A 144,179-nucleotide genomic window follows, 5' to 3' on the forward strand; every position below is an offset into this window, starting at 1 on the left:
GCCCTAGGTTACTTTTTATTGAGTAGCCTGTCTGATTCTGAGCAGTTTGAGAGATGACAGTAAGGTGGGAAGGAGGAGGCATGGAGCAGAGTGAGTCAGAGTAGAAACTTCCACACTGCTGAGTGTCTCTTCTCCCCCATGGTGCCTTGTTCTTCCAGAGATCTCCGCAAATGACAGATAGCTTTAGATAGTGATGACACACTTCACACACACACACACACACACACACACACACACACACAGGGAGAGAGAGAGGGAGAGACAGAGAGAAGGAGAGGGAGAGAGGGAGAGAGACAAAAAGAGAGAGAGAGAGAGAGAGAGAGAGAGAGAGAGAGAGAATTAGGTTAAATACCATCTTCTACAGGTGGTTCCTTGGCTCCTTTTACTATTATGTAGTTGATATTTGCTGTAGTTCAGAAGTTTTCTATATCCGGCAACTATATGTAAATTTTTTTAGGTCCTGGGATGCTAAATATTTCGTTTCACTGCCTCTTCCCTTGATGAGGAACCCCTTAAATGTGTCTTGAATTCCCAAGACCTAGGTACCTGTCATGTGGAGACATTTCAGAGATCTCACCATTACTGATACTTCCTAAACCTCTCCAGTATCGTAAAACACTGATGGTTGCTCCTTCCCTTCAGAATGCTAGACTGCGGGACACTTACATTACATAAAGGGCCTACAGACCAGATAATAAAAGCTTTGCCCTAATATGTTAACAGACCATCAAATAACAAGTAAGGAATTGAATTTCTGCATTACACCTTAAACAACAGCAAAAATAGCATATTGACCCATTAAATACACACATGCATGCCCACACACATTTACATCCATTAAAGAAAACAACCTTTGGGTGTACATCTAGAGAGAAACAGGGAGCCTTTACTGATGAGCGCCTCTTAGCAAATTTGAGCTATTTCTCTGTGTTTTCCTATCTAAGATGGGTTTATTGTGAGAATAAAAGGAGATAGAATAGTAAATAGTATCCATTGCAGCAAGAGGTCCTCCATGGCCATGGTTAGAGGTCCACAAAACTCCATTCTCATGGCAGACCTTCAGTAGACTACCCAAACACTTATAAGCAATTCTTGTGACTAATGCAAGCAGATCAAGCTTCAAATTCTTGTTTCCCCCAACAGGGTCTGGGACACAGCATTATGATCCACTGCCATGACAATTGAGAGCACATCAGAATAGGAAGGATCATTCAAAAACAAGCAGGTTACAACCTGGAAGTAGTTCTGATTGCCCCTGAGAGCTTCAAAGGTATCCTCTCTGTGCTCAGAAAAAAAATGCATGTTTGTCTCTGAACATGGGATCACAGAGGAATCTCAGTACTCAAGCCTTACTAAATCTTCCTTAGTTTATGACCATTCTGTCATTGTTCATGTCCAATTATAATTCTGTCAATGACGGTGCTGAGGGTACCTGGAAGAGAAGGGGGGTCAAGAGACGCAAAGAAGGACACCAAGACAAGAGTCTGATCTAGGCGACAATTTTATTTTTTGCAAGGCTGAATTTATACCATAACAGGGGTAACAGAGGGAGGGGGGGAAGTGTAAAACATTTACAAAGGCCAAGGACACAGTATTCTTGCTGATGTCAACAAGATGTTGATTTTTCAGAAAGGTCACAGGTTTGTCATATTATTAGTCAGCAGGATGTTGGTTTTTCAGAAAGGTTACAGGTCATCACATTGGGTATCTTGACATCAGATGTATTTCTCAGCAAGGTCAGAACTTTATCATATCATTCATCCCGACTACCAGATTTGTATTAGTCTTCTGCAACTGGCTGGGGATTTTCCATGAAGCAGGTTGGGGAGGAAAGGGTTTATTCAGCTTACCTATCCACATTGCTGTTCATCACCAAAGGAGGTCAGGACAGGAATTCAAGCAGGTCAGGAAGCAGGAGCTGATGCAGAGAACATGAAGGGATATTACTTACTGGCTTGCTTCCCCTGGCTTGCTCAACTTATTTTCTTTTAGAACCCAATGCTAACAGCCCAGGAATGGCACCAACCACAATGGACCCTCCCACCCTTGATTGCTAATTGAGGAAAAAGCCTTACAGCTGGATCTCACTCAGGCATGTCCTCAAGGGAGGCTCCTTTCTCTATGATACTCCAGCTTGTGTCAAGTTGAAACACAAAACCAGCCAGCATAATTCCCGACCTTTGGGAATGACTTATAATGCTAAAGGCTAAGAACTCAGTTATATGTAATTGAAATTATATATCAAACAAGTTGCCTTTAAACACAAACATGAAGAAAGTAAAATTATACATTGGCTAATGAAAATAGTGTGACCAGTGACTTATGGAAATCGAACTCTGTATCTCCCGCTGTTGAAATGCTTCTGTGTTTGGTAGCTTGCTATTTATAGAATTTTGTAGTACATCACTTCAACAAATGACCAGAGCCATCTGTAACTAGCTCTAAGTACAAGAAGCAATGCAGTAACTGCAGAAGTCCATCCTTAGAGTGTTGACAGTTGGATGCTACAGGGGATAAAGGGCTGATGAATTATAGCTGTGAAGGGTGGGAAGACACAGGCTAGGACTGAAAAATACAACTGGCCTAGTTTGGGGAGTGTTGTGGACAAAGAATACAACTTGAGTTCCTCGAAAGAAGATGGTATCATTACATAGGGAAGGACAGTAAATCAGTCATCTAAGATAGGTACGCAAAATCACTCATGGTGTACCTAAAAGTCCAAGATCAAACTCAACAAGGTTGATTCCTTCAGAGAATTATGATGAAGAATCTACTGAATGTTGATTTGGTTTTGGACTGTTTGCCTATAACCTGTATGATTCCTTGGCTGGTATGATATCACTTGTATATGATATTCTCTTTCTGTGGTTGCCTGTCCCTCTTTTCCAAGGACACTGGTCATACTGAAATAGGGGACTTCTGTATGACATCCTTGCAATGAAATTTTAATACCCTTTGTTCAAACAAAACCTTGTAGAGTAACTGAGAGCTAAGACTTTAACATCTAAAATTGAGGGGAAAAACACAAATCAAGCCGCCCAAAGGAGGAAAGCCAGCAAACAGTGGTGGAGAGATTTGGAGCCATAGCCTGCATAAGAACTGTGAAAAGTGTTGACTATTTCAAGATTATATGGTGTTAGTGTTCTGTTGACTTTGATCTATGTTAATGTTTTGCAACTATAATTTACAATGCAAAGTAATTCCTATAGACAAATGCAATTGACTCCTCAAAAATCATGCTTGGCTTCATATTTCTAATTTGCATGTATTTATGACAGCTGTTTGATTCCCATACTTTCATTGATTAATGAGCAGAAGATAATTATTAACATATGTTCATTTCTATATGTAAATAAAAGTGATGGTTTGTAGTGGTTTGAATAGGCATGTCCCTGACAGATTTATGTGTTTGGATAGTCATAGGGAGTGGCACTCCTAGGAGGTGTGGCCTTGTTAGCATAGATGTGGCCTTGATGGAGGAAGTACTGTGGAGGCTCAAAAGCTTAGGTCTGGGCAGTGTGTCACAGTCTCCTGCTGCCTGCGGATCAAGACCCATGCCTGCCTGCATACTGCCGTGCTTCCTGTCAGAATGATGATGAACTAAACCTCTGAAACTGTAAGCCAGCCCCAATTGAATATTTTTCTTTATGAGAGTTGTGGTCATGCTATCTCCTCACAGCAATAAAATTCAAACTGAGACGCTATTTTTACCCTTTTCTTAAAGTCATCTTGCACAACCTTCAGGGATTGGGAAATCTTCAATGGGTGACATGCCAACAAAGGAAAACTTGTGTGGGTAATTCAGGTTATACACTAGATCCACTCTTTTTTTTTTTTTTTCCTGAGCTGGGGACCGAACCCAGGGCCTTGCGCTTGCTAGGCAAGCGCTCTACCACTGAGCTAAATCCCCAACCCCTAGATCCACTCCTAAAACGAAGGATAGTTTCCTTCTTGTCAACTAGAATGAGCTTTATAAGTCCCATGTTTTGAGAAATGAGGGATAGTTGAGAAAATTAGACACCGTGATAAAGTAAACAGCTTACCTCCAAGAGCCATTCTTGCTAACATGACATAAACAAATGTTGTTGATAAACTCTTTTAGACTATGAACTGTTTGTCCTCCCTGAATTAGCTAGTCACTGAAGTGAATATTGCTTTGAAAGTTGACCAAGACCACACACACACGCACACACACACACACACACACACACAGTACAGAAGTCTAATATAAAGCCACCCCACTAAGGATATTTAGTCTAGAGTGTTCTTGCTATTCAAGAATTTGAATAAAAATTTTATTTAATGATTAGATTCCAAGGTAGATGTGAAGTGCCTTCAAAGAGCTCTGGAAGGATACCTTGGATTTAGTTAGCAGATTCTTTCTGTTCCTCCTGAGGGAATTACAGTGACAGCTTGTCTTTTCTCTCCTTTCTCCTGAGGGTGATGGATTTAAGAGCATTTATGCTTGTCTCAGTATGGCCTTAAATAAACTACGTAACCAAGAATGACTTCAAACTCACAGAAATACTCCAGCCTCAGCCTCCAGGACGCTAAGATTATAGGTGTTCACCAGTCAGGTCTCTTTAGATGTCTGTAGTTTACATATGTGGTTTTTATATCCACTGGGTAATTTCCATTGGGACTCTTTACAAGAGTACTGTTTCTCCCTGCTCAACAGCCCTGTGATAAAAATAAAAACATCTTAGTCTATTTAACTATTTATAACTTGGACTAAAAGTAATCTACAGCCACATAAGTAAATGGAAAGGCATTTCTGAGGGCGACATTTAGCTAACTGTTGTTTTGATCTTTGATAGCACTTGGTATGTAGGTACTTCGTGTGATCTACATATGTTCTGAATGCAACTCCATACTCAGATTCACAGTCAACTTCAGAATTACTGAAAGTGTTTTTTTCACTGTACAGGAGAAAAGGTTTTTCTGTGGAACAAATCCATTCTAAAGACTAATCTTTTCTACCTTGATTGAATAGTAACCTTATGACTTAAGCATCTTTCTGAGGAGATGGAAGCATGAGAGGCAATTCAGCCTCAGAGAGACAAACAGCCATCTTCTTTCTCGTATGGAAATCTTAGGCTCTAACTGTTAATTGTGTGTAGGCAGGTGGGAATTAATGTAGGGAAAGGCCAAGAAACTAAAAAGGGTCTCAAAAGACTGGAGTCAGGAAGAGACTTGAATGGAGTGATTAGAGAAATCAGTAGGTCAAAGAAGAGTTGGAGAATACCAGTGGCTAAAGAGTATAGTGGAGAAAGGGGTCAGGAGGTGGCATCAGTTAACAAAAATTAAACGTATGAAAATTCCATCTAGAAACCAGCACTTTGTGAGACAACTGAAAAACTCAAGATAAAGTCTTGGCAGCTGCAACTGGAGATGGATGGTTTCTCTGTGAAGACATTTAATGAAATCTTGCACAAAAACAAAAAAAATGTAAAAAAGTATTTTGCATGAATCTGTTTCTGTTGTTTATGATTCTCCTTTCTTCAGCCTCAGAAACAATCTCAGCTCAAGAAAGGGACCTCTCCTTTTTCCATTTCATTTGAACGAGGGATTTGCATGTCCTATGGATGAGATGATTACAACCATGCAAAGCAAATGCATATTTCAGGTGAGTATTATACATAAGTCATAAGCTTCACTTGTGCAGCGTCTGTATGGAACACTTAGAATTCATAAGGTATACTGCTGTGTCTGTTAGTACTTTTTTATTTTATTATTTGCTATTGTTACACATGCATTTACTTTTCCAGCACATGCCCTTCAGCATAAGATATGAGTTTTGCTTTCAAGTATTCACTAAATATCCAAGAATAGGGGCAGACACTGACACTCAAAAGAAGAGTGATTGATGTTAAATTGCTTATCTTTTGAATAATGGCTTCTTGGTGGATGACAGAGAAAGAATTTACAAATCCCAGTGATTATTAATTGTTAATCTTTTAAATACTGGGATGAATAATAAACTAAATAACCCTAGGGCACCCTATTGGAGAAAACCATATTAAAATCCCTTTTCCCCAGAAGAAATATAATAAATTTAATGCTTAACAAACAAATGAAAAAGTAATTTTAATTTCTCTTCTTCCTTATGTGAGAAGGCTAAGTTTGCAAGTTCAGTGGGTTAAAAGATTGAGCCCAGAATTGGAGAAAGGTTTGCAGAGCAGTGGAAAAATTAACACCTATGGAACAACTCTTTGAAATACCAAATTTTGTGCAGAAGGAGGCTGTCAGGGCCATTTATGTGATTTGAATCTCAGAATGACTTCATAAAATCATTTTGTCTTTCCTTGCAATACCCCATCAATCAGAGGTTGTAGCTGCTCAGAGATTGTCTTCCATATTGAGAATCTGAGCTGAGAGAGAGAGAAAGAGAGAGAGAGAGAGAGGAGAGAGAGAGAGAGAGAGAGAGAGAGAGAGAGAGAGTGAAAAGAAAATTATACAAATTCTAGGTTTAAAAATATAAAATTAAAAGAGTTAGCCCCAAAAGCCACAAACTCAGGGCTAAGCCCTGCCGCCAGGAATAGCAGGCCATAAAGATAGAGAAAAGGAACGCAAAAACCAGCTCAGGCTATCGAGGACTGACCCATAAACCATCCACCGACATCCCCCCAGCTTACTCAGAGTCATACTTTAACCAGATGTCCTCCAGACCCTGATAAGCCCCTACTTGTGCTTTTCAGCCATTGTGTCCTGCAGAGAGCACTGCAAGAAACCGGGCAGCCCAAGCCTAACTAGAGGTGTTTCAAATACAGATGCTTCATCAATTTTGACAAACTTTTAAAAATAACGAGGACCTGAAGACCCTACCCTTCTCCTGATTTAGTAGCTCTGTTCCAGGAACCAGGGGGCCATAAAACCTTCTGGTGTCCCCTTATCTTCTGGAGCCATAAAACAATCTTGTAACTTGTGGTACATTCCCCTTTGACATCCCCCATCCCCTGGTGCTCACAGCCTCGGCCTTTAAATACTCTTTTTCCCAGCCTCTCGGGGCCGACACCTCTGTCTCCTGCGCGGGATACGTGTCGGCCCGGAGATCTCTGTAATAGGTCTCCGTAATAAACCTCGCCTTTGCTTATTACATCCAAAATGGTCTCTCTGTGTCTGGGGTCCGCGATTTCCCAAGACTTGAGTAAGGGTCTCTCTGCGTGGGATTTTTCAAGAGAGAGAGAGAGAGAGAGAGAGAGAGAACACAGAGAGACAGAGAGACAAAGACAGAGAGGTACTGGGTAAGGTCATCATCTGACTTTCGACAATCTTTCTTCCCTTAGAGCAATCCCAAGACACAACTGGCCAGCATTGCTTGTTGGCTACAGATTTCTATACCTTGAAAATTGCCTTTCTCTTCTACCTGCCTATTGACACTTGCCTACCTGGGTCAAGCTGAAGTTCATAGTGTCAGGAGCCCTTTGCAAAACCCTGGAGCTCTTATTTGCACCTCAAGAACCTGGGAGATTGCAGGGAATATAGACTCAGTATTGTTTTCTAATCTCCCTCTTGATGAATGGTTGCTCTTCCCTTCAGAGTCCATTCAGATACATTGGAAATTCAAAGGCTGCTTGTATAGCTGGAGATTCTCCGGGAGTAGGCTGTGTTCTAGGCCAGGGCTAGAAGGCAAGCAAATGTTTATCTTCCTGCACTGGGAACAATCTTAGGCCTAGTGCAAGATAAGTGAGGGCTCTACCACTAAAGCATACTCCCAAGCCTGGAAAGCCCTCTTAGTGGTCTATCCCCTCCACCCCTTCTGCCAGTTGTGAAAGATGAACACCCCAATATCTTTTGTTTTGACTTTGGCCTCTATTGATTATACCATTTCTGCCACAGCCTTTCTCACAGGGACTGATAATAACCCTTCCATGTAGACTCTATCTTTCCTCAATGCCTACAATGATGTGTCTGAACAGGAAGTATTACATGCCAATCTTACCCCAGACCCATTTCTCATTGTTCAATTGTGCACACTTGTGCACATGCTCATGTACACACACACACACACACACACACACACACACACACACACACACTAGAGAGACAGAGACAGAGACAGAGAGACAGACAGACAGACACACACACACACACACACACACACACACACTAGAGAGACAGAGACAGAGACAGAGAGACAGACAGACACAGACACAGACACAGACACAGACACAGAGACAGACTCCAGTCCAATATTTTTCAAAACATGGTGGCTCAACCCCAGATATTGCAATATAGATTACAAAGAAAACAGAGGCCTGAATTACCAAGTCTTAAAGAATAAGGGCACATTTCTGGTCCTTGGGTAAGTTAAGAAAGAATGTGTTGAATCTGATCACAAAGCTTGGAGATATTAGAGATTTGAAGCAAAGCCATCTACAATTCAGTGACCTGAGGCAGATCAGTCACTTCTCTATATGAAAACACTGAAGATGTTTAATGAATTAGTGTGTCAGTATAAAATAAATGCCACTCCAATTGCTTCTGGTCACTTTTCTTTCGATTTTTAAAGGAAATTAAAATATTTTCTTCAAAATATAGGTCCAAGGTCATTTTCCTTCTGTGGCAGTAGAGAAGCCATTGCTAACTTGAAGAAGGATGTGGGAGGAGAAATGTTTTGATAGAAGAGTGGAGATAAGGAATATATCTCATTTGCTTCTTGGCCCTCAATATGAGTTAGAAAGGAAGAAAGGGAGAAAGGAAGAAAGGAAGGAAGGAAGGAAGAAAGGAAGGAAGGAAGGAAGGAAGGAAGGAAGGAAGGAAGGAAGGAAGGAAGGAAGACAGCCTGTGTCTGAGGATAGCTTTGATTAGGAGATCTTGCTGCAGTACAGAGATAAGAAGCCACTCAGAAGTGAGGCAAAGTCTTTCATTCTTATCTCAGAGCACAATTCCTGAAGGTTCCTTAGAGGTGTGGGAGGGGAAGAAAAAGGCAAGTCAAAAGGACCTGAGTCAGATCAAAAATGACACAGCCAAGTGAACAGGAGAATTCAGTAATGATGGATGTAAGTGCTAAGAGAAAGAAACTGCAGTAACAGAGGGAGAGCGAAAATTTTCACTCTAGAGCCTCCAATTTCGGGGCTGGGGATTTAGCTCAGTGGTAGAGCGCTTACCTAGGAAGCGCAAGGCCCTGGGTTCGGTCCCCAGCTCCGAAAAAAAGAACCAAAAAAAAAAAAAAAGTACACTTAGAGCCTCCAATTTCAGTTATTTGTCTCTTTAAGAATTGCTGGAGTAAGTATTCCTACCGGGAAAAAGGAATGTTTGTCTGGACTACTGGTGAGACAAGAGAACAAAGATTTAAGGAGACAATACAACACCTGGACTTGCAAGTTCCTAGAGACACCAAGTCAAAGCAGAGTACAGCTCTGCAAGTTTCTCTCTTTTATCATAAGCCAAAACCAAAGTGTTACTCATCGTTGATTCTTCATAAAAACTTGTGGAATATGGAGCCATGCTTTTGCTTACCTTTGGGATTATTACTGATTTTGTTCTCAGGGTTTGAGTATGACAGTTCTGAATCACATCCTTTCTTGCATATTCAGATCACATTTTTTATCTTTACCCAGTAGAGAGATATTTGATCCCCTTTTGTGATAGTTATATAAAGATGTAGCAAACAGGAAATTGGAAAGTTTGAACTGTTGTGAGATGGAATCAGGATGACGGTCCTAGAAACCTGTCACAATATTGCCATTAATTTTGAATATGTTGACTGTCTTAGTCACTGTTCTATTGCTGTGAAGACGCACCGTGATCAAGACAACTTTGTATAAGAAAGCATTTAATTGGGGTCTTCCAGCTTTGGAAGGTTAGCCCTTTATCATGGCAGGGAGCACAGCAGCAAACAAGTATGCTTACTTGATGCCGAAGATGCGGAGAACCCTATACTTATCCTCAGGCAGCAGCCAAAGAGAGGGAAAGCCCCTGGGCTGGGTGTGGACCAGTGACACACTTGCTCCAACAAGTCACACCTACTTCAAACAAGGCTACATCCTTCTCCAATAATGCCACTCCTTAGTGACTAAACATTCAGTCATATAAGCTTATGGGGGCCATTATTCAAACCTCCACATGACCTCATCTGTGTCTCATAAAAGCCTCTACATTAATATATACTATTGATTAATTTATACTTTGCTCACAATCACCAGCGGTGTAACTACCATCTTAAGAAAACCTATCCAACTGAGAAATTTCTGCATAAAGTGTACCATAGCTTCCAAATTTTAAGAACCACATAAAAATCTTTAAACTTTGAATACATAAACATAAAACACAGGGTTGTACATGCACGGTACCAAATAAAACACAAAAGGGACATTTGTTTACAGAATGAAAGCTGAAGAGGGAGGACCCAGAGTTTAACCTCTGCTAAAAATGTAAGATCCTTCTATCTGCTAGTTCTTTCCCTGAACCCCTTGGCTTCAAATTCTCTCCCAACTGTCCATGGTGTGGGAGATGGGAATCTCTTTTCCATCTCTTTATCACATATTTTCTTACAGGGAAGGTGCTTGGGTGTTGGGAGCGATGCCTTTGAAATCCTCCATTGATATTACTATTATAGTTAGAATTAAGTATGACTGGGTTCATGAAAAATCCCCAGCCAGCTGCAGAAGACTAATACAAATCTGGTGGTCAGGATGAATAATGATATGATAAAGTTGTGACCCTGCTGAGAAATACATCTGACGTCAAGATGCCCAATGTGATGACCTGTTACCTCTCTGAAAAACCAGCATCCTGCTGACCAATAGATATGACAAACCTGTGACCTTTCTAACACCCTGTCAACATCAGCCAATTCCCTGACCACAAGAATACTGTGTCCTTGGCCTGCATAAATGTTTCTTGTCGCGCCCACCTCGGCCAGCAAGGAAGACGCAACACAGTCGGATTCTTCTCAACAGCCTTTATTGCAGGACCACCTCTTTGCTGATACGGGGACCTCGAGCGGCAAAAGTGCTCGCCTTATATACACAGCAGGCTGAGGCTATGCTAATTGTCCTTCAGGGATTGGCGGAACATGAATCCCTCATTAGCATATTAATCTCCCGGCCAACTGACGCCAGGTGCAGAACCCGTGCATGCGCAGTACCGTTGTTCACCACAGGAGGGCGCCAGATCACCTCATTATCCTACAGCCGCCCTGGCAAGGGGACAAGCCTGCGCATGCGCAATAAGTCGTTTACTACCAGACGGGACTGGATGTCGGCGCCATCTTTGTTTTACCGTGCCGCTCCCTACAGTTTCTTACTTCCCCCTCCCTCTGTTACCCCTATTATGGTATAAATTCAGCCTTGGGAAAAAATAAAATTATCGCCTTGATCAGACTCTTGTCTTGGCGTCCTTCTTTGCGTCTCTTGTCCCCCATTCTCTTCCAGGTACCCTCAGCACCGTCATTGACACTTGGGTGCCTCTCTTTAGATCAACATGAGGATCCAGTATTGATAGTGTAGCAGAAGCCAGAGGCCTCAAACCATATCAATGACTAATGATAGCAAACATTTGTTTGCAAAGGGTATACTGTGTGACACTCTATGACACAACTATGCTTCTATGCTGTCTTAGTCAGGGTTGCTATTCCTGCACAAACACCATGACCAAGAAGCAAGTTGGGGAGGAAAGAGTTTATTCAGCTTACACTTCCACACTGCTCTTCATCACCAAAGGAAGTCAGGACTGGAACTCACGCAGGTCAGGAAGCAGGAGCTGATGCAGAGGCCATGGAGAGATGCTTCTTACTGGCTTGCTTTTGCTGGCTTGCTCAGCTTGCATTCTTATGGAACCCAAGACCATCACTCAGGAATGGCACCACCCACAATAGGCTGGGTCCTCCCACCTTGATCACTAGTTGAGAAAATGCCTTACAGCTGGGTCTCATGAAAGCATTTCCACAACTGAGGCTCCTTTTCCGTGATGACTCCAGCTTGTGTCAAGATGACACACAAAACCAGCCAGTACACATTTCCAAGTTTATTTTTCATTTGTTTGTTTTATTTATATTTTTCTTTTGGAGGGGTTGCATAGTGGAGGATGGATATGAAGTATTGTAAGATATGGAGGTAAGTGTGATTGGGGTACATATGTGAAATTCATGAAGAATCAATAAAAAGTTTTAAAAAGACTGTACAATCCAGCCTTAATGTTTTCCCACTCTGCATAACTGCTGATTGTGGGACTGCAAATACATTTAATTTGTAAGACTCTCAGAGAGAATCTTCCCTCAGGAGGGAGATCCTCGAGCCCAATGACCAGTCCGAGTCCACAGGCTGCAATCTGCAAGAGGATTTTTATTGATCAGGATACACAGGTATCTGTGGGCGTCCCAGTCAATTTGGAAGACTGGCGAGCCTAGCAGAACCAGGGTCGGGTTTTTATAGGGCATTGGGGAGCAGAAGCAGGCTTACAGAAGCAGATGCATGGTTACAGGGATGTGATTTGTGGAGTAAATTAGGCATACGTGTACATTACCTATTTTGGCTATAATCATAACAGTGAGTTAGCAAAAAGTACATGGTGGTCAGGGCTTCCGGGGGGTCAGGGACTTTTTCTTTTTCCTGCCAGGTAGCCCATGGAGCAGTGCCCATAATTTAGTCTGGTTTCTGCATTTTGTTTTCTTTTCTGGTCTGTTTCATCTAAATGATGGGTCAGCTTGTCCCACAAAGCTTGGACACATCTGAACTTTCCCAGGCTTATTTTAGTTCTGAGTCTGTGTATCTAAAAACTTACTTTTTACTTCTATAGTTGAGGGCCTTGGGCTTGTACAATTCCCTTTCTGGGAGGGGGGTCTTTCAAATTATGTTGACAAATTTGCAGTAGTAGCATCCTCAAATAATGGCAATCAACAGTATTTTTCCTCAGAAGGAAACAAAGCTCTACTCTAGGCGTGATCCACCAGATGTGACCCACTAGAAGTTCTTACACAAATGAGAATCATGATCTCGTAGGTGTGGATTTATTCCACAAACACAATGGTCTTCATTTTTCATGAACAAACCTCAAACTGCCTTGAGTATACTAAGTTGGATTCCTCATTTCTTGTCATTTGTAGCTTCAAAAAATTTAATTCTGTACCAAGTATAGTAAGTTGCCCATGACCATGCTGGTAATTATGGAATTACAGAGTTTCAACTTCCATATATTTCCTGTAGATTGCACTCGAGACATGCTTCTCTGAGACGCTCCAGGCCCTGAATAGTTATGGTTCAAGCAGCCCTGGAGGCTGTGGATTGTCCTGGCAAGTTTTTGATTCCGTTTTTCTCTACCCTTTCCTGAACACTTATATCAGTCAGGGTTCTCTAGACTCATAGAACTTATGGAAGGTCTATATATTAAAGGAGATTATTGGAATGACTTACAGTCTGGAGTTCAACTAACCCAACAACAGGCAACTGTGAACCAGAAATCCAAGAACCAGGTAGTTGCTCAGTCACAGGAGTGTAGGTGTTTCACCTGGTCTTCTGTATAATATGGAATCCTGAAGAAGTAGGTTCCAACAGATGTATTGGCAAGTAAGTGTAAACAGGCAGAGAAGAGTGACTTCTCCTTCTTCCAATGTCTTTCTGTAGGCCTCCAGCAGAAGGTATGGCCCAGATTAAAGGTGTGTACCACCATGCCAGGATTTGGAACTTGCTTTGTCCCAGACTGACCTTGAATTCAAGAGACCTGCATGCCTCTGTCTCCTGAGATGAAAGGCTTCTAACACCTTGCCTGGGCCTAAGCGTTTCACGGCCACTACACCTCAAGATTTTGATCAAAAACATGTGTCATTCTTGTCAAGCCTGTGTCTTCCAGTTTCAAGATCTGGATCACAGGTGTACTTTCCTTTTCTGAATTGTAGTTTATTTCAGACATAGTCAGGTTGACAACCAGGAATAGCCATCACCATACTTTTTGAGGTTGTTGAAGGCATCTGTAAGGTATCTTCTCGCATTTCTTAAGTGCCTTCAAAACTTTCTAACAAGCTCTGAGAAGAGGTAATTTTATTCTCCATACATCCTCTAAATGCTCTATCCTCTTCCTAAACTTTGTCTCCCTTTCTCATTGTGTTATTTGTTTCAATAATAAACTCATTTTTATATCCCCCTTAATCTTCAGACACAACTGTTCCAAACTCTGAGGTAGCACTGAAATCTCTACACTTATTGATATGAATATATCTGCATTGTCATCTGATGTAAATGGCAGGGAGCCAAAATTAATTTATCTTTGCATTTTCTACTCCAGAACAACATGCATATTTATTATTGCACCTGACATCTATTAACAATTTTCAGCAGATATTTATTGGACATCTGCCACAAGCTAGACATTCTGCTGGAGAAAAAAAAATTGCAAAATCCAGCCTCTGCCTTGTCTGAGTTCAGCCTCACAGGGAAGGCAATTAAACAACAACAAAATGTGCAGTCACATGTCAGTAATGTGGATGTGTTCTGTTCTTTGCAGTCATGTTCACACTCCCAGAACCAATACAAATAAATTTCAAAAAAATCTTTTGAAAAAGAGTTACATCAATCATTTATTGAAATCATTAAATAAAACAATATCAATGCAATCGTTTTTCAAGGCTGTCTCGTTTCCTCCTCTTTATCTTCAGCATGCGGTCAGATCGGAAGTAGGCAACAGGATGTTCTGGTATCTTAGTTGCAAATCACTACTGTTTGTTGACTCAACCACCACAACTATGGATGCTGGAAACATCATAGGATCAGGGTCAGGTAGAATATTTTATAGGTTGCAATCTACCAATCCTTATCATGTCTTCTCATAGCACGACTGCCAGAGGGTTTTTATTTAAGTGCTCTAATCTCCTTCGTGAAGATTCTACCCTCATGGCCCAGTGTTTATTCACCTTGTTTTCAGTGCTTTGAATCAGCATAAGAATTTTAGAACCACAACATTAGTTTCACAAAAATTTATGAGCAAAATTGACATGAACCTGTTTTTTTTTTTTTATCAGAGTTTAGAGTTTTGTACTGAGGAGAAATTATCAAGCAAAATTTAATTATAGTATCTTGGAAGTGCTATGAAAGACAAACGTACCAAAGAATTCAAAGCTAGGGCTTTGAACTTGTGACTTCTTGCTTCAGTCTCTTCATGCTGGTTTTACAGGACTGTTACCTGACTCAGATGAAGGAATAGTTTTTCGATTGGCACGATTTACTAATGTAGACCAAGTGATGTAGGACCAGGGAGCTGTGGGTGGCTTGGTCTCCCTATTTAAAAAGTCGGACAGGGGCTGGAGAGATGGCTCAGTGGTTAAGAGCACTGACTGCTCTACCAGAGGTCCTGAGTTCAAATCCCAGCAACCACATGGTGGCTCACAACCATCTGTGATGAGATCTGATACTTTCTTCTAGTGTGTCTGAAGACAGCTACAGTGAACTTATATATAATAAGTAAATAACTCTTTAAAGAATTTAAAAAAATAAAAAGTTTGACAGAAGTTTCTTAGCTACAAGCTACAGATCAGGTGGATCCAAGACCGACAGTAATCGAAAGATCTGATCTTGGGTTGGGGATTTAGCTCAGTGGTAGAGCGCTTGCCTAGCAAGCACAAGGCCCTGGGTTCGGTCCCCAGCTCCGAAAAAAAAGAACCAAAAAAAAAAAAAAAAAAAAGGATCTGATCTTAATGATGTTTGGAGATTTTCATTAAACCGAAGCAAGTACCTAAAGAAGTCAGCCAGTGTCAGAATGTAACATATACTTTAATGTAAGATTGATAAGCGTTTATCTATAGTAACAAAAATAAATAAGGTGGCTTAACTTCAAATAAAATCCTGATTTACCTCATAAGAAATCTAGATGCGAACAAATATGGCATTTTTTGGTGACTCCATTATACCACCAAAGACACAGGGACCTCAATTTCTTCCCTTCTGCCAACTCTAATTTTTAACTTGTATTACCAAATCATATCTGAAATCTCCATATGATTGTCATTTTATCATGGTATCCTTTTATGTGAGAAGAGATGGTGAGCACAATTATTTACAAATTAAATTCAAGCTCTGCTAGCAAAGGAAGAGGGTGTTTTTAAAAGGTGGTGCATTGGGCTGGAGAAATGATTGAGATACATAAGATAAAAATTGACAGATCATATGAAGCTCAAGAAGAAGGAAGGCCAAAATGTGGATGCTTCAGTTCTTAGAAGGGAGAACAAAATACTGTCGGGAGGAAATACAGGGACAAAGAATGGAACAGAGATTGAAGAAAAGGTCATCCAGAGACTGCCCCACTTGGGATCCATCAAACTTAGTCACTATTGCTGGTGCCAAGAAGTGCTTGTTGACAGAAGTCAGATATGAATGTCTCCTGAGAGGCTCTGCTAGAGACTTTCTGATACAGATGAGGATGCTCGCAGCTAACCGTTGGACTGAACATGGGGACCCCAATGGAGGAGTTAGAGAAAGGACTGAAGGAGCTGAAGGGGTTTGCAATCCCATAGGAGGAACAACAACATTAACCAACCAGACCCCACCAGAGCTCCCAGGGACTAAACCACCAACCAATGAGTACACATGGAGGGACCCATGGCTCCAGCTGCATATGTATCAGAGGATGGCATTGTTCAGCATCAACAGGAGAAAAAGCTCTTGGTCCTGTGAAGGCTTGTTTCCCCACTGGAGGGGAATGCCAGGGTATGGAGGTGGGGATGGGTAGGTGGGAGTGGGAGCATCCTGATAGAAGCAGGGGGATGGGTGGTTATACGGTTTTGTTCTAGGGATATTTCATTTTTTTAATAACGGTTTTAGCTGACATTCATGGAGAGAATGAATCCTTAGAACTGTGCCACTAGTGAAAGGAAATCCTGTCTAGAGTATGTTTCTTTACAAAGCTGTGTCACACCATCCTTTGGGCCCTCTGCTGGAAAAGTAGAATCAAGTCTCAAATAATGCCTTTTAAATTGTATCCTCTAGTATTATAGATGTAGGACAGTACTGTATCATACCTCTGTGGATGTAAAATAGCTTGTACCTGCTTTATGATACGTAGTAGTGACCGTGCTTTATCAGAGCTGTTTTTAATGATGTTGCTCAGAATGTTTTCTTTCCAGATGATGATTGAGAAGCTAATTTAAAAAAAAATGGTGCCAGGTACCACAAGAGTAACAGAACTGTGCTGTTTTCTCGGGTTTTGTTTTTTTACTTTTTTTTTTTTTAATGGAGTGTGCTGGATGTCTCTACAGTTTTGTTCAGATGACTGCAGAACCTGGAAAAGCTGTTGCTGCTGTTGATGCATAACACACTGCTATTATTGGTCTTTTTATATAAATATAAATATATATATACAGATATATAATTTGAATTTTTTGAAACTTTACCTGTGCTGTCAACTTTCGAAAAAAGTATCCCCGTTTACTGTGTTGAGTTGGCACTGTACAGAAATTAACAGCCATATTGGTCTAGAAATGTTGAACTTAAGTTTTTTCCATTTGTACAGGGGTAACACACTGTATTAAATATGTAAGGTCTTATATACGTGGGTTTGATTACAAAAACTAATAAAGTATTCTCTAAATAAAAAAAAAAGAAGCAGGGGGATGGGGGGGGATGGGAGAAGGGATAAAGGGGATAACATTTGAAATGTAAATACATAAAATATCCAAGAAAAATAAAATAAAGGGCAGTGCATAGGTAGAGGAAACTCATGTTCACTTCGTGTTGAAAACTTTGGAGTTTGTTCTGAAGAGACACAGCAAATGAAAAGGCCAGAAATTAATTACACAGAATGACTTTGATCCACTCTGCAGCAGCTCATCCAGGAAGTCAAACAAAACCTAGCTATCTGCCTGATTGAAATGATCATAACCTAGTAACTACTAGCCCACATAGCTCTACCCTTCTCCCTTCTTCCAATTTTAGACCAACCAGAGAAAAGCAAGTACGATATACCAACCAGTCACAAACTATGTCTTTTATTGAGCTGGCCCTAGCTTCTTCTTGCCAACAACTTCCATTCAGGGTACGCTGAAAGCTTTCCTTTTTCTCAGCCTTTAGCTTTTATGCTTCTGGGATCACATTTGGTTTTCCACTAAGCTTAAATAATGGTGGTTAGCTTTTTTTTTTTTGTCAAGTGCACAAAGTGCCTTTATAACCTCTAATAAAGATTAGCCTTCACTTGCTACCACATCCTACAGATTTTAAGAGGTCTTAATCAATGCAATAACATAAAGATGTGAAAAGTGAGTAAGAGTCAAGCAATTAAAAATATATTAGCTAGTGGAGCTAAAGATTCTACTATTATAACCCTGAACTTCATTATTTAGAACAAGAAATATATTTTAAATTTATATCACAGTCCAGATAGGTGTTTTTGTCCCCAAGCAGTTGTTTAGACACTGAGAATTTTCCTATACTATGGCTTGCTTACTTTTAGAGCATTACCCAACTCTACATGGCTTCTGTATTCACTTAGCATTCAAACCAGAGATAGCGTATGCTAAACGACACTGAGATTTGGTGGGCAAGACTACAAGCTATGTTCTTTCATTTCTCCAGATTTCACCTTCCAGATTGAGTCTTTTTTTTTTTTTCCGGAGCTGGGGACCGAACACAGGGCCTTGCTAGGCAAGCGCTCTACCACTGAGCTAAATCCCCAACTCCCCAGATTGAGTCTTAATGGCTTTAGTCTGGATTGAGAAATGTGGTCTTTGGGATACCTCAAGGAAAATGATGAAATTCAACATTTACACAATTTCACCTATGCCACAGAAAGGCACTGTGATAGCTCGGAAAAAGAAATATTGGTTCCTGGATGAAAATGGAGACAAGTCAGGATATATGGTATATATTGTGATAATGAGTCAACAATATGATCCTAGTTTTATAATGATGTGTTGGTGATAAGGATGAGAAAACCTCTTTGTTTAAATGGAAAGGCTTAGGCAAGATAAAATATAACAAATTACCTAAGAGTAGGTGAAAAGCCAATGTATGACCACAAATTCTCTAAGGAGATGATAGTGTACTATTGAAGAGGTGTAATCCTGTAGTAAGTCTGGAAAGAAAGCAACAGGCCAAGGTCAGGACTAGAAGGAGTCACAAAGTCATAGAGAAAGTAAAGCAAAGCTTTTACAAACTGTGTGCTCCAAAGAATTTGGGAATCTAAATTGTAACCAACAGCCACTTTTCTCCATGAATTCTGTACTGCTGGAGACTTGATATAGCCACATGAGGCCACATTGCACTTCTCAGAGCCTTATTTTATCAGGGTGTTACGGTCAATGAGAAGAAAAGAGGGTACAGTTAATCATTAGTCATGATTTTTTTATTTATTTTATTTATTTATTCATTTATTTTATTTACATCCAGGGATGTAGGTAAAACTTCCCCTGTCTCTGGAAGTTTGGGGCATTAGAAATGAGAAGGTATGCCATGCTTGAGTCAGAAAGAGAACACGGAAAGGTAAATTATAGTCAGCAGGAAGCTGTGGAGCACTGCAACAGCACAGGGGATGTTATGATAATAAGGCTTACAGAACATGCTTAGTTTCACAACCAGTGAGAATGCTCCCTATTTATCAATTAACTAAGTCAAGAAAATAAGTGGAAGTTTCATAACTCTAAAACACAGAATGGGAGGCTGGAGAGATGCTTTACTGAACAAAGTGTTTGCTGTTTGTGCATCGGGATTTAAGTTCAAATCCCCAAGAATCATGTGTCTGCAACTTTAGTACAGAAAGGGTAGAGCAGGTGAATCCCAGTGATTCTCTGGCCACAATGAGAGACCCTGTTTGAAAAAAAAGAGTAGAGAGTAATACAAGGAGACACCCAACACTGATCTCTAGTTCTACACGTGCACATAAAGTTGCCACCTACAAACACACATTTCCACATATTCTTACAACATACACACCTATTAAAGCAAAATCTGTATTCAACAAAAAAGTAAAACATTATTGCAACAGTGAAAATAACAAGATCTTTTCCATGCTTATTTTCTGAGGTCTGAGTACTAGAGATCATTCCTATGTTACAGAGAAGGGAGGCACCAAGAGTTCTGTCCATAATACTCCTGCACACTCTCAGTCTCTCTCTCCCTCTCCTCTCCTCCCTCCCTCTTTCAGTGTGTGTGTGTGTGTGTGTGTGTGTGTGTGTGTGTGTGTGTGTACGCAAATGTTTAAGTGCATGCATTTGGAGGCCAGACATCGACTTTAGGCATATTCCTCAGAAACATCATGGATTTTAGTTTTAAAGACTGGCTCTAACATCTATGGCTATACCACACTGAATGTTCCTGATTTCATCTGTGCCAGGCTAGTTTGGAGCTTACCTAGACTGATTAACCACCAAGCTTTAGGGATCTCCCTGCCTCCACCTCCAAGGCACTTGAATGACACAAACCATTGTGTCCAGCACTTTACATAGGGTATGGGGTTCAAACCCAAGTATTCATCTTGCATGACAAGATGTATGCCACGTACTTCACTGGCTGAGCCATCTTCCCAGTTCCATAACCAGAGTTTTCTAATTATACTCTCTAGGGAAATAAATGACATCCTATTCCTGTTTCTCAGCTGAGAAGCTTGACAAGAGTGTTATGCAAATCCAGGTCTCCTTTCCTCACTTGTGCCATGGAGAGGACAGTTTCTTCTTCATGATATAACATTATTGCAAAGAAATTTGCATCTAAGTATGATTTCATACTTTCACAATAACTCATTTTTTATCCTTCCATTCTTATAGCTAATGTAAATTGTATTCTTGAATGGAATCCCCTGGGCCTTGGGGAATCCTTCAATAAAACGACTGGTGGATATTTATTAAGTCCATGCTTTCCCGTATTGTCACTTGAAAAATTGTCAGCATCTTAAATTAGGGTAAGACTTTTAGCATTTCTTAGCACTATTGTATGTTCTATCAAGTTATTGAATTTTAAAATACTTAAAGGCATTGGAAAACTTATAATAAAAAATTTTAATTAGAGAAAAAGGATTTGTGGGGCACTCTTAATCTTTCAGTATCATAATTTGTTCATGATGGAAGCCCAATAATAGATAGTTGCCTTTAAAGCTCTAATTGCATTTTTTAAAATTATAAGCTAGAGAGAATAAATTGGATCTTGGAAATGGGAAAAAGCTAAACTGATTATCTCTGTGAGTCATGAGCAATTGGAGGAAGAGATCACAATGAACAAATTTCTAAACCATTATTAAAAACTGCTATTAGAATAATTAAACATGAAATTGAAATGAAATGGAAAACAAAAACAAAATAAAAACTGCACCTCCAAAGGAAAATTAAATGCCAGATCACATAGTCAATGGGACAGGCTATTAAACAAAGAAAGCATTCACAGCTGTAAGCTATTTCTCTACAGACAAGCAATTGTGGCTGCTTGCAGTACAAATTGTGTTGCATAATTATTAGTGCGTGTTATATTCATGAGTGGAAAGAAAAAATAATTCTTCTCAAAGTGAAGATGCCTGAGGCTCTCATAGTCCCTGTGGATGTTTCTTGCCAATTAGATGTCTAAAATCCACCAATAATCTGACTTATGTGTAGTCTAAGAGAGACACTTTCAGCTTGACTTTATGGGACTTTTACCAGGCATAAATGGATTACCAATACAATCCTTAATACTGGCTTTGCTTTTCTTGAATTATTAATACATTAAGTATTCTGTTGTGTTCATAAGTACGTAGGGTTCAATTACTATTATTTTAATTATTATAAGCTACTGGGAAAGGGATAGAGTTAGAATAAAATAAAAAAAAGTAATTTGGAGACAAATTAAAGCCAAATAATGCCATGATAATTAAAGTACCAATATGTCACATTAACCTAAATAAAAAAGAGGCTAGAAAAAGAGAAAGTTGCCCTGTGTAATACTATGTAAACTTGTTAAATTTCAAAGAGCCAGCCAGTAGGAATAGTCAGTATTAGATGCCATATATGCTGCAGACCATAGAGTTCCAACAGAAAAAATATAATTTACTAAAATCCTGATTGGAAGTTTTTATATTTAATTCCATTCATTTGGTTATATATATACATATGTATATATGTGTGTGTGTGTGTGTGTGTGTGTGTGTGTGTGTGTTACTCTTTATAAGTTAAATTTCATATTCCAAGAGGAATTTAACCTCTAGATCCAGACAATTTAATTATTCACATGTCAGATTTCATAGTGTTGATAGAGGGCCCAGTGATGGAAAGCATTTGTTGCTCTTCCAGAGGACCTGAGTTCAGCTCCGAGATCCACATGGGGGCAGCTCACAATATTCTGTGATTTCAGCTCCAAGGGATATGACATCCTCTTCTGGCTTTTATAGGAACCTGCATTCTCATGACAAATACTCATATGAGTACTCATACTCATACACATTTTCAAAAATAAAAGAAATCACTAGTGTTTAAACAATCTGATTCAAAAACAGCTTTATAATCTCTGGTCTGTTCTTGTACAGATCTGGTGTTTACAAACTTCCCATTTTATTGCTGAAAACATGTTTTCTGTAAGTCATAATTATTTGGTGGTAGTTACATCTAGACAAGTTGTTGCAGTAACCTCTCCAACTCGAATATGCCCGTGCAAAGAAAACACAACTTGATTAATATGAATACAAGCTTGGGACTAGATTGGGCAGATCTACCACTACACTGTCCTATTCCCCAGCTGTGAAATCTCTCATAACTTGCGACTTCTCCATGCTTCAGCTCCATCTTCCTTCTCCCTCCCCACCCCCACACTTCTCTCCTCTGCTCCAACTTCCCTTCCTCTGCCCAATCCCGGGCTCTCCCCTTTATTTTGCAAATTAAATGGGGAAGGTTCTGATGAAGTCACCTGATTCCTGAGTATGTGACTAGGTCCTTGGGGCAGCGATTAGCATCCAAATACAGATAACTCCAGGGCAAACCACAAGTCAATTTGTTCTTTTTGTTCAAACCTTCCATTCTTCCGGAACATTTTTTTTTTATTTTTTTTAAAATTTTAATCTTAACACTCAAAAATTTGAATAACATGAATTTGTGATTACTTGGATGTTTTTGTTTTAAAATGTGGTACTTATAAATACTTATACAGGGCCAGTAAGATGGTTCAGTAGGTGAAGGCATTTCCTAGCCTGTCTTACAACCTGAGTTCAGATTCCCAGAACCCACAAGTAGAAGGAGAAAACCAGCTTCCTGAAAGGTAATTTTCTTATCAGTACTTGGTAAAAACTGCACCAGCACTTACTCTCTCTGACATAATGTGATTGCCTGTGTGTGTGTGTGTGTGTGTGTGTGTGTGTACACGCGCGTGCGCACGCCCCCAATAATAAATTGGAATTATTAAAGTCAGTAGTATATTAGATTTCAAGGGGACAGAAGAAAAAGAAACATGACACACTATAATTGCTTTCAAAGAATATTTAAGTACAATTGTAAACAGAGATCAAATTGTTAGAGCATGTTAAATGTTACAAGAATAAATTACAGGTACTCAGAACATTAAAAAACCGAGTTCCTGGAAAATATCATCCTGAGTGAGGTAACCCAATCACAGAAAAAAACACATGGTATGCACTCATTGATAAGTGGCTATTAGCCCAAATGCTTGAATTACCCTAGATGCCTAGAACAAATGAAACTCAAGACGGATGATCAAAATGTGAATGCTTCACTCCTTCTTTAAAAGGGGAACAAGAATACCCTGGGCAGGGAATAGAGAGGCAAAGATTAAAACAGACACAGAAGGAACACCCATTCAGAGCCTGCCCCACATGTGGCCCATACATATACAGCCATCCAATTAGACAAGATGGATGAAGCAAAGAAGTGCAGGCCGACAGGAGCCGGATGTAGATATCTCCTGAGAGACACAGCCAGAATACAGCAAATACAGAGGCGAATGCCAGCAGCAAACCACTGAACTGAGAATAGGACCCCCGTTGAAGGAATCAGAGAAAGAACTGGAAGAGCTTGAAGGGGCTCGAGACCCCATATGTACAACAATGCCAAGCAACCAGAGCTTCCAGGGACTAAGCCACTACCTAAAGACTACACATAGACTGACCCTGGACTCTGACTTCATAGGTAGCAATGAATATCCTAGGAAGAGCACCAGTGGAAGGGGAAGCCCTGGGTCCTGCTAAGACTGAACCCCCAGTGAACTAGATTGTTGGGGGGAGGGCGGCAATGGGGGGAGGATGGGGAGGGGAACACCCATAAAGAAGGGGAGGGGGAGGGGTTAGGGGGATGTTTGCCCGGAAACCGGGAAAGGGAATAACACTCGAAATGTATATAAGAAATACTCAAGTTAATAAAAAAAAAAAGAAAAAAAATTTCAAAGCTTAAAAAAAAAAACAAAAACAAAAACAAAAAACCAGCAATAAACTCAACAGATGTATTGATCTTTAAACAGGATTCTTTGTTATCCATATCCACAGATTGATTGATTTAAAATAAAAACCCTCCTGCTTGAAACCAAAAAAACAAAAAAACAAAAAACCGAGTTCCAGTTATTATTGGCAGTTTCTAAGCAATATCTGCAGAGTTTTGTGCCAAACCACACATTAGATTCAAATATACCCAATACAAACCACTGAAGCAGAAATATTGGTAGTGCCAAAATGAAACTTAGGTCTTTCTCAGTCTTTGTCTATTCCTTTTTTTAATCTTTTCATGACAAAAAAGGACTTCTGCTGGAAAAAGCCAATTAATAATCAAATTTCTTTTTTAATGGAAACTAGAATAAAAATTGGGAAAAATAGTTTTGTGCTTCTTCTTTATGGCTTGCACCACGTGAATGCTATCACATTGATATTCAGCCAAATTCCCCCTGGCTCGATCAAAGAAGAAAAAAAGTTTTGTCAAAGCAGGAAGACTGGAATGTAACCACGTAAGCCATGCTTCCTGGCTCCTCATTTGCCCTTAAGCAAGATGGCTGGCTCCATTTGCACATGCGTACAGCCGCTCGCCCAGGGGTTGTTCCGTCGCGTTTGCTTTCGTTAAGCGCGGCGATTGCTCAGTTGTGGGCGGAGGGGCGGAACAGGAAGTTTTCATGTTTTGAGGCAGCTGCGGGTTCTTCCTGGAGTCTTCCCCTTCCAGGGCTGTCTCTCTGGCGTCTGTGTCCGAGCTTGTCATGGGGGAGGCGGAGAAGTTCCACTACATCTACAGCTGTGACCTGGACATCAACGTGCAGCTGAAGATGTGAGCGCTGAGCGGGGAGCCAGGCCGGCGAGGGGCAGGGGATTACCCAGGAGAGGGGCTGGTCCTTGAAGGGAATTGGCAGAGTAACCCACATTGAAGCCCCGGGAGGGGTATGAAGTAGTTTGCATTTTCCGCTTTTGTGGAGATACCGCGATCTAATTCTACCCGGGAAAGCCTTAGGACACAGAGTTCCCCGCCAAAAGAGAGGAGGAAAGTGAAGGTCTTTCCTGTATAGCAGAGCTGGAATGTGGAAGGGAGTTCAGAAATCGTGAAGGTGGGATAACTGAGTACATGGGTGCAGCTCGAATTACACACGAGACGAACTTTTGGACAGTTTGACATTTTTAAAGACAGAGATGTTGAGAGGGAGTAGGAGACCGTGTCAGTTTGCAGAGGGATCAAGAAGATGGGAGGAAAGAGACTTTTAGTAAAACCTTGGGGCAGCACGTTTAAACTAGAGATCAAGAGCATGGCGTCTGGAAATGAGAGCCCTAGTGGGAAAGAAGAGTTCCCAGAGATGCTAACTTCAGAATAGTAGAAACATTTGCTTAAGTAGGGACACTACTTCCAACAGCAGTTTTGCTGTGTGGTTTCCATATTGTCAGAATTGACCTGAGCCATTTCTCAGGGATAGGGAGAGAAATTTAAGGGCTGTGCTTGGTGAGAGCCTTCTTGCTGGCGAGGACTTAAGACTCCTACTTGGAGAGAACAAATTGTGTATGCTCTTTTCTTCGTATGCTCCTATTTTATACGTGCCTCTAATTAAGCTTAATTCAGGCATGTGTGTAGGAGACAGAGGCCACGTTGGGCACTCTTATGGGAAGAAGACAGTTGACTTTGGGCTCCTTGCTCTGGTCACATTCTCAGTTGTTAACTTTCCCATCTTAGGTCATGAGCGTGCGTGATCTCTGAGTTCCTGCATCTTCATTTATAAAATGAGAATGCGGTCTTTAAAAAGTGTACATCAGATCGTATGATCGCTGAATTAGTATTGATGTCCAAGAAATGCTCCTACTTCATTAACAGTGTCCATGTATATTCCAGTATGGCTTACAACACTGTGTTTGGTTGGTTTTCTGTTGTTGTTGTTTTTTCTTTTCTTTTCTTTTGAATTCTGAAATGGTGAGATAGTATGAATATATAGTATGGGGGGAAAAAAGAATAAAAAGGAATACCGAAGCAAAGGTATGTCATTCTCTCTGAAAATAGGTACATAGGTTTTTTTGTTTTGTTTTGTTTTTAAAGTCAGGGTTTTACTATGTAAATCTGGCTGTCATAGAACACACTGTGCAGATCTGGCTGTTTCTGCCTCCCAAGTTCTAGAATTAAAAGTATGCAGTAGCATAAAGACTAGGTAATAAGTTGTCAATTTGAAATCAGTCATTCATTTATTTAGAGAAGGGTTTCTCTATGAAACGCTGGCTGTCCTGGAATCCTCTTTGCAGATAAGGCTCAACTTGAACTTACAGATCTGCTTCTGCCATCCAAGTGCTAGAATCAGTGAAGTTAATCTCAAAGCCTGGGTCAAGAGGGTGACAGGGTTTAAAACGAAGCCCAAAGAAGAGAAATTAATGAAGATAGAATGAGTTTAGTATTTTCAGAGTTTCTTATCGTATATAAAAGTGAAGGTGTTATTGGGAAGTTTAAGGTTACTTTGACAGAGAAGCAGCTTATTAGTGCGCTCTCTCTCTCTCTCTCTCTCTCTCTCTCTCTCTGTGTGTGTGTGTGTGTGTGTGTGTGTGTGTGTGTGAAAATCAACATTGTGTTTGTGCTTTCAGAGGGAGCTTGGAAGGGAAGAGAGAACAAAAGAGCTACAAAGCTGTCCTAGAAGATCCCATGCTAAAGTTTTCCGGACTATACCAAGAGACATGCTCTGATCTGTATGTGACTTGTCAAGTTTTTGCTGAAGGGAAGCCCCTGGCCTTGCCAGTCAGAACATCCTACAAACCATTTAGTACACGATGGAAGTAAGTTGTTTTGGGCGTGGGGGGTTGTTGTTACTGGTTTTCTTGTTTTTTGTTTTTTTTATTGTTGTTTTTGTTTTTTTTGTTTTTTTGTTTTTTTGTTTTTTTTTTTTTTTTTTTTTTTTTTTTTTTTTTTTTTTTTTTTTTTTTGTTTGTTTTTCTTTTCCTACACAATGCTGGAGATGAACTCAACCTTGTGCGTTCTAGGCAGGCACTCTACCACTGATGTGCACACCCAGCCCCTTCAACTTTTTAAACTGTTCAGATTACATCATCTTCCCCAAGACATTTGAAAGAGAGACAGGGTGGAGGGGGATATTAATTTAATGGTTTCCATTTCAAAGCGTATTCATCTGTCCAGAGAATTGCGTCCACTGGTCTCATGGGATTCCAGCGTCCAGATTCATGTTTTATAAGCTGCAGAGGGATCCTCAGGGATTGGGCAAGCACTGAGGATGGGGAGGAGGATGACAAGTGATGTTGAAAACCCACAGCCTTTGGTGTTTGAATTGATCCTCTCAGGTTTTGGAATGTCTAGAGTAGTTTCTCCATGTGTTAGCTGAAAGACCATTTCCCTCTAGAGAGAGCAGCTTGTAAAACAGGCTGAACAGTAGTTGCTTTGGTTTCAGGAGCTTTTGGGCCCAGGAGCCAGAGAACCGAAGACTTAATTAAGGGAAGGATCGCTTGGCCATGGTACTGTCTCTCAGAATATGAGGGTAGACAGCAAGATGAAAACTTCCACTGACTGATTTGGATATTGACACCAATTTTTCTCTTTAGCTTTACCTTGCGTTAAATGTCAACATGTCAATCAACTGCTGGGGTGTCTTCATCCACAAATAATAACTTCGGTATTTCCTTTTCAGTCCGTTTTGCCATGCGAGTAGTAATTTACTTAGTTACATATGCTCATCTGTAACATCTCTTAAACATGCAATTTGGTTTCTTAAATAACTTTATAGAAAAAAAGATTTGATGATGTTTTGCTTGTGATCAGAATTGATGGACATCTCTCATTTTCCTGGGGTTTCAGGACTTGCAGAGCCATAAGTACATTCTTGTTGTCTTTGAAAATTCTATTGTTTCTTACTGATGCACGTGTATTAGATCTAGAGATCTGAGGGTAAGCACAAGTAAACAGAATTCTGTCTGCCTTTGGCTATTTATATTTTTGTGTGGGATTCCTTTGGGATTTTAAAAGCCATGTTTGAGGGAGTGGAGATTACCAAGTGAGTCCACTTTAAATGCAGAAGAATATTTATTAAAATGAGTATAGCATATGAAATTGCTTTTTTTCCTGTAGTATTCTGTGTTATTAACACACATTAACAAGTTATTAGGTGCTAACAGCTAAGCGTCACCAGTGCCAATGAAATAAATCAAAGTGCAATGATCTAAATATATTGTGAAAAAAAATTAACGAAAAAGAACTTGATGAGTTACAACAGATGTGCGAGTTGGGACTGTCCAAGTGTTACAAAACCAAGTCAGCTTGGGCCCATGAGGTTACGGTTATTTTGGGATTGTCTTTTTATCTCAGGAATGCATTAACATGCCATAATTGATCATTTTATAATTGCAATATGATTTGATTATTTTCGTAATGTAAAATTGTGTTCTGGAGAATTGTTAGAAAGAAACAACAGTTTGGTTTAAAAATTTTAACATGTTAAAATGTATGTTTCCTTACTGCTTATTTTTATTTTCTGCTCTTCTGTTTCTATACATCATAGTGATATTATAACTTTTTTCTCTGTTTTTTGGCTTTTTTTTTTTTTAGTATCATTTTGTAGCCTGGGCTGCACTCAAACTCATGAAGCTCTCTAGGTTGGCTTTGAATTAACAGTAATAATCCTTCTGCATCACGTCAAATTTTGGAATTATAGGCATATGTCACACTGCTCAGCTTGAGTGTCCTAATTAAATGTCTTCACATTTTTCATGAGCAATATTCAAAGTTCATGTTTTTATATTTGAACAAACAAAACTGAAGGGTTTCCACATTATGTTTTAGCATACAAACCTAATCATTTTAGAGCCTTCTCATCTGTCTGAACCATGTTTTATGGGTTAGTTTGAAAGAAAGATATGAATGTACTCTGCTGACTTTGTTCCCATAGTTGGAACGAGTGGCTGAAACTCCCGGTGAAATACCCTGACCTGCCCAGGAACGCCCAAGTGGCCTTGACTATATGGGATGTGTATGGACCCGGAAGGGCTGTGCCGGTGGGAGGAACAACCGTGTCACTCTTTGGAAAATATGGGTAAGCATTCTGCCCACTACTGCACAGAGGCCTGCCTCTTTTCTTTCCCAGAGAACTTTGATTATTTATGTAAAGAGTTTTTTTCCTGTGAAGACCAGTTAGGTCCATAGGCCTTACACAGTTTTGATTTGGTTCTGAAATGGGTTTCCTACAGGATATGATGATGCGTTAATTACTTTTTCTTTCATTGCTAACTCAGTGACAAATTGTTGACAGTAGTAACTTATGGGATCACAGGTTTAAGAGTTCCCTCATGGGTGGGGAGGGCATGGCTGCAGAGTGAGGCAGCTGCAGTCAGAAACAAAGATCAGCAGTTTGCTCTCCCTCTGTTCAAGTCTTAGTGGATGCCAGCTTGGAGAATGTCACCCGCGTTAACCCATTCTTAGACACTGCCTCAACACACCTCCTAATGTTTTTGTTTTGTTTTAAATTTTTTATTAGATATATTTCTTTACTTATATTTCAAATGTTATTTCCCTTCCTGGTTTCCTGTCCATAAGCCCCCATTCCATTCCCTCTCCCTCCCCCATATGGGTATTCCCCCCATACATCCCCCTTACTGTCCGCCCCCTCATATTCCCCTGTACTGGGGGGGTCCAACCTTGGCAGGACCAAAGACTTCCCCTTCCACTGGTGCCCCAACAAGGCTATTCTCTGCTACCTATGCAGTTGGAGCCCTGGGTCAGTCCATGTATAGTCTTTCGGTAGTGGTTTAGTCCCTGGGAGCTCTGGTTGGTTGGCATTGTTGTTTTTATGGGGTTGCAATCTCCTTCAACTCTTTCAATCCTTCCTCTGATTCCCCCCAAGGGGGTCCTGTTCTCAGTTCGGTGCTTTGCTGCTAGCATTGCCCTCTGTATTGGACATGCACTGGCTGTGTCTCTCAGGAGAGATCTATATCCGGTCCCTGTCAGCATGCATTATGTTTGTCTCTTAGGTTCTACATCCAACAAATTTGATCAGAGTTTAAATATCACAGCAGCTAAATGAAAAGAAACACAATTTGTACTACTCAGCTTAATTAAGTGAATGCTGATGTCATTTCTGTTAGAACAATGGAGTTTTAGGAGTGAGAACCTGAGGTGCAGATCTGGACTCTGAACGCTGTAGTGCCTGTCAGTGGGGCGTGGTAATGGCTGTAACTGTCTGGTTCTTACCAGACACCCTAGTGTCTGTCTGTTTTACAGTTTAAGCATGTTAATTTACACATCGTTAAATGTAAATGAGTTATTTTAATGGGTTTCGTCACTATTTTCTGTAAATGGCTTCAGGTATCTTTTGCCCATTTTCTTTTTAAATATAATTTTCACACAACAACCCTTTTTGATGTGCTAAGACAGGATCTGACTGTGTAGCCCTAGCTGGCCTAGAACTCACTTTATAAATCAGTCTGGGCTTGAAGTCATAAAGATTTACCTTCCTCTGCCTCCTGAATTCCAGGATTAAAGCACGTACCACCATGCCCAGCTAAAAGTGCCTTCTTTCTAATTATTCATTTCTTAGTGATGTCTGAGGAGTGTTTCTACATGAAGGAAATTAGCTATTCCTGTACTGTGTTAATAGTTACTTTCAAAATACTATGTTTCTTATGTTTTTGGTTGGTTATTTTATACATACATTTTATGTATGTATGCATGTGTGTATATATATATATATATACACATATACGCGCATACACACACACATATATATATGTATATATATATATATATACACTAGATTGGATTTATGGGAGCATTTCTTTCATTACACTTTCATTCCTTTATATTTAAATCTATAAACGTTTTGGACAGAGGGACTCATTATGTGTCAATTTTAACAACAAAAGCTTGTCTTTTATACATGCGTCTCAATTCCTTTACATAAGCCATCTTCTCTGATAATTTAAAAGAATTCTGCCATTATATCCTGAACCTAAGAAAAGCAGCATAGCAGGGTGGTGGAGTGTGAGGGAGGGAGGGTGGAGAAAGTTCCCCAGGTCAGATGCTCTTTCTTCAGTGTCTGGTCTCCTAGGGCAGGTTAGTGAATGGTCTCTGTTTCTTCCCCTGGAAAATGAAATCATGTCCACTTCATAGTTTATGCTGATTATCTAAATACATTTATTAAGCCTAGTGAATATTTTATTGACAAATAGTACCTGTGTTGGCTCATCGTAGATGGTGCTAGCCCAGGGCAGGTGAGCCTGAGCTATATCAGAAAGCAGGCTGAGCAAGCCAAAAGGAGCAGGCCAGCCAGCAGCCTTCCCCCATGGCTTCTGCTGGGTGCACTGGCTTAATTTGTGTGGGATGGGCCTGGAGGTGGTGGGCAGGTTAGGCAGGTCCGGGCAGATGGCTAGAAAGTGTAGGGACATTGGATGTTTGACCTGGGCTAGATCTAGAGCTAAGGTCCATGGAAGGGAAGGGTCAGGTAGACTCACTGAAGTCAGGCAGAGCACATGTGTAATTCTTTGTGTAGCTCATTGAGTGAAATGTTCTTTGCTCCCCGTCCAAAGGACGTGGAACGTGTGCCTGAATGACAAATTAAATCACAAAGATCTCCAAGAAATTAATAGCAATAATTAAGAGTTAAATTTGTTTGCTTGAAATGAACTAAGATGTTTAAATCTTGGAAAAAATCTGTTCATGGTATTTATCTGTGTCCCGTGCCACCACGGTTCTGTGATTTTGGGAGACACTGCTGGGGCCATAGTTTTCTCAGATGTTTCTTTAACAATACAATGTCATCAGGGCCCTCTAATGAAGGATCTTGGTGTGCACTCACCACAGTAGCCTGTAAAAGTGGCTCTCAAAGCTTCTAATGCTGGAAGATGCTACAGTGACTGCCAGTTGTGCTGTTTGCCAACATCGGCTTTGTATGTGTGAGTCAGTATGAGGGAGAACTTCTTAGAGAGGTCTAGTGAATAATTCAGAGACTGGTTTTGTACAATAGCTCTGTATAAACTGTCTTCAACTTGAACGTCTAGCTTCGGAGATGTCTGAGTAGCTTAAGAGCTGATTGGTCATTACTTGAATTGGTAGAACCATAGGCCAACGCAGATGATGTGCAGGTATGTGTGAATTCTGAAGTCATGGCAGTGGCAGCCGGTATTGGGCTCTGATGAGCTGAAGGAGGGCCTGCTGCGCTGTTCTTCTGTGTAAGTCTTGGCAGGTTTCCCTTGGCATCCAGAGAAAGAACAGGGCGTGATCACTGGAGCATCAGCAGCACTCCGTGCACCCCGCCCTACACCCTGCCCCAAACTTCTCTAGATGTGTCTGTCCCCAGTTGCATAAATCATTTAGTAAGCTGACTTCTGTCATCTCGGGCTTTTTGTTTTTAGTTCATTTCAGCCAGAGTATCCACTGAGGAGTGGAGAGGTAAACAGGAAGGGAAGCCCTGTGCTGTTGCAGAAGCTGTGTGTGAGGACACACACTTTTGGTAGTGATGTTATTCACCACACTGCAGCCAATTCCTGAGAGACTGCTCTAAGGTTGTTCTTCGTTTTGTTTTGTTTTGTTTTGTTTTATTTTATTTGAGACAAGGTCTCATTAGATTACCTTTGTTAGTATAGAATGTGTATCCTCTTGCCTCTACGCTGTCTGATCTGTTTGATTTTAGAAGAAAGAAAACCTTTCAAGAGGTTGTATTTGTGTGTTTTATAATAACCTTTAAGAGGATATATTTTTAATAATGAGAGAAGTGATATATACTAAGGAGTCACATTACTTATTCATGGTCACAGCCATACATGCTGTAGGTGCTACAACTGTTACCCAGACCCAGACAAGCTTACAGAAAAATGATGTAACTAACAATTTTGATTTCCATCCAATAATTGTATTATTCTATTGGCTAGAAATGCAGTGTCTGCTATTCTAAGATGTCTGCTGATGTGGTTGTTGAGTGCTGTCTTCCAAACAGCAGACACCATTTTCATCAGAACAAAGGTTAATACTTAAAGGAGTCCCCTTTGGTTGGCCTTGTTGACTTGGCACTCTTCTGAGGAGGGTGTGGGAGTGTCACTGGTCTCTCCCTCCTGTCCTGCCTTGATTGTATGTAGCCTCATTTTATGTAGGCTAGCTAACTGAAGTAGGCCTCTTCTCGGTGTGACTGGGTGGAAGTGATCTGTTCTGGGATGACACTCGCTCGTCTAGCTGCCTTGCAGTCACCCAAGTTTCTGCACTAACGGTCCATTATGCTCTGAATTGGTTTGCCGCTAGAACCATATAAGAAAGAGGTGTATACTTGCGTAAGTCTGCCCAGCAAGGAGTTCCCTCACAGTGATAACATGTACATTGGGTTGTAGACATTTGTACAGTTGTCTCTCATTCCCTAAGGGAGAGAAGAGCAGCCTGGAGAGGTTTGTGGTATTAGCAGCTTAGCTCATCATCGCATAAACCGTTTGGGTCTCAGAGCCTATCAAGTGTGCGTGTCGAGTATCCCTTTATGAGGAACTGCCTTAGTTCACTTCTACTCTGAACTTTTTTCTCATAGCATGTTTCGCCAAGGAATGCACGACTTGAAAGTCTGGCCTAACGTGGAGGCAGATGGCTCCGAACCCACACGAACCCCGGGCAGAACAAGCAGCACACTCTCAGAAGACCAGATGAGCCGCCTTGCCAAGGTACACAAACCTCAGAGACAGGCAGAGCTCTGAGCTGAGCGGATCCTAGGTGCTCGATGCTGTGACTCCTGCTGGCTGTCTTGTCCATTTCTGTTCACCTTTAGTAGCAGTTTTGAGATAGATTCACATGCCTTCACTCTTGAAAGGTGTGTGGATCCTTTACAATCATCCTCACTGTGTAACTTTAGGACACTTTCACCTCTAAAAGCTCCATGTCCTCAGTAGTCCTCCCTCAGTCCACCCTCCCCAAACTTCCTGATGGCTGCTGGGCCACTTTCTATCAGTGCAGTTCTGAATGCATGGATTCACGCTCAGTATGGCCTTTGGTCCAGACTTGCATCAGATTTGGAAATGTGGGTCTCTGGTATTTTCATATCATGTCTATTTTGTGTATTGTTCTCTTTAGTGTAAAAGGTAGCATAGGCCCCGAATGGATATATTGTCCAGTACACTCTTTTGAGTTTACTGTCTCTCTCTCCAAATGAATAAAACTTAAGATGTATTTCAGCTGCTCATTTCTAAGTCTTTCTTGTGTCCTTCTGGGTATCTAGGATAGTTCACAGGCTTCTCTTATGTTTGCCCTCTCTTTAAGAGTCTGTCAACAGTGAACTTTGATTTAGCTACCTTCTATGGTTCTTTCACGTCTCTATCGATTTAGACTGTTTTATAAACCTGCCTAGTTTTCCTTTGAGGAACGATGGCTCTGAGGAGAGGAAGTAACACTGTAGCGTGCTCAGCTTAGGTCTCAGGGGTTCATTTTATTTTATTTTTTTGTTTGTTTGTTTGTTTTTGTTTTTTGATGTGTATGAGTACATTGTAGCTATCTTCAGACACACCAGTAGAGGGCATCAGATCCCATTACAGATGGTTGTGAGCCACCATGTGGTTGCTGGGTATTAAACTCAGGATCTCTGGAAGAGCAGTCAGTGCTCTTAATCACTGAGCCATCTCTCCAGCCCAATGGGTCTTGTTTTTGTATAATTTGGATTTAGAGTTTTAATAACGTACAGAAGGAAATGTATGTATTAAAATATTCTAGTTCCTGCTCCTGGTTATTATCCTTTTTTCTCCATCTCTAAACATTTTCAACTAGTGCTTACTTCTGTTTCAACTGATACGTGAACAGAGTAAGAGACCAGACATAAAGACCATCTGTTAACTTTCACAGTCTGGACCAGCCTCTTGGTATTGATGGGCCATGTCAACACTGTTCCCTTCATCTCTGTTTTTCAGCTTGCCTTAGTGTAAGAATTTTACGGTAGGTCTCACGCCCTCCCGGGGCTTTAGGTGTGACCACTGTGCTCTGTTTTTGATTTATCTCGAGTCTGTACCTTTGTACTTGAAAGGTTAGTGTAGAGCCTGCTTTCCACCGCCTCCTGCTCATTTCACAGCTCCGCTTGATGCTGTCGCAGTGTGCTTTCCTTTCTGTCAGTTTGATTAAGAGGAGGCGAAGGGAAGGTAACAAGCAGATGAAACCTGTTTCTTGCTCCATGTGGAGAAGTTGGAAGGAATGGGGAGCTGAGCACTGACACAGACAGGAGGGAAAGCCACGGAACTTTACAGTGCTGCATCTGGTCCCTGTGGGTTGGCGTCTGGATCTGAGGCTTACTGCATTAGGAAGCAGAAGACAGAAGGTGAACATGATACACCGAAGAAGCAGGACAGACCACATAACTGTCCTGACGGATGCTGCCTGCGTGCATGAGATGGTAGGTCATAGGAAGGACACTCATGTTCTTACCTCTGCCCATACTTCTGTACTGCACTGCACACGCTCCTCAGTTCATAACATGCGAATTTATAAAAGAACTGACCGGAAGGCACAATGCTTTCCATCAAGCTCCTCAGTTACAATCTAGATCATTATATACAGCACCATGGGACATAATACTTGAAAGCATGACAGCTGTCTCAGTTGTAATCTAGATCATTCAGTGACAGCACAGCGGGACATGACAGTTGAAAGAGTAAAAATGTCTCCCCAGATGAGGACCTAGTGCAGGGTAGGTATTGCTTACAAAGAAAACCACATTTTTAAGCGATGCGTGGACACAGAAAAAAACCAATTGAAAGTACTGTTAGGAAGTTAGTCCCAAATGAGAAACAGTTGAGGCTTGAGTGTATACCATAAATAAATCCACTCCAGAAGAGCTCATGGCCTTGGAGTAGCAACACCCTTGTTCGCTTTAATCACACGAGCAAGCGCAATTGCCATTTTCTTTAAGTGCTTATCTTACAGAAGAAGATTATTACTGATTAATTAGAGTTCACAGAGAAGTCCATTGCTGTACAAATGGGAACATACACTCCTGGCCCTAGCATTTAAGTTGTGGAAAGAGACTCACGTTGTTTCATTTACCTGTTTATCTGTTTTTAAATGACAATAGTAAAAATAGAATCATGGTGATTGCTGTTGTGCTTTGCCTGAGAAGATCATTCATGGTCTCATATATTTGAGGAGGAGTAGGAGGTGCGGCCTTGTTTGAGAGGATATGTCATCTGGAGCAGGTTTGGAGACTTCAAAAGCCCACATCATTTCTAGTTCCCTCTCTCGGACTCTTACTTGCAGATCAAAATGCGGGCACTCAGATTTCACAGCCATGGTCTTGCTCCACCACCATGAACTCTAACTCTCTGAAACCGTAAGCCCAAATCAAATGCTTTCTTGTATAAGTCGCCTTGGTCATTGTATTTAGCACAGCATAGAAAAGTAACTATGGCAATTGCTGTAATTCTTCAAGGCTCTCAGACTTTAGACATGCCCACCATGATGTTCAACCTTCACCAAAGCCATACTGGTTGCTCCAGATCTAACCATGTGTCTCCCAACCGGGCAGTTTTTTCAGACCATGGGATATAATGAAGTGAATGGTGTAAGCCTCTGACTGGGCTTACGTTATACGATAGGTAAATTGGGTAAATGCCCGGAATCCACTTGCAGTGGTAACTCTTCAGTTCTGCAGAACTTCTCCAGCTAAGCTGAGAAATATCTAGAACTTCTTTAAATATCAAGATGTAATCTAGGCAGCTATTGAATAGTCCTCGTAACATATGCAAATAGCTCTTGATTTTCCATTCACATTGGAATTCATCCTCTCATCATATTTCTCTGGTGACGCATACGGCTGTGCCCCACTGTTTCTGTTTGCAGCGTTTTACAGTGTGTGTGTCCCAGTACTTAGGGAACAACTCCCATAAAAAAAGGCTATTTACACTTGGCCTTGTGGTGGCTTTACCAAACAGTATTGCTTCTGTGATAGCTGTTCAGAAGATTGAGAAAGGTCATAAGAGGGGGAAAAAAAGGCCTGGCATGCGTAGGAAGGGACATGTATTAGCCACAACATAAATTCAGCTGGTACAGATGTTGCAGAAAGTTCCCAATACATAATGGAGAAGGAAACCTCACTTCAGTTTCCACATCAAGATACAACTCCCCATCGTCAATTCTTTCCTCATCGCAGGGACCAACTGTTGCCATAAACACAGAACTAGTGTTTAGTAAATAATGGAAACTAGAGGAGCTGAAAGCACATAGTGACAGTGACACAGAGTGAGTGACAGACAGGCAGATGGAGGGGGTGGAGTCTCCTCACATCACTCTACACCAGCTTTTACAGTAGAAAATACTGAAAGTTATACTTTTTTGTTTGTATGAGCAGAGTAATAGGAGAAATCAGTAAGAATTTATATGCTTTATAAAGGAAGGGGGGGAGGCACATTTATTGGTCTTTAGTAACTATATAAAACGACAGCGACTGTCGTGTTTTGCATCTACTTGCATATTGGGGCACAAATAGAAGCTACTATTTTTTACCAGCATGGACTCAAAAGTGACAAGAGTTTGAAAGGCGTTTGTCAGCGTGAGAACCCGCTCTCCAGCTTGCAGTGTGACACTCTCCTGTAAATCGCTTGGTCTTTGGTCCTGTTGACTGTTTCTTTTCCTGATGTAGCTCATGTATTCATTTGATGTTTTACCAGCACTAATGAAATACCTAGCCCTCTTTTTATTAATTTTAAGTTTAAGTTAGTTTGAAAAAGTCATGTGTTTCAAGACAGCATTTCTGCACATTGTGCACACCCTAGGCTGTTCTCGCTCTATCTACCCTTTCCCTTCCCACCTCTGACCTACTAATCTCCTTCCTTTTTCCAAGTAGACCCCTTTGCTTTAGTGTTACACTGGTTCCATTATCCTCTCTCTGTCCCCTCTCCTTTGTAAAGATCTCTTCCTAGTCTCACTAGTCTACTCTAACATTTCTCATACACACAGACACACACACACACACACACACACACACACACACGCACGCACGCACACACACTTACATTCATATTTAAATTCATCATGTGAGGAAATGCTCAGCGTTTATTTGAATCTTTAGGATACTGATCTCTATCCACTTCCATTGCGTGTTTGAAGGTATGAAGTCACTTTTTTAAAGCTGAAAAGAATTCCTGTGTGATACGTGTCTATCATATTTTCTTTATCTGTTCATCCTTGATAGATGTTTAGATTGGATCTGTTTCTTAGCTGTTATGACTGGCACTGCTATAAAATGATTAGCAGTTACTAGTTTCTCTATATCTATTTTCATTTTAGCGATTACCATGAGGGAAAAATGGTGCCATTTGCTCTGCAAAACAGGTTGGTTGTTTCTTCAGTAGTATTTTGTATCACAGTGGGCCTCAGAGAACTCCTTTTTAAGAGGTTTTGTTATATATGTATGAAGGTTTTGCCTGCATAGTTAGAAATGCACACATGTAGGCCTACTGCTCACAGAAACCAGAGGAGGGCATCGGGTCACTGGGAGCTGAGTTTACAAGTGTCAGCCCCTGTGAGGGCACTGAGCCCTGATCCTCTGCAGTTGCCGCAAATATTCTTAACCTCTGAGCTGTCTTTCTAACCCCAGACCCTCAAACCTTCTGCATAAGGTTAACACTTTGATTTCTGAAATACTTCGGACTCATGGTGTGATGTTGTCAAGGAAGATGAAGAATGGTGATTAAGGCTTTCAGTTCTGAGTGAGGTACTAATTGGTGGTGCAGTTTGCTGTCCTATGGGAATGCTGCTGTGGTATGGGCGGGCAGAGGAAACTGATGAGCTGAGAGAAGTGCTCATGGAAGGCTTCGATGCCCAGTTTCTCTCCATTTTATGAATTTGTTGAAAAAGAGTTTTGATAAGTAAAGCTGATGTGTAAAATATACACTGTCAGGAACAAAGTGAATTCTAATCTGAGGCCCTTGCAGCTTACTGTGATTTCTCTATGAATTGGAAAAACTAACATGATGTAACTTCTGAAACTAGGCCAAGATGAGCGTGTAAGACCTTGGTGGACTCAAACGTTAGCAATGTTAGAAATTCAAATCCTTCATGGTTGTTTCCACAAGTAAGGCACACATACATGTGTCTGCACATAAACCTTAGAGCGATGATTTATTGGTCCCTAGGAATTACCTTTGTATAAGTCACCTTTTCAGAATGCTTGTTACAGTACAAATGGGAAGGATAGAGAAAGATGATACAGCACTCCTTAGAGGATCTGTCCTTATTATACTTCCATTTATGACAGGGAAAGCATAACCACTGTAGAACACACAACTAACACTTGGGGAGGACCTCATTCTGCTCTTAGATACTAACATGGCCAGACTGCAGGCTGGATTTTAAAACTTTTTTATTTGTTTATTTTTTGATAATTTTCATTTCTAGGAAAAATGTTTGTCTCTCACTTGGTTTCTTATTCTGATATGGTGTGTGCTTTTGATATGTAATAGTGCTTTCTGTGTGGGAATCTGAAGTGTAGGGCGTTGAATCCGATGTTCTAAATGTATAGATTTACATGTAGACTCAAATGCGTAGGAGTGCTTCATGCATGCAGTCTGATGTGTGGGAGCACTTTGAGGTGGACTTGATATGTAGAAGGGCTTGTGTGGAGTTGATATTAAAGGCTCAGTGTGTTTCAGCTTAGATCTTTAATACCCAAAATGTTTTGAATCTTGGATCATTTCAGAATTTGAAGTGAAAGATATCTTGAGAGCAGGCCCTAAATATAAGCATTAAATTCACTTGTTTTAATGTGTATTGTATTGTCTTAAGTCGTGTCAGAATTATGTTTTATGTCCTGTGTACGGTGATCATGCTATGCGGCCAGTGGGGCGTGCGTACGCTCCCATGTGATCTAAAGTGCTTTGAATTGCATAGCATTACAAATGCTTATGTTCTCCCATCAGGGTTGAGTGATCGTGGCCGTCCTCCTTCCTTCTTGTTGGATCTGTGCTGAGATTAACCCTATTGTACTTTTCTGCAGCTTACCAAGGCTCATCGGCAGGGACACATGGTGAAGGTGGATTGGTTGGACAGACTAACGTTTAGAGAGATAGAAATGATAAATGAGGTGAGTCGCTTCCTTTCTCAGATCAGGATTGCATTCTGAAGGTTACTAAGCTAACATTCTTTTTAAAAAAATAATTTTTTATTGCCAGCTCTTTGTTACATATAGGCTTCCTTCAGTAACTGAGTTTTATATTAAGCAACAGAACTGGCCTTTTGAATGTTAATGTCATTTGAACCATTAGCAGGGCTCCTACCTATTATGTGTGACAGCTGAGTGCCTCACGTGTGTTGCCACGTCGGTCAAGTTCCTGTCACTGGTTGCTGAGAACTCCATCAGTAGAATTGTCTCCTCTCAGGGGTTACCACAGCTGTCTTCAGAAGTGCTCTGCCCAGCCCACACCTCTGTTTTAGTGTTTCGTTTACTATTCCCTGGGTTTGTGGCCTCAGTAAGGACTCCATTACACAAAGTTCACCTTTTCTTGACCTTGTATATTGGGCCATTGTAAATATCTAATTAAAAGATGACTTCAGTGAGTGTTTAAAAAGTTGTGTTTGCTAAAGCTGGTTGTATTTCGTAGGTTTGTTTTAAGAATACCCTGTGTTTGATGTAAGAATTTGTGCCTAGAAAATGGAAACAACTTTATGATTCTGAGAGGGTATCACTGTCTAGCTGACAATGGCCACTGTGATGTACACATCACATGACTTAAAACCCTCCATGGGTTCTTAGCAGGGGAGAGGGAGAGGAAGGGGGAGAAAGATGATAGACACTGAGTGTGACAACCCAGTATTCTTGTCTTAGATGAATCTCATTGTGCATAACACCTGTTCTGATTGTACAGTTGAGATCCTTTCTAAATGGATTCACATGTTCACAGCACAGACTACTAGAAGAGTTAGCTCTTACACTTTTAGTAATAGTTCCATTAGAAAAACCATTTATTCAGAACACACACGTTTTCTCCCAGGTCAGTGCTTGGCGTGTAGAGATGTAGCGTTGGGCATGGTTTCCCACCTTGGCTGTGCTGCCCTTCCTCTCTGCTTCACCAGACAGTAGATGGCACCTTAGGGGACTGAGCAATATAAGTGACCTTGGTGTTGTGCCTCCTTAGGTGTCTGTGCACCATGTGCATGCAGAGCCAGCAGAGGCTGGAAGAGGGGCCTGATAAAGACAGGTTATCTTAGGAGCATTCAGAAATTGTGAAAATTTTATAATAATTACTTAAGCTTCTTACCTTTGGTTACAAACTAAAAGATTACTTTTCTATATACATCACAATTCCTGAAGTGAGTTAATTATGTAGTTTAAAGGTGAAAAGCTGTTACAAGTACAAACTATCATCTTTATTTTTTGAAATAAAACCGTTCTCAAAACACTTTGAAGTTTTATAATCATAAAATCCACGGTGCTGAGTAAGCCCCATGTTTTATTGGGTTCGGAGGTGGTCTGCCGAGTGGCCTTCCCTTCTAGATGAAACATGGTTATTCCGTGTAGATAATAGCGAAGGTTATATTGTAAGGAGTCGTTGATTGGTTCATATACTGCTGTACTGTAGTGAACACCTTATTTGAGAAAGTTTGAAAGTCGTCATTTATCTCTCTATATTTTTTCTTTTTTAGAGTGAGAAACGAAGCTCTAATTTCATGTACTTGATGGTTGAGTTTCGCTGTGTCAAATGCGATGACAAGGAATATGGTATTGTCTACTATGAAAAGGTATTCATTCCCCTAGGAACTCTGCTTTCTGCTGTCAAGGGCTGGCCTACCAAGGAGTGCTCTTCCTGCTTACAAACGTGGTTTGGTTACAGAAGAGCAGCCAACAGTTTTCAGCTGCAGCTGCTTCTGCATACACAACCACACCCATTGCTGCAGCCCATTCAGCTCATGTAGGTCTGGGCTGCAAACTTCAATAAGTGTGCTAGTGCTCAAAACTTTCTGATTAAAATTGTTCTGCCAGTCTATGACTATGACCCTAAAGTAATAGCATATTTACAGTTATCCATTTGTACAATAAATTGGAAATGAGAATGTTTTGTTGACAGGACTTTGAAAGTTCTGGTGTCTGTTACTTAACCTGTACACAGTTTGTTGGAAGTGTATGTGTGTCTGCCTATGAAAGCCGTCATTGGCAATGCTTGTATATAGTTTATTCAAAGTTTCGAGAAAATGATTTTACTATACTGAAGTAACAGTTGTGTATTGTTCACGTTTACTCATTATGGGAAGAATAGCTCAGTGTTCTGAATGTACCTATTTCAAATTATTTGCTTTAAATTTAGGTTGAAAGGGTTTCCGTTAAATGCCGCAGAATCCTTATATAGGTACATGCATACTCATTTGAAACTGCATAAGTAGTTTCTTTCAGTATTATGGAAACAGTGTTTAAATCACTTCAAATGAGAACAGAGTTTGTGTATGTGACACGAGAGATGAATGCTGGTATCATATAATAAGCTTATACATAAGTCCCTTCATTAGAAGAAGCTCATTACATTTATTTGCATATTAGTGTCATTTATTAACGCTGCCTCTGGTGACTTCATACCTACACACTTCACAGAGGCCACCTGGAAGATTTTCACAAGAGAGGGTTTGGAATTACACCGTCATTCATTACTCTGTGACCTTTCTGCAGTTCTTGTTCTTATTCCTGCCCTCCTCTCTCTTCAGTGCAGTGTCAGGATAAGCTAACTTACCTTGGCCATCTGTGCATGAGGAAGGCTGGGAAAGAAGGGGTCTAGGTTATTTAACATTGTGTATCAGTTTACTAGAAGGCCCGAGTCAAAAGGAAAGGAAATGTTATTGAGCAAACTTCACCAATTTTCACTGGTATTTTTAAATTACTTTCTGTTTTGTGCTGTACATGTTTATCAAAGCCACACTGCTGCTTGTACAGGGCTTCTGTGTGAAGAAACTGCTAATTGGGTAATACTGCAGAACATTGGGAGGGACCCTTTGAAAGGCAGCATACGCAACAGAGGAAATAGTAACAGGTTAGAAATTGGAACAGTTTTCAAAACATTTGGAAGGTTACTCCTTTTAGGTAGTTGCTGATGAGTTAATATTCCCACTTGGTGTAAGGACTTCTGGGCCAGCGCAGCACAGTCTAACGGAAACAGACTCTCTTGTCACCTGTCTCTGTGACAGATAGCCTTAGTGAAGATTAGCTGTCACTGTTGGGCTGATAAATGTGTTTTCTGGTGTTGTGACTGAGAACAAGCCAGTTAAACAACAGCTGTGGGAATTTGTTGTTTCCAGTAAGACTCAATTACTGAGGGGACACTGTGGGACACTGTAGTGCTTTTTCAGTCTCTCTTGATATATCTAAAATTGGGAATACACTAATCTGGGGAGCAGAACTCCTATAGCAATGCTAGGTACACTGTCTCGAGGGATGAGTTTTGATCATAATTAGCCTACTGCAGTAATTTGGCAGAGACTTGTATTTTACTGAGTTGGATTAAAAACAAAAGCTCATTCTTCAGGATCGATGACACCAACAAGATCAGGCAGCTTTAATTCCTTACACATGTCAAGAATTAGTGCTGTGCTCTTGTCCCTGTGATGGCTTGTCTTGTCCCCTGAGATGCTGTGTACGTGCAATCTCTCACTGGCCAGAAATGTGACAGACACCAGAGTCTTTAAATTATTCCTACTAGTAACACTGGGCTGATTTATGGTAAGACTGGGTTGTTTTCTTATCCATTGCCATAATAAACCAAGATTTAAAAATTGTAGCCACAAACAATAAAAGACTAACTATTTTATATCTTTACAACTTTATATCTTTACAACTATAATACAATTTTTTCTGCTTACTTTCCTAAAATTTTATTAGTAGTAGAGATAAAAAAATAAATGTGGAATTGAAAGAAGTCAAGAATTTATAAACAAACTGCGATGTGTTAAAAGTTGAATTTAAATATATTAGCATTTTATAACATGATGTCCACTTACCACTTGGATAAATGTCTTCCCTTTTTGTCTTTTAAACCCTGCACCGTATTCTAGGATGGTGACGAATCATCTCCAATTTTAACAAGCTTTGAGTTAGTGAAAGTTCCTGATCCTCAAATGTCTATGGTAAGCTGCTTTACAGAGCTTTTAAGAACACACTGTTCTCTAGAATGAACACTGAAACCACGTAGTATATTTTAAAATAGTAATACATACACCTGATGTATCCTGACATGCTCACGTGGAACAAATGCTTTTCAGCTATTGGGGATTAGATTCAATGGGATGCTTATAAGGAACACTGGCATCTAAAAGTAAGGTCTGAGTAGTGCTGTGCAGTGATGTCATAGGTTGGGAGTGCAATGATGTCACAGGTCGGGAGTGGCTGGGAGGCTTTGTCTGGTGAGGTGGATACTAGTGTGAAAGTGATGATACTGAGAGGCTGTAAGGACTTGGGTGTGTGGAAGGTTGAGGAAGCTGAGTGTCATATGCATGTTCTGTTTCTGAAGTTTGACTCCTACGTAGTTTCACAGCCTTGAGGTGGGTCCTTGGGATTGAAGTGGCACCAGAGTAAATCAAACATCAGACATCTTAACGTGGCTTAAAGGAAGGACTTTGTTGTCTCTGACTACTGAAGCTTCCCTTTTATAAGGTTTACATTCTCTGTATATCTAAATGATTTAAAGGAGAACTTAGTGGAGAGCAAACACCACAAGCTTGCTCGGAGTTTAAGAAGTGGACCATCTGACCACGATCTCAAACCCAACGCTACCACAAGAGATCAGCTAAATGTAAGTACAAACCGTAGAAGAACAACCAAGTGGACATTTTATTACAGCCAGCACTATATATCATTTCCAAGTTTACTGAATTATGTAACTTCATGGTTTCAACAGATCCATGCTGTCTGCAGAATAGGTTTTTTTTTTTTTTTTAAACTGTTTTGGGACTTTTAGTAATTCTGTCTCTGTGGAGACATAACTGGAAAATTGTAAATATTTTCACAGTTTAGTATCTTAGAAATGAGCTATGAAGTGTGCCTTAAGAAGGCCGGCATGCCAACACTAAGAATTACGTGCTAATTTGACAAGAGGAGGATTCATTTTGTGTCTCCTGACCTTAGGTGAAGGGCATTGCCACTTCGGCTTCCTTGATGTCTAGTGGGGTAAATAAGTTCTGCACTCCTGCGTTCCCATGGAGCATGGCCGTCCCATTGTTCACCGCATGTCCTAATGAGTTGTTTTGTGAATGGACGCCTCAGCACATAGTTTTCTGTTAATTGGCTCTGTGTGCCTTCTCTCAGCCTGTGTACTAATTACATTACAAAAAATTAAGCAAATGAAATACTATATGTAATGGAAATATGTACTAAGTGTGTGTTTGACAAATATAATTCTTTCTCTTTTATTTTAGATTATTGTGAGCTACCCACCAACCAAGCAGCTCACATATGAAGAACAAGATCTTGTTTGGAAATTTAGATATTATCTTACTAATCAAGAAAAGGTGAGATTTTTAAAAATAGTTTATACATCAAATTTACTTATAGCCATTTTCAGTATCGATCAAAGGAAAGTAAAATTACACTAAAAATGCAGCTGAGGTCAAGCAAGCTTGCTGCACAGAAATAAAGCATAGGAAGGGCGTATACACAGAGACACATATTCCTGTGTGTCGACTCCTAGAAAATGTCTGAATGAGTTCTGAAGGCAGATATAGGTTCAGTTCCTACCCCTGCAGTCTGTATCCTGCACAGGATAGAGACACGCACTTTATTTCTGCCTGTTCTAATGGAGATAGCCGGCCATTCTAGAGGAGATGCCACAGCACCCACTCCATAGCACCTACAGCGTAGACCTGAGGCTTTCTTTCTTACCCTCTCGCCTGGTCGTTCCTGGGTGATTGGGAATGCAGCTGCACTGATTACGAGCTTGTGAGTCCCTCGGACTGTGGGAATAGAGGAGGTAGTGTAACTTATAATATGGAAATTGAATTATTAGTGTGAGGCAGCTGGTTAGCAGGGTGGAGGTGAGATGAGAACTGGGCGTTTGGTAAGGAAACTGGAGGGTTGGGGCTTCTGAAGGGAGATGTGTGATGAGCTGCCAGGACTAGCCTCTGGTCTGAAGATCCGTTCTGCTGTCTAAACTGTTCCCATTGAGCACCTTTTCACTGCAGGCCAGTCATTTGATGGACCGAAGCTCTAGTTTCCCATACTTGATATGGGATAATTCCTTGATAATGAATTTTATGTATCTTGCCATTCGTGAAATACTCTCTCTTAGCCTGGGGGCTAAAGATTTATTTAAAAAACTAGATTCATCTCTTTTACTTTATGTGTTTGACGGTTTGAGCCGCATGGATGTATGTGCACGACATGCATTCTTTTTTTTTTTATTGGATATTTTATTTGTTTACATTTCAGATGTTATTCCCTTTCCTGGTTTCCCCTCTGCAAATCCGCTATCCTATGCCCCCTTCCCCTGCTTCTATGAGGGAGCTCCCCTCCGCATCCCTGCCTCACCGTCCTGACATTCCCTTACACTGGGGCATTGAGCCTTCACAGGACCAAGAGCCTCCCCTCCCATTGATGCTATACAATGCCATCCTCTACTACATATGCAGCTGGAGCCATGGATCACTCCATGTGTACTCTTTGGTTGGTGGTTTAGGCCCTGGGAGCTCTGGTGGGGTCTGGTTGGTTGGTATTGTTGTTCTTCCTATGGGGTTGCAAAGCCCTTCAGCTCCTTCAGTCCTTTCTCTTCCTTCTTACTCAGTCCCAGTGCTCAGTCCGATGGTTGGCTGCAAACATCTGCATTTATATTGGTAAAGCTCTGGCAGAGCCTCTCAGGAGACAGCTATATCAGGCTCCTGTCAGGAAGCACTTCTTGGCATCAGTAATCGTGACTGGGTTTGGTCTATGTATGGGATGGATTCCCCAGCTGGGGCAATCTCTGGATGGCCTTTCCTTCAGTCTCTGCTCCACACTGTGTCCCTGTATTTCCTTTAGACAGGAGCAGTTCTGGGTTAAAATTTTGGAGATGGGTGGGTGGCCCCATCTTTCAACCAGGGGCTGTGCCTAACCTCTGGATATGGTCTCTATAGGTTCTCCTTCCCTTTGTGGGGTATTTCAGCTAATCTCATCCTTAAACAGCTCATGGTTGCTAGAGACCTTTAAATCCACAGCAAACCCACTATGTACATTGTACACCACTGTCACACAGATCAGGATTCATTCCAGAGCCACAGAGGTATCATGCTGCTTCTCAAGATGCTCAGGTCCGTGCTTTAGAGGGGAAGGGTTCAGTGAAGATCTAGAGATGAGAAGATAGAAAGTTTGCCGCAGGGTTCTGGGTACCCTGGAGACCAGGCAGAGACACATCAGGAAGGCTTTGCCTGTGGCAGCTGTCGTCTCATGCTGGACGTGAACCAGCGTGCTGCAGTCGCACGCTGCTCTCTACTTGGCTTAGTTTATTTTTCTAAGGTAAAAGCTAAAGTGAAGTTGGGGTCATCTTAAGCTCTTCAGCCTTTGCTCTGTTTCATTTACTGATGGTTTGGGAAGCCCTTTGTGGATGAGTCTTAACTGTTGTCCTTGGTATCTGTGAAAGGGGGAGGAGGGTCTTATGTTACTCCAGCTTTTCAGTGCCCATTCTTCCTCTTCAGCACAGGGGGGTTCTGATTAGTATTTTACAGAGCATGAATTAGTTACAACCCTGCTGTGCCCAGGGAAGAGTTGTGTGGTCACAGAAACGATGGCTTGAATGCTGTGGTCATGTGGTCTGCACGGGAAGATGGAGACTTTAATGTGAGGAAGCACAGTGTCAGAGGATAGGACAGCCCTACAGAGACCTTCCTTAGATGGAAAGGCTTGTAAGGTAAATCTTTTACCTTAGTAGTCACCTCCCACTGAATTCAGACCTGCTAGATTCTGCCAATAAAATACACTGAGTGGCGGGTGTCCTGGAGACAGCATCTTGTCCTCCAAGGTGTCGAAGTTCTGCAGTTCTCAGACCAGAAGGATCTTAGGTAACTGGCGGACAGCAAATACTATTTTCAATGTGCAGGAGGGGCTCCTGAGCAAACCGATGTAAATTGGTCTTGAAGTGTTGGGAGTACTCATCCCATAGCAGCCCAAGCATCCCGTGCTAATGACAGCCATCACATGAAGAGCATGGGCATTCTCAGTCCCTGTGTCACGTCGGGATGGGCTTGCCGGACTTTCAGCTCCCTGAGAATTTCTCATTTATAATCTCAGGAGGGCTCTAGGAACAAGTTAGTGGAAATTAGTTATTAGGAAATGATACTTAGAATTTTCGTTAATTTCCTTGGTATTATCCAGCCACTCTGGCGCTTACAGTGTTTCCTCCTTTTCTTCCACATAGTTCCCGGAGCCCTGAAGGGAGGGCTGTGATGAAGGCATCCACAGTTAGGGCTGAGTATTTTCTTTCTTCGCGTTCTCTCTGTAAAGATGCTGATGAGTGATACTGACTGAGACACACTGACCCCAGGGTGTAACAGAATGTCATTAGAGTCACTTTGGTTTTCCCTAGGCCCATGACCTGTCTAGTTCCAGGTTCTACGCAGTGTCAGGCATGGGTTTCATCTCATGGAGTAAGCCTAAATCCAAAGAGATGGTGGTTGGTCACTCCTGCCGGTCACAGGCCGGTCTCTACTGCCCCAGTGTATCGTGCAGGCGGGTCAGCATTGTAGGTCCCAGGGCTTATGGCTGGGTTGGTGCTTGATCTTTCTCCTCTGGTAGCAAAGTGCCTTCCAGACATGAGCACTGGTCAGTAGGTTGCAATCTGCAGTCAGGAAGCAGCTTGGCTTCCCCATGCTCAGTGAGTGTGGTCCTCGGCAGTGGACAGTTATCTTCAGCTTTCAGAGAATAACAAGCTTTGGCAAGTGCCTGAGCTTTAGTGTTTTCCCTGGGTCCGCTTTGACTCTACGAGATGTAACCCATTCTTGGCACTGGAAGTTTCACTTGGTAATTAAAGATGTCTAGCTGGGCATTGTCCTCTCCACTATTTAGATTTCCATTTATATTTCTTTTATTCTCATACATGTATATATGCACATATATGTCTAGGATCTTTCACTGTCATAGTTATCATGTGACCCCTCAAATGACCCTCCTGTTATCTGCCCTTCCCCACATTCCCTCCTTTACTGCCCACCATCCCCTCCTCCTACCCATTTAATCTGTTCTAGTCTTCCTGCTGTCTCCATAACTATATATTCTACGGCCTCTTCCTTGACAGGTACCCCCTCCCACCTAATCCCTTACTCCGGACCCAGCTCCTGTGGCTTGTAGCTAAAACCGAACACCCACATACAGGAGAACACATACTGTATTCGTCTTTTAGGTCTAGGTACTTCACTCAGAAGAATTTTACCTGGCTCCATCCATTTACTTGGGAATTTCATGATTCTTCTCTAACAGCTGAGTAAAATTGTTACTATAGAATGTATCACCTTTTCCTTATCCATTCGCCTGCTGGCACAGTTTCTGATTTCTGGTTACATGACTAGAACAGCAGTGAACATGGCTGGGCAGGTATCTGTGTAGTAGGATGCAGAGCTCTTTGGGTCTATGCCCAAGAGTGATTTACATGCTTCTATTCCCAGGTTTGTCAGGGACCACTGTTCTGCTTTCCATGGTGGCCGTATAAGTTTGCACGCTCATCAGCAATGGGTAGAACTGAAAGGCAGGAAGTTATATGAAGGATGCTTTTTGTTTCTGTTTGGTTTTTGTCTTTTGAATCTGTGTGTGTGTGTGTGTGTGTGTGTGTGTGTGTGTGTGTGTGTGTGTGTGTGTGTATGAATGATGATGACTAGGAAATTAGTCATTAGAATACCATAAATATTGCTTGTATCTCTTTCAGGATTCTTCTGTCAATTAGACCTCTGCCTTTACCAGAGGCCTTTGATCTGGCAAGGATATAGTTCCTAATGGTTAAATCCTTTCTGACTCTAGGCTCTGACAAAGTTCTTGAAGTGTGTTAACTGGGACCTACCCCAGGAGGCCAAGCAGGCGCTGGAACTTCTGGGAAAGTGGAAGCCAATGGATGTGGAGGATTCCCTAGAGCTGCTCTCCTCTCATTACACCAACCCCACCGTGCGGCGGTACGCTGTGGCCCGCTTGAGGCAGGCCGATGACGAGGTACATTAATGTTCAGGACCCCTGTTGACTGTTTCACAGATACATTTAAGGTATCTGGTCTAAGACTAATCACCAGACTCTTACATGTATATGCTGTGAGAGAGACAAGAGGGAGCATATGGACCAGTGGTTCTCAATCTTCCTAACACTGTGGCCCTCTAATACGGTTCCTCATGTTGTGGTGATCCTGACCATAAAAATGTTTTTCTTGCTACTTCATCATTGTAATTTGCTGTTAAGAATCATAATGTAAATCCCTGATACGTAGGATTATCTAATATGCAACTCCTGTGAAAAGACCATTGAACTCCCAAAGGGAGAACTATTGATATATGCAGATAGACCAGTTGGTTCTCCAGAAGCGTTTAAAGTATTTCTACAAGGACTGCTGTGAGAAGAAAACGGCATTCCCATTTGTTACATGACGGCCTGCTCCCCCAGGGCTTTCCACTGGCACCAGAGCTTCTGTTCCTCTGTCTGGAGAAAAGGGTTCTAATGAAAAATGCTTTAATGCAGCCCAGCTAGGGAGTAATTCAGACCCATTCCAACTCAGTGTACAAGAGGTCACATTCATCAGAGCCCTGCAGAGACTGTAAGCCTTTGAAACACAGAGGTGCATGGCCATAACTCTCTTTCAACCCCCTGCCTTAAACTTCAGTTGCTGGCAGCTGTGCACATGTATAAAATGTCCCAGGATGGTTTTGACTCCTCTGGGTACCCACAGCACCTGTAACCTTCATGCTGAGTGTCTGTGTGTACCCGGCACCGCTGAGGAGGAACAGTACTTGACACAGGCATTGTTAGACTTTGCCTTAGTAATTCCCAGTGAGGTGGACTAATATGGCAATTTTTCTTGTTTTATAGTGTGTTCTTAAAGATGATTTAGTAGTTTATGCTATCCCAATGGGACATAAAACACAGTGTGAAACCTTACTGTAAATTGGTGCTGAACCAGTGAAACAGTTATTATTAATGACATCTTAAAGGTCATTTTTAATTAGAAATGCCATGAATTTTCAGAAGCAAATGGAACATTATGATTGAAATATATACATATTTTATTAAAATTTAATGTATTGTGAATGGTTCCATAGAAGTCACCTGTCTGAGCCATCATCTGCAGCACTGGTCTCCTTCACAGTCTCCTCTCTAGTGGACACCCCCAACACCCATTTATACTTCCTCTCTCTTTCAAATTCATGGCCTCATTTTTCACTAATTGTTGTTACATGCATATTTGTATGCATATGTATATGTGCGTTTATACACACACACGCTCTGTCTCTGTAATATTATAATTTCGTATGTGTGTTTTCAGGCCTGCCCAATTAGTGCTGGATAACCAGTTGGTGAGCTTTTCTCTTAGCAGCTGGCTGAGTTGTGTTTTCCTTGTTCACCTTCTCAGGATGCGTGATTCACTAGAGTATACAGAACTGAAGAAACCACTACTGCCTGTTGCCTGTTAATTAGCAAGGGCATTTAAGGGAACCCTTGGGTGAAGTCCTGAGCCCAGGCTCCCATTCCCATGGAAGTTTAGGTGTAGTATTATCCTCTGTGTGGACACAGTTTTCATGCTATCATTTAGTGTTCTGAGCTCTTCCCCTGTTGGCATGAATAGTGAAACCCTTGGCGATCGATAACTGAACCTGCCCTTTTGGACAGGCAGATCTAACTTTCGGACATTGATTCTTTCCACAATGTTTAGAACAACGGTAGTTTTATGAAACCTTCACAAGAATCGTAATCTTAAGCCAATGTAAGAGACAACAGCTTTAGGAAGTAGAGCCTTTTCGCCTGGTACTGTGATTTTTATCCTCAGGTCTCTTGTAAAGTTCTATGTAGCTTTTACATTAAATTATCTCTGACAGTTGTGTTGTTGCTATTACAAAGTATGCATGCACTGCTCTCATTCTTAGGTGAAATGCCTCTTTTTTTCTGTCTCCTCACTGTGTCTCTTTCTGGTTCTTATACATACATACTTGTTCAGCTCTCACATCTCCGGGTCGTAAGACAATACCTGAAAGGCTATGTCTGTCTTTCAAGTCTCTATTGCTCTCCTCTCATTGCAGCCAAGCACAGATAATGTCCCAGCTCTGCCTTGCTTTCGCTTTTAAGAGAATGCTTTCAGTATCTTGCCTTCTGATATGTGTTTAAGGTTAGTCATTTTATTTCATTCAGAGCGGTTCTTTTTCTGTAGACTTGTGTTCTGAGTGTGTGAACGATAATCAGGAATGCCTCTTGATGTTCCTATCATGTTAATCTGCATTGTGATCTATTTTCCTAGGGCTTTACCACTCATGTAATTCTAATGTAAATCTCTTAATTCCTTTACGAATTTAGTTTTAATAATTCTACTTAGGATGTGTAGGGTGTTGGTTCCGACAGGGAAGTTCAGCATGAGAATTGAGTGAGGAATGTGTTTGAGGTACACTAAAGCAAAGCTGTGCTCCACAGAGAGTACAGCATGCGTACAGGCAGGGGACAGCAGCAGACTGTGTAAAGCCATGCAAGCACATGCAAGGACAGTGACTTCTGTCTGCAAGCACAGGAAGGCTGCCTCCAACACAGCCTTGCTCTCTGAAGCTTGGAGTAAACTTTGGGGAAGGCTGTGATCACTACACATCCTAAGCTCCAGGAAAAGTTCTGTTGCATCAACTTGGGTAGAAATCTGACTTTTTTAACCCCCTACTTTTGCGTTGTTTTTCTTAAAAGTTTATGTCTTCCATACCTTTTGGACTTTTGTATTTTTTAACGTAATGAGAAAGTAGATGACTTATGTAGTTTGTGTTAATTTATTTTCATACACATGAAAACAATGTGTCCTTTGAGTGCACACTACCAAATGTCCAGCAATCCAGTAGGGATGTGTGACTTAAAGGAGGGACATGTTCCCACTTCCCCTCTCTTGGGCAATTCAGTGAGAAGCAGTTCTTTTGCTTCATTGCCTGCATCTTGTCCATCATTGGAAAACAGTTTCTTTTTAAAAGTGTTTTTTTAAGCATTTCCATACTTGTGCTGGGGAAGAGCACATTACTACATTTATAGAGTAATTCAGCATTCTCTCACAAACGTCAGACTTGGAGGTCTCACATCAGAGAACATTCAGATGAGGAGCAAGTTCATGTGCTTAGCTCCAGGCTCCTACTGACTGCCAGAAAGCAGCAGAGAGACTCAGACTGAGCCCTGGCATCTCAAGCCCTTTCTTTAACCAGAGGGTTAACATCTGCCCACAGTTCTCCCGTGTGCCTGTTTGAAAGGAAGGATGTAGAGGCGGGTGGCAGTGGCACCCAGGGGAATTTAGAGGGATCTGTGGATATCTCAAAGAGTAATTGGAGGGGGAATAGGAGGCAGAGGAGAAGGAGAAGGAAGAGGAGAAAGAAGAGTAGGAGGAAGAAAAAGATGAAGAAGAGGAAGAGGAGGAGGAGAAGGAAGAGGAGAGAAGGAGTAGGAAGGGGAGGAGGAGGAAGAAGAAGAAGAAGAGGAGGAGGAGGGCTCCAGTTCTAGAGCTTTTGAGCTTTTGAAGGTTTTCAAGGAAAAGGAGAACAAAAGTTGTTTCAAAAAGAATGTCCTGAAAAAAAAAATCTTTCAAAAATGTGAAGTGCACTATTCTCCAGCAGTCTTAGACGTGGATGCTGTTAACAAGGCCCTTCTCTAACCCCTTAGTTCTTTCCGTGGGAGCCATCTCAACCTCGCTTCTAACTTCTCCACTCTCCTGTTCCACTGTTCAGACAACCCTACTAACAGAAGTCACCCCTGGGCCACTTACTGTGTCCTGACACTCTCCACCCTCTCTGACTAACTTATTTTATGACTGTGACTGTCCCTGCAGTCTTTGCTGTCCTGCTCATTTTATAAATGAGGACAGAAGATTGCACCCAGCATCTCGGTAGCTTCATGTCATGCCAAAGGCAGCAGATGGAATCAGCACAAGTCACGTGCTTTCCTGACCGCCAGAAGTAAGTGTGTCTCTCCCCAGTGTGCTATCGATTGTCTAATACCCACTTCTTTTCATTTGTTATTTCTAGGATTTGCTGATGTACTTGCTGCAGCTGGTCCAGGCTCTGAAATATGAAAACTTTGATGACATAAAGAACGGTTTGGAGCCTACCAAGAAGGATAGTCAAGCTTCCGTGTCAGAGAGCCTGTCAAGTTCTGGAGTCAGTTCTGCAGATATAGATAGGTATGGCTATCCAGTGAAGATTACTTTTAACCTAACATTTTCTTTCTTTTCGTGTTAACTCTTTTCCCTTTGTATTGTTGACTTCTTCCTTTCTCCCCACATGTACCAAACCCACTGTAGCTTTTCTCATTTTGATTTTGACTTTGGTGTGGAAACTCAGCAACTGAACTAGGGAGTGTGTGTGTGTGCGTGTGTGTGTATGTGTGTGTGCATGCATGCACGCACAAACATGCACACATACATATGCATGCATACATTACTAGAGTCCAGTCACCTGCCCACTGTCTCAGGTCTGCCTTCTCCTAGCTGTGTAAACTTCCCGTGTTACACACTCACTTAGGTGGCTCTGCTTTCTCATCTCAAAAGTCAGGATAACAGCCTGGTGTGGTGACGCACACCTTTAAATATTTATTTACTTTATTTATATGAGTGCACTATAGCTGTCTTCAGACACACCAGAAGAGGGCATCAGATCCCATTACAGATGGCTGTGAGCCACCATGTGGTTGCTGGGAATTGAACTCAGGACCTCTGGAAGAGTAGTCTGTGCTCTTAACCGCTGAGCCATCTCTCCAGCCCAGTGCACACCTTTAATCCCAGCACTCGGAAGGCCGAGGCAGGTGTACCTCTGTGAGTTTGATGTCAACCTGGTCAACAAAGCAAGTCCGGGACAGCCAGGCCTTGTTACATACACATCAAAACGCAGACAAAACAAGCAGCAGCAACAAAGCCCAGGATGACAATAGCAGCTCTCTGCTTGCAGATAAGAGTGACCACACAGGATAACCTCTAGCTTATCGCTCCTGTTCTGTTTTCAGCTCTCAAATTATAACCAACCCTCTTCCTCCGGTGGCCTCCCCTCCTCCTGCATCTAAATCAAAGGAAGTTTCTGATGGGGAAAACCTAGAGGTGAGTAAAACACTTTTCAAGATTTGGGTAAAAGAGGTCCTGTCAGTCAACATTCTATGTTGGTCTTTAAGACCTTGGTTGGATTAATAAACTATTGTAACTTTGTTCAGTAAAGGGCTATGATGCATGGTTATGATGTTTCCCCTCATTTAATGTGCTGGATATTGCTCCATTTACTTTATTGGTGCTCTGGGCATATAAATGGGTTTAGATGTAATTTAAAAATAAACAAAATTCAAATATTCTCTTAGGGAGACTCAGGATGTCCATTTTAATATATTAGTGAACGTTGGTACAGTTATCAGTATTTGTAATGGTACTATAGAAATGTATGTTTCTATAGAATCATATACTAAGCAGGTGTTTTTAATTCATCCAGACAGGTAAATTCATTTTTGAACGGAACAGTTCTCCTAGACTAGTAGTTATCTGAAAAGAATGCAGCAGCGTGTGTGTGTGTGTGTGTGTGTGTGTGTGTGTGTGTGTGTTGAGGACATGAATGTAGAAAAGCTGAGGTTTGAGGGAAATGGGCGGTCATTGGCGTAGGGACTGCAGCTCATCCCGTGGCTCTTCTTAAAAGCTGATGAAGTAATTGAGGTGCAGAGCTTGGCAGGCTTAGCTTCTCTGGGAAGGCTGTGACGTACCAGGGTCACCCTCCTTACCAGCTTTCAGATGTCGGTCAAACAGTTTCTAATCTCCGTCTGACATTTTTCTTGTGAATGATAAACTAACATTTTCTAGGCTGACTGGTACTCACGGAGTTCAGATCATCTAAACCTTCCTAGAAAGGTGGGGATCCTTTGAGTGATGACCGCCCCCCCTTAGGTAGCCTCAGTAAAGTAACAGCATCCTACAAGCTGTCGGCACCTTCAAGTTGTCCTTCTCAGTTGCTAAGTGTCTTGGTCAGGAGAACAAGGAGCCCTGTATCTCCTATGGGCTGTCTTAGTTGGTAGTCAGTTGGCTGTGTGGGGATTGTGTGGTGGATGGGAGAGATGGATGGATGATGGTGGATGAGTCTGCACTCTAACTTCAATGGAAGCCGATGGCCCAGCTCAGGGTCTCATTGCTTTCTTCCTGTCAGTACCAGACGGTGATTTGTATTTTTTTTAATTTTTCTAGCAGGATCTTTGTACCTTCTTGATATCAAGAGCCTGTAAGAACTCAACACTGGCTAACTATTTATACTGGTAGGTGAAAATAATTTTGTTCTATATCACCCCCTTGAACTATATTTCTTACGCCGTAAGCACGGATGATTTAAGGTGGAGGTCATCGCCAAGTGCCTAGGTTGCTCCTAATCTCCTAGCTGTGTTCACAGAAGTCAGTGTCACCATAGTCTTCCTAATGCTAATTTTCAAGAGCTAAGGTATAAATGACTGCAGTGATCCCCCTCTCCCCAGGTTGGCCTGTTTTCCTCTTTTGCTACTTAAGTAGTATATAATACTTTATAGCTTTTCAAGAATGTATCTTTATGTTATTTACCAGTCCACTAGAGTCCTACAAAAATAGAAAATTGAAATTAAAAATTACCTTCTCTCATTTTAAAGACGAAGAGGCTGAGGCCGAAGGATGCCATAACTGAACTTGGCAGGTACTGGTTAGGATAGGCTATCAGCCATTTCTAGAGGCATCCGAGTGACCATTTCCTGTCTTCCTGTATAGAGGAGACAAGGATAACCCTGATGGTTTACATGAAAACAGTGAGGTTCAGAACAGGTACTCCCTGTGCCAAGGTAGTGGGAAGTGTGGCTGTGTTGTTGCATACATTGAATGAGGGGAAGAAGTCACTGGGAATGTATGCTGACAAGTGAGTCCTGTTCACTTCTGCAGAGGGTCTCAGGGCACGGCCTGCAGGGTGAACCGTGGAAACCTGAGCTGTTAACTGAAGAGAGGATCCCTGACTTTGTCTTACACTTAATTTATGGCCTTAACTTAAATGGCACAAATTAATAGATGTTCATCTGAAAATTCCTTATTCTTTAATAATCATAAGACATTTTGCTGTTCTTAAAGAACTGAAAATACTATCTTATTTCAGACAGGGTCTGAAAAGCCTGAAGTTTTAGGTTGAATCAAGCTTCAGCTCATTCTCGCATTCTCAAAAAGGAAGGGTGCCTGAGCATTGTAAAGAGAACAGATGTCTAGTTTGCAGAAACAACATCGTCTGAGCCTTAATGGTTTTTTCTACCACAAGGAAAAACTGATATTGATTATTTTAATGCCACTCATTTTCTCCACCGGATCTGTGACTTCCACATACGCAACGCCTGAACTGCTAGAAGCCAAGTATCCCCATGCATTACTTGAGCAGTTGAATGTAATAGTCATAAAAATATATTCCCTCACATGAAGTGTTAGGATGCCCTTGGAATTGCATTACAGAACACTTTGCCTAGTTTTAAGTACCAGTTTTCCTTCTAAGAGTTTACTTACAAATTCTCATATTGCCAAATTGTTATTTTGATTTAATAGAAACCTATAGGTAATGGTTTTTGTGTTCCTATCTGAATTCTTTAGTGTGCTTCTGTTTGCACTATTACAGAAAAGAAAAACCATTTCCTTGTGAAAAGCTAAGGAAACGGTAACAGTGACAGGGAACATAAAACAGACAGCTCCACTTGCCACTCAGAAGAGCGTGCGGTCAGATCTGACTCCGTGTGGGTTCCCTGCTGTCTCTGATCCGTTGAGTAGTCTGCTCATCTTTGGCGGGGCGACCATTCCTTCCACTGCACACTGTACATATTACACATTTAGAAGTGTTCATCAGTGAGAAAACCATTGGTGATGCTTGCTTTGATACTGCCATTGGATAGTGTAGGGTAATTATGTGAGGAATTATTTCTAAGTTTTCCTAGAGTAATCCAGCTTCCTGTGAACGTGAGTCAAGTGTGAGTGCCTTGCCAACCTTCCAGCCGTTCTGACAAATGAATTTAAATTTCAATCAGTTGAATTAAGTAAATGTAAATTTAACCGATCATGCTGTTTTCTTCTGAGCACCCTAGGTTTATTTTGCCATTTTTCCTCCCTTTCCAGTAATTTTAGTAATATTCCTGCTATCCCTAAATCCTTGAGGGTCCAATAACTGCGCACACAACCCCTTTAAAATGGAGAGTGCCAACGTTTTAATACACAGAGGGGAGTTGTGTCTCCAGTCTGTAAAATGCTGGCATCAGAATATATAAATCCTTGCAGTTTTTTTTATTTTCGTAGTCCTTCCAGCGTGTTGGAAGAGAAAATCAACTGTGGATGCCGTGGCTGGCATGTTTTCTCTAACGTGTAAGGCCTTTCAAAGTCATGACTGCTAGTTACACCACTAAATGAAATTGTCAGGGAAGAGTGAGACTGCTGGTGTCATCTTGTATTGAGTGCTGGATAGGTTGTCACTTTTTCCCTTCAGATGATAGCCCGCCTGGAAACAGCATACACGGCTCTGTGGATGCTAGTGTACAGGCGTGAGCAGCAACGGGTGAACCTCTACATTCCGGGCCCTTTGCTCCTCATCTGACCATGGAGAAGACGCTCGTGTGTATTTTAGATGACTCATTTCTTATCTAGCACACCATTGGCTTAAAGTCCTAGAAATGTGTTTAATTATGGTGATCATCCTGCATCTTCAAGCCCTAGAAGCTTTTATAGCTGTAGTATTTTATTATCACTGAAGTTAGGGGCTACTGAATAAATGGTGAGGTCTGTGGACACGGTCATGCTCATTTGGGAATGAGTTTGCTACTTAAGTGCATAGGAAAAGAAAGGAAACGTAAGTGGTGGGGGCATCAGAGAGTTTGCAGCCAGGCCTAGGCTAGTGTGGCCACACTGATGGGTTTGAAGTTTGCAAACACTCTTGTTCGCAGTCTTGTGTGCAGTCCTCATGTGACTGCGCATCCTGGGATCCTGTCATAGAAAATGAGGGTTTTCCTGGCTTGTGTCCTGTCTCAGTCCTCGAACCTTGCTTGGTAAGTGGTCCTCAGAGCTGTTCTTCTCCATCCGCGTGTGGGCCGTGTGAAGCACTGACATTTGAGTCTGATCTGATTTATTAATCGCTTTTGTTGTTTCTTGAGACAAGGCCTTGTTTCAAAGTCTGTGCTGGTCCAGAAGTTGCACCTGTCTCAGCCTCCCAAAGTGATGGGAGTATAGAATGCATCACAATACCTGGTGATTTGGAGTTCATTCTAATTTAAAGACTCATGTGTTTAGTGGTGGTTGTATGTTCCATAAAGCATCTCTAGTCCTTCATACCGTTATTAGTTTTAGTTTACACGCCTACTATATCTAAGTCAGATCAACTCCTCACAGCACTTTCCCAGGAGCTCCAGGCCTCAAGCACATGTGCTGAGGTGATGTAGCTTGGCTCTGAGGTAGGAGAGAGAACAGCACTTACCTACTTTAAAACAGCTATCCGTGTATAAGATCACGTCAGATACGCTGGCAGATTATGAAAGCATTTGAGGTGTGGCACGTCCATTAATGCTAAGAACTAAACATGCGGATCAGTGACAGACAAGGGACTATTGTCAGAACAAGTGTCTGGAGGGTCCTATTGATAGAGGAAGACCAGGTAGGACAGCTAAGGTATTTCAAAGAGAATGTGAACTCACGAGGTTAAGGGATTGCCAGGAGCCTCGGGTTCTTGTTAGAGCTGAAGAAGTCTGACGCCAATGTGGAGTTCCCTAGCGGTAGCCTGGCTGGTGCAGAGCCACCATGGGCATTCAGTGGAGACAGTGAGCAGGCTGCATTAGTGACTGAGCACAGGCACACTAGGGAAGGTGGAGGACCGCAGGCCGAGCATGCACTGGGTATGTGAGTCAGCACCGAGCACACTGCCCACTGGGTGTGTGTGTATTAGCCAGGCCTTCTGCTCTCTGACTTGGCCGTGTCATGCCTCAGCCCTTTTACCCTGTGACGGAGCACGTGTTTCCTGCTTCACTTTTGAGAAAACATAATTTTTGTGAATTTTATTTACATGTGAGAAATTTTATCCTAAAACTACGAGGAATTTATTGATAGAACAATCAGTAATTAAGGAAAAGTTTGATTTTATATATTACATTTTAAAATACTGAATTGTCTTTTTTCAAGGTTCTGGGGCTTAAAAATCACTGTGGCCAACTAAGAACCAGTTACATTATAAAATGGAAACTGCACCTCACATGAACAGAAGATAGATACAGTCATAGTGTAGAATTGCCACTATTGAGACCTTGCTGAAATCAATGACGTTGAAGGCAGATAATGACCATGCACTCCCCAGGCGCGAGCCTGCTGGGGTACAGTGGGAACACAGGAGTGCTCTAGTTTCAGGCAGGCGATCCTCTAGATGGCTGCGTGGACTCTTCTAGTGGTTGTATAAAGGATAACAGTATGTGGCAGTTAAGCGTTTCCAAGTTTCTTGTGGTTTTTGGTGTTGGAGTAGAGTTGAGTAAGCTTGGCAGAATTTGCTCTTCAAGCATAAGTTGGGACCCTAACTACTCACGTAGAAAGCCAGGTGTGTGGAGGACACGTGTACCTGCCATCCTTGGGGTGAGGAGACAGATGCCTGAGGTTCAGCTGCCAGTTTTCCTAACAAATCGGTAAGCTCCAAGTTCAGTGAGAATTGTCTCTAGGACAGCAGCAGCGTCAACCTCTGACCCCCATAGGCACGAGCACATGTACATACAAATGCATGTCTGCTAACACATACACATATTCCTGAACATACTTGTGTTCGTGCATACATAAACTCACACACACACACATGCATATATGTGTTTATACGTGCATAAAATGGGGTACGGGGTAGGGGTGGGGAATGAATATGAATATATGGATTCTGACTTGGCAGCCATGTCCCTGAGTCAACCAGAAGTGCTGTCTTGAGCAGCACATGCACTCCCCCAGTTTTCGCTGTTTTGAGTCAGGGTCTCGTGTAACCCAGGGCAGCACCAGGTACTCTGCTTCCCAAGTTGAGCTCCCCCTCCCCCATGCCCCTTCTCTTCAAGTTCACTGTTGATAAACTAAACAGGTTGATGTAAATATATTTATCATAGCTCACTGAAAGTGATTTAAAACTTCTTTACAGTTTAGCATTGGTAAACAAGAGAGAAGTAAGAAGTATTAAGTTTTATACAATAACTAATAAGAGAAATAAGACATATAAGTGCTCCACTTTCTAATTTCCTGCATCTATGGTATGCGTTATGGTTTGTTACTATCAAACATTTCTAAATATGGATTAAATTCCTATCACCTCAGCTCATTTATATGTCTGATGCTTATAATCATTCAGGAAATTCAGATTTAGGAAAACAAATTTATTAGCTGCCTAAAACAGCTTTTATAATAGAAGCTTGAAGATTTTATATGATTTTTTGAGAAATGGGTAGATTGGATTGGAAAGAAAAAAATCAATTTAAACTTTGAGTCATCTTGCAAAAGTATATCAGAGAAAAGGCGGCTTCAGAGGGGTTTTCAGAGTAAGAACACCTTTTATTGCGCCAAGGATGAGGCGAGGGAAGTAACATGTGTGTTGTGCAGTTACTCGGTGGGGATGTAAAGTTCATCGACAAAGAGGAAAGGAAGGCATTACTATTTCCAGGTATTCCACAGTGCAGAGGAGCATGGTTCCCAGGCATCAGACGTGGAGCCCAGCACAGATTGATGCTGTCCCTGTTAATCATCGTGATTGGTGCCTGCAAAGCGTTAACTTCTAAAGGCATGGAGCTGAAAGGTGTCTTCACTCCCCCTTAGCTCATATAACCATGTGATAATCTATTTTATGAAACCATGCAAGTGCAGACAAGATGAATCCCATGTCTCTTCCCATCATCCGAGTGTCTTAACCGTGTCTTTGAAGGTATGTGATAGTGGAGTGCGAAGATCAGGACACACAGCAGAGGGACCCAAAGACTCACGAGATGTACCTGAACGTCATGAGGCGCTTCAGCCAAGCCCTGCTCAAGGTACTCAGGTGCTGCAACTGGGTCGCTCAGGGCTGCTGGTTCTTCTTTCAGTAACCTATGAGCTGAGAAAAAGTGAGAGGGGGCTGCGAACATGGCTCAGTGGCTACGAGCCCTGGCTGCTCTTCTAGACGATGTGGGTTCAATTCCCACCATCCACACAGCAGATCCCAGCAGTCTATAGCTTCAGGTCGGGGGATCTGACACCCCACCCTCTTCTAGCCTGCGTGGGCACCAGGCGTGCCTGTGTGTGCAGAGTAAATGCAGGCAAAACACTCAGACAAAATAGAAATGAGTGAATCTGGGTTTTAAGAAAAAAAAGGAGATTGGTGTTTGTGATACTTGAAAATTATTTAAAATCCCAAGTTTAGCATTTATAAAAAAGTTATTGGAACATAGTTATTCATTTTCTAGTATGTATAGCCGCTTGGTTTGATACCCCTGGGGGAATCATTACAACAGATGTTTTTGCTCTTTATTAAATAGACTTTACATTAACCAAACAAAGAGTAAATCCTTGCTCCCTTAATTTTACTTTTCTGCGCTCCTCTTTCCTCTAGACTCGGTAGTAGTAGTTCTTTTGTTAGATATTTTACCTGACTTCAATAGCATCTTACAGGGCCATTTTCTGCTGACTTTGCTTCTCTAAAGCAGTGTCCATGTTTGGCCAGCAGAGGGCGAAAGAGCAAAGACAAACAGTTGACAGTGCTGCTGAAGTATTTCCTGGTATCTTTTTTTTTTTTTTTTTTTTTTCTTTTTTCTTTTTTTCCGGAGCTGGGGACCGAACCCAGGGCCTTGTGCTTGCTAGGCAAGCGCTCTACCACTGAGCTAAATCCCCAACCCCCCTGGTATCTTTTTACGGCATCTGCTGTTTCCCTTTTCAACTCCTTAGAAAGCTACACTACAGCTTGGCAAACACTTTTAGACAAAGCTTCTGTTCAGGTCCCAGAGCAGTGTCACGCTAACTAACAGATGAGCCCTGGAGCTTACCCCATTACAGCCTGCGCTCTCTCTGAGCTTAAGTGTTTTAAATGGGATGATAATATTTTCTCCACTGCACTTTCCAGGCAACTGTGAAGCACATTGTATCATATTTCACGAACTGGGAATTGCTGCACGGATGATTTCTGTTTACTAAAACATTTACTGGGCAAATGGTTGCTGCCTTTGCGAATCTCTTTTTCAAGGAGATTTCTACTTGAAGCTGCTTTAGAGTCAGGATCTCTACTAGCAAGTAGGAGCATTTCAGGGTGAATAGATCCCGTTCTGTCACATGGTCAGATACACTAATGACTGTTTAGGACCCAGGTCATTTTCTACCCTCATCTGTTGGTTGTGTTTACCTTAGCAGGTTTCATTACTTCTGAATCAAGATGCATAGTCCTTCTCAGTTTCACTTTGAAGTTTACCAGAGGAAGGGAAAGATGCCACTGTGAAAACTGATTGTCCTCACTCTGCTCCCTCAGGGTGACAAGTCCGTGCGGGTCATGCGCTCCCTGCTGGCGGCACAGCAGACCTTTGTAGATCGCCTGGTGCATCTGATGAAGGCAGTGCAGAGAGAAAGTGGGAACCGCAAGAAGAAGGTAGGCCATGGCTGCGAAAGCGACGTCCCGGCCTAGAGACAGCTTCTTACATGCTCTGTGGCCTTGAATTCACCCTCCTGCCTCCCTGCCTTGAGTGCTAGGATTAAAACCATGAGCCACTGAACTTCTTACAGGTCATCATAGTCCCAGGAGCGCAGAGCACTAATGACGTGGGTCCACGCTGTAAGTTAGCACATGTTCTGAGGCGGTGCTGACTGACAGGCAGGTTAGAGGATGGAGGGGTCAGTCGGTCCAGCGTTACACCAAGCATAGTTTCAGCTGCACCGCATTACTGTCTCCATCTTAGAATCTTAGCGTTTAGAGATGTAAGATCACTTACAGGAACATTTTGAGAAAACAATGGACCAGAGTACCTTGCAGAACCAATCTGCCTTTATGTATGCTCTGGCTACCAGCCATCTTTCTCTGTAAGTGGGAACTTCCACTTAAACAAAATAGCTAGGCGTCTCCTCTGCAAATGCTGTTTTTTCTGGGCCACAACTTTAATGCTGTGGAGGACTCACATGGTGTCTTCCCTCTCCTGATCCTGCGAGAGAGTCAGAGGCAGATGTTTCTTGGCGGCTTTTGTCAAAGGCTACAGTCGATCTGAGGAATATAGATATGAGAGAAAAGACAAGACAAGAGAAATTGAAGAATTGAGTTGAATCTTAAAAGGCAAGAAATAAACAAATTAAACAGAGAGATGATCAAGAAGGTTGTCATTTGATGAGAAAAGAAAATTGGCTGAGCAGAAATACATTTTATCAAGTTGGCGTTTGCTTTATTGTTCAGAAGAATCATAGGCCATGATCAAATAAATTCCTAGTGCTGTTTGCCGGTCGCCACAGACTCTATGCCTGTCCTCAGAACTCCCTGGAAGAGAAGCAGTCCCTAGTGGGTCCCTGGCAGTGGGAGGGTCTGCAGCTTAAGATCTTTGATCTTCTCAGCCATTCTCTGGGTAATCTGATGAGACTAGGGGTGAAACCTGAGGACGAAGTTAAGTAACCACAAAGCTTGGACTCCTAAGACACTGGTCCACACCAGCAGTCTGCCATCCGGCTTGTGAAGGAGGATTGGTCATACCCCTTTCCGAGATGTAGAAACAGATCTGTGCCCTCTAAGAACTGGTTTTAAACTCAGAGGCCTTGCAGTCTTACTGAAGGGAACTAATCTTGTGCTTGGCAGTCCTTGAACATTGACCATGGAGTTCGTAGTGATTCTAGAACTTCCTCCTCTGGTGCATGTATCACAATCGGAGAACTTTATCTCTCTGCATACAGAAGTCGGGTTTTCCTCCTTAAAGCATGGATGTGCCTGTCTGTTGAAAGAGTACAAGATTCTGCTGGCTTCAAAGAAAATGGATTATTTGATGCCAGAGATGACCTGGACTGCTCAGATTCTGAAATCTGTGCTCTATCCAGCATGTCTATGGGTTTATGGAAATGAGAATCAGAGGTGCTGGGTAGGTAGCGACTTCCTCCAAATTAATTGAGTTTTCCTCTTAAACAGTGAAGAGATGCCCTGGGGAGCAGGATGGAATACTTGGCTAATATCATGCAAAATTAAGTTTCAAATATAATTACCCTTCCCTGTGGCTTCCTAAATCCTTTGGACAAAGAAATTGAACCTTTAAGTTCCACTTGATTGTATATTCCTGACTCTTCCTCAGCTGCAGTAAGAAAATGCATTTTCTCTCACTCTTGAGGAAATCTAGCCTTCCAGAAGGAGGTGTCTCTTGAAGGCATGCTGCTGCCATGGCAGAGTGGTTTGTTTATTGCTTACGTATATACCCTGCTTCATGTTCAAGTGAAGTCCGTGTATACATATTCATATACTTCCTTTTATGTAAACATTTTAGTAGATAATTCTCTGGTGGTATAGATAGGGCTGACCACTGTGCATTGGACAAAACCAATAAAAGGGGGGCCTCATTCTTGAGAGACTAATTTTCCTTCTCCCAACAGTAGATAATTAATTGCCTATAGTTCTGTGTCTAGGCCTGGGACCCTTCCGTGTTAACATTTGTTGACATTGCTATTGTTTCGGTCTTATTTAAACAACCGTTTTACGGCAGACTCCCTGGTCACAGCTCTAGAGGCAGTGGGACCTGGGAGAATGGAACTGATTAAGAATACAAACTCAAGTCTCAGTCAATAACCAACTTCATTCAGAGCCTCAGACAACTTATAATCTGAGAGTTAAGGTCACATGAATGAAGTTCTCAGGAGTTCAAGCTGTGTACAGTCGCAGTGATGAGCAGCATGTGGGGGAACGTGTTTTTCCACAGAGGTTTAACTGACTAGCTACAGCGAACAATGGTGAATAAGGTGAAGTAAACTCACTCCTGTCTGCTAACCTGGAGGAACATAAAACACAAGAACAGTTCCTTGTTTTGAAGGAAGTGAGCTCACAGGTCTCTGGCCTTGTTTTCTTGGCATTTTCTCACAAGTACTCAGAATTCTCTTCACGTGAGTCCATTGCTGGACCGTCCAGCACCTGGTATTGGTCCTTACACTCCTTTTATCCGCTCTTGTGCGCTCTATGTTCACTGAGCCAAGATGCAGAAGCTCTGATCTACATGTGTCCAGTGGGGCTGGGCTCCCCCAGTCAGTTGACTTCTGCATTGTGCCCAGTTGTGATTTTCTGTGATGGCCTCCATTTTCTGGAAAGGGAAGCTTTGATAAAGGGTGGACTAATCTGTGGGTATAAGGAGAAAATTTGGAACATAGTAAGGAATTACGCTGGCCTAGCAAAGTGGAGGTCGTAGATCATTTGCTAAGGTCGATGACCTCACTATTCCCAGGAAGTTGGCTAGGTTTCTAGTCAGGCATGGTTTCTGTCCTTTGGCGTAGGCCTTAAGTCACATTGGATGACACTTGCTGCTGATGGGTGAATGCAGCTTCTTGGCCCTCTGTGCACTGGTAATTGTGGTAAATAAGTGCCACAGGTGGACAGGAACTGCTTAATTGCTTCCCTCGCTTGGCAGCTTGCATCGTATTTCCTGGAAGCACGAAAGCTAGACCTCAGGAAAGAGTCTCAAGGTGAGTCCTGTGTCCTAAGAGTGTAGTGTCTCAAGCAGTAGGGGCAGAGGACACCAAGGATGTCTGACAAAGCCTCAACCATATTCTTTGTTTTTTTTAACTTATTCACTCTACTCCTTGCTTTTACAACTCACTACCCCATCTCAGTCACCCTCACACAATCCTTTCCCCATCTCTACCTCCCCTTCTCTTTAGTGGGTGGGTTCCTCTGGGTATCCTCCCTCACCCTGCCACTCCAAGTCTCTTGTGAGGCTAGGCAATTCCTCCCCCAGTGAGGCCAGACAGTGGAACCTAGCTAGAAGAACATCTCCCATGTACAAGTTTTGGGATATCCTCTGTGCAGTTTTTCGAGACCCACATGAAGACCAAGCTGATCTTCACATCTACTACATATGAGCGGGGAGGCCTAGGCCCAGCCTGTGTATGTTCTTTGGTTAGTAGTTCAGACTAAGAGCTCCAAGGGTCCAGGTTAGTTGACTGTTGGTCTTAGAAACCATATTCTTTTATATTTAGCTCAAATTACACACAATATATAAATATATATATATGCACATTTATATAAATGTGTGTATATCTGTGTATATGTGTGTGTGTGTGTGTCTGTGTGTGTGTGTCTATGTCTGTCTGTCTTAAAGGATATTAAGCACCCTGGTCTGACTGCTCCCTACATGAACTTGTTCAGAATCAAGCATGAGAAACTACCCTGTGAAGGGTGAGGGTTGTCCTAGTGACTTCCTTGGTTGCCTCTTGTGTGGAGGGCGGGCCCTCGCTGCAGATTTCAGATACCTTTCTATGCTTTGCAAGTGATGTTAGTAGAATCCAGTTTGTGCCATTATTATATGCTTGGGAAGGATTCTTTCATTTTTATCTCATTACTCCTTTCTAATTTATTGTAGAATGAGAGACTTCAAGCCTTGCTTGGAGATAATGAAAAAATGAACTTATCAGATGTGGAGCTGATCCCATTGCCGTTAGAGCCACAGGTGAAAATACGGGGAATCATCCCGGAAACAGCCACACTGTTCAAGGTAAGTCTGATGGCTCTCCACCGTGTGTGATCGGAGCCCAGCATTTAGAATCAGAGCACAGCTACCTTATAAGAGTGTTATGCCTGCACGTATGTATGTGCACTGCCTGTGCACCTGGTGCCACCAGGTCAGAGGAAGGTGTTAGATTCTCTGGAACCCAAGGTGCAGATGGTTGTGAACCACCATGTAGGTGTTGGGAATGGAACCTGGGTCCTCTGTAAGAGCAACAAGTCTTCATAACTATGGAGATATCTTTCTGGCCTCTTATTATATTTTAAGATCTTTCATGTTACAATGACAGAGACATTTCTAGTGAAAATATGTCATATTTCTATGTCTGGAACTTTATTTTTAGTATTTATGTCTTATATTTTTGGTTGTGAATCTAGCCTTTAATGGGCAAGCCATCTCTCCAGCCCTAGTATTTACTTCTTTAAACAGTAGTTAGAGCCACAATTACTTTTACTCATATATGATATTTTTAAAGGTAAATTTCAAGACTTATATTATGTATTCAGTACATAAGTTCAAATGTCTAGATATGAGGCCCTTTTACTAGTTTTTAAAACGTAACCTGTATACTTTATTTTTGTTAGATTTTTAAGTAGCAGTTCTCTTTTACTTTTTATTGATTCTTTGTGAGTTTCACATCATGCACTGCTGTCCTCCTCATCTCCTCATTTCCCTATCCCTTCATATCTTCCTTTTGGCCCTTGTAGCCTCCCCACCACAAATAAAAATCAGTCAAACAAATAATACTAAAATCACAAAACAAAACAGAAAAAAAAAAAACTCATTGTGGAAGCTGTAGTGTGTCAGTGTGTCCCACAGTGTAGTCTTCTGTCCACGCGTCTGCAGATGCTCCTTGCACTGAGTCCCTGGTCTGCTTCCATAAGTCTGACTCCTCACCTGACCTCCTCCCAGTTATCCAGTTGTTGCCCTGAGTTGAGGAGGTCCTGCAGCTTTGGATCAGCTAGACTGGCTCCCGTTCCACTTGTAGATGATAAAAATTTTGGGGTAGGACAGCTCAGAGACCTGGGTCTGGGGCTGGATGGTAGCTGTGCCCGTCAGCCCACCAGCTCTCCCTTGTGCATACCACCAGGGAAGCTCTCCAGCCCTGCTCCTGCTGGACCCCAATGCTGCCACTGGTGGAGGATCCTGCACTCACGTCTTCAGGGACAGATCCCACTTGTCCAGTGCCAGCTCCATTATGCCTCCCTGTCAAGGTGCAGGGCCCACTCTTCCGTGTACTGCAGCTTAGCCTGTGAGGGGCCGGGCCAGCTCTCCATCTCACCACCTCAGGACTGGCTCACCCGTGCTTCACAGACAGGGCCAACTCCACTGTGTTGCCAAGTCGAGGTACAGGGCTTACTCTCCCAAGTGCTACAGCCAGTGAGGGAGCAAGGCTAGCTCTCAGAAGCTCATGCATTCATGGCCTGCTCTCTTCACTACCCCAGGTGACTAGGGGCCCGGGAGGGCATCATCCTGTTCACTCAGGTCATTTTACAGCAGGTGAGCCAGTGTGGGGCCAGCTCTCCCTCACTGTCCTCAGGGCTGGCTCACTTGCACCCTGACCACCAATGTCAGCTCTCCTGTGCTGCCTGGGCAAGTCGTATGTCCCACTCTCCTGAGTGCTGCCATCAGAAAAAGATGGGCTAGCTCTTCAGTGACGGGTATCAGTTCTGCACAGCCCCTAGACATACATCCACGTGGTCCCCAACAGTTTCCCTGACCAGGCACATCCCTGTGTTCTCTAGCATTGATATGAGCCACAGACATTTGATACCATCCCTGCCTGCTGCTGTGTAACCACAGACTCAGGTGCAGCCCTCAGTGGCAGCTTGGGCTTGGGTCTCACCATGGCCCCAGGTGACAGGGTAGCCACTCACACAGGCTACCCTATCGAGGATCTAGTTTGATCTCTCCATGATGCTCAAGATGCCCCACTTCTCTTCTCTCCCTTCAGAGCACCGCATACTCGCACATTGTGGTGGCTCCTATTTATTGCACACTGGCCGCAGTCTGGCAGTCCCCTGGGTGACGTCCTCCATCCACACTGCACAGCACGGCATGGTGGCAAGTGGGTGTCTTCAGCCTGCCTGTGCCGTGGGCCAGAGGGCAGGTCTGTGTGTGGCCTGGCACTCTATAGGTCTGTGTGTCTTCCCCCTCCTGTGCTGCACTGGTCTATGGCATTCCCAAGCCGTGGGGCAGAGGGCGGGTCTGTGGGCATCTTCCCTGCCCACATCATGATATGGGTGAGCTCAGGTCTCTGTCTCCCTCCTGCTTTGGGATGCCATGATTTGATGTGATTTTATTTGATTTTTGAGTGTCCTAAGTATAAAACAGCTTTGGCCACTAAGCCAGGAATCAATAGGATGAACGAAGGGCTGCCTTCTGCCCTGCCCCTGACTGATAGAAGAAGCAGATCTCCTTGTTCTTGAGCAGTGCCAAATGTTCTTTTCACTGCCTACTGCCTGTACAGTAGAAATTGAGTCAGACTAATCAGGCATCATGCAGGATGCTCGGGGAGAGACACCAGGAGCACACAGCGCAAACCTCCCTGACATCCGTGTTCATCAAGTCAGGAAGGACTTGGAGAACATGATAGAAGCGACCGTCCATGGCAGAACAGGAGCGTCCTGAGGTGTACAGAGAGCATCCTGTGCAGCTGAGCTCACACATGCACAAGAGCGTCAGCACACAATAGAACCACACTGGTAGCAGCTATTGTTTCAAAATGTATTTTAATTGTTTTAAGAATTTTTATTCTGTTTCTTTCCCCCCTTTTTGAAAAACTTAATTATAAGTGTATTACCTAGAAGTGGCCTTTAAGTCTCTACGTGTGCATTGGCCCACTGTGCCTTAAGCAACGTGGTGGGAGGCACGCCACCAGTGGGCAACTATAGGCTTTTGATTGCCTTACATTTTAAGTATTTCTTTCAACTCATTTCATTGGTTTCAAAATTCATTAATAACTTACGATCTTTAAATAATTTAAAATATTGGTTTTATAACCTATAATTGGGGAATACTGGTACAGTATTTATCCTTACATTCTGCTAGGGGGTTGAAATACAGACGTACAATACATGAACAGTCTATGTGTGCAAACTGCTTTCGTTTGGAATAAACCAAAACCCAATGTCCCTTTTTTCTAAAAACCGGTCAGGAGTAATGAGGTGGAAGCTCATTGGGATTTCTCTCAGTCAGGGCAGAGTAGTCCATCTAAGGCAGAGCAGAAGCTTCAAAATAGGAGCTGGTAGCATGTATTTGCCACAGCTTTTGGGTGGATTCCAGACCCATCCTCAGCTATAGAATGTTTTCCTACTGTCTTCTAGGCATTGAATCATGCCAATAGAATGTTACAGGAAATTTTCCTGATTAAAACATCTAGTCCTGTTAATTCCCTCTTCTGCTTTGTTCTTAGATCCCTAGGCTTTCTTGAAAATTGTGAGTTAGCTTAGGCATAGTGAAGCGAGGTGGTCACCATTCAGAGCTGGTGAATGGTGACTTACACAGCGCTAGAGTAACTCCCGGCTACTCCAGTTCATTCAGGCCATCGCTGCCACAGATCTAGATGGTAATGACTCTTCCTTAGACTAGCCAGCCCTGTACTAAGCACATGTTGAAGTTGAGATTTTAATATCTATTTGCAGAGTGGTTAGGATTCCTATAATAGTTTTATAAACCTCTTTCTACTTGAAAGGGTAAGGAGTTCTTTCCCCCAGACCTCTGGAGTTTCTGTAGCCCTCGCCCTGGTAGGAAAAGCTGCATCTTGGCAGAGTGTAGCCTCCTCAGGCTCCGGGATGGGTGCCAGTGTGCAGTGTAAGTCCTTGCTTGCTGTAGATCTCATGTGCTCTTCCCGTTTTAGATTTGGTTTTACATCTTTTTACATCAGCAGATGAAGAGCACAACAGAGGTTCCCTGCCCCTAGTCGGCCCACTCCTGAGGAAGATGGCCCTGGGTCTTTCCTTGAACTGTTGTGAAGTCAGCTGGGACTAAGTTACAAAGACATTTCAGCAGGGCTGGTAACAGGATACCCTAAATAAAGAGGTTCGAGGTTCAGATTGTCAGTCCCCCAGTGTTTCTGGCTTCCACAGATTCTCAAAAGTGTTTTTTGTTCTTGTTTGGTTGGTTTTTGTTAGTCTGCTGACTTTCCTGCTCTTTTTTGTAGGTGTTTCTCAAGCATACACCACATCAGTTGGGTGTCTGTGAAGAGCTGTGTGCAGGCTTGTTCTGTCACTAGCGTTTTATTGTCTGCTTGTCCACTCGACTCTTCTTCCCTCTGCGAATCTTTTTAAATTGTTGTTTCTGTGTTTTCTCATGTTGTTGGATTGTATACTCATACATTATATCGGACACACTTATTTGTTGTGTTATAAATCTCTCCTTATTTTCATTTTGCATATTTTTCCTCTCAGAAATTAAAAAAAAAAAAAAAAAAAACAAGACATAGAATCTCTCTCAGAATGGTCTTCTGACCAATTTTCTCCTCTGTGGTGATCTTCAGATCCCTTGGATGTGTGGTGTTGCATGATTCTCCTCCCATTTAAGGTTTGATTCCTGGTGATTTAAGCGTATGGCTAACCTAATCTAGACATTTTACATAACCAGGAGAAAATTCTGGAGGAAGGTAAAATCACTATTTCTGAATAAGTTTCAAAGACATTTGCAGTCTCAACTTGAAATTATTTGAGTTTCAAAGATACAGACTTACTGGTACCTAATTGCCATTAAAGTCCAGAATTCTTGACTTCATCTGCCTGCTTTGGAATGGCGTTCTTTCACCTTCTCGTTTCAGTCAGTCACTGGCACCAAAACAATACAGTGAACATGTATGCAGAGTAGCTCTATGTCAGTCATTTCTATTGTCAGGCTTGGGCCTGGAGGTTTCCTATCTTAGTAGACGGGTAGCTTGGTTCACAGAGGAGGAAGCAGCCGGAAGATTCCCCACGGTCACTCTGCTGCTACATTCTCTGGCAGCGTTGCATTCCTGTGCGCCCTGGTCTGATTCCAAAGCGACTGTTGCCGCACTCATAGCTCCTTGCATGGCCCTGCTTTTCTTTCTGACAGCCAGTTCATTACTTAAGGTCCTGCGTAAATCTGTGGATACCTGAGAGGTGGCATTTCCTTCTGTGTGTGGTAGATCTCCATTCCTTAGCTCCCACCCGAGTTTCAGTCAGTGTCTGTCTTTTGCAGAGTGCTCTTATGCCTGCCCAGCTGTTCTTCAAGACAGAAGACGGTGGCAAATACCCTGTGATCTTCAAGCATGGGGACGACTTGCGTCAAGATCAGCTTATCCTTCAGATCATCTCCCTCATGGACAAGGTGAGCACAAGGCCACAGCCTCGCTTTAGAAACTAGTTTATCATGTCCATGTTCACAGACCCAGAAGCATTTGTGTCACTAACTTACAATGCCACAAAGCTCAGCGGTCTCCACTTGACCTTGACAAGCTTATTTTTTGTCACTGAAAAGTGGCTTTAATGGCAAATAGGATTGCACACGTCCATATGACATTTTTTCCTCAACGTTTCATGGTGTTGGATTTAGTAATGTACCAGTTAGATCTTTGCTAAATGCCGTCCAATCTCTGGCTTTGTAGTTCCTCTTTGTCTTTTTCCACCCTTCATGGCACTTCCTGTGGAGGGAGGTCAACGTGAAGCATTAGGAATATTAGTGATGTTTATTGACAGTATAACCTATTCGAAATAGATGAAAATGTGCCTTATCACCTAAACAAGTCAGCTCCCTCTAACACTGAGTTAGTGTTGCCCTGTGTCTTTATTGTATGACTGTGCAGAGGTATGTGTCACGAGCCTGCTTCCAGTGGTCATTGCATTCATTTTGTGTGTTTTATCTTTCCTTCCAAAGCTGTTGCGGAAAGAAAATCTGGATTTGAAATTGACCCCTTACAAGGTGTTAGCCACGAGTACAAAACATGGTGAGTTCCTTTCGAATCGTGATCGCCTTCTTCAGATCCGGTCAGTAACTTTGTCTTTTTAATTGAAAAATCATTAAGAAGTTAGAGCGTGAGTGAGCTCATTCAGAGAACTGAATACGTAGGGCTGTCCTTCCCATCTTCCTGACCCTCCAGCCCTCCTCCCCTGTCCTGTTGTGCCCCCCTTCTCTTTGCTTTCACATTTTCACTATTTCATTCATTTCCTCTGACTTCTTCCATTGCCCGTGTCTTCCCTGCCCCCCCCCTTTGCTTTTTATAGTGTTAAAGGGGTGTTGCACATCTACATCAGAACAACACATCTCCCTGCTTTCTGACTGGCTGTAGTTCATAGGATTTTCTCACAGCTGCCTGCCCAGTCCTTTGGCAGTTTCTGTGGCCCAGAAAGACCTTGAACCACGTTTGCAAAGGTCACTGGACAAGTGTATAGAGTCTGCTGCATTTGCAGTGTGTACACACAGATGTATACACACACATTTGAGCACGCACTAACACACCTGTAGGCCTCTGTGGTTCGTGCTTTACTCTCCCTTTCCCACGCCTGGTTGGTGGAGTCCTGCTCTCGGTCTCTCCTTGGAACAAGATTTCTGAAAGTACAGTTCAGGGGGGTTTATGCCCTTTTGCTTTCCTGCAGCAGTTCATTTCTAGCCTTTATTTGCTCTTGGGACAAAGACAAAGAGGAGGCCACCTACCTGAATTGCTGTCAGGCCCCTGCAGCTGTGTCCAGCTGTTTCTTGGCTTCTGCTCCCACTTTCCTAGGCTTTGGTTAGAGTGGATCCCTTGGGTTTCTCTAAGGCTCTTTCAGACTGGGCTTCAAGGTGTTGGGATCTGTATCTGACCTTCATTTCCTGTACAGCTTCACCTGTTACTGCCCCACTTCTTAAAAACATGGCCTAGTTGTGGTATGGCCTTTGATTCCTCTGTAACTTAGATCTCCCTCCTCAACTTCATGGTGTCCTCTCATTTATGATATTTATTCCAGTAAAACTTGAGCTGTAAGTTATTATATATTTGGAGAGAAGCATCTTTTCTTATATATGTGCCATGGTTTATACTACATGGTAGAAAGCTAATAAATGCTGTCGATGGAGTGGCTCTAGCTTTTTCCCCTGTATCTGCAGGGATGCCCTTTGCCCACAAGGTGTCAGGGCCACTGATTCCAGGCCATGCTGGCTGAATCCAGAGAAGCTGCCTCACTCAGATTTACGTGTCTGTTATTTTGTACTATTCTAGTTCCACGTTGACCAGCCCTCACTGTTTGCACACTGCACCCTTCTGGGGCTTGGTTTTTGTTTGTTGTTGTTGTTTAATAGTTCACAGTTTGCATGCCCCTTCTCTGACTTCCAGGAGATGATAGAAGGTGGAGCGGAACTCCACATTTCTTAGAGCCATTTTTAAATTTTTACTGTTGTTAATTCCTATTTGTTTTAAAGTTATGGAAGGTTGCTAAGTTTGAGATAATAGTTTACTACTTTGTGTTCTTTGTGCTGATAGAAACACTCCTAGAGAATCATAAATAAACCAAACTAATGGGAAAACATTGCCTAGTAATTCTGTGACCAGCATAAAGTTAGCACAGTGGCCACAGACCTGGCTCTGCAAGCAGAAGTTTATCGCTTCAGGACAAGGTATGCCCAGTGGAGCCTTGGCTTCTCTGGCTAGCCAGCCAGGTGGCCTGTGGTGCGTCCGCCCTTCCCGATGGCCTGGGTGTGCGCAGCGTGATGCCTAATGCACTTAACGTTTCTTCCTTGTAGGCTTCATGCAGTTCATCCAGTCAGTTCCTGTCGCCGAAGTTCTTGACACGGAGGGAAGCATTCAGGTAATGATGTCATTATGAAATACTCACGGCCGACTAAGAAGGGCTCTGTTACTACTCAAGCCTTCTTTTTTCTCCTTTCTGCAATGCAAGTCTTTGTTTTCTTCAGGTATAAGAATTCTTTGTAGTTGGAAGCTATGCTGTTAGTGATCGGGATGCCCAAGCCTTTGAGCTGTACTTGGCACATAATGGGCTGAGTATCTACAAGCACATAAAGTAAACCTCGCCCCCCCCCCCCCATACACCACACCGCCTAAGGCTTATAGTTGTGTTCTGCTCCAAAATGCAGATAGACTAGGTTACTTACTCATTACTTGATGAACAGTTTCAGTTTTTTTTAATGTTCATTCTTAAAACAAGCTTACACCAAATTTTTCCCTCAAGGATACTCTGTATGGTTGTACCCATATTGTGGCAAATTTTTAATTTGGGGAATTTTTTTCTATCTTTATCTTTAGAGGTCTTGAGGGGGAGAATATGCTTATTTCGTCCCCTTAGAAGAAAGCGTTATCTTCCACATCACATTGTGCTATTTTTCCATCCAGCCCTGCTGTGTGCCCTTTCACTGTGGCCACACTAGTCATGTGTCTCCGTGGTTCCCTTAGCGCTCGGACTGTGTACTTGTCCCTAATGCTGCCTTTGATGACAGTTTGCTTAAGTAACGATTCCCTCTGCCGAGTCATCCACAGCTGATGTTCATGGATAGATGGCAGCTCACGTGTCATTGAGTCTCAGATGCTATTGATGGAAAGGCTGCCTTCACGGCAGTTTCACCTTTCCTGTCTCCATCCCCTCCGTACATAACAACCCCCGTCAGGAAGGTCTGGCACGCACCCCACGATGACATTTCTAGCTTTCGGAATCTCAGTCTAACTTTCCTGTCTTCTTGATTGCGTACAAGGTTGAGCATTGAAGATGATGTGATAATAGTCCTCCTGCGAAGTGCTCCTTCACATCGCTGTTCCTCTGGGGTTGTTTGCATTTTGATCAATGTGTATGAATTGCTCATATATTTTAGAGACAGATCTTTTCACACATTCACGCAGTGTCAGAAACTAAAAATAGAAGCCTGGGCCTCAAGTGTGTGATTAAATTTCAAGTCATGTTGTGTGTTCAAGGCTCCCAGTACAAAGAAATACCTGTGAATGGGAAGGAAGAAACCGGAAGGTCTCTGGGCTCTTGTAGCCGCATGTGTTACTGAGCCCTCCTATCGCTGTGTTTGTAACCTCGAACTGTCTCCATCTTTAACTAGTCGCTTGGCCATTACTCAGGAGTTGTGATGCCTGACTTGTTCAAATGTGTTAATTTGTAAACTTGCATATCATATCTTTGCAGAACTTTTTCAGGAAATATGCCCCAAGCGAGACTGGACCCAATGGCATCAGTGCAGAGGTCATGGACACTTACGTTAAGAGCTGTGGTAAGCGTTTCGGGCTGTTGGTTTTCTATGGGTGCATTTGAGTGAAGAAAAGCTGGCCGTACTGATGTTGCTATATTAATTCATAATTACAACATGTTAAGATCTAAACGTTTTATAAGAGAAAAAGTAAAAGGTGTAGGTGGAAAAGGTATCTTTGGACTTTCGAGGTGGTAGTGTGTGACTGCTGTTAGTCACAGGCTCCCTCACTCAGCTCACTGCTCTCCCACGTAGGAGCCGATTGCTTCCTGCTGAAGGCTTCCTGTTTGAAACCTTTATCATTAACTAAAGCATGTGGAAAACCTCAGTCAGAAATAATGTTCTCATTAATGCTAGCAGATCTAACTGTTCTGCTTGGAGAGGGAGTCTCGTGGCCTTGGAAGCTGTTTGTTCTCGGAAGGAAGTAGGACCATGCTTTGGGGTTTCTTTAGAATTTCCTGTCACCTGTGTCACTCACCATGCAGCTTGTATTCATGAGTGCCAATTCTCTTTTCCTTAAGGTACTATTTTACAATGACACTGTTAAAGGAGGGATTAAAGAGAGATGGTGCTAAGCTGGAGTATTGACCGGCTAAGCTAGTTGTACATTGCTGGACGATTGACAGTTTACCTTCTGTATTTACTTAGTTAGTCATTAGCATATCAATTTCAATGGCAAGTTCTAAATGAGTATTTCAGCTAAGCTTCATGAAGCTTAGGTTACTATAACCTGACAAAATTCTTGAAGATTTATTGTTGTTGCAAATACTAGTTTCTCTAGTTTTCAGGATATAGCAGAGCCAAGGATGCTGCAGCTTCCTTAAGTTGTGGGGAAATCAGAGACAGTAAAAGCCACGTAGCAGTTAGAATAGCACATACTTCTTATGGTGATGCTAACGTGACTGTTTTCCAGCTGGCTACTGTGTGATCACCTACATCCTTGGGGTTGGAGACCGGCACCTGGATAACCTTCTGTTAACAAAGACAGGTAACGAGTCTGTACATGTATTTTGTAGTGGTGATTTTTCTTTTATTCTAGAATCAACCTCTTAACAAAATAAGTTGGTAAAGAATAGCTTCTCTTAAAGCTTTTGTTCATTTTGTTTCTGTATGTGTATGTGCATATGGTGGTTGCACATGCACCATGGTGTATGTATGGATGTCAGACGACGACTGTCAGGAACCATGGTCCAGGGATCCAACAGAAGTCACTGGGCCCACATGGAAAGTGCCTTTAACTGCTGAGCCAGGGCACTGGAAGGACACTTAGGGGAAGCCCCGCACATTCTCAGGGAGCCTCTGAGCGACCCTCCAGCCCTACTCTGCATGCTGAGCCTCTGTGGAGAAAGCAGCTGCACGCAGGCAGCCAGACTCTTCTGAGCATCGCAGGCTAAATTACTCCTTCTCCCTCCCCTGCTCCTGTCCTCACTTTAGCAGCTGATTCAGGGGTTTCTCTCTCCATGGAAGACAGGCATAGCCATTCTTTTCTCCCTTCTTCCTGACAACTTAGCCCATTTGTTTGTTTGAGCCTAGAAGTTTTCCTGCCTCAGCCTCCAGGTTCCTCCACCCACCTGACCTTAGCCCAGATCCTCATGCGGTTTCTGAACCTGCAGCTCTAGAAGTCACTTCTGTCCATTGCTTCAGTTTGGAATAGCCACATATACCAGCTACTCCCTTCAGTGGTTCCTCCCTGCAGCCTTGCTCTTCCCTCCCTTCCTGCCAGCAGGAAGCAGCCCAGGCCCTGAAGCCTGATAATGACTCTCCTGGCTTCACCTCATGCCTCCCCCTTGTTAGTAAGTCCATTCCTCACCTCCAGGAGCCATCAGTAGTAGCATGCCAATTCTGCATTTTCACTGTTGCTTATGGAAGCCACCAACATAAACTCTCCTACGCTCATCTCTGTCTGCATGCTCATCACTGCTGCCTCAAGGCAAGTGCTCTCTTTCCTGTTTCCGGAAAGTTCTTTTCTCAAGTCTTTATAGGGCACACTTTGACTACTGTCTGAGCTGACTTAGCAACCCTGCAGTTGTCTGACACCCGCCTTGCCCTCTGTCACTTGGTAATTATTACTTCATTTTGTTCTTGTGTTGGTCGAAGGTGTGTATTTGCTTTAAGTTTCTGATAGCTGCAAGGGTCCTTATGACTGCTCATCAGTCTTCACCAGTCAGGGAGCAAGGCCTGTGGGAACAGGGGCCTTGTTCGTCAGCTAGCAGCTTGCCTCTAGGGCTGCAAGCATGCGCACTTAACTAAGAGAACAGGAAAATTAATCATCTCCGCACTTAACTAAGAGAACAGGAAAATTAATCATCTCCGGTCTCCTATGTAGTCCTGTATTTAAGTCATCAAAGTTTCTTTAGTCTTTTACAAAAACTAGGTTTTCAAAATACTGTTTAAAACCATCTTTTCTTATAGGAAGATATTTTTCTGCCTTTTAGCATTCCTCCAATTCTGATAGCAAGAACATAATGGAATAGTTGGATGTAGTCTGATTATTAATATACTAAACCCTATTAACTCACATGCTGCAATAGGATTTCACGTGTTCATTTTGAATTATTGCATGTGAAACTTATTGTGACTGACTTGTGTCTTGACTGCCATGTTCTTGTCAAGGCCAGATGGTGTCTCTAGTAGACAAACCCAAAGGACAGTAGTTGTCACGGAAGCTCTCGGCTATATAAAGCACCATGATGTGTTTGAGAGTGCTCTCCTGTGAAAGAAGCTCTCCTCTGTCTCTTCTCTAGCTTTCTTCCAGACTACAGTGATCCTGTCACTCCTGGCTTGAGCTGGTTTATAGCCGTGCGCAGCGCAAGGCAATTACTTCGCTATCACTGCGTCACCTGACGCTCGTCTCTGGGGGTTTTGTGTGCTTTTTGTTTTGGTGTTTTTTGTCTTACTGTCTGTCTGTTTCTGTCTCTTGTGAAATAGGAGAGGAGAACAGGAAATTGGATAGGTAGGAAGGTAAGGAGGAAGGAGGACCCAGGAAGAAAGAGTATCATATGCCAAAATATACTGTATGAAAAGACAATTAATAATAAAGACATGAAACCCCTAGAAGAAAACTCAGAGAAAAAGCTTGAAATAAAATAAAATAACAGTTTTGAAGTATAATACACCTTCTGTTACATTGTAGTGATCTCTCTGATATGTATTAATTTTAAAAGTTAATTTGGAGAGTATGGTCACCTCCTTCCTTGATTGGGGTTTTGTGTCTGTCTTTTATTTTAATTAACTAATTAGTTTTGATCTAGAAATCAAATTGTGAGTTTTTACAGTTTTAAGCCTGTGTCAGTTTCCACCAGAGAGTGCTCAAGGCTGCCTGTAGATACTAGACTTCTACAAAACGTGACTGAAGAACATTCTTTTTCTTTCTAAAGACAAGGATTGATTTGGTTTTTGTCTTTTTTTTTTATTCATCTGTCCAGAAATTATTTTATCCAGCTATATTGTGAAGTAAACATTTTTAAGTCTTCTTTATTGAAGAAATTAATTAAAAAATAAACAGAGGCAAACTTGAGTCTAGCTGAGTGCGGGAACTGAAGCCTGCGCTCCCTGCACTGGGAAGGCTGCAAGGCAAGGCCGACAGGCCTGACTGAAGAGGAACTTCCACCCCAGCCTGCTCTACAGCGATAGCCTGCCTTGATTAATTAATTAACTAGTTAATTAATTTAATAAAGCAATTTTTTTCTAAAGGAATACCACAAAGCTGCTTTCAAAATTGACAGGATGGTAATATTTCAAGTTATGTTATCTATAAGCATGTCATAGCTGAGTCTTAACAAAGTGGAATCTGTCCATTGGTTCACTGCAGGAAGTATATTTCAGTTCTTTTATTCTAAAAGCCTGGTTTTCATCCTCTTGCCATGTTTATTTTGGTCCATTATGCCCCGAACACAGACCTTATACCATATTAGAAGTTCAGAACTTGGGGTTCTCTAAGTAGCTGCTGTCTCTCGACAACTTATGCGGAATGTCTCTCTGCTTCTCCTCTCACTGCCAGCATAGCTAAGGTCAGGGGCTGCTCTGCCGATGACGGTGGCTGTGCTGTGCATCCTCAGAGGTCCCCTGTCATCTGATATGAGAGGCCAGAGGCTTCAGGTTGAACTCACAGATGTCCCGGGGAATGTAGATGGGCCAGGTTAGGACTGACTGTGGACACTCGGCATGTGTGAAGTGGGTGGTTCACTTAAAGTGCAAAATTAAACATATGTTTAAAGGCAATGTGCTGAAACCAAGAGTCTGAGTTGAGATTCATCCCTAAATTTTATTTCTTGGTTTGAATACTTTGTGTGCTATTTCCTTATTTGTGCAGCAGGTGGCGCCATGTATCCACTATAAAATTGAAGGCCTGTATCAGAAAGCCTTGTAGTCAATTATAAGGATTTTGTTGTTGTAGTTGTTTGGTTGGTTTTTTGTTTTGGTTTGTTTCATTTTGTTTTAATGGGTTGGAATGGAGTTTTACTTGTTACTGAATTATTATACCGTCCTGGAGAGAGCAGGAAGCTACAAATTTAAACTGGCATGAAATTGAAAAGAGGATTTTTGTTATTCAGAGTTGATGTCTGTGGATGAAGCCCTAGTTTAGTCAGGGTGACCAGTCATGGTAGGACATGTTTTAGTTGTGGATCTATTGCTCTGATGAAACACCATGACCAAAGCAGCTCTTAGACAAAAAAGCATCTTAAGTGGGGCTTGCTTATAGCTTCTGAGGGTTTTAGTCCGCAGCCATCATGGCAGGGAGCATGGTGGGAGGCAGGCAGGCAGGCACTGGAGACAAGAGCTTTTTACATCTCGATCTGCAGGCAGCAGAGAGAGAGTGGGCCTGGCACGGATGTTGGAAACTTCTAAGCCTATCCACGGTACACACCTCCTCCAACAACACCATGCTTCCGGATCCTTTCCAGATAGTTCAGCTAACTGGGGGTCAAGCATTCAAACACGGGTCTGTGGGAGAAATTCTCATTACACCCCCATGAGGCAGAATTAAATGTGGCTTTAAATTTTTTAAGTATTTTGATGAATAGTTTTTATTTCTAAAAACTAAAGGCAGGTAATCAAAGTAACTGAAGAACTCCTTTGTTGCCTACGATATATAACGTAATAAAACCACAGAGAGGAACCCTGGATGCTATGGATCCTGGCCAAATGGGGACATACATGTAGGTTCTCAACTAGCCTGTCCGCTTCTGAGAAGCCAGGGCTGCTTTCTTTCAGATTTTCAGTGACCTGCTTTGAGGCTTCTGTCAGAAAGCTCAGTTAACACTGGTCACTGCTGGCCTAAAGGGACAGTTATTCAGAATATCTCCTGTCTTGATCTTTATTATTCTTTAGTTTTATTTGTAATTTGTTAAAAATTCTGAAAAAAAAAAAGCTAACATAACAATGCAGGTATCCATCTCTGACGTAAGTCTCAGGACTCCGGGCTACTTAACCTACTCTGTGCTTCTTAGCTAAACACAGTAAGCCTAGAACCTTGTGTCTGTGCGCTTGTGTGAGCTGGTGCTGTGAGCACTGTGGACTCCCTCAAGAGCGAGCTATGTTCTGACTGAGCTAGCAATGCCTTTTTTTGCTTATACTAGTAGTTGTACACGTAATTTTACAGATAAGAAATTACCTGATATATTTAATATTTTCTTTATCTAGAGCTTGAAGGCTTATGAGAAAATTATTTAATCTGATTATTGGTTTAGTGTGATAGTTTCTATGTATCAGATAAAGTACACTTTGATATTTGAAAACAAGTGGAGTGTTTAATTGTCCTTTTTCAGGGTACGGTATGATTCTAAGGTTATTTTTTTCCTGGAGTAGAACTTGATTGTGGAGTGCGGTGTGCTATCCTTGTTACTCCTGGTTTCCTTATTTAGCCTTGCTGCTTTTCTCCAGACGCTCAGCATAAGCTGAAGGTGAAGTGATTAGCAGATGATTGGGACGTCTATACTGATTTGAGTTTATATCCCAACCCTTTGTTAGAAAACCCTTACTATAACGTGGTTCCTTGGCTTAGCTGTGGCTGCGACTCCTTAATTTTGCTACAGTGGCTGGGGTGGGCGTGCAGCTGGCCTGAACCTGACGCTCATTACAGTGGGCTCGCTTTGGGCTACAGTTTTGTTTCTGAGTTTACTGATGAAACATAGGGAAGAGACAAAGGAATTAAGGGGAAATGATGAATCGGTGTCTACAGAAAGAAGCTGAACTAACTGTGGAGAAGAGTGAGAGAGACAGCCCCAGAGTTGGGATTATAGGGGATCCTAGGAGGGTAGAATTTTCAGAGCAGGGAACTGCAGAAGATGGACAGAAAGCAGGATGTCAAGCAGGGTGGAACAAAATGAAAAGGAGTTTCAGATTGTCTGCCAGTAAATGCTTAATTTTAGTAATATATGTGTAAGAACTACTATAAGTGAGTCTTAGAATAAGTTAGTGTCACTCAACTCCATTTCCTGTATGTATTTTTTTCAAACCCGGGCCTTGCGCTTGCTAATGCAAGCGCTCTACCACTGAGCTAAATCCCCAGCCCCTCAACTCCATTTCCTTAGTCTCACTTACTGTCTTGTAGGGATAGAGAGACAGTCAGCATGGGGGCCGCTTTGCTTGGTGCACACTTACTGATTGCTTGTGAGTGGTTGTGACCGATTCTTGAATTTCTTGATTTTTTTTTTTTATTTTATAAGGTTCACTTTTTTAAGTTTTCTTAAAATTAATAACCTCTTAAAAATGCATGGCCCTTTGAACTTGTAAAACTTACCAACGGTTTCAGTTAGAGCCATATGACCCTTGTAGTTGAGCCGTAACCTCGCTCTGGGAGTTTCCCTACAGGAAGGATAATAACACAGCCTTCATTTACAAGCAGGGATGAGCAGCAGAGGTCGGGATTCCAGTAGTGTTATGAAACAATGAGGAAACTGGACGAGATGCTCCTTAGAGACACCAGGACTTTGTTGAGTTTCTTGAGGACAGAAGATTAGGTTGGGCCTCTGTTCCACTGTGAGAAATGACACCAGGAACACATCTGTGCTTTCATGACTCAGGACAGTCTTTAATACTGTAAGCTTCCCATCTCTTCCCCCTCATAGCTAGCATAAGAACAGAGTGCCTGGGCACATGCTCTTCTCAGGCAGAGGGCGGCACTTCGAGGGAAAACCTTGGCATCCTTATCACGATGCCCCGTGACCTTGGAATGTAAGGGATTAGGAGATTTGCTATTTCATTGACATGGACAGGTTCCAGATTCCTTATTTTGCAGCCGATTGTCAAAATGTTTGAAAATAAGCACATTTAAGAAATAAATCCATTTGGGGATTTTTAAAAAGCAGTGTCTTTTTGTTTTGTTTTAGTGCTGGACGTAAGCGTTGGGTCTTTAAACCTCTATTATGCGTGTGCTCTGCCGCCAAACCCTAGCCTCTAAAACCATGTTTTTCAATCCTGAGGGTTGTTTGTGTCTCAAGTGAAAATGAAGGCTTCACAGTGTACAGCACAAACTTGATATTGACATCTTGTGAGTAGTTTGACATAGCTATAAATCATTTATTAAATAAATATTATAAACTAATAAAATTTAATGACATTAATCTGTCAATGAATATACTGTTGAAACTGTGTGCTGTCCGTAGTGTAACTGTGTGGATTTGGGCTGTCCCGCCCCTATGAAGATGCTCAGATGTGTGCCACATGAGCGCCTAAGGTTCACTGTCTGTTCTGAATGATTTCAGAGTACAGACTATCTCTGACTGAATATAAGTGATGTACAGTCATTAAAAAACATACAGGGATCTGCTTATGGTTACATCTGCATACGTAGCAGGGGATGGCCTTGTTGGGCATCAATGGGAGGAGAGGCCCTTGGTCCTGTCAAGGCTCGATCCCCTAGTGTAGGGGAGTGTCAGGGCAGGGAGGTGGGAGGGAGTGGGTGGGTGTGTGAGGGAGCACCCTCATAGAAGTGGAGGGTAGGGGTGGGGGCATGGAATAGCAGGTTTCTGGAGGGGAAACTGGGAAATGGGATAACATTTAAAATGTAAATTAAAAATGCAATTAAAAAATACATTTTGAATTTATAATTGTGTGACACCCTCATTTTCTGGGCAACAGCAAAGAGCTCCCAGACATCTGTGTGACCTTGAGGCTAAACAGCTGGTCCTCTGTCCAGTGGGTGGTTGCCAGAGTGTGGGTTTGGCTGGCTGGGTTTTCAGTGAGTGAATTTTTTCACTCCTCACATTTTCATTTCATGGTGAATTTGCAGAGCTGTAATCATTATAATTGAAGGAGCATCTGGACAGCCAGCCATTCTGTCAGCATCATTAGCTGGAAAGATCTAGAATGGCTGTGCTGTAGATAAAACCCTAGACCCAGAAATCACAAGGCATTTCAAAGCAGTAAACAGTAGCATGGCATTCAGATGGACTCGATTGTCTGTTTACTACAGGATCAAGGAAGAGAAGAAAGGCATTAGCCTCTCCTTTTATAACTCCTGCCTCTAGAAGGAAGCCTCCTCTATCTGCAGCGTTCAACACTGTCTGGGCAGTGACTACAATGAAGAGCCCCTTGGTTTAATGAATGCAGGACAGATATGCTGAGATTTTCCAGGTTTCAGTATAGTAACAATAGAAAGTCCCTCTTGATTTTTAACTTTTATTGGTTCATTACAAGTAGAGTAGGAGAGAAAGATGAGTGAAGATGTTTAAATGGAGTCTATCTTTAGCGGGGTAGCAACTGCTTGGGGCCAGTATGCTCTGCTGTAGCCTACAGAGCCTCACGAGCGGTTACCAAAACCATCCTTGGAACAGAGCATGCTCCCCTCTCTGGTGATATCTGGGTGTCCTGGTTTGTGACTCCATCCTGTCACTGCACCATTTATACAAGAAATGCCAACAAAAGCAAGCCACTGCCTACATAATTTGACCATTTCTTTCTTTATGGAAAGGCTTAGGGTGATGACTCAGTAAAAAGCAGCTTGCTCTTCTGTGTAACTTCACTGTGAGAGCTGTGTTCTGTGAGCCTTGGGTAGTTAGGATAAACATCCATTCCTCCCTGGCCTGCTCCCTCTGCTGTGAGGTTGTTTCTCAGACTTGATGTTAGCTGCTGAGCTGTTCAGGCACAATTTCCTTACTTTTTACCTGAAAATGTCCAGCTTGATCATTTAGTTTGTTCCTCTGATAAAGATGCTGTCTGTGTTAGGATCTTACTGCTGTGACGAGACACCACGATCAAGGCAACTCTTAGAAGGACAACATTTAATTGGGACTGGCTCCAGGTTCTTCTGGAGGTTCAGTTCATTAGCACCAAGGCAGAAACATGGCAGCATCCAGGCAGGCACGGTGCAGGAGGAGCTGAGGGCTCTGCATCTTCCTCAGCATATCAGCAGCTTACTGACTTCCAGGCAGCTAGGATGAGAGTCTTAAAGCCCACACCCACTGGGACACACCTACTCCATCCACGCCTATTCCAACAGGGCCACACCTTCTAATCGTGCCACTCCCTGGGCCGAGAAGATCACAGATGCCTAAAAGTCACAGAAAGGGAGTCTCTGTATCTGTGTCTAATGTCTGTCATCTGTGATCTCAGGTACAGTCAACTCAGGACTCTCAGACATCTTTAAAGTGGCTGTGATTAACATTTTATTATCATTTATTTATTGGCCGACGATGCATGTGGAGGTCAGAGAGTAGACTGCTGGAGTCTGTTCTGCCTCCCTCCATGTTCCATCAGAGAGGAACCTCAGATCACCAGCCTGCCAGCACATACTTTCCTTGTTCATCATCTTGCCAGCCTCAAGAGTTATTTTTGAGAGAAGTTCAGAGTTTAATTTTTACATGTTATTTGAAATACTTAAATATTTATGAGCTACTTGAAGAGACTTGATTATTGCATAGTAAATGTCTTGATTTAATTTTAAATAAATCCTATCATTTTAAATTGTTTTCTCCTTTTCACAACAAGTTAAGACTTTAATCACCCCTGCCTTAAGTGTTTTTGTTTGTTGGTTGGCTGGTTTGGTAGTTTTCTTCACAATCTCCCTCTGTGTGTGTGTGTGTGTGTGTGTGTGTGTGTGTGTGTGTGTGTGTGTGTGTTAGAATGATAGTGGCAACTGGTCTTTCGTGCATTTACTGATTGCCAGGCTGTGCTGTGGTGTTGTCTTTTGATTTACATCTGAGGTACTTGTCAATTCTAGTTGACATGAAGGTTTGGTAGTTTTCTTCACAATCTCCCTGTGTGTGTGTGTGTGTGTGTGTGTGTGTGTGTGTGTGTGTGTGTGTGTGTGTGTGTTAGAATGATAGTGGCAACTGGTCTTTCGTGCATTTACTGATTGCCAGGCTGTGCTGTGGTGTTGTCTTTTGATTTACATCTGAGGTACTTGTCAATTCTAGTTGACATGAAGGTTCTGCGTCCATCATTGTTGCATGTCTTTCAGGGAGAATGCACTGACTGTGATATGCACAATGTGCATAAGACTGTGCAGTGACTGTGTGTATCAATGTGCCATGACTGTGACATATACAGTATACACACTTCACACACTATACCCAATGACTGTGACAGCACTCAGGAAAAGCAGTGAACAGGAAGGCATGGCCAACATCTTGACCGGAAGTCAATATGGAATACTGGCTTGCACGGGGTCCCTTGTGCTCATGAGGGGTAGATTCAGTACTCTGAGGCAAGGCTGGTACCCTTGATGGGAAAAATAAGGTGACACTTTCCCATGTGAACAGTCATAATGGATTGCACGTCAGGGTGCGTAGGTTGCCCTAGAGAGGGTTTCCGTCTTTTTAAGCCAGTTGGTTCCTTCAGTCAGTACTTGGTGCTTGCCATGTAATACAAGCTGTTCTCAGGTGCAGTTAACATCACTGAGTCTCAAGGCTCTGCCCTAAGAATTCAGTCTTGATCACCCTTGCTTCATGCAACCTGTAAATCACTAGGAGCTTCCTGGTTTTCATGGTGAATCACAGATAATCCCCTTCCCGTGTGTCTCCTCTGAGACCATGTAAGACTTTCCCCATTGGCATTGCTGCTCTTGGAAGTCTTACGTACGGTGTTCAGATTCCCAGTCCACAGCTAGAGAGCAGGTAGAGGAACCAGTCAGGTAACTTCAAATTTGAAGCTTTTTTTTTTAAATAGTTATAGTTTCATAGCAGGCAGGGTTTGAAGTTGGGAATATAAAATCAGACAGGCGGTCATCCATTACAGGAAGAGAGGTTACCTGAGCTTAATACACAGGACAATTTCTTCTGCTGCTGCTGATTCTTTTCAGAGTTGTCCAGATGTTCCTTGATTCTACAATTCTAAACATGAGGTTTTATCTTTTAAATTAATATTAACTGGGATGGTTTTAAGCTTTTTTTTTTCATGTCCAAGAATTGAACTATACTGTGCTTTGAAGGGCATATTTGAAGGTATAGAATAATGTAATGCCTGAATCTTTCTCAAAAAGGCATTTTGAAAAATTGTATACAGTATCTCCTCCCCGGTTTGCAATGATAACTCCTGTGAGAATGACTGAGTTCTTTCTTCACACCCAGGCAAACTCTTCCATATAGATTTCGGGTATATTCTGGGCCGAGATCCCAAGCCTCTTCCTCCTCCAATGAAGCTGAATAAGGAGATGGTCGAAGGGATGGGTGGTACCCAGAGTGAGCAGTACCAAGAGTTCAGAAAGCAGTGTTACACGGCCTTCCTCCACCTGCGAAGGTAAGGGGTGCCAGGACTTCACAGAGTGCTAGAGCTAGCTGTGGACGTGGGTCTGCTCTCGCCACATAAATAAAACGCCAGCATCCAGGGACACCTTGCTTTCCCACTAATTATAGCATGTGTAGCCTATCGGTTGAGATGCTGGCGGTTTGCAAGTGTGAGAGGTGGCTAACCCAGAGGAGTTTCACTCCGTCTTTCTCTCTGGAGGCTGTGGAGATGAGCATGGTGACCACTGCACTGGCTTAGGGACAGTTATGATACTTCAGCCATTTCATTTTCTAGAACTTTGTCTAGCTCAGCTTTGGATGCTGTTCAGGACCATCCAGAAGTTTCCTTTTGTTCTCCTCACTGCCTCATGGCTCACGCTGCTTTGAGGAAGGTTGATTTCACTCGTCCTTTCTTCTTCAGTGTCACTCTCGTGTCTTTCATCATGGTTTGATGAAAAAGACTAGATGACTTAAGTTAGCAGGAGAAAAATAAAGCACATGCTTGAACATGAGCAGAGCCCTGACGGTTAGTCAAAAGTGACAGGATTATTGGACTCTTGTGGTATTTTCCACCTAACTATGCAGAAGGAATTTTCCTAGTGCAGCACAAATCCTGTTGTAAGACGTACCTACATTCCCTCTGACGGTGTGAGGGTACAGCCTACATGGTCTGTGCACTAACCTCGCCTGGATCTTATAGTAGTGTGGCATCCACAAAGAGCAGCAGCTTTATTTTTGATTTGTATATATTTATTTCTCTTGCTTTATTCTGTTTGCTAGAACAGCTAATTCTATTTAAATAAGAGCAGTGACAGCAGATGTTCCTGCCTTGGACCCTACTACAGTATTTGGTCTTTTGAAATTAAGAAAAAATGTTAGCTGTAAGGTTTTGATACATGTTTCAATTTAGTCTATCCCACAAAGAGCCATGGGTTAAGGTTTTGTTCACATGGTGGTGCCCCTGGAGGGGTTCTATAGACTTTTTGGATGCGTCCTTTGGTGATTGGTCATAAACTAGGTTGCCCTGAGGAAGAGGACAGGCAAAAGGTCGCAGACTGATAGCTGGAGGGATGCCTGAGAAAGCTCTCACTGAAAGCAGAAGGAAATGAGTGCTTTATAAAGCACCAGTGGAGCATTGGTAGTAGCTAGGTAAAGTGAGAAAATACAAGCAAGTTATTATAGAGCTGAGAATCGCATTCTTTACTAGAAACATCACCAGGACTAGGTAAGGTCAGTGCATGAAGACACCAGTTGTCTCAAGGAAAAGCTGCTGTCTTCACATTATACAGTTTGTAGGTATCATACCACGGAATAAACCTCCAGAGTTTCTGTTTAAAAATGGCATTCCCCTCATTTTCAGGTATTATATTCCTTATAAAGAACAAAGAGGAATATACTCTCAGTTCAATTAGAGTTTTGTAACACTGAAGAGCTGTTATTTTCGATGACAAATATCTATGACTACCCTGGTTGTCATTTAGCAAGTGCTAAATCAATGGAAGAGAAATAACATCGTCCCATGAGTCACTCATGAGAGACTCCAGGGAGTCGAACAATAACTTCAACAAGTACAGTAGCAAGTTGTATATTTACTCATACTGTCTTTTCCTTTGAATTAATAATAATCATAAAGTAATAGTTGTCACTGCTTTTGGGGTGTTCTTGATAAGGCAAAGAAATCTAAAATTCGAACTCACTGATTCATTTTCATTCTTTTAGGTATTCAAATCTGATTCTGAACTTGTTCTCCTTGATGGTTGATGCAAACATTCCAGATATTGCTCTTGAACCAGATAAAACTGTAAAAAAGGTAATTTTGACTTCTTTTGCATATAACACAGCTCACATTTCACATATAAAAATGGGTAAAGATTTTAACTGTGCATGCCTTTTTGTCCCAGCCCCTGAGCCTTCCTGAAACTGCAGCTCTTTAATACAGTTCCTCATGTGGTGACTTCTGACCACTAAATTATAGTTGTTGCTACTTCATAACACTGATTTTGCTACTGTGATGAGCTGTAATATAAATATCTGATATCTCGCAGATAGGGGCCCTGAGCCACAGATTGAGAACCACTGCCGTAGACTGTTGACTGTTCACAGAGTCTAAGGAAGCGTCCTCTGTAGTCTTCTCACATTTCAGAACACAAACTCTCAGGTCTTCTTTGGCAGTCCTGGGCAGTTCCGTCTGGACTTGTCCCTGTACCCATGTGGGTAGCTCGCCCTTTACCTTTGCCAACAAGGCACCTGACTAGGTGGATGCAGGCAGAACGTGCTGAGGATATCATTGTCATGATGATGAAACTGTCTCCTCCATAGTTGTACCGTACGTCCCTCTGGACTTTACTGGGTCACTGTAGAGTCCTGCTTTTAGTTTTGTTTGTAAACAACCTATAGAGAAAACAAGAGGAAGCCATCACGTGTGGGCTGCAGCAGTCAGCTAGCTAACTGTCTTGAGTAGACTTGGAGCAGGAGGGGGAGGGAAGGCTGTGCACTTGAAGTTTCCTTTAATCTGATTTCTGGTAGTCGCTTCTGATGGGAGCTGATGGAATGGTGCTTTATGTGTCCAAAGGCAAAAAGACGATGGACCATGTCAATATTCAACTTCAGAGAAAGATTATGCAGCATATTAATTCATAGAAGAATAAAATCTCTGAAAGACAGTAGCATTCTCCAAGATAGAGGTGCTCGGAGATTTGAAAGTGGGGACTTGATATCAACAGATCCTACGTCTAATCCAGTTGCCTGTGGGAAAATAAGTTCAGCTATAACTGAATTGGAAGGAGATGAGCTCTTTCCTTAGGTCACAGGCTAAGAAGAGTTTGAATGGAGGTATTTAATTTAGTCATTTATTGAAATAAACTCTTAAAGGGTTCCTTTTTTACTCAGGCAGATAGACGACACTGGCTTTTCCATTTTTTTCCTTTTATCCAGTCAACACCATTCAGTGGAATTTCTCTTTGTTTCAAAGGAGATAAACTGAAGATGTCCTGTTTTTTGTTTTTTATTTTGCTTTACTGATAAAGGCTACCCATCAGGAAATGTGATTGATTGATGAAAACTATTGAGGTGTGAAGGATGCCTGCTCCAGGCTTCAAGTGTTCCGAGTTCTGTTTGAATCTGCTCTGTTAGTATCTCTTCAGTGGTGTCTTTTAAGCTTGTTTATGTGATCTCCATCGTGGTCACTCTTCCCTGAGTGTGGACGTTCAGATATCACCTGTGAGAGTGCCCCTAGGGTCTATCAGACTGGGATTAGACAGTGGCTTCTTTGGCCAGTTAGGCTGTGCACCGTAGGCAGTGGTGTCTCTGGTAGGTCTAGTTCTCACCGCATCCTCTCTCTGCCACACCGATTTCAGGAAGTCACGTGGCTGCCTTATAATATTTCCTAGACTAGTAGTTCCTACCACTTTGTTTCAGTTTAATAGAACTTTAAAAGGTATTTTGCTGTATTTTTTTAAAAATGCATTTTAGAACAGATGTCTTTGTTTTCTGATATTTTCTCCAAATGTGAAATACCTGTTACAACAATTGAAATTTGTGTTGTAGTTGAAAACTGTTGTGTGTTTGGTGAATTGCTCCTTTTGAAAGTCGTAGATTTCACACTTTGCTGAGGTAACAGTCACCACCATTACTTCCTTATGTTATTGATTAAATAGTGTACTAGTGTGGGAATACAGAGTGAGTAATAGGTTGTGTGTTCACAGGAGTGCAGGTCAGGTTGCCTGAGAGGTTCTGACATTTCCTGTGTTTAGTTTCATATAGTAAATAACAACTTTTATAATTCTTTGGGAAATGGTTCCTTGCACTTAACAGTTTTGTGATTCAGAGTAATGTGCTTGAGCACACGGTTGCTCTGAAATCTGAAGTGGAGTTCACAGGGCCCAACCCCCAAATATGGGCCTTGATCTTTAGTGAAGCAGCAGCATGGACCTCTCTGGCTTGGACCTCTGAGAAATCGCTGATCTTCATCTGAAGTAAACCATGAAATCCTCAGTTCCGAAAGCTTATACACTGGGGGTAAGAATGTCACATAGAGACAGGGAACAGAAATTAGGTTTGGTAAGTTTCCTTAGGGTACTCCATGTCTTCATCAGACTAGAGATGGAATATACGCAGCCCGTCCTGTTCCAGTGGGTCGTCACTCTCTGAAGAGGGCTTCTATCCAATGCTACCTAAACATTCTTATTTTGGATAAATGTGTGCACCTTTCTGTTAACATAAACATTACATGTTACAGATAGATGTCTATATTCCTGCTAGCATGAGCATTACATGTTATGGATTTATGTGTGTACCTTTCTGTAATATGAAATTACATGTCATAGATACATGTGTGAACCTTTCTGTTACTGTGGGCTCTGCACAAAGGTTAGCACCCCGAAGCTTTTGTTGGGAAGCTCCCTCTCCCTAGAAGCCAGGAGTTGGCATACCGTTGTCAGTTGTGAACATCAGAACTACCTCGCAGCTCTGGGTCAGTGGGTCACTCAAAGCTGTCAATTCTTCCAAGCCAATCACTTTGAATAAAGACTCTTAGATAGTTTAATTAAAAAAAAATATATTATGATAAAGTTAAGTATTTTGTTATTAATAGAACCAAAGCGTAGTGAGTTAAATTCTGCAATGAGTAATCCTATTGGTTGACTAAATAAGTATAATATGTTTCTTTATAAATATTAATTTGTATTTGTGAAGTACTGAAATTATATGAAAATAAATACTTTGGGGATAGCAAGAAGGTTCAGTAGGTAAAGGTGTTTGCCATCAAGCCTGTTGACCAGAATTTGATCCCCAAAACCTAAATGGTAGAAGGCAAAAGTTGATTTTCAGAAGTTACCGTTACCCTCTGACTTTCACAGTTGCATTCCCATACACACACACACACACACACACACACACACACACACACACACACACACACACACTCTAGAAAGCTGAGGCAAGTGGATTTGAGCTCCAAGCCAGCTTAGGTTACATAGCACATTCTGTGCCATGTGGGTCACACAACAAAACAATATGTCAAAAAGGGGGAAAGTAAGTCAATTAAAAAGTAAAAGTCCATAAAGCACATGGGTATTCACTTGTATGGTTTGGCCTGATACGAGCCTGGGTCTCCTCGTTCCCTTCTCCACTCCCTGCCATCTGGGAGCCGCTGACTGCTCTGTGAAGTTGTGCCTGGTGTTTGCTTGATAGAGCTTAGTAGAACCTGTTTCCCTGGGCCAGGGGACCTTGAATCAGAGAAACAGCCAGCAAACAGGATGCAGTGCATAAAGTCCCACCTTCCTAGATGGTGGTAGATGAAGCAGGTGAGAGAAGAGGGTGGGACAGCACCCTCAGTCGGCAGTAATGGTGATGTTGTTAGCTGTGGCCAAGAACAGACTCACTGGGGAGGATACGAAGTCTTCATGAGGAAAGTGGGAGGAGACACTTCATAAGCCTGCAGTACTGAAATAAGACTTCTTACTATAGACGTGCGCTTCAGTTAGACAGAACGTGTACTCCCTCACAGGCTTTGTGACGAGGCATGGTGGGCTGAAAGAGATGATCTTCTCTTCTAGGAGTTTCAAATCTTCCTAGCTTTCCCAAATGTATAGCTATCTTTAGAGAGTTGGAGGGGGAGGCACTAAAATGAAGATAGATATTAATGGATCCGCATATAAACATGGCTGCTTAGCAGCAGGGGCCTTGTCGTCCCTGCTCCCTTTATTACAATGATTAAAGAGAAACCTCTAAACTCTGGTGCCAAGCTTATTCTGGAATTTAAGGTACTGTTTTTCTATTGGAGAATTTAATGGAGACATTCTTTCTTTAAATTGATTTCCTACTAAACTTTAAAACAAAGAAATTATATGTATTACAAGAAGCTATAAATGGATGACTGTATTTGAGATGCCCTTTACAATTAAACTACCCCTGGTTGCTGTGTGATTGCCCATGGCTCCTGTTGATCCGCCTGTAAGCTCGGCAGCACAGGCTCCCTTGTAGCTCGAGAGACTCCAGGCTGCCTTGTGCAGAAGCTAGCGTCTGCTGTAAGCAGTTTCAACACTGGTTCTCCTGTAGCCATGGTTAGGTGGGGATTAGGGTTTCCTCTGGCTTTTTAAAGATATTCTTTAAATACTTTTCTATTACACTAAAGAATTTGGGGTTGTATTCTAATATAGCACAAATTAATGGACTGAACAAGAAAATAAGGTAAAACCTGCCCTTTCATCTGGACGAATCAATTGCGTTTCTTAATCTGCCTTTCTGAGGAAGAAGAATTTAATGAGGAAGGTCTACATTGCTTTTAATTGAAAGCTGCTGTGTGAGAATCTGAACAGTGGTACTTTAAACAAAGGTCTTTCTATATTAGCTTGTGTAAAATTGAACACTTAAAAAATACTTAGTTTAAACAAACCACCATGCTTCTTAATACGAAAACGTGTTTCAGGGGTTTATTGGGGAAATTTCCTGCAAACCTAGGTGTGCGTGCGTGCGTGCGTGTGTGTGTGTGTGTGTGTGTGTGTGTGTGTGTGTGTGTGTGTGTTTGTGTTTGTATGATTGAATATGGCAAACTTAGATGAATTCTGACTAATCTATGGATTTTATTTTATTAGATTCACATTTAATAAATTGTTCTGTAAATAGAAGACTAAGTTCTATTGTTGGTAGAAGCAGGGCACATTAGATCATTGATCAGAGATTGCTTACACAGGTTGCCTGCACGGCCTGGTGCAGGTTGGCAGGAGTGGAATGGTTTTGAGGTTGCCAGGTGCGTCATCTGGAAAGGGCGTGTGCAGATTACATGCAGGTAAAGGCTCTAGGCCGTTAACTGTATTACATTGAAGGGTAACTGCATAACTCAAAAGCAAGTGGGGCCCCCATGCTTAGTTATCCCCCATGCTTTACCTGCTTCTCACACTGCATCTGGGGGCCGACTCCAGTGTTACAGTGACTGGAGACACTGTTAGATGTGTGGCCCATTGCTGACGAGAATGTCTGTCTGTGGCACATAACTCAACCTGATTTGGTTCACTCATGCTTTTAAAGCATTTGGGCATCTGGTAATGGTAACCTAGATTCCTCAGGATGTACCTATCCACTGCAGAGTGTTGCTGGCTAAGTGACTGTTTTAGAGAGGTGGCTTGCTTCTTGCAAAGGTGTTAAATGGATCTGCAGTGGTACAGGTCACAAGTAGATTTTCAGGAACCAAGCAATGCCAGCAGTTCCAAAATGGGGAACCAGTCTGAATGTACAGATGTCTTTCACATGTTCTGATATGAGCCCTGTACTGACTGTTGAGTGCCCTATTTCACAACAGTGACCAAGAATGCAGGTGGCACAAGGTGTACACATAAACAGAACTGAGTTTCTAGCATCAAACACAAGCAGAGTTGTTCTGTAGCAGTGGATAAAATTTTCAATTTACGACTATTTGCTTCAAGGCATTTCCCAGAGAGATTGAGTACATATAAGTAAGTAAATATGCTTTAAACTAAGCCACGTGTTCCGCAGTCCTTAGTGTTAGCGGTCAGTGTAACCTCCGCCAGGTTAACTGCCTGTGCCCTAGGGTGAACCTCCACATAATACATCAGAATCTACAGTCCCTATTCTATCCCGTCCGGACTGTGTGTGTTAGTAAGTGTGTTAACAGGTGGGCAAATATGACACAAAGCCCGAGAACATGGAAGCAGTGAGGGGAGCACACTGAGATGGGACGAGGCCATCTCTGCATCGCTGCACATGCGCACATGCTTACAGGAAAGCATTCAAGGAGTGTGACTGGGCACGTGAATCCATCAGAAAACCAGGAAGGGAGACCAAGGACAAAATGAAAACCAGAGCAGGAAATGTGGCCCATAAGTGTTAACTTCCATGGCCACAACAGCAAGTTATGGACATTACATAGACAAAGAGAACGGCCATAGGCTATGGACTGATGAATTAACTGACTCTTGCAAAGCCAGAGGGCAATGGCAGGTGGCCTAACCAGAGCCACGTAGAGCAATGCTGACTGACTGAATGCACATAGACCTCTTTAAAGAAAATGTTTCATATTTTGTAAAGAGCGTTTTATGCCAATTATATATTTTCTTTCTCCATATGAGTATACTTAAATTAAGTACACAAGTTTGATATGGCAGGCTAGAGTTTTATTTTGATCCTTTTGCTTTCTGATTATTTTTAATGTTCTTGGAATGGTACCAATGTTGCCAGACATTCTGCCACAGAAAAATCTCAAAGCAAAAGGGCAAAGACTCAAACTTGAGGAGAGCCAGATCGGCCCTCCATAGCTCCTGACAGTCCTTGGAATCTTGCATCTACTTTTCTCTCGCCTCTCCCTCCTCAGTTGTGGAATCAAATTAATATGGTGCGCCTCATGTTGCAGCGTGCTGTGTCTGGGTGGTTAAATCTCATAAATAGATCCTGCCTTTCCTTGTACATGCAAACCTAATAAAGTCAGTGAGGCACCAATGCTCAAACGAGGGAACCAAGCCTAGGGAAGCAGAAGCAGGATTTGGCTCCTGGCTAGGAAGAGGTTTTCAGGAGGCGGCGGTAGCTAAGCGGGCAATGGAGGACACATTTGATGACTACAATGCTGTCAAAATTAAAGAAAATATAAATTTAAGTCGTTTTGTCCACTTGGAAATCTTGCTTTCTCCCATTCTATGTTGAAGGAGTGTATGTGAGTTATTTATAATAGAGGAGTAAGTGCAGTGGGTCTGTGCAGGGCTTAAGTGGAAACACACATCCCTTCACCAGTCAAGGGTTCCTATGGCAACTTCCAGCATCCTTGGCTTCTGAAGATAGACATTGTCTTTAGCCGTGATAAAGTCAAATAAGATAAAATCAAATAAGAGACTTTGTAGGCTGCCTTCGTGGGTTTTAGGCAAAATAGTTCTTCAGTCACCAGCTTTTATGTTTGGGAAAAGCACAGGTACATGTCTATATGTGCACACATACACGTCAGTCTTCTAGTACTGAATGCTGTTGAAAATGAAGCAGTGCCGTAGATGTGAACTAAAGCCCACCATCCCATCTTGGTACATTATAGACCCATAGAAACAGTCCCTTGCCAAGATCCAGGGGCTGCTGTGGGAAGACTTTTTAGAAATATTTTACCAGTGATTGTTGTAGCCGCCGTGCACTATGACCATGACGGTGTATGAAGGTCACGGTAACAATAGAATGTGTTCCCGCCTTGCCGTGTCTCTTCCTGTTACACAGTAGGTCTTGAGCTAGAATGTTCAAACAGAAAGTGCAACTCTGAACTAAAGTAAGCGTTTCTGTTTATAAAAGGACTCAGCGTCTGATTGGAAGAGAGGCTTTCAGAAATCCTTATGACATAACTCTTGGCATCTTAATGATCTCTGTGTCCGTCTGATTCTTTCTGTCTTTTCAGAGCACATTCCCAGCTTGTTTCTGTGAGGAAGCTGACGGTGTCTTTGGTTCTCTAGGTTCAGGATAAGTTCCGTCTGGACCTGTCAGATGAGGAGGCCGTGCATTACATGCAGAGTCTGATCGACGAAAGTGTTCACGCCCTGTTCGCTGCGGTGGTGGAGCAGATCCATAAGTTTGCCCAGGTACGTTCCCAAGGCCTTAGTGAGCTTCACGTGCTGTTTGCTCTTAACACACTTCCCTGGTGAAGCCAGCTTAGATGAAAAGGCCAAGCACCAGCCAATGTCTGTCCAGGGGAGAAAATCAGCTCAGGTAAGGACTGTAGCTACCTTGTCTTTAAAAACTTCATTTAAGGGCTGGAGAGATGGCTCAGCCGTTAAAGGCTAGGCTCACAACCAAAAATAAAAACTTCATTTAAGTCTCAGACCTAGACATGTGTTATCATTCATACCATTTCTATGAATAAATAAGTAGAAAATTTTATATATATGTATATATATATAGTTAATATATATTAATTTTTGAAGACACAATTAAATATCCTAAGTAATCAACTCTTCCATAAAGCCCCTTTGTGAATTTATTATTTCCTTCTACAGCTGAGGTCATGAGTGGGGACAGAGGGAGCTGGTCTGTTAAAGCTCGACTCTCCCTCTTGTGCTCAGTAATAGAAATTCTTCTAATGTTTGTATTTTGACTTAGCATAGTATTCCCTTTTGGGGGCTATACTTTTGTCTTGTGTTCTATGCTTTTGAAGTTTCCCTGTGTGTATGTATGTGTGTGTAAATATTAGTGTATATTAATAAAACCTGATTCTACTGGTTATGTTAATCACGTTTACCATGAAGTTTGAAGCCATGTAATTGTGACTGTTGTTAACTAGTCACATTCTAAGCCAAACACGAACATCCTTCAGGTTCATCCTTCAGGGTGCCTGGTGCTCAGGCTCCTTGTACATACTTCCCTCCATCTCCTCTGTAAAGCAGCAGCCTCTTTGTGTATGATAACCAGTCTGTTTGGAACCAGAGGCCTCAGCCTACTTTCCTTCCTAGATGCAAAATAACTAAAAGACAAGCAGTAGGGACTGCTGAGAGTTCTCGTTTCACCATTAAGGTCGAAGAATAGTAGTGTACAATTTCTCCCAGACTAAATAAAATACCGAGTTCCCTTACCAAAGAAAGTCTATCTTTCTAAAGCCTACTTTTTTGTAAATTTAGAAATTTCCTGAAGAGCCAGATGATTCTTTCCCTCAGCAATGGTTGAAATAACTAAGGTTTCATCATCATGTGGCAGAAGCAGTGGTGCCAGCCCATGTCCCACATGTGTTCCTAATGCACTCAGCTTATCTGAGGAGGACAAGGCAGCATTCATACTGACTGAGAAACAGTAATAACAGACTCAGCAGACACCTGTCAGACAGACGCCTAGATGTGCCAGCAATGGTGTGCGCTCTGCGTTACCTTGTGTTGCCTGTCACATATATTCCCGTCTCATAAATTGAGGCCAATAGGTAACAAGCTGTGGGTCCGTACCTGTCACTAAAGGGCATGTAGAGTTTGTTATGAATAGGTTTTTATTATTTTTATTATTTACTTGTAAATAAATAAGAAATATTTTCATCTTTTCCACTGTAACTTTTACCAAAAGTCAAAATAAACTGTCTGGCATGAATTCATACGCCTTTAATCCCAACACTTAGGAGGCAGAGCCAGGTGGATCTTTGTGAATTCAAAGCCACCAGTACAGCCAGTGCTACGTACAGACCCTTCTATAGAAAAATAGAATTTAAATTAATTTTTTAAAAACTGCTAAAAAACCACAAAAAAATTGTAATATACACATGAGTTGCCCAGAATAGTTAATCAGAAACAGATAGTATAAATGCAGATCACCTTGGATTTACCTGATGGGCACAGTCCACCCTGACTGGCTCTGGCTCACAGTTTTCTCTTGAGGACGGTCAGCCCTGAAGCTTGTGACAGTCACTTGCTACATGTCTGAGGCACCGAGGTCTCCAGCTGCATCAGTACTGTGATGGCAGTCCCCTGCCTGCCTGGAGGATGCCTGCCAAAATTCCCTCAGTATTATTTTTCTTTCATACACATTTCACTTAACCCACGTAAGAAAGGTTTGTAACACTTCCTTGCATGTGATCCTGGAAATTCCAGTTCTCTTTTATTTTTTTTTCCACAAACTGTTATTTTATGTACCTGTTCAATCTATTCAGTATTAATTATACGTATGTTTTCAGAGCTGACCATGTTACTGGACGGTCAGTTAGTGTGCTCTTCCTTGGGGAAGGCCACCTCTCTTGTGTCCAGTGTTGCTCAGCTGAATATAGTTGTTGGCGAAGGTTGAGGCCTCGAAGGCTTTTCCCACGTTTGTTGGTTTCGCCTTGTTCAGGTCGTGTTTAGAGTCATGCTGGTAAGAAGTTCTGGGTGTAACTTCTAATATTACTAGGAGACAATCTCACAGCAAGCTCCCTGATTCTGTTCCTTCTTCTGCAATATTCCCTGAGCCTTAGGCCTGGGCTTGCTTCGGCCCTTTTTAAAATAGTACTTCAGGTGTTGGGAGCTGATTGGCGCCAACTCTCAAGTTTAGTTTCTTAATCTTTTTCCCCCCAGGCAGACACTTTTGAAGTGTTTAAGAAAGCATTTGAGACCGTCTGTTCAGCCACAGGATTTTTCTCACACACAAAAAAACATACATAAACACACATGGAGATTTATTTCTGAAATGTTTCCAGGATCTCAGACTGTTATCATTTCAGTCTGGGTCCTTTACAGTTTGCCTTTTACCAGCATGTTCAGTATTTATCACGTGAAAGTTTTTAAAAGACCCTTGTAGGTTTCGTGACAGTCCCTCTCTGCAGTGTCTCCCTGACCCCAGCCAGCAATGCACCTCTCCTGCTTGTGAGAGGACTCTAGGGATATGTTCTTATAACTGGGCTGCCTTGTCTGGCCCCAGGGGGAGAGGAAACGCCTAGCCTCGAAGACACTTGAAGTGCCAGGATTGGGGGAGCCTAGCAGGGGCTCACAAAGAGGAGGAGAGAGGGGAGGCAGGAAGGGAGGAGTGACCTGGAAGGGGGCAGTGAGCAGGACGTAAAGAGAATAAGTAAAAGGGGAATAAAGAAAAGAGTTGAGTTCCAGAGTGTCCGGATCTCTCTGTTGGGTGTAAAACATCTGCCAATGTTACCCATTGAACCTACCCTGCTTCTTGCCTTGTGATTTTGTGTTTATCAAGAACCTTTAGAGAGTTCTTTGATGGATCCTTTAATAAAAATACTTAAATTGATTCTGAAAATGTAAATTATTTCTTTCATTAACATAAAATAAACATTTTCCCATAACTTTACTCAAGTTGATCAGATTAAATTCAATGGGAATCTTGGCAGTAGGTGTCTGCACACTCTAACTTTTGACAGTAAGATTTCTCGCTGTCATTTCCCACAAGATGGAGTTCATAGGCACTAAAAGCATGAGGGGTATTAGTGATATTGGATGCACCCATCTTGGACTCAGCTGTTTGCTGGCTTTGTCCTTTGATGATTGCTTTAGGCTTGGTTTTCAGACCAATACAGAATTCAGCACATCCATTCTGGAAGAAATCGCAGCCAGCCTGTTATTGGCAGAACGGGGTACTGAGAGCTAGGCCTAGTCTCTGGAGTGTAACTTAGGATGGTTCGCCTTCCTGTGCTGGGTGCAGCTTCTTTTTTCTCCTACATAATACTCTGTCATCTTGCTCTTATGCTACAATGAGCCAGCAACTCTTCCCCCAAACATTTTCTCACATAACTGATTCCCCAGAAAGCCCCGGGAACCCTATACACAGTCACTTCAATCCTGATTCCCTTGGGATGTTTAGCAAACCTTTTATTGATTGTTATTTAATCTTTCTTCATAAACCGAAAACTAAATTAGTTTTTGTTTTTAATTTTGATAGTACTGGAGAAAATGAAAGTGGATTTGACCCATCGTGATGCCTGACTTAGTAAGAAAACACATGAGAAACCACTGCTGTGTACTGAGGACATTAGAGAAAGAACCAGGAAGAGAAGGTGTCCAGGAGTTACGGCATGCTCAAGCATTGTGCCAGTGGACGCCACTGCTGAAATCCGGCCGAGAGGGTTTGTCTAAAGCTGCTGCTGTAGCGTAGGCCTCAGATCTGCAATTCCAAACCTCAGAGGCTGAAGCATGAAGAGTACCACAGTTGTGAAGCCATCCTCAGCTGCAAATGACTTCTGGGTTGGACAAAAAGCACTGTATATTTGTTTTATAATGTATAAAGATGGAAAATGGATTATGTATATGTTTTAAGAATTCAGGGGAAGGTCTATTATGAAACAGTAAAGCATTTTAGCCTCTGAGTCTGATAGGCCTTGTTTTCCTTTTCCGTAAGGATAGCCCATCTTTCTCAATTTTTGAAGATTTTTTTTCTCCTCTTTTCCTCTTTACTTACCCCCATTTTTGTTTATTTTTTTTTCTGCTTAATTTATGTAATACTTTGCTTTTACATTTTCACCAAGTTTTATACACTACGGTACATTCTTTTTATAGTTGAAGCATTGATTTTTTTTTTCTTTTTTAGAAAGCTTTGGTGGGCAGGGCATAGTGAGAAATCAGGACTCAGGGGTACACAGCATTGGCCCAGCCCTGGACCTGAGGCCTGGGACCTGGAACACGTCTGCTGTTTCTGCAGGCAACACTGCAGAGCATCTCTGCAGAGGTGGTAGAGTTGTGTGCAAGAAGTCAATAGGAACAGCGGCTTCTGCCTAGTGACACATGGAGAGGTCCACAGTCAAGGGAGTGCTTTGAGTTGGGGGCAACATTTTAAGAACAGTCCTCTTAGAGCTATGCATACTGAGGTTTTATTTTCTAAACTACAGCTCACAGCACTCCGGGGTTGAGTACATGTAAAGAGGAAGGTGAAGTGTGGTGCGATGGTAGATACTGTGACTCAGTCCATGTGCCACAGCATACGTTACCGTTCTGCAGTAATTGACACAAGGATTTACCTGTGTCAGTGTGCATGGGGACTGGGGACAGTGTGGGGAAGCACGGTGTGGGGTTAGAGAGCAACTGTTAAAAGGTCTCTTCTACCTACTGTGCTCCAGGGAGCAAACTCAGGTGGCCAGAAGTGGTGGCAAATATCTCTCTTTACTCAGTGAGCCATCTTGCTGTTCCAATAACTTTTTTTTCCCATGCAGACAGATTTGGAATAACTCAAGCATGAATCCATCCTTTCTGATCTAAGCAAAGTAATGTTTGCCTTTCAACACCAAAATTCCTACCAATCTAGCTTTTTTTTTTTCCTGAAGAATATTTGACAAAAACGAGCATCTACAATGATTGAGTCCCTCAAGTATATCTGCATATTCATGTATTGTGGTCATGGGACTTTGTAAGGAAAAGGAGTATTCATGCTTAAGGCCCAGTAACTACTAAATTTCAAATAACAGGTTGTATAAAGGTTAAATTACTGCACAGTTTCCGAGAGTTCCGTTAATATTATTTCTCACAGCTGTAAAGCCAGCACAGTTAAGGGAACATCCCTTAACTCCATGATTGCTAGGACAGGGCCCCTTAGATTCTTCTTTATCATCTCAGTTTGCATAAAGCACTCATGCAGATTAGAAGAATGATAACAAGGAAAAGATCTTACAAATCACCATTAGAAATCTGTGCCCAAGGTGACTGGCCAGGTACCCTTTCTCCTTTCCTCCATGTGTCGGTGTCATTTTTCAGGGTCGGAAGCCTTAACCCTTCTGTGGTTTTCAGAGCCCTTGTTGCTAACAACTCGGCTTCTGTACGAGGTTTCCACAGCTTTAGAATCATCATATTAGTGGTTGGATATTTCCGTTTTTACGTCTCCTGTCTCTGGTTGGCAGCTGTCGTGGTTAATATCTTCAGCTTTAAGTGTGTATGGACTCCTCATGTGTGCTGTCGCATAGGAAACCAATCCTCCCACAAACAAGTAAGCAAGCGAGCAAAGTCAGATACTGAGCTCTTGCTGTCATCTACTAAGCATTTTGGAGTTCATGGTCAGATAAAATTGTATCCTCTCACTGATCTTTACAAACCCACTGTATTCTATGGATAGAAGCCTCCGTCAAACAGCACTGTGGAAGTAGTTTTGCATTGATAGGCAGTTCTGTTCAGGCAAATGCTGGACAAGACTTGCCTGGGCTTGACTCCACCACGACTGCTTCCCACTGCCTAATGTTTTGTGCCCTAAGCCAGACCTGATACCGCCCTACCACCTCCCACCTACAGCCACTGTCTGTCTCCAGAGCTGTGCCTTCACGCTCAGTACCCGTCCTTCCTCCTAGGTCCCAAACAACCTTTTAAACTTAGTTTCAAAAATTAGCTTTGGTGTTTTTAAAGTTTAACATACGAATACCGCCCTACTCTTGAAAATGTGTCTCTGCATTTGTCTTGAATGTGAGTGTGTTTTCTAACTTTCCTTTTTTCCCCGCTTTGTTTTTTGGTTTTCGTGTGTGTGTGTGTGTGTGTGTGTGTGTGTGTGTGTGTGTGTGTGTGTGTGTGTGTGTGTGTGTGTGTTTTCATTTTTAGCTTTTCGAGGTGGCTGTATTACCTAGAGCTGCCCTGTAACTTTCATTGCACTGTAGGCCGCTCACAGGCTCTCTGTGTCCTTTTCTCTTTTGCTGCTGTGATAATAGAGCATAAGGAACCAAAGGTGTGTTTGAGCCCACACTCTTTCATGGTGGGAAGTGAGGGCAGCGGGAGCTTGAAACAGCTGGCACTACATCTGGAGTCGGAAGACAGCAACCAGTGCTCCTGCTGGTGCCCAGCTGGCCAGCTCTGCCCCAGCCTGTCCAGAATTTAAACCAAATTCTTTACTGGTCTCCAGAATTTGAGATTTAGAGCTTCCTAGAGATTGACTACTTTGGTGGTTATGTGGGGATGGGAGTGTCATTTTCTTTTTGGTCGACGTCACTGGAGGAGCATCGTGGTAATAAGGCATTAAGAGGAAGGAATATTGGAGATGGAAAATGCCTGGTGAGTAGAGTAGCAATAGTCTTTCTGCTACTCAGTCGTGAATTTGCTGAGCAGGGAACCCTGGGAAAAAGAAAAGCTGCTCTGGTGGAAGATGTCAAAAGACTGAGATTAGATGTGGCGATGTCACAATCAGACTTGGCCCGTCAGATGTTTCTATTTTCAGATAGTGACTGTTGGGAAAATACTTGATTGGAAGGGGTGGAATGTGTGCTAGGGCCCTTTCAGAATGTCAAACTTAAGGCTAAACAAGCTAATCTTAACAATTGAAATTCCAGGTGACTGAAGAAGAGCTCAGCTATTGGACGATCACATGGAGTTTCGTGGTGAGCTAGACGGTTGATAATATGCTAAGAAAACCTCAGACTGATTACCTTCAAATTTGTGGGATTTTTTTTTCCTGCAAAATGGAGCAAGCGCTAGAGTCTAAAAAACAAGTTAGTTTGTTCCCACGTCCTTAGTTTTAGGGAGGTAATTTTGACAGGAACCTCCAATTACATCTGCAAGCAGTGTTTGAACTGTTACCTAAGACGCATCCTAACAGGTGTATTTTGGGGTCAGAGGAAGGTCTTTTCTGCAAGAGCTAGAAGTATATTCTGCCAAAGCAACAAAGCGACTTATTAACCTGTAAAGCTTTTTCAATTACCAAAACCAGTCACCATGCTACATTTAAGAATGTCCATCAAGGTAACATCGACTATTAATTTTGTGTTTTATAGTTTCTTAGTATAACAGTAATCTATAATTAAACTGTTATTGTGAGATATTTACTATTGTGGTATTAATATAATGTGCTTAAATACATGTGTAAGGTGCATAAGCACATTTCCCATAGGATATAACTCCTCTTACACTGCATTGAAATGTTCATTTGTTTCATATATTTTTATTCTTTCAGAATTTCTCACATGTGTTTTGATTTTATCCTCCCCCTCCAACTCCTTCTGGACATCCCTGCGGATATCATGCTGTCCTCGTATTTTTTATGTACTTCTTCTGAGTCCTGTGTATGCATGGGTGTTGGGCCATCCACTGGAGAAGTGGCAACCTACAATGACCACAACCAAAAAGAAAAGGACTCTCCCATAGCCAAAGAACCATCGCTTTCAAATAGCTCCTCAGGTTGTCGCACCACCCCCATCCCAGTCCTTCCTGGAGTTTGGGCTGGAAGGTCCTCTACAGGTAGTTGCAGCTACTATGAGCTCGTGAGAATAGCAGCCATTTCATGCCATGAAGATAGCATTCCATCTCATCATCCTTGCAGATGTCCTGTTTAGGACTAAGATCTCACAGTCATTTATTGTCATCACCTTGGCCTGTTGAGTGTCCGTTGACTGTAAAAAAGTTTCTCCAACTGAGGTTGAAAGCACAAACTTTTGCTTATAAACATTAAGTACTTAGAAGCCAGTGTGACGACATGACATTTCACAAAATAGCAGTAGTAGACCCTACCACCACCAGGACCTATGACCTCCTGAGCCCTGTGCTGTTGGCCAGGTAGCTGAGAGTGGAGATCATTTATTTAAACAGCTCTATTACAGCCTCAGATGGTGGTCATGATGCAGGGAGCCATGATGCAGGGAGTAGTAGGGCAAGGGCAGGAAGCAAATGTGTAGAAAGTGTGAATCCGTGTCCCGTGGAAGAGCAGTTCTCCCCTGTAAGGAGAAGGCTCTGGGCCAGTCTCCCTGGCTGCACAAGTGAAAAGGAGATACCGGTGCATGTATAAGAATGAAGGCTCCTGTGTCGGCCGGCCCCCACCACATCCAGGTGTTCATGAGAGCAGGACCTTCTGTCCAGTTCTACTCAATAGATAGCATAGCAACTGTGCTCACCGTCCCAGCCAACCCAGTTTCTTGTCACACACACAATGCTTTTCAACAATGGCATGTTCTTTCCCTTCTCTAATGGCCTTGTTTTGTACACAACAGGCAGGCACACACCCACTGCTCATGATGGCTAAAGCGGGGAGTGCTGTTAACACACGTCGCTCTTGTCCTCGACTCCTTGTAGAGCTGTGGTATTCCTGGGCTTCCCATGGGTATTATGGCAGAGAGCACAGCCTCGGCTTCCTCGCCCTTTCCTTGGTACTTTTCCTGTGTTAACACAGACTTTCCATATTCCGCACTTGGGAAAACTTAGTTATAAAGGGCTGTTGCCACTGAAATTCATCGCACAAATAAAGCTTTCCCCATAAACTATCTAGAACTAACCTTTGTTGCATCATTGAGGTTTTAAGTTTTAAAAACACCCAAGCACCCGGGAGAGGAAAAGAGGACATTTGAGCTCTTGATTAATAAATATTCTGAAGACTCTTCCTAGTCTGCCCAACGACAACAGACAATAAAGTACTCTTCAGGCTTAAGCAAATTAGATTTTCATCACTAGCTACTTTCACTTATTCACATAGAAAGCCCAGCCCATTGCCAGTTGCTTCATCTTGGGTAATTAAGAACATGAAGAGAAGGAAACAGTACAGATAGTGACGCCCGGATGACATCAGCTGGAGAACAGAGAAGGTTGGAGAAATTTGGGTGGAAACAGTTTGGTCAAGTATAAAGATAACGGGGGAGGGGTCTCCTCTGCAGGGACTTCCCATTATAGGCAACTGATATGCCATTGGAAAGTTGAAACTTAAAAGGTTTTAAGCATTTTTCTTAGAATTTGTGATCTTTTTTCCCTCTTTAATAAAAAATTCAATGGCCTTTGTTCTTTGTGAAATGCGGTTTTAATCTGCCCGTCTACAAGTGAATTTATAAAATTAAGCATGTGGTAGGTAATGCGTGATAGCTTAATCACTATTTTTAGTTTTGTTCCCTTGAGACTATAATTTAACCTGCATTTCCCCCTTCCCTTTCCTCTAAACCCTTTATTATATCCTTCTGTGCTCTGCTTCAATCTCCTGGCCTCTTCTCCCCTTACTGTTGCTGTGTGCATGTGTCTGTACATCTGTATTCCTAGATGACCTGCCCTGTCTGTGTAATGTCCTTTGATTGTGTGCTTTTAGGGCTGAACTGGCATTGGACAGCCCATTGATGTGCTCTTCCCTGGGGACCATCTCTGCTGCTCTGAGCTTTCCTCAGTTCCCTGCAGTTCTCTGTTTAGGGTAAAGGCCTCATGGGTTTTTCACCAAAGGCAGAGATGGCTCTAAGCAAATACACAGTAATGTGTATTCATAGGTGACTGGAAGTGTGAGCATCCCGGAAGCTCCTCTTCATTTTAATTTTCTTATTTGTATTTTCTTTTATTGAAACAAAAAATTTACAACTTTTCTAACAAAAGCTTAGTAACTATAAAAATCTTAAACATGGGGAGAAATCAGTATTAGAAAACTGAATAGAAGTACATGGGCTACATTAATGGAGGCACCAGGACTTCTTCCAGGAAGCCATAGTGGCCCCACTGGGATTAGAGAGGTTGAGAGATTGTGGTAGGAGTGTTTTTAGGTCACTAATCTTTTAAACAGCATGATGAATAGTTTGAAAGAAAATTTTAGTGAGGGGATGCCAGTAAAAGCTATGCCTTGGGCTAAGAAAAAAATGATTGCAAACTTAGATTTATGTACTTATTTATACATATATATGCATATTTTTATATCCAGTCAATTGATTTTTAAATATCAGTGACTGTTGAACTCTCCATATGCAGATAAAGGAGTTCATATTGGAGTAGAGGAAGAGAGACTAATTTCCATAAGAACAAGTCATAAACTGAAGAAAAGTGTTACTATTAACTGTCACCGTCTTGACTTTGACAAAATATGAAACATTGATTTCTAAGACATCAGAGATCCTAAGAAAAGCAAAAGCAGCAAACAATGGGGTGTGCAGGCAAGGATTCGTTAGGAATTGAGATACCGACTGTGTGTCACCAGGAGCTTGAAAAATTAGCTGGGCTGCTGGAGAGGAACATTTGTCTGAGTGTGATGGATAGAAGGGATCAAAACGCCCGCGTTAGCAGAGGTTTTTGAATCTAAATAAGCTGCTTAATATTGCTGAGCGGAAAAATAAATCTAAGTATTTTAAGCTTTCTCCTTAGAAGGTTCAAACAAAAGGGAAAAAGATGAAAAGTAGCAACATTGTGTGGTCTGAGTTTGAGCAAGGTTAACAGCATCAAAAGAGCTGAAGACTTTTCCACAGTTTTACCTGTGCTCAAGCATGAGAATGTGCGCGCATATCACACACACACACACACACACACACACACACACACACCCTCACACACACACACACACACACACACATTTTTTTTTAGTCCCACTGTATATCTGTGTCTTAGGGTTTTACTGCTGTGAACAGACACCATAACCAAGGCAAGTCTTATAAAGGGCAACATTTAATTGGGGCTGGCTTACAGTTGCAGAGGTTTAGGCCATTATCATCAAGGCGGGAAGCATGGCAGCATCCAGGCAGGCCTGGTGCAGGAGGAGCTGAGAGTTCTACATCTTCATCTGAAGGCTGCAAGTGGAAAACTAACTCCAGGCAGCTAGGATGAGGGTCTTAGAGTCCACACCCACAGTGACACACCTACTCCAACAGGGCTACACCTGTAATAGTGCCCCTCTCTGGGCCACGCGCTTACCAACCATAACTATCTGTAAGGATGCTTCTCACACATGGATTGGGGTTGTTTACTTGAGAACTTTACCATGGCTTCACCTCAGGAATATGATCCCTTCATTAATGAGGCTCTGACTACCTATAGCTATCCAGGAAGAAGCAGAGCTTCTTCAGCTCCCTTCATCCCTGATGGATAGTTGAGTGGCCTGGGTGTGCCGCTCTTTCTGCACCCTCTTCTTGCACACTCCCTGAGCTGTGGAGGGGTGGATTAACTGTTAGGAGAAAGCATTGGCGGCTGCTCATCCCTTTGACCCATCAGGAGCCTCTGCATTCAGTACCAGTCACTGCAAGGAAAAGCGTCTGTAACCAAGGCTGAGGGTAACATTAATCAATGGACATAAACAAATATTTAGAGGACAGTTTGAGATGTTTATCGTTTCCAGATCAGTGTATTAAGCTTGATCGCTCCATGTCTTGATCTCACCATGTCTGAGAGTCTTCCCATCTAATTAAAAAAAAAACAAAACAAAACAAAACAAAAAAAACATGGGTGATAGCTTTCTACCTAGGACCAAAAACCTCCGCAGTCATGGACTTATGACCAGGTTTCCAGTACAAGTTCTGTCAGTGCTGCTGGCCTGAATGCCAATGAGGAAGCGGTTATCCTCTTAAGAAGTATTCCACCAGTTCACCAGTGGGGACACCTTACCTGGCAGTTGGTATTTTAGCACACAGTTTCCACATCTGGGTAAAGACTGTTGATAGCTTTCTCCTTCCCAAAGCCTGGATAGTGCTTTCCGGCATGGTGAAAGCTAGCCAGCAAGGAAGGCGTTTCCAGATCAGTAGATTAAGCTTGATCGCTCCATGTCTTGATCTTACCACGTCTGAGGGTCTTCCCATCTAATTTCCATCGGCAACCAAAAGCAATGACAATAGCCTGCGTTGATGGGGGATCTCAGTGCCCCTGGCCTCCACAGGGAGATCTGAGCCTGGTACTGGGATTTTTATTTAATAGCCTATGGTTTCCTGGAGTACCATTATCCACCCACGCAGCATATTTCTCAGCACACTTTTAAAATTCTTTGTTAATTACCTTACAAAGATCAGTTAATCACCTTACAGAGTGGTAGATTTCCCCCTCCCACCCCACCCCCCATGCGTTCCGTGTCTCTGTAGAAGCCTTACAAGTTTGAATAATGCTTTTTTTAGAGAAAAGCTGGCTCCATAGGGCAGTCGCTCAGTGGTAAAGGTAGAGCACTTGGCCTAGCATGAACAAGGCCTGTTCTACCCAGCACAAGAAATGGAGTGGGTGACGCCAACATTGGCCCCATTGTTAATATCTTTTAGAACTAGTGATTGTATAAGCTTTTTTTTTTTTTTTTCTAAACACCGAGGTACAATGCCTCAAGGAGGCACTTGGGTATCCTAAGCATGGGTTAGAAAGGGCAAGACCACTCATCTGTACAGAGACCAAGATGTGGGGATTAACCAGCTTACCATGTATGGTATACTGCTCCAAATTTAGGAGATAGGTGAGAAGACCTGACGAGGACAGAGCTCTGCTGGCACCTTTAAAACCTTTGGAGTAGACGCCAGACCTCAATACCTCTAGCTTCTGGTGCTTCGGGTGTTCAGCCTTTAATGAAATGCTGTCATCAGCCAATGGGGTGGGCCCCATTCACAGATGTCCTCACTTGTAGGACTCAACATGTCCTCTTCAGACTTTTGCTTGAACTGTTCCCCCTGCCCGCCAATAGTCATGACCAGCTCCTTCCCAGCAGGGGAAGCTCATTACTGCCAGCCAGAAGCTCTGCTATCTGAAGTTGACTCTGAACCCTAAGCTTAGTGCACATGGGCGCGATCTTGGGGCTATCGTCAGTTCCAACTTCTGCTATTCATAGGGATTTGTTTTAGAGACCCAGGGAGTGTAACTCCTGTCTCTCTCTTTACCTCAAAGATCATGCCCATGCACATACGAGGCTTGGGGCAGGAGGATAGGGTATTGGACTGAAGAAGAGCCAAATTGGGAAAGTTTCATGCTAATTCAAGCCTGGCTCTTAGAGGAGATCAATGTGCCCTTTTGAGCAGTGAGAGCATCAGAGTCACGTGAGATCACATTGGCTGATACAGGGAGAGCTTTCTGAGCATCCACGGTTGGCAGTGGATATCCATTCTTCCAGTTCCACACACACGCAGGCACCATTTCCGTGGGACTGTGGGAAGGAGGGTGACTGGTTCCCACGAGTAGCCTCTGGAGTTCCGATGCCTCATTCCATGACTCTGGGCTCTTTTTCTAAAGCAGATTCTTTCACGTTGAAACATTTCCTCAAGGAAACAAGGGTTTGGGGATAGTGGGCAGCTTATGAGCCTCAGGAAGTAAACACACTTCACACATCTAGATATAGCTCTGAAAACAGGCTAAGCACACTTAGTAATTACAATATCCGTAGGAGTCATATTAGTATAAATTCTAGAAATTACAGCTTTGATTTAATCCCATCTCTAAGCAATGATTACATTCTAACTTTTTAAAAGTATTTTTGAATAAAAATGAAAATCATTTTTTAATCTTTTACTTTAAAGTGTTTGCTTGCTGAAGAGATTTGAGGCTAGTCTTTCTCTTATAGGTGTTACAGTGTACTTTGCCTTCACCAGTGAATCCCTTTACCCTGCATCCTTGCCCTGGGCCTCTCTTTAGCAACTTACTTTCTAACCCTTTGTTAGAACCAATTACCCTTTCCTGCATGAGATTTCTGTTTCTGGGCCGGTGGTCCTGTGTTTGCATTCTCTGTGCCTTCGTCTCTCTTTATTCTATTTCTGTCTTTCTGTTTCTCTGTCTGTCTCTGTCTTTATCCCTAACACAGTCTCTGTGTCTCTCTGTCACCTAGGAGAAGCTCATGTATGCTTTGCCCTACTAGCAGTGACTGGCCTGTGCTTGCTCTGAAAACGCACACATTCTTCATGGCCTCTATGTATGTTTTCCAGTTTGGAGTCTGTTGAGCACTGTCTTGCTGCACGGCACTGGGTCTTAACTTTCCTAAACCTGTGACCCTTAAATACATTTTCTCATGTAGTGGTAACCCCCCGCCCCCCACACACAAAATAAATCCTTTTTCATTGCTACTTCATAACTATAATTCAGCTACTGCTATTAATCATAATGTAAATGTCTGTGTTTTCCAGTGGTCTCAGGCAACCCTTGTGAAGGGGTTGTTGCGGGGTCTTAATCTATAGATTGAGAACTGTTCCTCTAGGGGATCCAGAGTTTCTTCTACATGTAGCCTTTTCTGTGTGATAGCCTCCAAGGAAAGGAGGACCACAGGCAAACCTTAGTAAGTCATACAGGCTAGACCAGAGTCTCTACTTGCCTTCAATCTTGAGCAAATGGTTTTGAATTATTTATTCTCCATTTCCTCAGACTACAGTTTTATTATTTAAAAAATGTGTATGCATGCTTTGTCTGTGTGTGTCTATGCACCATTTGCATGCCTGACTCCCCAAAGAGGCTGGAAGACATTATCCAATACCTTGGAACTAGGATTATAAACAGTTGTGAGCCGCCATGTGAATGCTGAGAATGGAATCTAGGTTCTCTGTAGAAGTCAAGTACTCTTAACTGTGGAGCTCTCTTTCTAGCCCCTAACTATAATTTTCTAAGCAGAGAACTGCAGAGACCTTCCAAGATATATACAAGGAGAATGCTCACAGGTCTACTCACCTCGTAAGATTCTATGAAAGTTGAATGGCTTGCTGTAAAGTTTGGCAAGCGTTATCACACATAGCCACACGGGCGAGCACCCTGATCTATATAGTTCTATTGTGCAGGTGGAGTGGGGCGGGTGCCGGAGAAAGAGAGGCGTGCAGCCTTCTGATTCTCCACTCTCCTACTTCAGAGGATGTGGCCAAGGAGAAGCAGCGTCACTGCCATTTCTTTGCATTGGACGTCAGCTTCAGGAAACACAAACTGGGAAGGAACATTAAAACCGTACATTTGCTCAAGCTGAAAGAAATAGCAGACTACACTGCCTTAGCGAATAGTTGTAGTAATCTATAGTTTAGTCCGTGTTATTGGTGAACTTCTCAAATCCACGTGTAGATGATTTGGCTGAGATTTCAAATGGAATTGGGAGATCATTGGGAATGGAAACACAGACTCACTTGCCCACAGACTGTGTATGCTTGTCAGCACTTAACATTGTTGTCTTTTTAAGATTTGTGTCTGTCTTCTTAGTCTGTCCCAGCCCAAGAATGCCTGATTGTAAGGTCTCCATGAATCTGAAGGCATGCTGACATCGGTAGTTGCCTACAGAGGTTTATTTCTTTCATTCAACAAAGATTCTGCCATATTTTAGGGGTTCACTAGGTTTTATAAAGGTTTCTCAATCAGAGGGAGCTTCATTCAAGTTGATCCCACCAGCACAGCTACCCACATTTACCTACCTTGCCGAATCTTCCCAGTCATGTGCAGGACTGCCTTTCCCCAGCTCTGGCAGTCCCTGTGGGCTGGTTCAAGCTCAGCTATCCTCCTCTCTCTTTATAGCTATGTGTAAACCACATCATACTGTATTCACTGTCATTGAGCCGCATTGATATCATTGATGCCACATACTCTGGACTTGCACCACTCTAATATGGTCTCATTGATGTTTTATCACAAATCATGGAGCCCTAAGCCTCCTCAGATGGACATTATACATTGACCCTAGGAGCCTTTGACCCTGATCATCCTTTCTTTAAATTCTTATTGTCTCTTGGAACTGGACAATGACGTGGAGAAAATCACTTGGCACTGTACTGACCGCTTCAGTAGGGGAAGAGGAAATCAATGTTCACGGAGACAAAAACAAGGAGCTATACACCTGAACCAGCTCCATCGCCTGCCTTTGGAAACATAGAGCTGCGTCAACTCCCCACTGAGGGATCTGACATGGCCTGGACCACACGAGACCTGCTTGGCCAACCCTGATTGGAGCCCATTCTGGAGAGCCATGCTGCATACATTTTTCCCACCTCTCTGTTCACTTGCTCCTTTTGTTTCCTGAAGTCAGAGATAAAAATTATAGTTTGCTAATAGTGGGCCAAATTGGTTTTGGGAAAGCATTGTTCCAGACCTTACTATCTTACTTAAGACCATCACAATGCCTCAAACTGTTCTGAACCTTGCACCCCAGATACTAACCTGGGCAACAAAAGGAATGGCTGATATCTGGATGGCATAAGGTAGGAGTGGGCAGCTGTGGAAAGTGAGCTCTGGGTTGTCAAAGGCTAGATTAGGATCATCCTATTGTTTGCCATTTTAGTTGGATTGTTCAAAAATTACTTTTATTTGATACATCCAGTGATGATTTATGGGTTAATTGCATTTGCAAAATTAGTCTGACAGTCTATCAGTTTTTAAAATTCAAGTCTTAGAATTGGATCGTCCCATTATATTTATGTTCAGTTTGTACGTGAATGTAAGTTGGGTTTGGAAGTCTATAGATAATATAGGCCATTTGTGACCATCTGTGGAGCTAAAAATAAAATAGATTGTGTGTGTGCAGGGGAGAGGGGGTAAGTTGTGTGTGTGTGTAAATGTGTGTATGCTCTTGTAGGAGGAGGAGGAAGAGGGAGAGAGGAGAGGAGGGGGCGTCTTTATGTTTGCATCCTGTCTTTGGTATTTAGAGTTTCTGACTTGTCAACATTATAAATGATACCGTATATTTATAAAGAAATTTGCATATCTTTTATTAGATGAATATTCTTGGTCAATTTATTATTCCGGATATTACTTGGAAAATAAATTAATATTTTAAACTAAGATGAAAGCTGAGGGGATTTGGCTCCCTGTTGGCTCTGGGTCCTCTTGCCCTTAGGGTTGTGACCTTAGAGGTAGAGTGGCATGCAGTTAAATGAGTAAGGCAGAGGCTCCCTTTTCTTTTGTTCTACATAGCCATCTGTGTGTTTACAGTGTAGCCAAACCATCCTGGGCTCTGCAGCAGGGTAACCCTTTAGACACTGGTCTCTCCACTATTTTAAATGGCCCCCACCGAAGACCTCAAACATGCAGAGTTAAGAGTAGAATTTGTTAGTTATCTTTGCAACAAAAGAAATTTTGCAGAGTCTTTGTGTATTTTAACATTTTCTTTCCCCTTCTCCCTTTCAGCCTTTCCTTCCCTCTCCTACCTTCTTCCTCTCCCTTTTCTTCCTTCTCTATTCTCTGTTTCCTTCTGTCTCTCCCTCTCTCTCTTTCTCGCATGCTGAGGATGAATCCAAGGTTTCATGATTTCAAGACATCTACTGTGGCTTTGCTTTCTAAATGACGAAACTCTCATCTCATGGCTAGAATAGGTTTCATTGTATATACTGTACAGGCAATGAACTGACAAGAGAATGAAAGGATTTATTTCATCGCCTTAGAAATGTTTCTTTGTTTAGATCTGCCCATTTTTAAAAATTTTGTTATTTGTTTTCTTGCCCAGTTCTTTGAGTTATTCATAAATTTTGGATATTAGTCTTCTCTCAAATGTGTAGTTGGTAAAAAGATCCAAATAAACAAAAGAACAAAAAAAATTTTTCTACTTTGTAACCTGCAGCTTTGTACAAAATTTCTTGAGTTCCTATTTATTACCTGTTGCTCTTAATGCCTGTGCTATTGCTCAAAATGATTCCCCACTTTCTCTCCTATCACATAGTGAATATTTGATCTTATATCGAGATCTTTAGTTATTTTAGAATTGAGCTTTGTAATATAGATCTATTTGTATTCTTCTGCATGCAGTCAATCAGTTTGACCAGCACCATTTGTTGAAGATACTGTCTGTAGGTTGATGTCTATATGCAGATGATGGCTGGCACCAGTTAGGTCAAGGCCATGAATGGACAGTAAAAAATAAGGCGGAGACAAGGTTTTGTAAGGTAGGAAAGGAGGAGAAGGGAGGAAAATTAAGATGGGGACAAAGAAGGATGACCCAGATCGGGGTGGTCTTGAATTGCCAAGGTAGTTGGGATGGATTCCTGTAGGTAAATTTATCTTATCTAGGTGGGCGGTTTATATCCTTATCAATTGGTTGTGAGTTTTTTTGTGGATGTGTTGTGGATTGAGAATTTAACATATAAATCTGATTGTTGGGTTACAGTTAGTTGAGTCTTGATTTTACAGGTTGTTGGGAGTTTATACCACAATTATCAGGAGGTGGATGTTGGGAATGTAAAGAGAACAGCAGCAGAGAGTTACGAGAGGGTAGCTGCCACTAGGACTGGGGGTAGATGCTGATAATGTAAGTAGAGTCCACCGGTAAGAGAGCTGAGATAGGCAGTCTCTATATGATAAACTGGCTTGGCAGCCACCAACCTAGGTCAGAGAGTACTTTGGGGGCAGCGTGGAGCCACTGAGATGAATTAGTGCTAGTTCCAATGGCCAGCTGGAGGAGGAACTAGCAAGTACACATGCGTATACACACACACACACACACACACACACACACACACACACACACACACACACACACACACTTGGGAACCGTAGGAACCATTCTGTTCATTTTTTTATTTTTACCGCAACAGCTGTCCTTTTCCCCATTGTATATTTCTAGCTAATTTTATAAAAAATCAAATATAGATAGATGTGTCTGGGTCTTCAATTTATATTTGGGTCTTCAGTACGATTTCTTTGATCAATGTGTCTGCTTTTGCACCATGCTGTTTTTATTAATATTTCTCCAAAGTAGAATTTGAGGTCAGGGATTGCGATAACTCCTGCAGATCTTTTATCATTTGGTACTGTTTTAGTTGTCCTCGGTCTTTTTTTTTCTTTTTTTCTTTTTTTTTTTATTAACTTGAGTATTTCTTATTTACATTTCGAGTGTTATTCCCTTTCCCGGTTTCTGGGCAAACATCCCCCTCCCCTCCTTTATGAGTGTTCCCCTCCCCATCCTCCTCCCATTGCCGCCCTCCCCCCAACAATCTAGTTCACTGGGGGTTCAGTCTTAGCAGGACCCAGGGCTTCCCCTTCTACTGGTGATCTTACTAGGATATTCATTGCTACCTATGAGGTCAGAGTCCAGGGTCAGTCCATGTATAGTCTTTAGGTAGTGGCTTAGTCCCTGGAAGCTCTGGTTGCTTGGCATTGTTGTACATATGGGGTCTCGAGCCCCTTCAAGCTCTTCCAGTTCTTTCTCTGATTCCTTCAACGGGGGTCCTATTCTCAGTTCAGTGGTTTGCTGCTGGCATTCGCCTCTGTATTTGCTGTATTCTGGCTGTGTCTCTCAGGAGCGATCTACATCCGGCTCCTGTCTGCCTGCACTTCTTTGCTTCATCCATCTTGTCTAATTGGATGGCTGTATATGTATGGGCCACATGTGGGGCAGGCTCTGAATGGGTGTTCCTTCTGTGTCTGTTTTAATCTTTGCCTCTCCCTTCCCTGCCAAGGGTATTCTTGATCCCCTTTTAAAGAAGGAGTGAAGCATTCACATTGTGATCATCCGTCTTGAGTTTCATTTGTTCTAGGCATCTAGGGTAATTCAAGCATTTGGGCTAATAGCCACTTATCAATGAGTGCATACCATGTGTGTTTTTCTGTGATTGGGTTAGCTCACTCAGGATGATATTTTCCAGTTCCAACCATTTGCCTACAAATTTCATAAAGTCATTGTTTTTGATAGCTGAGTAATATTCCATTGTGTAGATGTACCACATTTTCTGTATCCATTCCTCTGTTGAAGGGCATCTGGGTTCTTTCCAGCTTCTGGCTATTATAAATAAGACTGCGACGAACATAGTGGAGCACGTGTCTTTTTTATATTTTGGGGCATCTTTTGGGTATATGGCCAAGAGAGGTATAACTGGATCCTCAGGCAGTTCAATGTCCAATTTTCTGAGGAACCTCCAGACTGATTTCCAGAATGGTTGTACCAGTCTGCAATCCCACCAACAATGGAGGAGTGTTCCTCTTTCTCCACATCCTCGCCAGCATCTGCTGTCACCTGAGTTTTTGATCTTAGCCATTCTCACTGGTGTGAGGTGAAATCTCAGGGTTGTTTTGATTTGCATTTCCCTTATGACTAAAGATGTTGAACATTTCTTTAGGTGTTTCTCAGCCATTCGGCATTCCTCAGCTGTGAATTCTTTGTTTAGCTCTGAACCCCATTTTTTAATAGGGTTATTTGTCTCCCTGCAGTCTAACTTCTTGAGTTCTTTGTATATTTTGGATATAAGGCCTCTATCTGTTGTAGGATTGGTAAAGATCTTTTCCCAATCTGTCGGTTGCCGTTTTGTCCTAACCACTGTGTCCTTTGCCTTACAGAAGCTTTGCAGTTTTATGAGATCCCGTTTGTCGATTCTTGATCTTAGAGCATAAGCCATTGGTGTTTTGTTCAGGAAATTTTTTCCAATGCCCATGTGTTCCAGATGCTTCCCTAGTTTTTCTTCTATTAGTTTGAGTGTGTCTGGTTTGATGTGGAGGTCCTTGATCCACTTGGACTTAAGCTTTGTACAGGGGGATAAGCATGGATTAATCTGCATTCTTCTACATGTTGACCTCCAGTTGAACCAGCACCATTTGCTGAAAATGCTATCTTTTTTCCATTGGATGGTTTTGGCTCCTTTGTCAAAAATCAAGTGACCAGAGGTGTGTGGGTTCATTTCTGGGTCTTCAATTCTATTCCATTGGTCTATCTGTCTGTCTCTGTACCAATACAATGCAGTTTTTATCACTATTGCTCTGTAATACTGCTTGAGTTCAGGGATAGTTATTCCCTCTGAAGTCCTTTTATTGTTGAGGATAGCTTTAGCTATCCTGGGTTTTTTGTTATTCCAAATGAATTTGCAAATTGTTCTGTCTAACTCTTTGAAGAATTGGATTGGTATTTTGATGAGGATTGCATTGAATCTGTAGATTGCTTTTGGTAAAATGGCCATTTTTACTATATTAATCCTGCCAATCCATGAGCATGGGAGATCTTTCCATCTTCTGAAGTCTTCTTCAATTTCTTTCTTCAGAGTCTTGAAGTTCTTATTGTACAGATCTTTTACTTGCTTGGTTAAAGTCACACCGAGGTACTTTATATTATTTGGGTCTATTATGAAGGGTGTCGTTTCCCTAATTTCTTTCTCGGCTTGTTTCTCTTTTGTGTAGAGGAAGGCTACTGATTTGAGTTAATTTTATACCCAGCCACTTTGCGGAAGTTGTTTATCGGCTTTAGTAGTTCTCTGGTGGAACTTTTAGGATCACTTAAATATACTATCATATCATCTCCAAATAGTGATATTTTGACTTCTTCTTTTCCGATCAATATCCCCTTGACCACCTTTTGTTGTCTGATTGCTCTGCTAGAACTTCAAGAACTATATTGAATAAGTAGGGAGAGAGGGGGCAGCCGTGTCTAGTCCCTGATTTTACTCGGATTGCTTCAAGTTTCTCTCCATTTAGTTTAATGTTAGCAACTGGTTTGCTGTATATGGCTTTTACTATGTTTAGGTATGGGCCTTGAACTCCTATTCTTTCCAGGACTTTTATCATGAAGGGGTGTTGAATTTTGTCAAATGCTTTCTCAGCATCTAGTGAAATGATCATGTGGTTTTGTTCTTTCAGTTTGTTTATATGATGGATCACGTTGATGGTTTTCCATATATTAAACCATCCCTGCATGCCTGGGATGAAGCCTACTTGATCATGGTGGATGATTGTTTTGATGTGCTCTTGGATTCGGTTTGCCAGAATTTTATTGAGTATTTTTGCGTCGATGTTCATAAGGGAAATTGGTCTGAAGTTCTATTTCTTTGTTGGGTCTTTGTGTGGTTTAGGTATAAGAGTAATTGTGGCTTCATCGAAGGAATTCGGTAGTGCTCCATCTGTTTCAATTTTGTGGAATAGTTTGGATAATATTGGTATGAGGTCTTCTATGAAGGTCTGATAGAATTCTGCACTAAACCCGTCTGGGCCTGGGCTCTTTTTGATTGGGAGACCTTTAATGACTGCTTCTATTTCCTTAGGAGTTATGGGGTTGTTTAACTGGTTTATCTGTTCCTGATTTAACTTCAGTACCTGGTATCTGTCTAGGAAATTGTCCATTTTCTGCAGATTTTCAAGTTTTGTTGAATATAGGCTTTTATAGTAAGATCTGATGATTTTTTGAATTTCCTCTGAATCTGTAGTTATGTCTCCCTTTTCATTTCTGATTTTGTTAATTTGGACACAGTCTCTGTGTCCTCTCCTTAGTCTGGCTAAGGGTTTATCTATCTTGTTGATTTTCTCAAAGAACCAACTTTTGGTTCTGTTGATTCTTTCTATGGTCCTTTTTGTTTATACTTGGTTGATTTCAACTCTTGAGTTTGATTATTTCCTGCCTTCTACTCCTCCTGGGTGTATTTGCTTCTTTTTTATTCTAGAGCTTTTAGGTGTTTTGTCAAGCTGGTGACATATGCTCTTTCCTGTTTCTTTCTGCAGGCACTCAGCACTATGAGTTTTCCTCTTAGCACATCTTTCATTGTGTCCCATAAGTTTGGGTATGTTGTACCTTCATTTTCATTAAATTCTAAAAAGTCTTTAATTTCTTTCTTTATTTCTTCCTTGACCAGGTTATCATTGAGTAGAGCATTGTTCAATTTCCACGTATATGTGGGCATTCTTCCCTTATTGTTATTGAAGACCAGCTTGAGGCCGTGGTGGTCTGATAACACGCATGGGATTATTTCTATCTTTCTGTACCTGTTGAGGCGCGGTTTTTGACCAATTATATGGTCAATTTTGGAGAAAGTACCACGAGGAGCTGAGAAGAAGGTATATCCTTTTCCTTTAGGATAGAATGTTCTATCAATATCTGTTAAGTCCATTTGGCTCATGACTTCTCTTAGTCTGTCTACATCTCTGTTTAATTTCTGTTTCCATGATCTGTCCATTGATGAGAGTGGGGTGTTGAAATCTCCTACTATTATTGTGTGAGGTGCAATGTGTGTTTTGAGCTTTAGTAAGGTTTCTTTTACGTATGTAGGTGCCCTTGTATTTGGGGCATAGATATTTAGGATTGAGAGTTCATCTTGGTGGATTTTTCCTTTGATGAATGTGAAGTGTCCTTCCTTATCTTTTTTGATGAATTTTAGTTGAAAATTGATTTTATTTGATATTAGAATGGCTACTCCAGCTTGCTTCTTCTGACCATTTGCTTGGAAAGTTGTTTTCCAGCCTTTCACTCTGAGGTAGTGTCTGTTTTTGTCTCTGAGGTTTGTTTCCTGTAGGCAGCAGAATGCAGGGTCCTCGTTGCATATCCAGTTCGTTAATCTATGTCTTTTTATTGGGGAGTTGAGGCCATTGATGTTGAGAGATATTAAGAAATAGTGATTATTGCTTCCTGTTATATTCATATTTGTATATGAGGTTATGTTTGTGTGCTTTTCTTCTCTTTGTTTTGTTGCCAAGACAATTAGTTTCTTGCTTCTTCTAGGGTATAGCTTGCCTCCTTATGTTGGGCTTTACCATTTATTATCTTTTGTAGTGCTGGATTTGTAGAAAGATATTGTGTAAATTTGGTTTTGTCATGGAATATCTTGGTTTCTCCATCGATGTTAATTGAGAGTTTTGCAGGATACAGTAACCTGGGCTGGCATTTGTGTTCTCTTAGCGTCTGTATGACATCTGTCCAGGATCTTCTGGCTTTCATAGTTTCTGGCGAAAAGTCTGGTGTGATTCTTATAGGTCTGCCTTTATATGTTCCTTGACCTTTTCCCCTTACTGCTGTTAATATTTTCTTCATTTTGTTCGTTTGGTGTTTTGACTATTATGTGATGGGAGGAGTTTCTTTTCTGGTCCAATCTATTTGGAGTTCTGTAGGCTTCTTGTATGCTTATGGCTATCTCTTTCTTTAGGTTAGGGAAGTTTTCTTCTATGATTTTGTTGAAGATATTTTCTGGTCCTTTGAGCAGGGAGTCTTTACTCTCTCCTATACCTATTATCCTTAGGTTTGCTCTTCTCATTGAGTCCTGGTTTTCCTGTATGTTTTGGACTAATAGCTTTTTCCGCTTTACATTATCTTTGACAGTTGAGTCGATGATTTCTATGGAATCTTCTGCTCCTGAGATTCTCTCTTCCATCTCTTGTATTCTGTTGGTGAAGCTCGTATCTACAGCTCCTTGTCTCTTCTTTTGGTTTTCTATATCCAGGGTTGTTTCCATGTGTTTTTTCTTGATTGCTTCTATTTCCATTTTTAATTCCTTCAATTCAATTCCCCTGGAATTCTTTCAGGGATTTTTGTGACTCCTCTCTATGGGCTTCTACTTGTTTATTTATGTTTTCCTGGAATTCTTCCAGGGATTTTTGCGATTCCTCTCTGTAGGCTTCTACTTGTTTATTAATGTTTTCCTGTGTTTCTCTAAGGGAGTTCTTCACATCTTTCTTGAAGTCCTCTAGCATCATGATCAAATGTGATTTTAAATCTAGATCTTGCTTTTCTGGTGTGTTTGGATATTCTGTGTTTGCTTTGGTGGGAGAATTGGGCTTCGATGATGCCATGTAGTCTTGGTTTCTGTTGCTTGGGTTCCTGTGCTTGCCTCTTGCCATCAGATTATCTCTAGTGTTACTTTGTTCTGCTATTTCTGACAGTGGCTAGACTGTCCTATAAACCTGTGTGTCAGGAGTGCTGTAGAACTGTTTTCCTGTTTTCTTTCAGCCAGTTATGGGGACAGAGTGTTCCACTTTCGGGCGTGTCGTTTTTCCTATCTACACGTCTTCAGCTGTTCCTGTGGACCTTTGTCTTGAGTTCACCAGGCAGGTCGCTTGGAGCTGGAAGGTTTGTCTTACCTGTGGTTCCGAGGCTCAAGTTTGCTCGTGGGGTGTTGCTTATGAGCTCTCTGCGGTGGCAGCAATCAGGAAGATCTGCGCCGCCCTTTCTGGGAGCTTCTGTGCACCAGGGTTCCAGATGGCGTTTGGTGTTTTCCTCTGGCGTCAGAGATGTGGGCAGAATGCAGTCTCTTCTGGTTTCCCAGGCGTGTCTGCCTCTCTGAAGGTTTAGCTCTCCCTCCCATGGGATTTGGGTGCAGAGAACTGTTTATCCAGTCAGTCCCTTCAGGTTCCAGTGGTGTCCTGTCCTCGGTCTTTTGTGTTTCTATACCAACCTGAAAACTGTCTGCTCAAGTTCTGCAAAGAATTGTGTTGAAATTTTGATGAGGATTACACCGCAGCTGTAGATTACTTTTGGTCTTTTCATTTTCTAACACCTTGAATTTTGTTCTTCAATATCTGAACATTTTTTACCATACAGGTCTCTCACTGCTTGCTTACTTAGGGTTACCCCGGGATATCACATTAGCTCATTCTCAGCATGAATCTGACTCCTGGACTCATCGAGTCAGCTGGAAAACAGCATAGCAACACCAAGAGGGAAAGAATACTTTGAAAAATATTGACACAGTTCTGAAACTGCCCATCTCATCTACTAAGCTTTACTAATAAAGCAGACTACTCCATTAAATTTGTCCATAAATGACTGGCCCAAAGTCCCAGGACTCTTGCTGTGAACTGCTGCCTTCCTTGGGTCTTATTTTTTATTTCCTTCCAAATAGTACATTTCTTGAGAACTTTTTACCTGACTACTCTATCTACACCACTTGCCAGCCTCCCTCCCTTTCAGCTCCTTCTCTGTGCTCTCGCCCTTCTAAATTCATTATTATTACATATATGTACATGTGTGTATATAAAAAGATATATATGCATCCATACATACAACCTACGGAGTCCACTTAGCGTCCATTACTCACTTAGGATTGACAACCCGTTCAGGAGCTCATCCATGGAGGATCATATTTCTCCTCTTCTCAGCAGCCATTGACAACCTATAGCTCTTCAGGTAGGTGTGGGACCACGTGGAAGTCCCCTGTCTGAGTTAACGTGTCAGCCGGTATTGCCGCCCACAGGCCTTTTGCCTGTACTTAAGTCTAAGCATATGCTTTTTCATAATAATAAACTCTGATTCCCCCTGAATTTCTCTTCTGTGGCATGAGCTCTCTATGCAGAAGCCTCTGCAAAGAAACCAGGTACATAGCAGCCGTGCTGAGCTGCACATCAGCTGCCTCTGACACCTTCATCCCCTTTCCTAGTAAACTGACCAGATTTTATAATTTAAAAGATTCACACTCCCTGGCCATTAAACATGTTTGTCACTGTGTAATTAGTGTTGTAGAGAAAAAACCCTCGGTTCCTGCAGCCCCCAAAGGCGAGGCTCAGCGATCACATATCTCAGATCAGGAGACATGTAATGAAGAGAAGCAAGGAGAGACCATTTAACCAACTGGGAAGAAGAAATAAATGGTATTCATGACCCTGAGTCCCTCTTCAGGCTACTGACAAGAGGAACTAGGAAAGGGGGGTGAGTAGCAAGATGTATTCATAAAGAAGTTTTGGTCAAAGTATGGTCTGACTGATCATTATCTCAGTTTGGGTTCCGCAAGGTGGTCAAAGAGGGACTATGGGGCCTAATTTGCTTCCCAAAGATGATCACTTCTGCTCTTCTTATCTGCCTTACACTACCTGTGAGGCAGTCAGTCAGATGAAGCTTCAAGGTTAGGAGAGTTATCAGTGTGCTGTCATTCTCAAAGGTGGTGGGTAAAGGAGGCATGGGGCAAGCCCTGAGTGGTTAACATGCCTATCTAGTCAAGCAAGAAGCAGACAGGGCATGAAGGGGTTTGTGTGTGTGTGTGTGTGTGTGTGTGTGTGTGTGTGTGTTAGTAACCTGTCACCTGTGTTGGTTAAAGTTAGTGGTTAGTGCTCTAGCATCTGTTGTTACGTGAGCACTCAACTTGATGTTGGGCAAACCCTGGGCGCTTCTCTGATTTGTGTCACTGAATTATTAAAGAGCAGTGTCTAACAGTCTGTAAATTCATGACTGTGGTCACATCACTCACAAGAAGCAGTACTCCATGGCCTTATCTCCTGCTGGAAAGCAGAGTCACTGCCTCCATTTATTTTGTGTGTGTGTGTGTGTGTGTGTGTGTGTGTGTGTGTGTGTGTGTGTGTGTACATATATGTGTGTATGAGTTTGGAAGTCAGAGAATGCTGAAAGTCTTCCTCAATTGCTCTCTACCATTTTTGAGATAGGGTCTCTTTTCTATTAATTAATTAGTTAACTAATGAATTGCCTTATATCTTGACCACAATTTCCCCTCCCACCTCTCCTCCCAGTCCTTGCCTCCCCCCAATCCATTCCTCCTTCTTTTCTTTTCAGAAAAGGGCAAGATATTAACCAGTGCTGGCATATCCAGTTAGAATAAACCTAGGTACATCCTCCCCTCTTGAGGCTAAACTCGGTAGCCCAGTGGGTAGAAAGCGTCCCAAAGGCAGACAACAGACTCAGAGACAGCCCCTGCTCCTACTGTTAGGAGTCACTTTTGGAGACCAAGCTACACAACTGAAATATGTGCAGAGGGTGAAGGTCAGTCCCATGCAGGCTGCCTGGTTGGAGGTTCAGTTGCTGTGAGCTCCTATGGGCCAAGGTTAGTTGATTCTGTAGATTTTCTTGTGGTGTCCTTCATTGCTCTGGTTCCTACAATCTTCCCTCCCATGCTTAGGATTCCCCAACCTCTACCTAATGTTTGGCAGTGGGTCTCTGCATCGGTTTCCATCAGATGCTGGGTGAAACCTCTCTTTGATGACAGTTATGCTAGGCTCCTGTCTGCAAGTATAGCAGAATGCCATTAGCAGTGTCAGGGGTGGGCTCTCATGTTATGAGTCTCAAGCTGGACCAGTCATTGGTTGGTCACTCAATTTCCACTCCATTTTTACCCCTACACATCTTGTAGGCAGGACAAATTGTAGGCCTCAGGCCCTGTGACTGAGTTAGTGTTCCAATCCCTCCATGGGAAGACGTGCCTGGTTACAGAAGATGGTTGCTTCAGGTGTCATATTTCCCCATTGCTAAGAGTCTTAGTTAGGGCCACACTCATAGAGGATGAGCTTTGTAAAGCCAAGGGTATGTTTTGTAGAGTGCAGCATGGTGTGATGAGAGGGGTTGCCTCAGCAGACACAAACAAGCTGAGGCATCTTGAACCCCCCCCCCCCACGTCCCCAGCTCCCAGACAGAGTTTATTTGAGAAGTTGAGAAGGAAGTAGAGGCAGAGAAAGAGAGGGAACAGAGGGGCCAGGGAGGAGAGGAGAGGAGAGGAGAGGAGAGGAGAGGAGAGGAGAGGAGAGGAGAGGAGAGGAGAGGAAGCCAGAACATAATAGAGGGGCTGGGGGAAGGGGAAAGAGAGAGAAAGGGAAAGGGTCAGACAGAGAAGAGAGTCAGAGAGAGAAAAGAGCAGAGAGAGAGAGAGAGAGAGAGAGAGAGAGAGAGAGAGAGAGAGAGAGAGAGAAAAGAGAAGAGGAGAGGAGAGGAGAGAAAAGAGAAGAGAAGAGAGAAAAGAGAAAAGAGAGAGAAGAGAAAAGAGAAGAAGAGAAGAGAAAAAGAGAAAAGAGTCCCTGTCCCCATGATCCCTACCCTGTCCACCCACTGCTGTTCTGTTTCTGAGATAGTGCCTCTTACAGAGCTCACTCATTTCGGTAGGCTCGCTTGCTAGAGCACTCCCAGGACCTGTCTACGCATCTGCCTCCCCAGCATTGAGACTGACTTAGGTTCTATGCTTGGGTAGCACTTTACTGACTAAACGTCCGTACCCCAATCTCCGCTATTGCCCTCCATTTTACAGATGGAGAAAAATACAGTCCAACCAGAGTAACAAGGTTGGCAAGTGGGCGTGGCCAATTGAAAGGTCTTAAGGTCTTTCTAATCTCGTCTGACAAAGAAGGAAAAGCAAACCGTGTCATTGATGCAGCTTTTCCCCCCTTAAAACACAATCCCCAGAGAGTAGGCATTTGGGTACAGATGAAAGGAATGGGGAACAGAGAGGCAGCGACAGAAACCCTGGGCTAGTACCCTCCCGGTTTTACGACCATCATTTAGGCTGCTAGATACACAAAAGGTGCTTGGAGAGGCTATAAAATAATTAATAGTGCATGAGAGGAACATTTATATTTCAATTGTCTACATTTAAGAAGCACTTTGCATTTCTGTTCAAGGCTTCCAATCATGGTCTTGAATATGAATGAGAGGGGAGGAAACAGAGGAGGCCCAGAGGCAGAAAAGCAGTTAGAGGGCCCTGGACAGAAAAGACACACAGGTCCCCCAGTCACTGTGGAATCCAACCATGACCTCCATGTCTGGTTTGATCCGGTTTCTCACAGAGAATGGCAGCCTCCACAGAGGCTCCTAGATTGCCTCAGAACTCTGCTCTCCTAATTGGCCTGTGCGGGCCTCGTGCGGTAAAGGCCGGTGGGCTCCCACTAGCCACTTCATAAACTTTTAAATGCTCTAATTAGGTTTATGTGCGCCACAATAGGAAAAGGAGAGAAGACCAATAGCTTTCAGCCAAATTTATCTCTGTTCACAGGGCCTTGAAATTTCAGCTTTTTCTAACAATGAAAATGAACTCGTGGTAGTGCAGGCCTAACCAATAAAGATGTCTGAGGCTTTGTGTTCCTTCACCTTTATTAACCCCAATACCTAAAATGGTATAGCATCTTCTACACTGTTATAGAGGCAGCTGTTGGAGAGTTGGATTTAGAAAAACTGGTCAGCTGACAGAACAGAGCAGATACAGTACGTTACCACTAGATGGCAGTGCTTACTAAGCCAGAGGCGGGAGCATGGCTGCTAGGCCAACTGCCCAGATCCTGTAATGCAGGCCAGAGCCCTTTGCCTCTTCTTTGTGCCCCAATTGTGTGTATTGGGAGTGTCGAGGACTTGACATCTGTCAGCAATGGGTTAGTCTAGGAAAAGAGGGTAGAACCTGGCCTTCCTGGGATAAGCCTTTGTGTTTTAAATAGGTGATCCTTATTTTTCAGGCAACACAGAGAAGTTTCTTAAGATTAGATTCTTTACAAAGCCCTTTGGTTTGCATGATTAAAGAGGATAAGAATAAAAAAAAAAAAACCCTCTGCTTCCTGGGCAAAATATTGCCTTAAAGAGACAAGGCGAAGCACTGAAGGTAATGCTTGATCAGAAAGTCATACCATTTGGGTAAGGTTTTGATACCAAGAGTAACAACTCAGAGGCCAGCAATATTACTTTGGAGTTTCATCTCTTTCTGATTTTCATCCATGAGAACAGCATCATAGCATGCAGCAGCCTTCTTTCTCTGTGCTCTGTTATTATGCTTTCTGTTCTAATTCAAAACAGTGGTCATCAGATTGCATTCTTTTCTCTGAAGCCCTACAGTATGACAGACTGAGGGTTTAATTTCTGTGTGTGTGTGTGTGTGTGTGTGTGTGTGTGTGTGTGTGTGTGCATGTCTGTGTGTCTGTGTGTCTGTGTGTCTCTGTGTATGTGTGTGCATGCATGTCTGTGTGTCTATGTGTCTGTGTGTCTCTGTGTGTCTGTGTGTGTGTGTCTGGGTGTGTGTGAGTGTGTGTGTCTCTCTGTGTGTGTATGTCTCTGTGTGTGCGTGTCTGTGTGTGTGTATGTCTGTGTGTATCTGTGTGTGTGTCTGTGTGTGTGCATGTCTGTGTGTCTGTGTGTCTGTGTGTGTGCATGTCTGTGTGTGTGCATGTCTGTGTGTCTGTGTGTCCATGGGTGTCTGTGTATCTGCGTGTGTGTGTCTGTGTGTGTGTGTGTCTGTATGTGTGTCTGTGTCTCTGTCTCTCTCTCTCTCGTGTGTGTGTGTGTGTGTGTGTGTGTGTGTGTGTGTGTGTGTGCTCCCTATAGGTATGCACATGTGAGGTCAGAAGTCAATATCAGGTATCTTCCTCAATGGCTCTCCATCATATTTTTTGAGGCCAGCATTCACACTGAATACGGCGCTCACTTACTCAGCCCGAATCAGGTCAGCAGGATCTGATTTCCCAGGACCTCATGTGGTACCAGGCCCGGTGTTTTCATTTGGGTTCTGGGAATCCAAATTCAGGTCTCCTTGGTTGTGGACCAGCAATTTCATAACTGAACTACCTCCCACCATTGATAAATACAGACATCAGTTGTAATCGGTTTAGTCTAATAAACTGCTTCTCCTTCATTCAGGATAGTGCATGTAATAAATGTCTTGCATTAGTGCATTGTATTTATTAAAATTGATGAAAGCATACCAATGGACAGTAACTAAAACTCATAGTTCAAGTGGCCTTTAGAGTTTGCACTATTTTGTGAGTTCTAATTAGTACAGTTACATGTGTTTGCCATCTCTGTGCCGTGAAGAATCCCTTTTTCCTCTAAATTCTTAGCACACAGCATACACATTCTTCATTTGCTTTGACAGTTGCATAACAACCTTTAACCATATGGACCTCTCCTATGTTAACATTTCTATAGTTTTGTCTTACTCAAGCTGTCATACAATTGCAATCATAGACTCTTCAGTCCTTTTATATTAGCATACTTTATTGACAGCATGCTTTAAAATTTTCACGTCCTCTCATGGCTCACAGTTTATTAAAAATTGCTTTGCTACTGTTTGTCTGCTCATTCTCCTGTGGAAGGATCACTCGGTTGCTATCAGGTTTCGGCAACTCTGAATAAAGTACATATAACCATTCATGTGCAAGTGTTGAAGTGAGCAAAACTCCAACTTCATTTGGAAATGGATTGCCAAACTGTATGATATCAGTACGTTTAGCTTTGCAAGAAGCTGCTGAACTCTTGTTCTATGCATCCTTACCAGCACTTGGTGTGGTCACTGCTGAATGGTGGCTATCCTCATGGCTATAAAGTGATACCAATCTGTCTGTCTACCTGTCTACTATCCAACTATCTATCTCTGTCTATCTATCATCTATCCATTGTTACTACTGATAATTAACGAGACATTTTCTAAAGCTGAGGCTTGAACCTAGATTCTTTTATATACTAGGCAAATGTTCAAAGTCAGATTTTAATCCTCAGACCTTAAAAAAATTATTTATGTATTTATTTATTTATATTCTGGGATCCTTTTTTACAGTTCAGTCTTCATCCCCCCTCACAGTGTGCCCCCCAACTGCTCCCCATCCCATACCTCCTTCCCCCAACCCCCCACCCCGTCCCCTCTTCTCTCACTGAGGCTCTGCTGTACACGTGTAGGGGGCCTCATAACAGCTGGTGTATGCTGCCTCCTCGGCCCTTTTGTTAACTGTTCACTCTGAGACAGAGTCCTTTTCCATTGTGCAGGCTAACTTGGACTCAAGTCTATAGTTCACACAGGCTTTGAATATAAAATCCTCCCGCTTCATGTTCCAGACAAGCTTGAATTACAGGCCTGACTTCATTGTTTTAAATTTTCAATTCATGAATGACATATGATGTATGACCCTGACATCCTTCCATTATATCATTGGCTCCCTATATATCTTCTTCCTTAGTTCTGGAGATATCTTTACAAATCTTCTGTTCCAGTGTGGGGGAGCTGGGTCTGGGGGTCTTAAGTGTAGGAGAGTTGGCCCCCAGGGTGTGAGCACAGGAGAGACAGTCATGCCTCTTACTGGCTGCCCCAAACAAAAGAGCTGCCCTGTTCATCCCCTGGGCAAAGCAGGAGAGCTGGCCCTGGTGGCACCAACAAAGGAGCCCTGAGGGGTTTACCAACACAGCCACCAGGCAGCCTCAGATTCGGAGTGGGCTGTCTCCAATCACCTACCTCCTCTGTGAACTGCTAGAGCACAGGAAGGGGCTGGTCCAGCAGAGCCAGGATCTCTGTGACGCAGGACAACAGGATGTCTTAGAGGGGCCCCTGTGTGGATCCAGTATTGATAGTGTAGCACGTGCTAGAAGCCTCCAACCAGACCAATGCCTCATTGCAATGAACATTTGCAAGTAAAGCTGTTTGAGCAAAAGGGTGTATTGTGGAAAACATTGTGACACACTGCAGTTTCCACCATTTTTTTTTTTAAAGACAGGATTTCTCTGTTCCAGGCTGTCCTGGAACTTGCCCTGTAGACTAGGCTGGCCTCAGACTCAGATGTCTACCTGCCTTTTTGCCAACTGAGTGCTGGGATTAAAGGTGTGCCCCGCACCACCACCACCACCACCACCACCACCCAGTAAGATTTTTTTTATGGTATTGCTTTTTTACTCTTTTGTGTTGTTTTTTATTTATCTATTTGTTTATTTATTTATTTAATTTTCTTTTGGGAGGAGGTTGCAAGGGTGGAGAGTAGATATGGAGGCATGTGGAGACAAATTGGATTGGGGTACATGATGTGAAATTCATATATATATATACATATATATACATATATATATGTATATATATAAACAGATCAACTGTAAAAGCAAAACAAGATGGGAAAGCTTAAAGCCTCAGAGAGCTTTTAAAAAAAGAAATTATCAAGGGGCCGATGAGATAGCCCAATTGTTAAAAGCATATGAGCTCTTGAAGAGGATTTGACTTTAGTTCCCAGTAGCCACATGGTGGTGGCTCACAACCATCTGTAACTCCAGTTCTAGGGGGTTTGACACCATCTTCTGACCTTTCATAACTAATTCTGCTACTGTTATGAACCATAATGTAAATATTTGATATGCAGGATATCTGATACGTGACCCACTGCAAGGAGGTAGCAACCCACAGGTTGAAAACCACTGCCTCAAACCATAAAGGAAAAGAATTGATAAATCTAATATATTAATTATTAGTTTTTAAAAAAATTTTCAACAAAAGTGATAGTGCATAGAGTTGGAAGTCACGTCATAAACTAAAAGTCATAAGCAACAAGTTTTGTAGAAAAGAAGTGATACTCAATGTTCATAAGGAACAACTATGAATAATAACAGAAGATAAACGTCTCAATAGGAAAAAGGTATCAAGGTTATGAATAGGCGAGAAACAGAAGAGAAACCTTGAGAGAACTGAGCATGTAAAAACAAATGAAAATACAACCTTGATCATATGATGAAAATGTAAAAGGAAGCAACAAGATCCTATTGGACACTAATGAGATGGGCATGACAGTAAAGTTGGACAACATTAGGACATATTAAAAGCACTCCCAACATGCAAAAGATGGTCTACACAGCAAACAGTCTATAACCACACCATACATGTCCATTCCAATATGAGTGTATGTGTGTATGTTAGTGTGTGTGTCTGTGTGTGTGTGTCTGTGTGTATACACATAGTTGTTGTGAGTTGCCAATATTCCTCATGACTTCCTTTATTTCAAGAATCTTTGAACTTCAAAGCTGACCCTGCTTCAAGATATAGAAGGTGCCTTATTTCTAAGGTTGCTTCATATATATATATATATATATATATATATATATATATATATATATATATATATGTTTCTTTTTGTTTATGTGGTAGTCAAGAAAATCATTAATAAAATACCTACCATGGGTACATAATGTTTGACATTGTAAGTAGACCGCTGTTCAACATTAAAAATAGTCAAACATGAATGCCCAAGGAGGCAAAGAAGACAAGATGTTGGGAAAGGCTTCTATCCTATGTGCAAAGACCTAAAAACTCTGAAGTCTGGGAAATAGTTAACTTTGTTAGGCTCTCATGGTGATCATGTAAGAGACATTGCATCACTCATCAAAACCCTTGTAAATGCTTTAATGCTTAGCATAGTTCCTAAATTAAAATATCCAGATTTTCTGGCTCAGCCAAGTCGAGACAAATTTTTTCTGTTTTTTTTTTTGAGTCACCTGGTTTCCTATTTTTAAGATAATGTGTTTTAGTAGATTTCTTTTGCAATTATTATCTCCTTGCCTTGTCTTTCAGTCCTCTTTAGAGGGTTTCCTTCTTAGGTGCTATCTTATAGCTAACAAGAAAAGTTGATTTACCTTTCTTCCTATAATTTTGTGTGTGTTTGTGTGTGTGTGTGTGTGTGTGTGTGTGTGTGTGTGTGTGTGTGTGTGTGGTCAGAGGTCAGTGATGCATGTCTTCCTCTACTCCTCTTCATCTCATCTTTTGGGACAGCATCTCACTGAACCTGGAACTCACTGTTTTGGTTAGACCAGATGGTCAGAGAGTCTATCTGCTGTTTCCACTTCTAACATGTGCTTGCGTTACAGACACCAGCCCCTATGCTTAGCTTCTAGGCATCAAAATCAGCTTGTCCCACTCGTTTAGGAATTGCTTTCCCAACAAGACCTCATCCTGGGTCCTCATGACTTCCTGGCATCTCAGGAATCTCTGAACTTCAAAGCTGACTCTGTTTAAAAATACAGAAGACGCCTTATTTCTTAGGTTGCTTTCCCAGCTGTATGTCTATCATTCTTTCTGATAACTGCAGAATCTCAACAGGCTTGGACTTCAGAGATGAATTTCCCCAGGGAAGTAGGGTTTCTCTAGAGAAACTGAAATTCTGTGTGTGGAACCTGACATATCACATGTGGAAACTGAGATTCTGTGTGTATGGAACTTGGGCTTCTGTGTATAAAAGCTGGTTTTCTGTGTGGAAACTGAGATTCTGTGTGTATGGAACTTGGGCTTCTGTGTATAAAAGCTGGTTTTCTGTGTAGAAACTGAGATTCTGTGTGTAAGTTTCTGTGCGTGATCTTTAAGATTCTTCACATACACGGATGACGGAAATGGAGAAGTCAACCTTTCTCACATTAAGTTCTGCTCAGTCTTAAAATATTTACAATTCTATATGTCGAGAGATTTAATTTTTAGAATACTGCACTGAAGACTATCATACATTCAGATAATGAGATGTGGCCTACATTAGTGAGGCCGAAGAAGGAAGGCCCAAGCAGACCCAGAAACCCAAGGTCGGAATGGTTTTTCTGGAGTTAGCCCAGAAAGTATTAGCATTTAACTGTGTGATTTTTAGAAAGAAAATTACAAGGCTTTCTGCCCTTCACCCCAGTAACTCTGAGGTTGTACATCATAAGAACTTTTGGGATACTGTCTTAGTGAGGGTTTTACTGCTATGAACAGACACCATGACCAAGGCAACATTTAATTGGAGCTGGCTTATAGGTTCAGAGGTTCAGTCCATTATCATCAAGGCAGGACCATGGCAGCATCCAGGCGGGAATGATGCAGGAGGAGCTGAGAGTTCTACATCTTCATCTGAAGGCTGCTAGCAGAATACTGACTTCCAGGCAGCCAGGATGAAGGTCTTAAAGCCCACACCCACAATGACACACCTACTCCAACATGGCCACACCTTTTAATAGTGCAACTCCTTGGGCTGAGCATATACAAACCATCACAGAGTGAGACCGCACTTCAAAATCAAAAGCCAAGAGGTAGCATCTAGGAGAAAGGAGATCCACCATGTATGGAGGTGCCTTTGGCCTCAGTGCTGAAGGCTTCTCTAGGATTGCCTAGAGCTGACGTCAGTGCTGCTTTTCTCTTTGCCTACGATGACTTCCACCTCTATCCCCTTCATCTCCTCTTTCCTTCGGGCTGTCCGCCACCCATCCTTCTTGATTCTATCTCAGTTGACAAGTCTTATTTTGTGGGGATGCAAATATATTTTTCTGATTTTCAAATGTGTGTAGTGTGTATAAATGTTTACGTGTGTGTGGGCACGCATGCATGTATGTGCTCATGAGTGCATATGCATGTGTGTGCACATGCATGTGTACTTGCTCTCATGGGGAATCTCAAGTGTTCTAATGTTAAAAATTACGCTCCATGACTCTTCTTTTCATCTCATTTCTCGAAGCAGAACTTCTCAATCGCAGAGTTTGCAGATGTGTTAGGCTAGTGCAGCAAGCAGCTTAATCAAGGAGCTATCCCCAGCCCAAGAGGCTAATGTCTTTCACCAGTCTTAGCTTTGTGCTTTCCTTTTCAACACATTTTCCCCCACAAGAAGGCCAGCCATCTCAGTTGTTTCTTGGGGCTTTCCTGTAGCTCTTGCAAAAATATGAAAAACTTCCTCTCAAGTCAGTTCCTCCACTAAATTCTTGTACACCTCATGAGTATTGGTCATTGACATTTCTACCATGTATATCCTCCTCTGGTAAAGTTTCCAGTCCATCAACAAAAGTCCAAATTTCATTTTTATCAATATTTATAACTTCTTTTGACTTTTGTAAGATTTTGAAATTCCTTTTGACTCAGAGTAATGCGAAGTTATGTATGTGATTTTGCCTTCTAGTGTTGCCATTACATTTTAAGTATGTCTACTTAATTCAAGATAGATTTAAAATGTTGTTTTTTAATGGTCCTAGAGATTGAACCCAGGGTCTCCATGATAGGCCATGTGGGACCATGTTACCAGACAGACATAAGAACTGGTAAGGTTGAGTAAGCTCAGACCCCAGGAATCTCAGAGATCTGAGACTGATAGGATTGGAGCTACTCCCTGACTACAAACCTGCTCTAGAACAAGTAACCATGACACCCCACTGAGGACCATGAGCAGCCAGTCACATAAACTAATGCCTGGACTTCTTTTCAATGCTAATGAGGTATCTAGATAACCCTGGGCCTTCAGCCAATGAGCTTTCCTTGCTGGGTATTCCTTCCTCCCCAAAAAGATATATAATCTTTGGTTCATCCTTAATAAAGTATGTGCATTATATCCAATATCAAATCAATCAGTATGAACAAGCAAGGATTACCTCAGAAAGTTATGTCATTAAGGATCTTCAACTAAAGAGCCACGCCTAAGACTTCCAAGGAAGGCTTTCCCCCTTCCAGCCCCTTGCTGTCAAACTGGATTCTGCTCATCCCAGTCTAGGGCCTGAGAGGAAAGGTAGACCTTGGAGTCCTGGTTCCTGACTCCCTCTCTCAGCAGGTATACCAGCCGCATCTGGATACCCAAAGAGAAGCTGGGCTCCCATTTCAGACTTGCCCTACCTCCCCTGCCTGGCAATAGCTAGGCAGGATTCCACTCTACCCTGACCTATGTTCAATGACAAAGTCTTTTCCAAAAGACCCACCCTGATATATTCATCATTACCTTTTCCACATATATTTATGTTTTCAAGGTTTTGACATGTTGATTGTCTCCTGCATTCTGCTTCTTCCTCTGGGCTTTGGTTAGACTCCTTTTTTTAATTGGATATTTTATGTATTCACATTTCAAATATTATCCCCTCTCCTCTCTCTCCCCACCTCCCTGGCTTCTATGAAGATGTTCCCATTCCCACCCACCCACCCACTTCCACCTCACCACCCTGGCATTCCTCTATACTGGGGAAACAAGCCTTCACAGGACCAAGGGCTTTTCCTCCTATTGATGCCAAACAATGCCACATATGTGGCTGGAGCCATGGGTCCCTCCATGTATACTCTTTGGTTGGTGGGTTGGTGGTTTAATCCCCAGGAGCTCTGGGGGGTCTGGTTGGTTGATATTGTTGTTCTTCCTATGGGGAGGTTTGCACTCACTGATAAGTGGATATTAGCCCAAAAGCTTGGAATACCCAAGAAACAATTCACAGATCATATGAAGCTCAAGAAGAAGGAAGATCAAAATGTGGATGCTTCTGCCCTTCTTAGAAGGGGGAACAAAATGCTCATGGGAGGAAATACGGGGCAAAGAGTGGAGCAGGGACTGAAGGAAAGGCCATCCAGAGGCTGCCCCACCTGGGGAGCCATCCCATATGCAGCCACTAAACCTGGACACTGTTGCTGATGCCAAGAAGTGCTTGCTGACAGGAGCCTGATATGGATGTCTCCTGAGAGGCTCTGCCAGAGTCTTACTGATACAGATGAGAATGCTTACAGCTAACCATCTGACTGAACACTGGGACCCCAATGGAGGAGTTAGAGAAAGGACTGAAGGAGTTGATTAACCTCTTATGTCCCTTTTATAAAATCATTTTATTATGGGTTTGCAAGTAGTTTGCCCTTGGAGGTTTTTTATTTCTAAAAATGTTTTGCTCTGCACATTGTTTCTTTTCAGAATTGTCAATGACACAAACCTAGAATCACCTGGGAAGAGAGAATATAAGCTGAAAAATTGCCTTGATCATATTAGCCTGTGGCCATATCCACAGGACATTTTATTAATTGCTAATTGATGGAGGAGACCCCAGCCTACTAGGTGCAGTGCCATCTTTAGGCATAAGAAGTCTAGATGAACAAACCAGTGGAAGCAAGCTATTAAGCAATATTCCTTTTCAGGTTCCTGTTTTAAGTTCCTGCCTTGGCTTCTATCAATGACGGAGTATAACCTGCAAGGTAAGTATACTCTTTCCTCACCTGACTTGCTTTTTGTCAGTATTTTTACTTCAGTAACAGAAAAACACACTATGACACCACTCCTCTGATTTCCATGGTCTGGATGCTGCTGGCTTCCATGATATCTGTGGCTGTGGCTGTGTGAATAAGATTGGCTCCCATAGGTTCACATATTTGACTTCGTTGTCACCAGGGAGTAGAACTGTTTGAGAAGGAGTAGAAGGATTAGGAGCTGTGACCTTGTTGGAGTAGGTGTGACCTTCTTGGAAGAAGTATGTCAATGAAGATAGGCTTTGAGATTTCAATAGCCCCTGATAGGCCCAGTGTTTCTTGCTCTGCTTGATCCCTTTGGATGAGGATGTGAAGCTTTCAACTATTGCTCCAGTGCCACACTTGCTTGGTTCTCACCATGATAATGGACTAAGCATCTAAAACTATAATCAAGTCCCAGATTAAATGCTTTCTTTCATAAGAGTTGCCTTGTTCAATTTGTCTCTTTAGAGCAATAGAATAGTAACTAAGAAAATGACTCTAGTTTCCATGGTCTTCATGCTTCTGAATTCCATGGTCTCCACAGTCCTGGTTTCCATGGTATCTATTACTCTGCCTTCCAGGTTCTCTATGCTTCTGACTTCCATGATCTGTCTGCCTCTACCTTCCACTTTTTTTGTGTGACTTTGGCTTTCATGTTTTTCATGTCTCTGACTTCATAGTCACTACAGTTCTGCTTCTGTGATCCATGTCTCATTAGCTTTCTTATGTACATGGCTTTGTGCTGGTCTCCATGTTTCATTTTCTATGCTACTGACATAGTTGCTAGTCATTTGGCTTGGTCTCCATGCTTCTAACTTGGTTTTCACTCATCTGGCTTGGTCTCCATGCCTCTTGCTTATAGGCTCCATGGCCCTGGATTCCATAGACTCAAGTCCTTGCCTCCAATGGTTCCCATGCTTCTGTCTTCCACTATCTCTAAGCTCCTGGCTTCCATGATCTCCATACCCCTAAGTTCCTCAGTCTTTATGCTCGAGACTTCCATGGTCTCTGTAACTCTTCCTTGCTCATAAGATCTCTTGTACCATCAGTTTACTTTTCCTATCCTTCTGATATAATTGTATTAGAATTTAAATGAGTAGTGATGTGTCCATACAAGAGAATACCATTAGTCTAGAAAGAAATAAAGTATTAATGTCTGCTGCAGTATGCAGGGAGGGACTTTGATAACACTAACAAGAACCCAGATACAAAAAGCTATCATAGAGCACACGAATCCATTCCTCTAATATGCATAGAAGAGGAGAATCCACGGGGAAATAAAGGCTTCTAAGTATTGATTGAGGGGAAATGGGAAGCAACTTTCTAATGCGGTATAGGCTTTGATTTTCAATGATGAAAATGTTTCTGAAGAGACAGAGCAATGACTGTACAATGTTATGATTGTACTAAATAGCAATGAATAATTCACGATAAGATCGCTCACTTCGTGTACTGTAAAATTTACAAGCTTAACTTAGAAAAGGAAGTCTAAATAGAAGTTACTGGTCTCTAATAGTGGCCAATGGGAGATCACTACTTTCTAGGCTGGGCAAAGGGGAGTAGCTCAATACATTTGTGAAGTTTGTGTATGAAAATCAAGAAAAAGCAGATGGGACAGGCTACAAGGCATCTATTTTGACTTTTTGGAACACTTTTAATTAATACTTTCAGTAAATTAAGACTCTGGGAAGAAAGATCTTTGAGAGGGGTGAATTCTGCTCTACAGAGAGCTTGAGAACGTCCACTAAAGACATGATAATAATTTAAAGACCACAATCAAAGGAGAGAAAATACCTGAGAAAGTGATATTTTAAAATGTTTGTAAGATAATAGGAATGTCTGAACCTGCATTAATATATATTGAGTTTTTGTAAAAAAAATATAAATTCAAAATAAAATAAATGGTGAGCCCTTGACAAAGACACCAGAGCCACACCCTGCAGAGCCTCTCTCTGTCCAGAGCAGAGGATTGCTCTGCCTTTGAGTGCTTAGGTCTGCACAGGAATGTGCATTCTTCTAGAGCTAGAGAACTTGCCAAGGAGCCAGGCAGCCAGCAGTAGGACCCATTCCTACTGTAGCCCTGGAGCCCCCAACTTTATTATGTGGTTTCTGGAATACGACTGTTGTAGACAACTGTCTTTCTGAGCAATTAAACTCCCTGTATCCCCATCTCAGATGCTGCACAAAGAAGTAAATAAGAAAGGGAGGCAGCGGCTGGGGGAGAGGGGGCTTCCAGGTTATTTATTACTTTAATAAATCGGAGCTCCTCCCAGCCCGCCTCAGACTCTTGCTTCTGTCAAGCTCTGAGGACAAACGATCACTTAATTGTAGAGTTTGTGGGCCGAGGTGGGCTCCAAGCACAGCAGTTTATTGTGCAAGAAGGGCTCTTAGTAGGATGAGATGATAGCGCCCTAGCCAATAAGTCATTAAACAGAAATTAAAAGCAGAAAACTTCTGAGCGCCTTTTCTCTAACTTGTGTTAACCTCTTCAAAGCTGAATGGCTTATCTATAGGACTAATGATAAGGCACAGGCCATGGGAGGAGGTTTGGTCAGGAGAATGGATTGGTGTTAGCTCCATCATACAGACTGGGTGACGGGCTATCCTGAGCTGCCTAGTCCCATCAACGGGGTCATACCTGCAGAAAAGAAGACCTCAGGGCTATGTGTCCTCACAGATCACCACATTGGAGCTCTATTAAATCACTGTAACGTACAAAAACTGTTATTATCACCACATAAGCCACCAGACCACTCTGATCTGAGATCCTGTCTCAGTGGGAGAAGGACTCTAATCTCAGGAAATCTATCTCGGCCTCTACCCCATGCTACCCCAGGTAGCATGATATTCTCTAGGTTTTGAAATGCAGTTTTTAACCTTTGCAAGTAAAGGTTGGAGTGACCAAAGAAGGTTGAATAGTGGCCATTAAGGATTGCATGTAGCCCTGAGACAGTTTCAGTGTTAGCCATGGCAAGGACATGAAGAGCCTCACTTCTCCTCTGCTTCTATTTCCGGCACACTTCCATTTAAATAGGTGCCAATTCTATGTTCAAGTCCATTTCCAAAGTCTCAGTCCCCTACCATAAGTCATCACCAGAATGCCGTTGACGCTTCCTAGACAGAGATCAGGCCGAGATAGCCCTTATTATATTGTATTGTTGTAACTTTCCTGTTTGAGGTCTGGAGAGATGGTTCAGTTGGGAAAGTTTTTCCCATGCCAGATGGAGGATGGTAGTTTTTTTTCCACAAAACTTACATTTAAAACAGGTATCCTGGATTATGTTGTACTTGTAATCACAGCACTGGGGAGGTAAGCAAGAGAAATGCTGGGCTCATTGGCCAGCAAGATTAGCCTACTCGACAAACTCCAAGTCAGTGAGAGACCCTGTCTCTAGTTTTTAAAAGAATGATGGACAATACCTGGGAACAACATCTGAGATTGTGCTTGGGTCTCCTCATGTTTGTGCATACATGTATACGTGCGCACACACACACACACACACACACACACACACACAACTGTACACATATGCATAAACAATATTTTTTCCCGTTTGATTATTAGCTAGAGTTAGTCTTACTCCTAACATCAATTTATGTTTAAATTCATATAAAATGGACTCTTAGAATAGCACACACAATTTTGCACACATATGGAACTTCGCATGGAAAATGAAAATGTAAAATGTTTATAAAGCAGATGGATCAAAGAGTAGCATTATGGGAAAGAAACCACAACGTATGAGAAGGCTAGAGAGGCTAGAAGTTATTTTACAAGATCTCTCTTCATACAAATCTTTCTTGGCCTTTAGCCCTATCTCTGGTGAGAAGAATCCTTTGCTCCTGGTACAAGATGGGCAGTGACCTTGCTTACTTATGTTTTTGTTTGTTTGTTTGTTTTTTGTTTTGTTAGATGCCACTTAGTTCAAAACAACCCTTATTGCAAAGTGAAGTAGGCTGAGTTAGCGTGATCCTTCACCCATGCGGGACATGTGCTCGTGGTTACTGTATTTCACAGTATTGTTTCATGACTTAAAAGTCTCCCATGCTCCAATTTCATACTTCTTTTCCCCAGTGCCTGGTAATTACAGGTCTTTGGACATCACCATGGCTTTGTGTTTCCTAGAATTCCATGCAGTTGGACCTGTATGCTATTAAACTTTTTGGTGTGGTTTCTTTCACATGTAAAGCACTTCCTTGTATCTTCATGACTTAATTGTTCATTTCTTTATAGTGTTGAATTACATTCCATGTCCATCTGGACTTCTCTGACTATGACAAATAGCTGTCATTCCAGACCCTAGCTTATGACATCCTGTCATATTAAAAACTGAAATGTACAGTTGGAGTATGCTTGTTAATAATGTCAAATTGGCAACATCTATAATCACCCGATAGAAAACTCTCTGGAAATGTTTGGGAGAGCATTTCTAGACTGGTTTAGGTGAAATGGAAAGGCCTAAATGTAGGTGGCACTCTCCCATTGAATGAAACCAGACACCGAGTATGGAGGGAGCAAGCTCAGGTCCAGCACTCACTGTATCTAACTGCAGACACCTTGTGGGTCTGCTGCCATGAAGTTCTCACAGGGATGGGTAAAACCCTCACACCATCAGAGAAAGCAAACCCTTCTTTTGTAAAGTTGCATTTATCAGGCATTCCGGTCACAGCAACAAGAAAACTGATCCAGGGATTTTTACAGGAAACTAACAAACTGTTCCAAAGCAACTGCCATGTTTAAATTCAACCAGCACTGAACACAAGTTTTTGCTGCCTCCCGTCTTCAGAATTCCATGCTATCTGGGGTCTGGATCCCAGATTAGCTGCTCTAGTTGATTGTGATGGCTTAGTTCACCTCTCAGTGTTTCTTTGTTGAGTCCTGACCCGATTTCTGGCATGTTCTTTATTCTTGCTAGCTTCTTTTCTTTACATCTCCAACCCTTCATTTTTGTCTGCTTCCTCATAGTTTACTCGTGCTCACCCAAATCTTTTTTCTCCTTCCTGTATTTCTTTGCCTTTCCCCCATTTCTTGTATTCAGGATGAAATTAAAGCGTAAGATCAGTTTTGACTATATGTTTGTGGTATTGGATATATTAGTTAGCTATTTATTAAAAACAGCATGTGTTGACCATTTTCTATTTCTCTTAGGGAAGCAGCACATAATAAATCAAGTTCTTTCTTGTATACAGTTCATGATTTATTCTTTTCCTATGGAGTCGCTAAATCTCAGTAAGGATTTCTTTCTGACTGCTCACTGCACTATTAGTCTGTTTGAAACCCACAAGGATTTTAGCAAATGGGAAAAATTGATTCTTAACATACTTCTGATCCTATATATTGTTTGGATTGGAACACAATCTTACCTTCTCATTTCTAATCCATAGCTAAGGGTGCTGTTTTTCTTCCACTACAGTTGAGTAGGCTGCTGAATAATGACCTTGATACTCTCGCTCTTTCTGTAATGTTTGCTTCCAATGTTCCTTTCCCCTTATGCTCTGTTATTGTTGATGATGGTTACCCAAACCGTGGAAATACAGTTGAATGAGCCTGCCCTTCCCATGTCATCAAATGTACTCTGTAGCAAACCCATAAGCCACCATCTCTCATGCTAGACAACCTCCTTGAGTTTATTATTTATTTTTAGATTAGGCCTTGTAGAGTTGGATGTCAAACTTGGGGTGTCTGATATGTTGTAAATGATTTTTGTTAAGTAAAACAAACAAACCCCAAATATAAATTTTTGCTGTGCTTGTAAGACACTGATTCATTTGAATAAAACTTTGAAATATCTCCTTCTCTTCCTCCTCTTCTGTCTCCTCCTAGAACAAATAAACCCATTTTTTAAAGTAAAGATTAATTTAAATGAAACAGCTGAAGGCATGTCAGATAATGCCAGAGTTAAATACCAGGAAGCCATGTCTGGGCTCTACTGGTTTCAAGGGACTCGTGACGGCACCTGCTCTTTCTCTTCACCCCCTCCTTGTTACTTAGCTTCTTGTGTCCAGGAAATACTAGAGTCCCACTTCAGTTCTGTTCTCCACCTACTTCCTAGGTGCTGACATTACAAGTATGGATCATTATGCTCAGCTACAAAATCTGATACTTTTATTTCACTTATGTGTATTAGCTTCTCAATTCCTTTTCAAATCAACTATGCCACCCTTCTTGCTCTTTCATTAAAGATGCAAAATACATATTGATGTATATGTCTGCTCATACAGGCTTAAGTT

The 144,179-nt window shown here is 42.2% G+C and overlaps 1 protein-coding gene across 4 annotated transcripts; it reads left to right on the forward strand.

Annotated features, from left to right (window-relative positions):
- The first annotated feature begins 24,972 nt into the window (after positions 1–24,972).
- Positions 24,973–102,659, forward strand: Pik3c3 (phosphatidylinositol 3-kinase, catalytic subunit type 3). Of its 4 annotated transcripts, none has more exons than XM_087593456.1 (25): positions 24,973–25,132; positions 26,911–27,099; positions 29,217–29,360; positions 33,828–33,957; positions 40,263–40,349; positions 41,909–42,004; positions 44,300–44,371; positions 44,932–45,036; positions 45,659–45,751; positions 50,217–50,402; positions 54,428–54,582; positions 55,401–55,491; positions 56,614–56,678; positions 62,321–62,426; positions 63,890–64,006; positions 67,944–68,075; positions 73,275–73,403; positions 73,950–74,019; positions 75,789–75,853; positions 77,186–77,270; positions 78,160–78,234; positions 88,757–88,925; positions 90,632–90,722; positions 98,347–98,472; positions 102,230–102,653. In XM_087593456.1, the coding sequence occupies exons 1-25, from the start codon at positions 25,065–25,067 to the stop codon at positions 102,242–102,244; spliced, it is 2,661 nt and encodes an 886-aa protein (XP_087449582.1). In that variant the 5' UTR covers positions 24,973–25,064; the 3' UTR covers positions 102,245–102,653.
- The last annotated feature ends 41,520 nt before the right edge of the window (positions 102,660–144,179 follow it).

Source organism: Rattus norvegicus, chromosome 18, assembly GCF_021556685.1.
Source record: "Rattus norvegicus strain SHRSP/BbbUtx chromosome 18, alternate assembly SHRSP_T2T, whole genome shotgun sequence".
Taxonomy (NCBI): Eukaryota; Metazoa; Chordata; class Mammalia; order Rodentia; family Muridae; genus Rattus; species Rattus norvegicus.

Excerpts from the sequence above, each read along its gene's own strand:
- Pik3c3 (XM_087593456.1), top strand. The coding sequence starts at position 25,065 with ATGGGGGAGGCGGAGAAGTTCCACTACATCTACAGCTGTGACCTGGAC. Across the intron at positions 27,100-29,216 it reads CCATTTAGTACACGATGGAA|TTGGAACGAGTGGCTGAAAC; the intron begins GTAAGTTGTTTT and ends TTGTTCCCATAG. Across the intron at positions 33,958-40,262 it reads AGATGAGCCGCCTTGCCAAG|CTTACCAAGGCTCATCGGCA; the intron begins GTACACAAACCT and ends ACTTTTCTGCAG.